The sequence below is a fragment of the Ctenopharyngodon idella genome, chromosome 24 (assembly GCF_019924925.1).
Source record: "Ctenopharyngodon idella isolate HZGC_01 chromosome 24, HZGC01, whole genome shotgun sequence".
NCBI lineage: Eukaryota > Metazoa > Chordata > Actinopteri > Cypriniformes > Xenocyprididae > Ctenopharyngodon > Ctenopharyngodon idella.
Genome location: NC_067243.1, coordinates 16,412,372 through 16,556,550, shown reverse-complemented (window position 1 = coordinate 16,556,550; position 144,179 = coordinate 16,412,372). Strand labels below are relative to the sequence as shown.

General features: G+C 37.6%; 2 protein-coding genes and 1 long non-coding RNA gene across 5 annotated transcripts; 1 reads left to right on the top strand and 2 right to left on the bottom strand.

Annotated features, from left to right (window-relative positions):
• Positions 1 to 25,059: 25,059 nt before the first annotated feature.
• Positions 25,060 to 42,828, bottom strand: kitlga (kit ligand a). The gene is made up of 10 exons (XM_051884434.1): positions 42,517 to 42,828; positions 32,656 to 32,763; positions 31,993 to 32,049; positions 31,741 to 31,896; positions 31,155 to 31,365; positions 30,534 to 30,569; positions 29,185 to 29,273; positions 28,977 to 29,089; positions 27,809 to 27,865; positions 25,060 to 27,674 (listed from the first exon to the last, which is right to left on the bottom strand). Exons 1-9 carry the CDS (start codon positions 42,529 to 42,531, stop codon positions 27,835 to 27,837), a joined length of 816 nt encoding a protein of 271 aa, XP_051740394.1. The 5' UTR covers positions 42,532 to 42,828; the 3' UTR covers positions 25,060 to 27,674; positions 27,809 to 27,834.
• A 13,009-nt stretch (positions 42,829 to 55,837) lies between these two features.
• si:dkey-106n21.1 (solute carrier family 23 member 2) lies at positions 55,838 to 92,774 on the bottom strand. Of its 3 annotated transcripts, none has more exons than XM_051884806.1 (13): positions 92,564 to 92,685; positions 88,591 to 88,627; positions 85,703 to 85,858; positions 82,022 to 82,179; positions 78,223 to 78,394; positions 75,120 to 75,301; positions 73,116 to 73,233; positions 72,068 to 72,224; positions 66,187 to 66,440; positions 62,358 to 62,522; positions 62,143 to 62,251; positions 58,787 to 58,882; positions 55,838 to 57,490 (listed from the first exon to the last, which is right to left on the bottom strand). In XM_051884806.1, exons 2-13 carry the CDS (start codon positions 88,594 to 88,596, stop codon positions 57,303 to 57,305), a joined length of 1,761 nt encoding a protein of 586 aa, XP_051740766.1. In that variant the 5' UTR covers positions 88,597 to 88,627; positions 92,564 to 92,685; the 3' UTR covers positions 55,838 to 57,302. The 3 variants fall into 3 exon arrangements, with proteins under 3 accessions (XP_051740766.1, XP_051740765.1, XP_051740764.1); XM_051884805.1 differs by lacking the exon at positions 92,564 to 92,685 and adding an exon at positions 89,373 to 89,506; XM_051884804.1 differs by lacking the exon at positions 88,591 to 88,627 and having other exon boundaries at positions 92,564 to 92,774.
• Positions 92,775 to 123,317: 30,543 nt separating this feature from the next.
• On the top strand, positions 123,318 to 133,892 carry LOC127507751 (uncharacterized). Its single transcript, XR_007928415.1, has 3 exons — positions 123,318 to 123,372; positions 123,589 to 123,628; positions 132,947 to 133,892. It is a non-coding gene; the product is annotated as an uncharacterized LOC127507751 (long non-coding RNA).
• Positions 133,893 to 144,179: the final 10,287 nt, after the last annotated feature.

Genomic DNA, 144,179 nt, shown 5'->3' with positions numbered 1-144,179 from the left:
GACACCTGATGATAACAAGCAGAATCACTGAAGGAATGAGAAACACAAGAATTAACGGAAGTTTAGATGTTGATGTTGATTTTATTGAAAATGTTTCGTCGCCATTATGGTGATCAGTGTTTAATTTAGTTGGCCAGTTTAACTCTTTTATGTCAGTTTGTGGTTTTTGTAATGTTGTTTGCTAATTTTACACATTTTAAATAGTTGACTTTTAAAGAATTAATTTGATTAATTCGAACTCAATTCTTATATGTTGAATTTGGTCAATAATATTGCGTGTAATCTGTTGCCACAATTTTATTGAGTAGATAGAGCGTATTACTTTTTACAGTGCAATTTTTTTTTTTTTTTTTTGATGTAATGATTATAATTCAAGTCATACTATTATTGTACATACAATATTTTGCTGCTGCAAATTCATTGCAAATTTGTCATTTTGAATCCAAAATACATAACTGTATATACACTACTATTTGGGATCTGTAAAAATTTTATTTAAAGAATACATTTATTCAACAAAGACGCATTAATTTGATCAAAAGTGACAGTAAAGGCATTAATAATGTTAGTATTTCAAATAAATGCTGTTCTTTTAAACTCTTTTCATCAAAGAATACTGAAAAAAATCACGGTTAAGCAACTGAACACCTCAACATTAGCTATGTTTGCATTAACCTATTTTCATGTGAATTTTGAGATATTGCATTAAAAAAAAAAACGCTGGATGGAAATGCAAACATGCATAAATTCTAAAAATGCTCATAAAAAACGTATGCTCTTAACGTATGCTCTTTAATCGATAAGAAGACATGCGCATAAACTACAATGGAAACACATTTACCAAATAAATCACTCGATGCACATTAAAAAACTCACTTGACTTTGCTTCAGTACTGAATGTGATTGGATAACTGGACTAATTTCATTGCACAGCATCTCAAAGGATGGTTTGATAATTCTGAAATGACTGAGCCAAAGTTTGTCATCAAAATGATTTGGTTTAATTCCCTTCCAAAATTGTCTCACACCAGCATCCAAATGCAAGATTACATGACTGAGTTTACTGCATTTTTTTCTGCAAGCTCTGAGGTGCAAGTCATTTATGATGTAGAAGAAAGATTTCCCAATTGCAGTAACTTCCATTCATGTTACATATACAGTGCATCCGGAAAGTATTCATAGCGCTTCACTTTTCCACATTTTATGTTACAGCCTTATTCCAAAAGGGATTCAATTCATTATTTTCCTCAAAATTCTACAAACAATACCCCATATTGACAACGTGAAAGAAGTTTGTTTGAAATCTTTGAAAAATTTACTAAAATTAAAAACGAAAAAAAAAAAAAAAAATCACATGTACATAAGTATTCACAGCCTTTGCCATGACACTCAAAATTGAGCTCATAATTGGTGCATCCTGTTTCCACTGATCATCTTTGAGATGTTTCTACAACTTGACTGGAGTCCACTTGTGGTAAATTCAGTTGATTGGACATGAATTGGAAAGGCACACACCTGTCTATATAAGGTCCCACAGTTAACAGTGCATGTCAGAGCACAAACTAAGGCATGAAGTCCAAGGAATTGTCTGTAGACCTCCGAGACAGGATTGTATCGAGGCACAGATCTGGGGAATGGTACAGAAAAATTTCTGCAGCATTGAAGGTCCCAATGAGCACAGTGGCCTCCATCATCCGTAAATGGAAGAAGTTTGGAACCACCAGGACTCTTCCTAGAGTGGGCCGCCCGGCCAAACTGAGCAATCGGGGGAGAAGGGCCTTAGTCAGGGAGGTGACCAAGAACCCGATGGTCACTCTGACAGAGCTGAAGCATTTCTCTGTGGAGAAAGGAGAACCTTCCAGAAGAACAACCATCTCTGCAGAACTCCACCAATCAAGCCTGTATGGTAGAGTGGCCAGATGGAAGCCACTCCTCAGTAAAAGGCACATGACAGCCTGCCTGGGGGACTCTCAGACCATGATAAACAAAATTCTCTGGTCTGATAAAACAAAGATTGAACTCTTTGGCCTGAATAGCAAGCGTCATGTCTGGAGGAAACCAGGCACCGCTCATGACCTGGCCAATACCATCCCTACAGTGAAGCATGGTGGTGGCAGCATCATGCTGTGGGGATGTTTTTTAGCGGCAGGAACTGGGGAGACTAGTCGGGATCGAGGGAAAGATGAATGCAGCAATGTATAGAGACATCCTTGATGAAAACCTGCTCCAGAGCGTTCTGGACCTCAGACTGGGGTTAAGGTTCATCTTCCAACAGGACAACGACCCTAAGGACACTGCCAAGATAACAAAGGAGTGGCTACGGGACAACTCTGTGAATGTCCTTGAGTGGCCCAGCCAGAGCCCAGACTTGAACCCAACTGAACATCTCTGGAGAGATCTGAAAATGGCTGTGCACAGACGCTCCCCATCCAACCTGATGGAACTTGAGAGGTCCTGCAATGAAGAATGGGAGAAACTGCCCAAAAATAGATGTCCCATGCTTGTAGCATCATACTTAAAAAGACTTGTAATTGCTGTAATTGGTGCCAAAGGTGCTTCTACAAAGTATTGAGCAAAGGCTGTGAATACTTATGTACATGTGATCTTTTTTGTTTTTTTAAACAAAATAAGATACTTCTTCAAAAACATTACAAATCGTAATTTAAAAAAATTAAAAAACGATGACGGAACATGCAGGACTTTAAAATACTTAGCGATACTGTAGATGTTAATAACGTATGATTTTGCTACGAATTGTCAACCATTCCTTTAAGACACCAAAAAACCAAGTGACAAATGAGGTGGCTTAATCTTATAGCCATTGTTTTGCTAAAGTAAGTGTCACTTGCCGAGGAGCCACGATGGCGATTTCCTGCATTTGATCTGTAAGTGGCTATTTTAAGACTTGGTGGTCACTGGTCCTCTCATATAAACAGTGATGCAGAGACCTCAGCCAGAACAATTGTGGGAATTCCCAGGGTATATCCAGACAGTCTTGGCTCATAGTGCTCTCCTGCTGGGTTTGACTTCTCAGCTGTACAACAGCTGGACATGAGCAATCGGCAACAGGAAGCCACTCGTCGGCTACTGAAACTGAGGTGCTGAAGTGTTGAAGTTGACCCTGACCTCAGATTAAGCGTTAAAGCCTTGAGTGCTCATGGTTCATCAGCTCCCACATACGAGCTTATGGAGTTACGATTAATCACAGGTCAGTACCTCTGTTTCTTTTTTCACTTGAAGATAACTCCCTGGTTTCTCTGTACTCCCAGGCTTCCAGGGAAAGATATATCAGTCTGGATCAACTAACTCAGAAAGTTCAGGCAAGTTATGAAAACTATGCTAGACTAAGCCACTCAGTTTTATCACATTTTAAGATAGGCTCATTGTGAACTAACGAAAGCAAAATCAGTTGGAGGGAAAAATTAAATGTGTAACAGATATGCCAAAACACTGACTGTTGTCAAACGGGTTTCCCTGAGCACTTCCCTTGTTTGCCATTGGTCAGTCAAACAGATAGCCCCGCCCCCACCCAAAACAAAGAGCAATGTTTTGATTACACCTATTTTACACCGCTTTTGAGGGAATCAGCAAGAAATAGTTCACTTTTAGTTTTCTGAATTTTAAGCAATAAGCATTTTAACATAGAAAAAATGTTACTTCAGTTTAAAAGATAGTCATTGAACTGTCTAACTTTTGGAACTAACAGTGTGTGCTCTGTGCTCTAATTTGCTATGCAAGCCTCTCTTTTGTTTAAGCAGAAAGTTAAAATCCCATATGACTCTTAGGGCTTAAACGATTTCACAGAGCAGTACTTGCTATATATAGCATGTTAACTGAAGTTTTTTTAAAATAAATCCCTGGAATGTCATGAGTTTTTGATGAATCTGAGATGCAAACAGGAGAGAAATGCAATGCATAATTTGAAGAATATTCTGGGTTAAGCTCTTTGGGGGGCATTTATGACATGCTGTTGATAATGACTGAAAATGAGTTGGATTTGTAACTTGAAAAAGCAAGCAAAAATGCATCTACAGTAATGCACTTACAGTTGAAGTCTATGGGGTGAGGCATTCTAGATGGGTTAAAGCATGAAGCATGTATTTTTTTATGTACATTTAAATTCTTTTGTACATAAATGTTTTTTTTTTTAAAAACTGTCTAAAGTAGAGTTATCTCCATTTAACATTACCCTGCTGGAAGTTATGTCATGTTTTTTTTTTTTTTTTTTTTTTTTTTTGGTTTCCTTGTGTATATTGTGTGTAATTTTGTACTGATAAAATATTTTAAGTAGTTAAGGCCACCTAATATAAAGTGGGACCAAATATTTTTTCCTGTCCCACTTTAATATGCAGATATAAATATACATGCAACTACCATTCAAAAATTTGGGGTTGGTAAGATTTAAAACATTTTTTTAAAAGATGTCTCTTATGCTCACCAAGTCTGCATTTATTTTTATCAAAAATGCAGTAAAAACAGGAATATTGTTCCATCCATCCAATTTCCTCCTGCTTATCCGGGACTGGGTCATGGTGGCAGCAGTCTAAGTAAGACTGTACATACGTCCTTTTCCCAGGCAACTTCCCCCAGCTCCTCCTGGGGGATCCCAAGTCATTCCCAGGCTTCCTGACCAGATGACCAAACAACCTCAATTGGATCCTTTTGACGTGGAGGAGCAGTGGCTCTACTCTGAGTGTCTCCCGGATGTCAGAGCTTCCAGGTCAGCTCAAACACCCTGCGGAGAAAACTCATTACCTGCAATTTCATTCTTTCGGTCATTTCATTCTTTCGATCATGACCATATAGGTACATATGCCGATTAGGCATAACATTATGACCACTGACAGGTGAAGTGAATAACACTGTTTATCTCTTCATCATGGCACCTGTTAGTGGGTGGGATATATTAGGCAGCAAGTGAACATTTTGTCCTCAAAGTTGATGTGTTAGAAGCAGGAAAAATGTAAGGATTTGTGTACGTTTTATAAGGGCCAAATTGTGATGGCTAGATGACTGGGTCAGAGCATCTCCGAAACTGCAGCTCTTGTGGGGTGTTCCCGGTCTGCAGTGGTCAGTATCTATCAAAAGTGGTCCAAGGATGAACAATGGTGAACCGGCGACAGGGTCATGGGCGGTCATGGGCATGTCAAGGCTCACTGATGCACGTGGGGAGCGAAGGCTGGCCCGTGTGGTCCGATCCAACAGACGAGCTACTGTAGCTCAAATTAATGCTGGTTCTGATAGAAAGGTGTCAGAATACACAGTGCATTGCAGTTTGTAGCGTATGGGGTTACATAGCCGCAGACCAGTCAGGGTGCCCATGCTGACCCCTGTCCACCGCCGAAAGTGCCAACAGTGGGTATGTGAGCATCAGAACTGGACCACGGAGCAATGGCCTGGTCTGATGAATCACATTTTCTTTTACATCACGTGGATGGCCGGGTACGTGTGCGTTGCTTACCTGGGGAACACATGGCACCAGGATGCACTATGGGAACAAGACAAGCCGGTGGAGGCAGTGTGATGCTTTGGGAAATGTTCTGCTGGGAAACCCTGGGTCCTGCCATCCATGTGGATGTTACTTTGACACGTACCACCTACCTAAGCATTGTTGCAGACCTTGTACACCCTTTCATGGAAACGGTATTCCCTGGTGGCTGTGGCCTCTTTCAGCAGAATAATGCACCCTGCCACAAAGCAGGTTTAGGAATGGTTTGAGGAGCACAACAACGAGTTTGAGGTTTTGACTTGGCCTCCAAATTCCCCAGATCTCAATCCAGTCGAGAATCTGTGGGATGTGCTGAACAAACAAGTCAGATCCATGGAGGCCCCACCTCACAACTTACAGGACTTAAAGGATCTGCTGCTAACATCTTGGTGCCAGATACCACAGCACACCTTCAGGGGTCTAGTGGAGTCCATGCCTTGATGGGTCAGGGCTGTTTTGGCAGCAAAAGGGGGACCAACACAATATTAGGAAGGTGGTCATAATGTTATGCCTCATCAGCGTAGGTCGACTGTTAAATTGAGAGCTTCGCCTCCTTGGATCACCACCTTGAAATGCTGGAGATGTTTAAGTGCCTTATGACTGTTCGGTAGGGGCTCCCTAGGCAACTTAGTCCCAGGTGAGAAGCCAGACAAAGTGTGATCCAATTCATCCCCTCTGGAAACATCATTCACAGAGAGCAGGACTCTGCCCAGAAGGATACTGGGGCCCTCTCCTGGAGCCAGGACTGGGAGAGAAGCACCTGGTGGACGGACTCTGGCTCATGGGGCCCAATCAGTATTGCCCGAAAGAACAGTGGGGCCTTCCCTTTGTGGGCTGAAAAGGGAAAGATTAGCAAACTAGTGTGGACAGGACCTTTGTTGTGGATATTGTGAAATAGTATTACAATTTAAAATAATTGTAAATACTGTGTCTGAGGCGCTGTCATAGCATAGCTGTTTGTTTGAGAATCCTGACCAGCCCGACAACAGCAGCGCTGGCTCAACCATTGGTGTGTTTGTGGCGAGGGCTATCTGATTCCCAGACCAATGGTGGTGTAGGAGTGTTTGGAAAAACTGTTTTAAAACAGTCAGTGTTTTTGCTATTATGTTTGGTGATGCTAGTGCTGCAGAAATTGCATAATTCACCTTTAAGTTTTGTGGTTATACTTTCAAACAGTGTTTATCTCAGTATTTTGACATTTGTTCTGGTGCTATGCCATTACCCATAAACTTCTGTAGCAAGTGTCTTATTGTGAACCTGTTTTTTAAACTAAGGGATGAGTCACAATGATCTTCTGTGCACTTTCTTTAAAACATATAACTATTACATTGTTTTACTTTCTACAGAAATAAATAAATAATAATAATAATTAAATAAATAAATAATAAATATATTTATTGTTTGTATATCACTACTGATTTGAAAAACACCAACAGATTATATGTCTCACATAGCAAAAGAACAAGGAGATTCCTATGACTTGCTCTTAACCAACCATGCATCTCAATCAAACCATGCAAATTGGATAGCGCATCGACTAAATGACCCCTCGCACTTTCATAGTGTGAAAGTGCACAGATGTGAGGGCCTTGTCAAACTCTGCGAAGTATTATTTCTCCATGAGGACCTGATTTACCCAAGAATCTGGGAACATTTTTCTCAAGGACAGACTGGGTTGGGGAAAAAAAGGTCATGTGGGGTAAACAAGTTTGGGGTGTGGGTGTGTCTTCAGCGAACGAGGACACACCCCATGTTCATATAGTCTTATAACTTGTGAGTTCTCTATGCACTTTGATACTTTTTAGGTTGCACTTTGTAAATGCAAGAAAATGAGCACCTTTAAATAGCCCATTCAGAAAATTCTATTGCTAATGGTAATCCACTTGGGATTGTTTTGATTTAATCATACGAGGGGCTTATGGTTCAAATATTTTGGGTGGACTTAGCTGCAGCATATCCTCCCAAACATCTGTTTTGTAACTATTTTGTTTGCATGGTTAATAAAAACTCTAAATGATCAGAATGTGTTTCGGCTTTTTAATACATTGTTAGTTTAACAATGTGTTAATACACAGAACACAATATCTGTTTCTGTGATTTATATATCAAGGCACACTTTTGGGGCTGTTTTGGAGGCTGACGTAAGAGCGTCTCGACATATCAAGCACATTATTATTATTACTGGTATTTTTACCTTGATAAACACACAATACGACCCAGGAGGTCTGTTCAGAAAGTACATAGGGTTCATTCTGATTTCATTGTAAACAGGCTACAGTATATGGGGCAAGCTGTCACACAAAACATCTGCCATTAAACAGCGTATTATGGGCTTTTCAGCAAAAATATATCAGTAAAACAATTATGAAACTGTAACAAAAATACAGAACCTCTGTTATTTTATCGTAAAATATTGCAACATTTAAAACATACAGTAGGTGATAACTTGCCCCAACCTAAATTTCTGTAACTCAAGCAGTAGAGCATGGCGCTACCAACGCCAAGATTCCCAGGGAATGCATAAACTGATAACAGTATATGCCTTGAATAAAATGTACTGTAAGTCGCTCTGGATAAAATCATCTGCCAAATGCATTATTGTGAATTTAGCTGTGATGAAGACCACATGGTCTGTCATTCATTTTTTTTGAAGCATTTATAAAGTGTGTGAGTTCTTTCTAGTTTGATTTTGCAAAATATTACTCTGGCATGTCTTTGTTTTTAGATACAACTCGCCCCGAACTGATGTTAAATGTCTGGTTAAAATCTGTCTTCATTATTTAGTTGAGTCTTGTCTGAATGTTTGCCAGTGTAGTTTTATAGTGTTTTCTTATTATCCAACAGCTATTAAACAATACGAGTTGGAATTTTACAAATATTATTCTAATTTGAAGACTCTTTTGAACTAGATATTTGAAACCGACATACAAAACCACCGATAGAGAAAACAAATGTGTAATTTGCCTTTTATATAATGTAACACAGACAATTTTCTCATGTGACGATTAGCCCCAGCCTACTCTATTCCTAAAATGGTGCTTTGAGACCGAAAATAAGACAAACTATTGCCATTTTGGGGGTAAAGGGAAGGAGTACATTTGCCAGGAAAATGCAAGCTCTATGCCTTTAAAAACTGTGCATTCCTGAAGCTTGTGAATAAGACAGGAGCAGTTTACCACAAGCTTGCTATTTCTAAAATAAGATGCAGTCAGGCGGCATCAAAGGGGTCAAGAGTGAGAAGCCATTCGGCAGCCCTTGTCTGCTTTAAGATGTTAAAAAGGTCCTGCAGACACTTGGGTGATAGGAAGTCAAAGTGACCTGCTTTACTCTCAGACGCTGAATAATCCTCAGTGAGAAGGAAGAGTAAGTGCAAGAACAAGAGGGAAGGGGTGGTAAGAGACCTGTGTGAATTTCTTACATGGAACAAAAAAATTTACGTATAAATTAATGGATGAACCATCACTTTAAGTATTTTTATGGGCAGAGACCAAGGAGAAGCACCCAAATAAACAGTTGCGAAAACAACACAAAGGTTTGTTATGGCTAATATTAAACTGCTGCTACGTACTTTCTTATAGCGGAATTTCTACTAGATAAGTCACGGTCAACGTATGTAACGTATGTACATTTGAATCCACTGATTCACTGTATGTCCAACTATTTTAACATGGTTGACAACACATATGGAGAGTAAACTAACTTTAAAAGCCATCTGGTTGTTAAGCTAACAATCTTTATAGCCTTTGTTCTAAAACTTCAACAGGGTATTTATCCAGGAATTGTAAAAAAGGAAACATTGTTCATGAGACACAAGCTGTCCCTGTAAATGCTACAATAATCTGTACAGGTTAAAAATAATAATTAACAAAAACAAAAATGATTTAGATGGCAACTTCAGAGCTTACTGTACTCCACATAAGACTGCTTCCGCTTGGTGGCTGGGCAAAAATAAATCAATTGGTTTTCCACAAATGATGAGCACTTGATATCGGCTTCATGTGATTTCATTCCACAGACAAGCAGGCACCAAAATGTCTGGAGAGAAGGCATTTATGAATGTTTTCTCGTTGACATTTCAATTTACTTAACTATTGTCTGGCGTGAGGAAGAGGTTTTGACAGTCTAGTCTTGTTATTTACTCAGTAATACTCCTAGTGTGCGGATAGTATTATTCCTGTCATGCTGAATTAATAATGACTGTTAAAACAATCACAAAATTCTAAACATGTTCGTTAAAGATCAGTAATCGGTGAGGGGTTTGCTGAAGAAGTTCAGAATAAAGTAGACTAGGGAGTGTTCTTACATGCTGTTTTTTGGTGTTATTTGTCTCAAACAATGATATAATGTATTCATCTGCTACATATTAAATGTATTACTTCTCTATTAACTATGTCAATTAGTAAAATGTCAAGTACAAAGAGTGGAATTCTAACTACATAGCTACTAACACTGACATCAGTTTTGTGCATGATTTATTGTGGTAATCATATTTACTTTGTTTCTAAACATGTTTTTTGCCAAACATACATCACACCCCTCATCTACTCCAACAAATGTTTCATTTTTAAGCCTTTTTAATACAAAACGACAAATAAAATTTGATCCAAATACATAAAATGTAATCACCGTGTGTTTGTGTCTGTGTGTTAGTCACTCTCATGATTGCACCATATGACAGGGTTTACATGCAAAAGAATATTCTGATGTTAACCAGAATATGTTTATATTTGGATTATGAAAGTGTTATATAAAGATGGATGGTACTGATTTAATCAGTGTAACTCGTTTCTTATTGGTCACGACACTCTCTGGTCTTACTTGAGAATTTTTATCTCAGGAATTCACAGCTTGAAGTTTCAATTTCATTGCAGATGTTTCACCTAAATTGGAGACATCATTTAAAAGTTTATTTCCGCAGAAGATATTAAATTTGAAACAAATTAGACAAGGCACAGGCTACAGTAAGTATAAAGCGATAAAATGTGAAAGGCAAACCTCAGACAATTCTTTTTTCTTTTTTTTTGCTGAAAAACGTTTGAGAGCAGACAAAAGTCTCAGTTTCATCTCACAGCTGTATAAGAGAAAAATTATGATTTAAATTTTTGGTTTTGGGCGCCTTATGTTTTGCTCCCCGAGATCAAGAGGATTATTCAAAATAGATATCAATATTATTAATTAAATTCAACAAATAGAATTGAGTTAGAATTAACCAGATTAATTCCTTAAATGTCAACCATTTAAAACAATTAAAATTGGAATAAAAATATCTGAATAACAGACAGACGTCAAAGATGAATTAAGAACTCTTTATTTTTTTATTGCCAAAATTGAAGACAACTGATGATAACAAGCAGAATCACTGAAGGAAAGAGAAAGACAAGAATTAACAGAGGTTTAGATGTTGATGCTGATTTTATTGAAAATGTTTGATCACCATTATGGTGATCAGTGTTTCATTTAGTTGGGCAGTTTGGTCAGTGGTTTTTGTAATGTTGTTTGCTAATTTTACACATATAAATGGTTGACTTTTAAGGAATTCATTTGATTAATTCTAACTCAATTCTTATATGTTGAATTTAATTAATATTGCGTGTAATCTGTTGCCACAATTTTAGTGAGTAGATAGAGCGTATTACTTTTTACAGTGTAAAAGGTTGAGTAATCTTTGCAATACTTCTTTTTACTCAAACAATATAATACTGAATGAAACCATGCTTTTAAAGTGTATGCTTTACTTAGAAACATCCAAGTAAATAATACAATGGATATTGTGTAAACACCATATCTACATAATAGAAGTAACGCAGCGCCTGAGCACAGAGACCTCAATACTTAGTACACAATACACAATGACGGTAACATTCGATGGATCGTTTTTGAGTGTGAATGTGTCATTTTGAGTAGAAAATGAACTCCAAATGTCACAAAATAGCAAGTTACTAAACCTAACATCAAAAGCAATGATAAAACAGTGTAAATACAGCTGGAAAACAGCAAAAAATCAACCTCATTAATTATTCAAGCCCCAGTGCATGATGGGAACACCAGTATCAGAAAAGTTTCAAGTAGTTTTACTTAATTTTATAATGTTTATATTTACGTTTTAATTTCTACATGCTTGAATTGAGTACTAAAGTAGAAATTACATGTTTTTTTCCTGTAGTACTTACTTCACCACAGAAGCATTTTTATCAGTGTAGTAATTGAATTTCAGAGGATCATTACTCAGTTTTAGTGGAGTTGTTTGCTTTTGTGAGCACTTCTGCAGCTATACAGATCCATCAGAGAGGGAGTTCAACGTCCTTGTGTGTTTGTTTTTGTTTATTTCTTCATTCTACATTAAAAGCCAAAATTCTACATCAGATCTTACTAGCGATTTACTTGAGGGCTTTCCAGTGCCGCTGCTGTAATGTGGGTAAACATTGCTTAATATCAAACAGGACATACATCTGTTATGTGGATGCATGTTAAGTTCAAGCGAGTTAAAATACTGGAGGGTGACTGGCCTTAGGCTTCAGCTCCCACATGTTGATGTGCTACATTTTAGGCATGTAAGTGCATTTCACAAGTGCTAACAATGGAAACAATGTCAATGTTCTGTCAGGTCGGATCATTAGCTTGAAGATCAAAAAGACACTCGACTCTCCATGAAGGGCTGTAAAGGTGTTATTGCTTGTTGGCAACAAAATCTTTGAAGATTGTTTGGATACCATTAAAAGAGTTTATCAGGCATGCATGCAGTGCAGATGGTGCAAAGCTGTTGCATCATTATGTTTATGACAAAGATCATTGAACCTGTCATATTTTATGGTTATATTACTGAAGTGCTGAAAGGGAATTCCATTTCACAGTTATTCTTGCACTGAAACTGACCCTATTAGACACATATATGTGTAATCAAATGCCTCGACACTACAAAGAAGTAGTAGTGCAAAACCTGTAAAGATTTTAAATGCTTCAGCAAAGGCTTAACAAGAAAATGAAGACTGCCTAGGGAATATGATACATGAGTCATGTTCGTTAAAGAGAAAGTGGCAACGATCCCATCCATGGGAGGGATTTGACAATCAGGGTTTATTTGGTATTGTGTTTCTCTAGTAATGCAAAACATTTTAAAATGCTGATAAAAAGTAAATTGTGCATTTTGTGCGGTCAATGCGATTCCCATGAAAATGCCATTTAAACTGTGACTTCTCACACATTTCTGTGTCCCCTCACACAACTTCTTGACCGAATAGTATCTTTGATAATTAAATTTCACATTTGCTTTGATTCTATTCACCTTCATGATGCTACAAATTCAAGTTTTGATGACTTTTCCCCTGTGGAATACAAAAAGGATTATCATCAAAATGTTAAAGCCTATTTTTTTCATGGTGCTAAAATGCATGACGATCACTGGCTGTCACACTAGCTATGTTTCCATCCAAAGTTGCGAATTTAACTTATGCGCAAAATTGGAAAATCGCATAAAACATTTGTGAATAAAGCACCGATTCCATCCAGTGAGTTGAACAAAATCGTCACTTCCTGATAAACCGGCGCTAAATATCACTAAGAAAAATGGAAGTTGCTGCAGTAGGAGAAGCCACTGTATATAATAATTTCGTATATAGTACGATGTTTGGTCACCGTTATGGTGATTGGTGTTTCATTTAGTTGGAAAGACATAATTATACTGAACCACTTTAACAATAGATTTTGCTCAGGCAATTCAGAACAGCCAAAACAGCATTTCAGATGCTGTGCAACAAGATCGGTTTGCTGGTTGGTCTAGTTATGCCGTCCCATCGCAAAGTCACATCTTTTTTGATGCGCATCGAGGAATTTATTCGGTAAATGTGTTTCCATCGTAGTTTATGCACATGTTTTCTTATCAGATAAAAAGTTTATGCGACTCAAATGAGCACATATGTTTTTTTACGTGCATTTTTAGAATTCATGCGCATTTTGCATTTCGCATTTTGGAAACATAACTACTGACAATTTTGTTGAATATATGTATATACATTTTTTTAATGTATATTAGTGCTGTTAATCGATTAAAAAAATTAACCGCGATTAATTGCGATTATAAACATTGGAGTTTTTTATATTTTTATATTGTAATAATTTCACAGTTACTCTCCAAATTAATGCAGAAACAACTTAAAGACAGTATATTTTAAATATTTGTTTAATGACATCTTTTTATGAATGAAGGTCAGTATCACTGATACTACAATTGTAGTATATATATATATATATATATATATATATATACATGATCTTTAAATTAAAATAATTTAAATTATCTAATAATACATAAAAATGCTTCAATTTCTTTATGATCAACTAACATCCGATATGATATCCTTATACCCTGGTATGATAATCACAGGAAACTGCAGCCTTTCTCTGTAGCTCTGACAACATGTAATGTAGCATGTAAAACAATTAAACTTGTAAAATGTACACATGCAAAAATTACACTTCAAAATTTGCATGGAGAACCATTACAGCTGCACAACTTTCCAATATAACTCAAGCAGCCAGTGTCTTGGAAGTTCTAGGAGGTATGCTTGGACATTCATGCATTTGCAGGAAAGTTGTTTTACTGGATCTGTCAGTGCTGAGAAATACTCATATAAGGAAGATAATTTAATTCACACCTGCCAATGTGTTGCATTCTGCTTATGGCAAATAGTTACAACTATCTGTCAGACATGCAGAAGATATGAAAAATATAATACTTGCAAGTGCATGCGTTAGGGTGCGGTAGAAAGCATAATGTTCAACAAACCCACTAAATGCCAATCAAAATCGCTGTGTACTACTTTGCCACTGTTTTCATTGCCAAGTAATACAGTTTCACACAAATAGGTTGCTCAGAACTGTTTTACCCTTTTTATCATAAAAGATTGGGCACGGGAATGAGTTGGTAAGTGGCTCTGTTTTTAAATTTAATTAGAAATGATTTTTCTCGGGGGTTATGTACAGTGTATCACAAATTCGTGGTGGCATTAAATGCCCTCTTTTCCAAATCCACACCCCAAAATCTTATTTAATAGAGATTTGAAGCACATGTGAACAGCTTTGTTCTCTGTTTAGGAAGCAATTTGCAGAGGTGGTTTGTTTCAAAAGAAAAAACATGTGTAATGATTTTACTTTACAACAGGAACTAGCCATTTTAGTTGTTTTTTAATTAAAAGACACCTCATTCTTCAAATATGTGGTTTGAGTGGAACTTTTGACAAAGACCTTATACCATGCGCATTTATGGTGCTCACTGAGCTAAGCTAATGACTGGACCGTTAAATTTAGGAGAGAATGTATCAGATGTTTGTTGTGAAACCAACTGCAATGGAATTCACACAAAATTTGTAGTAACATCTCCTGTGAAGGCTATAACATGTGTCTTCCCAGATAACATAACATAAGCCTTGACCTAGTTACACATTAGGTGTTTGTATACCTACTGAATTAAGATAAGGTTGATAAAGGAAGCATCTGGGTGAAATCATTACATTTTCTTATGCTTTTTTAAATCATTAATCAATGGTTGCTTCCTCATATATGAGATAAATGTTCCAGTTTTAATGCTAGTGATTCTTCATTTTGACAGTCTGTCAGGGGTTCTGTGTTTGGATAAACTTTAAGAAAGCCATGTTCACTTGGTTTTTCCATATTTAATTAAACGCTTAACCTCTATCCATATGCTTAATTTATCATCCTCTCGATGCGTCACATTGACTGTGGACGCACTCTATAGAATTGTAAGTACTGTATTTTGGCGGCCGACCAAGAGTTAATGATGGAAACGTTTAGGTGAACTTTTAACATAGTAACTATGTGCCAAAGAGGAATGAACTGGCATGAAGTATAACCCCTGAGAATTAATAGCAGTTTCAAACCCTCTAATTTATAAATCCTCATTTTTAGAGTTAAAAAAGCTCCATGTGATAAAATCCGTTTTGTGTGTAGAAAAAGTTCTCACCTACAAATCGCTTGGTATTCAACAGGTGGGTAATAAGTATGTAAATTTGTTCTTACCTTCGTTGTAAAATCAATGAATCCGGATAGTTTGTCATTCAAATTGACTAATAACCGCTAGTAATTTGCATAAAACGCGCTCAAACCATGTCCATACAAGGGCTTTCCTTCCTCTCTTTCACTCTACAGAGCATGCGCAGACTATGAGCAAGCCCTGTGTGCCTTTATCAGTTAGCACACAGCTAATGTTTATGTTTTCGAATGACAAGGACTAATTTCCCACCGTTAAAGGGTTAGTTCACCCAAAAATGAAAATTATGTAGGGGAGCGCGGGGCACAAACTAACGCGGGGTTAGTTGTAACACACATGGTTTAAATACTTCCACACACGCTAGCATGAAGAAACTTAGCATATTTACTAGTTGCCATATCCACAATATATAGAGAAAAAAATGCGCCAAAATTCAAATATCTTTAGAAGATATCACTGAACATTTATTTAACAATAGCAAAAGTAAATTTCTTACTTAAGCTTATTTTTCATCTATATATTTAGTTTTTATTTAAAATTAGACAAATCTGATAATCTCCAATCTGTTGTTTAACAGTTTGGGTAGTTCTTTAATGCTTCACTAACTATCAGAAGACACTAACCAGGTTTAAAGTCCAGTTGCGCAGATAGGGTTCGTTACACTGCGTTACAATGTGCCCCGCTATTACAAACCCGATTCCAAAAAAGTTGGGACACTGTACAAATTGTGAATAAAAAAGGAATACAATGATGTGGAAGTTTCAAATTTCAATATTTTATTCAGAATACAACATAGATGATCTATCAAATGTTTAAACTGAGAAAATGTATCATTTTAAGGGAAAAATAAGTTGATTTAAAATTTCATGGCATCAACACTTCTCAAAAAAGTTGGGACAAGGCCATGTTTACCACTGTGTGGCATCCCCTCTTCTTTTTATAACAGTCTGCAAACATCTGGGGACTGAGGAGACAAGTTGCTCAAGTTTAGGAATAGGAATGTTGTCCCATTCTTGTCTAATACAGGCTAGTTGCTCAACTGTCTTAGGTCTTCTTTGTCGCATCTTCCTCTATATGATGCGCCAAATGTTTTCTATGGGTGAAAGATCTGGACTGCAGGCTGGCCATTTCAGTACCCGGATCCTTCTTCTACGCAGCCATGATGTTGTAATTGATGCAGTATGTGGTCTGGCATTGTCATGTTGGAAAATGCAAGGTTTTCCCTGAAAGAGACGACGTCTGGATGGGAGCATATGTTGTTCTAGAACTTGGATATACCTTTCAGCATTGATGGTGCCTTTCCAGATGTGTAAGCTGCCCATGCCACATGCACTCATGCAACCCCATACCATCAGAGATGCAGGCTTCTGAACTGAGCACTGATAACAACTTGGGTTGTCCTTGTCCTCTTTAGTCCGGATGACATGGCGTCCCAGTTTTCCAAAAAGAACTTAAAATTTTGATTCGTCTGACCACAGAACAGTTTTCCACTTTGCCACAGTCCATTTTAAATGAGCCTTGGCCCAGAGAAAACGCCTGCGCTTCTGGATCATGTTTAGATATGGCTTCTTTAGAGTTTTAGCCGGCAACGGCGAATGGCACGGTGGATTGTGTTCACCGACAATGTTTTCTGGAAGTATTCCTGAGCCCATGTTGTGATTTACATTACAGTAGCATTCCTGTATGTGATGCGGTGCCGTCTAAGGGCCCGAAGATCACGGGCATTCAGTATGGTTTTCCGGCCTTGACCCTTACGCACAGAGATTGTTCCAGATTCTCTGAATCTTTGGATGATATTATGCACAGTAGATGATGATAACTTCAAACTCTTTGCAATTTTTCTCTGAGAAACTCCTTTCTGATATTGCTCCACTATTTTTTGCCGCAGCATTGGGGGAATTGGTGATCCTCTGTCCATCTTGATTTCTGAGAGACACTGCCACTCTGAGAGGCTCTTTTTATACCCAATCATGTTGCCAATTGACCTAATAAGTTGCAAATTGGTCGTCCAGCTGTTCCTTATATGTACATTTAACTTTTCCGGCCTCTTATTGCTACCTGTCCCAACTTTTTTGGAATGTGTAGCTCTCATGAAATCCAAAATGAGCCAATATTTGGCATGACATTTCAAAATGTCTCACTTTCAACATTTGATATGTTATCTATATTTTATTGTGAATAAAATATAAGTTTATGAGATTTGTAAATTATTGCATTCCTTTTTTATTCACAATTTGTACAGTGTCCCAACTTTTTTGGAATCGGGTTTGTAGAACTATAATATTCTATACAGTTACGATATAACTGGCATAATTAACTTTTATGAATTTCTGTTGATAAACTATGGAAAAAAAGGTGAATAAAGACAGAGAGGAAGAACCTGAACATCCAGAAAATATTATTTCAAGAAATGTTCAGCATTTGTACTGGCTCGTCTATTTATCTCGTGTTCTGTGAGAGCTGTGAGTGGAGGGAGAGGAGTGTTTTTGTTCAGCTCTGTGTTTTTTTGAATGTTTGAATATGTTTCTTCATGTTTTTGTGTGTATTGTTTTGACCAGTGCTGTATAGCTGTGTTTTACAGAGTGTTCATTGTCAAACTATAAAAATTATTTAAATGTGAATTTCTAAAAAAAAAAATGCTATTTTATATGAAAAAAATAATTATTGTCTTTTATTGACAAATGTTTTAGTTTGTCATGTATATTTTTTTAATTAAATCAGATAACATTTTTAGCTGTCATATGGTCATGTTACAACACGCCCCATCACGTTACAATGTGCCCCACCTATGGGGCATGTTGTCACACTTCACTTCCTTTCCTTCGGGGTAAATAAAGAAAAAAGTATACACTGTATTAATGAAACAAAGCCACATATTTGTACCAGACATGTGTGAAATTAATGTGGAACAAAAGAAATTCCCTGAACCCTAGGCAGATTTACACAAACTGAGAAAGTCAGAAAGCGTTGGGTTGTGCCCCACTCTCCCCTAATTTATTACTCACCCTTATGTCGTTCCACACCCGTAAGACCTTCGTTCATCTTCAGAAACACAAATTAAGATATTTTTGATGAAATCCGATGGCTCAGTGAGGCCTCCACTGACAGCAAGATAATTAACACTGTTCTCCAAAAAGGTACTAAAAATATATTTCATTTGGGTACAGTGGTTCAACCTTAATATTATAAAGCGACGAGAATACTTCTTGTGCGGCAAAAAACAAACAAACAAAATAACGACTTTTCAGCAATATCTAGTAATGGCCGATTTAAAAACACTGTTTCGAAGCTTTACGAATCTTTTTGTTTCGAATCAGTGGTTCGGAGCGCCAAAGTCACGTGATTTCAGTAAACAAGACTTCATTACGTCATAAGTGTTTCGCAATTTCAATAGTTCACGTGACTTTGGCAGTTTGATACGCGCTCCGAACCAATGATTTGAAACAAAAGATTTGTGAAGCTTCATGAAGCAGTGTTTTGAAAAGTTGTTGTTGAAAAGTTGTTATTTTGGTTTTTTTGGGTCACGAAAAGTATTCTCATCACTTTATAATATTAAGGTTGAATGACTGTAGTCACATGAACTGTTTTAAATATGTTTTTAGTACCTTTCTGGGCATCCGAAAGTGTTAATTATCTTGCTGTCAATAGAGGCCTCACTGAGCCATCGGATTTTATCAAAAATATCTTAATTTGTGTTCTGAAGATGAACAAAGGTCTTACGGGTTTGGAATGACATGAGGGTGAGTAATTAATGACAGAATTTTCATTTTTGCGTGAACTAACCCTTTAATACTATACAGGCTGCATTTTGTCATGCCGTTTTAATCCTTATTCATGTGTGATATTTGTGATATATTCAATTTGATATGAACAATTAGCCTATGTATTTAAAATATTAAAAAATAATCAGCCACAATTTAAAATACCATGATAAGTCTGCCAGGAAAACATGACATTAATTTGGTCCCATATGTATGAATTAGATACCTTTCATGTCATTTTTACGAAAATCTCCAGGGGAAAATGCCTTTGTACCAAGAATATGTTTTAGACGGGCAACTAAACCCTCAATGTTATCAAGTTACTCTTTTGAAATAATTCAATGGAATAGTGTGAAAAGAATCAGCATTTCAAAGAGCAGCAAACAATATGAACACCCAACAGTGCTCATTGTTGATAAAAAGAAACACCTCCTTTTACACACCCTTTTCCCTCCTGGGAATTAAAACGATGTGTGGGGTTATATAATGAATTTTGAAATTAAAAACTCTCCCTTTTAAGGAATCAAATAAACTAAAACTGCATTTTACATTAAAGTCAACACATAATAATGATCATTTATTTGAATTATGAATTACATTATATATTATTCCAGCGTAGAAGGACAGATAAAAGCTTCTGTGTGATAAATGCGTCATCCTGACCTCTCAAATCAGTTTCAACGCCGCTTTAGGTGCTCTAGTTTCACTTGAACTTGTTTTCAGGAAGCCTTTCAGGCTGCAATGGTATGACGCCAGTTGTATCAGCTGGCAAAATTACAGCCAAAACATTTAGGATTTCAATCGGCATAGCAGCCAAGAAGTGAGCAATTCAGTATGGCATGACTCATAGTTACATGGTAGCGCTGCATTTATCTTTATCGGACCATGTATTCGTCTTAGTCATATCAGCAAATCTCAGGTTACTCATTTCAGCTGAATCGGCGAGGCCTTGGTTTTAATTTGAATGTCATTGAACTGGTGTAAACCTTCCCGGTCTTTATCTAATCCTTTTGAGCCATGACACAAGCGCTCCTCTGGGAGCCAGTGAGAAACGCGGTGGCGTTCGAATGCCGGGCGTGTCCACCTGCGCCCCGTGAGGTGACGCTTCACGGGGGGGACCCCTGAGGAGAACCCGAGCCTTTCCCCTCTGACTCATTAGACCTCTCCTCTCTTCTGTCACGCCTACGCGGCAGTGTCATCTCTCCAACCGCCCCCGCTCAGCTTTGGAGCGGGACGCCTCATCCTGAGACAGACCCCCCTTTCGCTCCTTGGTTGCTTACCGAGGGGCCACGGAGATCTCCATTACAGCCTTCTGCCCAGAGACGCGGCTATTGGGAGGTGGCGGAGAAGGCCTTTCACAGGAGTATTACAGAACAACGTCGGGCTCTGATAAGCCTCCGGTTACAGCCTCCAGGGACCAGACTCGTCCGTCTCCGCTCCCCACCTGGGGGTGAGCGCTTTCTCTTGCGGCTGCAGAAAGGGCTTTGTAAAAGGGCAAAAAGCGCACAACACAACTCTATTGGTAGAGGCTTTTAGTAACCCTAAACCACATGACCTGTGACTAAGGTCCTGTGCCGATTCCCACCGCCGAGAAAAAACGCACACAATTTAAATTCATAAAGACCTTTGTCACACATTCAAAAGCCCTGTTTTGTTAATGTACGTACTGTCACAGGAGAGGCTGGCATTCAGGGGGACAGGCTTATAGTGTCATCTGCCTGGGCTCTCAACCAGCGTACCAACCCACGCTAATGTGGCGCGAGAGAGCAGAGGGGGCCGCCGAGCAGGGCAGAGGAGACCGAGCTGTAGACTGTTATGCAAAATCGCTTCCATTTTTATCTTCTTTATTATGCTTTCTGCAGTCTGGGTTCAAGATTCAAGAGATGGCAGAGTTTATTGTAGCGCGCTGAAGCGCCTGCATATTTGTGCAGCGGGAGGCCGCTGCCCACACATGCATGGGAGGGAGAGACGACTGTCCATATGGCCCATAAACAGCTCAAACTAATTAGGTAATTAAAATGCTGCAAGAGTTAAAGCACTTAAAGGGATAGTTTGCCACAAACATGAGTATTATGTAATTATTTCCTCATACTCATGTCATTCTCAACCTGTGTGTGCACTGTTTTTGTCCATACAGTGAAAGTCAAAAGGGTCCAAAAACAACATTAGTGACTTTTATGTATGGACAAAACAATATATATATATTTTTTGTCTTCCACAGAAGAAAGAAAATCATACAGGTTTGGAACGACATGAGAGCGAGGCCCCATTTACACTAGTGTGTTTTCCTTTTAAAACATATAACTTTTGCTACAGTTACGCCTGTCGTTTACACTACTCCGGAGACTTTCGAAAACGCTGTTTTAGTTTGAAAAGCCAGCGTTGCATTTCAGTGCAAACGGACCAAAACGGAGACTTTTGAAAACGATGGTGTGGCTGCCCACGTTCGCTCTACGTATCCTTGACGACCGTGTAAACAATAACATGGAGACTGAACTGCAATCTTTGCTGGATTTGTTGTCATTTTTAGCAGCCACTGTGCAGTTAAACTGCATTTTTTTAATACTGCAGCTGCTTACATACGCAAGAGCAACTGTTTACACTTGCCTACGCATACCTAGTGTGCATGAACGGTCATGTGACATGCGTTTTTGGTTGTGTAGTGTAAACGGATTTCGTTTCTTAAACGCAGTGGAAACGCCAGTTTAGACAAGGATCGTTTTCATTTTAAAATGCCGTTTAAAACAAAAATGCACTAGTGTAAATGGAGGCTGGGCTGGGTAATTGATGACAGAATTTTCATTTTTGGGTGATCTGTCACTTTAAGAACATTCATATGACAACATATCAAGTGCATTTTTTGAAAATGTTCTTAGGTGTTTTTTGTTTTTTTTTGAAAGTCAAAGGGGTCTAAAAACAACATTAGTGACTTTTAATGTATGGACAAAATAAAAAATGTTTTGTCATCTACAGAAGAAAGAAAATCATACAGGTTTGGAACGACATGAGAGTGAGGCCCCGTTTACACTAGTGAGTTTTCCTTTTAAAACGTATAACTTTTGCTACTGTTACGGCTGTCATTTACACTACTCTGGAAACAGAGACTTTTGAAAACGCTGTTTTAGTATGAAAACGTCAGGGTTGCATTTCAGTGCAAACAGACAAAAACGGAGACTTTTGAAAACGATGGCGTGGCTGCCCGCGTTCGTTCTGCATATCCTTGACGACCATGTAAACAATAATATAGAGACTGAACTGCAATCTTTCCTGGCTTTGTTGTCATTTTTAGCAGCCATTGTGCAGTTAAAGTCGTCATGAAATCAAAATTGATCCTATTTACTTTGTAAGCGCATATTACTAGTCTTGCGTTGAACAATTAATCCGTGCAAGTTTATACACAGAAAAGAATTGTTTGTCGTATTAATCTTGAATCAAAATCTGAAAAGTTACTTCCGGTCTGGAATGGCGTTCCTTCTCTGATGACGTCAGTTTGACGGCTTGGGTTGAAAACGCGTAAACCACTCCCCTCCAACCGTTAGCAAAGACTATAGAAATAACACAAGACATGTCACTCGTATTGTTTTGAATGGGAGAAAGTGTAACGCTCAATATGGCGGAATAAGTCCCGCCTTCAAAATAAGAGCCAATCGCCGACCTGTAAAGTCATCGCGTCACTGCAGCGGCCGTTAGAAGCACCGGTTTCTATAGAAACAGTCAGACGCGCGCCTCAGAAATGAGGCACAAGAGACGCGCATTTAGGTCTGCGCATGCGCATTAGCTTGATCCAGCCTAAATACTGTTTTTTTTGTCATGATTTGAGCGTTTGGGAAAAAAAATGTATGAGACAGTTGTTGTCAGATTTCATTGGTGATTTCAAATATGAAATTTAATCGAAAGCTTGGCAAACAGCTTTGGAGAATTTGATGTTTCCCCATTCAAAGAGATAGGAGCTGCATGATGCCCAGGATGCCCGAGAGGCGTTTCAAAGATGGCCGCCGAGTGAAATGACTTGTCTTAAAGGGACTTTGCCGTTAGTCTGCTATAGACCTTATGTAGCCCCGCCCCTTTTCAGCGCTGTGCTCGTTGTCTTTTGTCTTCCGGTTTGTATTTCAACAGCGATCTTACGTATTTATGAATGAACTGCTCGTTTTAAAATCTTCCCTGTCTACTTACATTTGTTAAGACATCTGCTTTAAACATTACAATGCTCACAATAACTTTCATTAACTACAACAAGTAAATTCACTTCCCCAGCTAGTTATCCTTTGACAGCGATGCCTTAGAAATATACAGAGCTACCGCAAAAACCGGAAGTTCAAAGACAATATAATAAAGATGGCGGCGCGCTTGTTTCTCTGGTGCACAAGGTCTATATGCGAGAGATGGAGAGGAGGAGCGCTAAGGTAAAACCCTGCCCTCTATTCAATATTCCGTTTCACTTGGAAATACGTCAAAACACTGGAGAAAAGTCGTTTGAAACTTCCGGTTCACGGGGACTTTAAACTCAGCATTTTTTAAAATACTGCAGCTGCCTACATACGCAAGAGGCAACTGTTTACACTTGCTCAGTATACATGAACTGTCATGTGACATGCGTTTTCGGTCTATAGTGTAGACAGAGATCATTCCTGAAATGCTTTGGAAATGCCAGTGTAGATGAGGATCATTTTCATTTTAAAATGCTGTTTTAAAAGGAAAACGCACTAGTGTAAACGGAGGCTGAGGGATTGATGACAGAATTTTCATTTTTTGGGTGATCTGTCACCTTAAGAACATTCATATAACAACATATCAAGTGCATTTTTTGAAAATGTTCTTTAGGTGTTTTTTGTGTTTACATAGTGGAGCTTGATCATACTGGAATGGTGACATGACATTTAAATAGCTCTGAAATACAAAATATTGTTGAAGTAAATGCTATTTAAAAATGTTGTAGGCAGATTTGACCTTAAGGATTTTCTTTGGAATGACTTTTGTTAAAAGCCCCACAATAATTACATTGCAATGTTTTGTTCCATTTAACAGGAAAGAGGATGGTTTCATTTTAATGAAATTTGAATCCCAAGCTGGATTACTTAGTGCATGTGACAAGGACGTTATTTCCTAGTAAACATCAACTGACACCAAAGAAGTTCACACGCTCTTATTACAGGGACAGTTAGTTCAAAAACAACATTCTGTTATTATTTCACCCTCGTGTCATTGCAAACCAACATGTTTTTCTTTCTTTTTTTCTTCGGTGAGACACATAAGAAGAATTTTTGAAGATATATATACACTACACTCTTTAAAAAATGGGAACCAAAAATGGTTCTTCTATGGCATCCCTGCGAAAATCCCCTTCTGGAACCTTTATTTTGTTAAGAGTGTAAAGAAATTGTATGATGATTTGTCATTGTGGATCAATCAAAACATCATTAAAGTGGTCAATATGAATCAAAATCTACATTTCAAGTCTTTTGAAGTCGTACAATAGTTTTGTGCGATACATTTTTCACTCATTATTCACTCAAATGATTCGTAAACCATTTCAACCCGACCACTGAGTCAGAGACTTCAATAGACTGAATCATTCAGGATTCAAGAACAAAAGATCTGACTCAAAAGAATGATTCGCTACTTCTCTGATGAACTTTCATGAACTACAATGGATGTCAAGGAAGTGATAAAAATGCTTCCTTCTGCAGAAAGAAAGTAATGTAGGTTTGGAACAGCATGAGTGTGGGAAAATGACTGAACAGGCCCTTCAGATAGATTTAAAGTACATTTTCAAAAATATAAAGCAAAATTCACGCAGACAGCACAACTGTCAATATGATGGTTTTATTAGTCGTAATGAGAAGTAAGCCCACCCAAGCCTCAGCAATGGTGGATAAATGTACTTTATTCACATTTCATACATATATTTGCATATATTCATATAAAATACAGAATACAGTAGACTGTCACCCAGACAATGACTGGGCCACAATTCCTTGTTTACTTTTGGCACCCTGACTGGCTTCCTGACTAGCTGTGTTCTGCAGTCTTACAAATATGATGCAGGATCCAATTGCGGCAGTTGGGACGTGCCAAATCTGAAAAACGGTTCCCTTGTACGTCCCTCTGATCTCAGCGTCACAAAATGGAGCAACAGTGTCTTCCGACAACAGGGCAGTGGTGGGAATTTCTATGGTTTGTGTTGCAGGGGGTCTTAAGACTTGGGGCGATGCCTTTTGCAGACTTTTTTCACAGTTTTCAAAAATTCATACAACCTGTAGGAATGTTCCTGCTTTTGAAGTTGGTGCAGCTTATCTGTCACTATTACTTATTGACTCCTTATCAGGGCACAGACAAAGACGCCAAAGAAAGCATCATCACCCTCTAGACAGACTGAGAACTTCCAGTTCAGAGTTTTCCAGAATCAATTTCAGCGTAAAAATGAATCTTGCATGTTTATCATCTGTGACCAGCACTGCCCTGAACTACACTGAGACGGTCTAAAAAGCAGTTTACAGGAAATCTGTGATGGAAAAAGTAAATACTTTCACTGACATGCCCCATCGAGAGCTTCAAAATGACTCAGATTGTCGGATTAACTGCATGAAAACCATTAGAACACTACAATGAGAGACGTTTCCATCGCTGACAATGTTAATACGAGTTTCTGTAAACATCCACCTTAACCGGGACAAGATATTATTTACCAAATGTCAACTTCACATTACATGCTGTATCTTAAAAACTAAGAAAACAAAGACTGGGCAAACAACAGGTTATTCCCCACAACACAGGATATAGATCATTACAACCAGTTGGAGAAAGCAGGGTACAAAATCAAATCTGGTCTCCTCTGAGTTTCGTCTCAAAGTCATTAGCACTTGTCTATATGAGTCGTAGCTATCATAAATCAGTATGTACAGATTAAGACGTCAGATGTCAACATGCATAAATTGATTCATACTCAGCAGGAGACCGAAGCCGGAACCGGATCGTGTTATGCTTTTCTTGGAAAGTCATCTGAAATGTCCTAGAGGATGTTTTTTTCTTTTTTTCTTTTTTTTTTTTTTTTATATATGACTAGTGCAATATCATTATTACATTATTTTTTTTCCGTAATAAATATATGGCTGGTTATCCAAAAAGAATCTTTACAGGGAGAGCCATGCTATGAAAAGGCACAAAAATATGAGTAGAAGCATACATGTATGTTTTATATTTCGGTTACTTAGTACTGTTAGCGAGATCTTCCGACAGCGTCAAAGGACCACTGAATTTCTGTATTTAAATAAATTGATTTTTGTTGTTTGTGGTGTACCGTTTTGTTTGACGCAACACTATTTCAGTTTGTTTTGACCCATGATGCATTTGAATAAAATTCCTTCTGGAATGGCAGGAAAATCTGCTTTTTATTCTAAATCAAAATCTACAGGCTATTAATCTCTCATGACCATTGACAAAAGCGGAGTCGTCTATAAAATTAGCAGCCACCAGAGGTTTTTTTTTTTATACTAAATGACTTCAAAAACACTGAAACAGACTTTATAAAAAGCTGTAAAGCAGAACTAAGTGCATTAATCGCCGGTGTACTGAAAAGACTTTAATATTCGATATATCGCATTCAATAAAAGCATCTATCAGATGAGGAGCTATAATGGTACTTACAAGGTTGCAGCTAGTATGAACGTAGCGTTTACTGTTGAAATACACAAGCGATTAAGGATTGCGAGATATGTTTTAAGGTAGAGATGATTGTGTATTCGTCATCTCGATGGATATTTGATGCCATGCAGGTGTCATGTCATATTCAGAAAATAAATAAATTAAGTCCACACCACCAGTCTATAGTGATAATAAAAACAATTCACAAAGCAGATGATACAATCTGAGAACGACTTTACTGATTCAAGCACTCAAAAAAACTGAAAAGGCGTCTATCTGGACGCCCAGACCAAAAGAAAGAGAGAGAACAAGGATGAAGAAAGTAAGAAGGAGATGGACCAGTGCAGCTGGAGGTAGTCGATTCTGCTTTAGCTCCTTTTAGATAGCCATCTGCTCTCAAGCAATAATATGGCTGCCCTCCTTCTGAACTGCGGATCCTGGGCTCGAAAAAATGCGCTTGGCTATTTGACATCTCTGGGTGAATCCAATGCCGTGTTGCTTTCGTTCTGTTTTTCATCTAATTCCTCCTGCACAGTCTCCTTGCGGTCTCCAAGAGGAGAATGAAGTGTTAAAGAGCATGAAGAGCGACTCTCAGAAGTTCTCAGAAGGAGCAACCGTATCTACCCCAATGGGTTCAGCAGTGGTTGATAAGAGAGGGCATCAGTTCTCAAAGAGCAGTTTTCAGGCCAGTATGTGTCCTTCACAGCTAGAAGTTCAGTAAGAGAATCTTTCGGAGGTGGTGCTTGTTTGTTCCTGTCCGTTGTGCCGTCTGAAGAACTGACTGAAATGCCGTTAATGAGAAACAAAATTACAGCTGCGACCTCTGTGAAATTTTATACATCAGTAACAGCTTGTGTTAAAGTAGGTTAAGTTAATACTTCATTTATTTTAAGAACTTGTAAGGTCATTATTTACCTGCGTTGGTTAAGCTGGGGCTGGAATTAAACTGCCATGATAATATTTAATCTGTTTCTGGAAAAGGAAAACAGGAAGTTGGTGTGAAACAACAGAATCAGCACACAATTGAGTACAAAACTAGATCCCAAAAATGTTTGGACACTTAAGCCACACTACTTAAAATGTATAAATGTTTATATATTTAATTATATATATTTTATTTATTTGTTTGTTTATTAAAATAAAAATAAAAATGCAAAACACAAATATGTTAAGTTTACATTTTATAAAACAATACATATGGGCTACGTTCAGACTGTCAGTCCAAATCCGATTTTTGTGTCAAATTTAGCAAGTGTAAACGGCAAAAAAAAAAAAAAAAAAAAAAATCACATGAAATGCGATTTTTACAAATTCGTTTTCGAGCTACGTTGGTTTGAAATCCTATTCAAATCACATTTCTGGAAATCTGCTTCAGTCGGACTGCTCTGATTGGATTTTGCTTCATTTATGCAGGTTTGCCAAGTTTTCACAACAAAACTAGTGTTTTTGACGGGGCTCCCCTGGTAAAATTCACATTCCAGGGGCTAAATATCACGTTATTTGGTGTCGATTCAACCCACGGACATGAAAAACAACCCGCGGCAACAAGTGTAAAAGCAGCGCAATTCCGCAGGAAAACTGCGGACTTGGCAACAATGTGACTTTCTCACGCCACGTAAAATGGAAACGTCAGACATTGTTATAGGAAACCTGCTGAAAGTCGCTGCAGAAACAAGGTTGTGTTGAGAAAATGACAATATAACGGATACACGTTTTGAGACCGGTGGAGATAACAGCACTGAATAAAGCCGCTCATTCCGGGTGTTGTGGCGAATTCCTACCCCCGCCAAATTATAACCCCCGTAGTATTGGTAGGTTTAGGATTAGGTGTGGGGAGGGGTTAGGTTTAGGGGTGGGGTTAGGACTAGGCAATCAGATAGCAACTTTAATGAGGGGGGTAATAATTTTGCAGGGAGTCGAAATTCGACACAACACCAGCCTCCTACGGTTCTGCCGCTGCCTCAGAAGACGCAGTAGTCCAGCGATCTGTACAACTGTATAACTTAAGTATCCAAATATTTTAAGGGTCAATGTAAGTGTAAAAAACAGCACAGTATGCAGATTTGACTGTTGCAAACATTACTTTTCAGATATCTCCACATCTAATGGGGGTGCACTGGCTTCCTCTCCTGAGAAAAGGGCGGGACCTTCTTCCGGACTCCGTTCAGTTTGGGGGGCGTTTCTTCTAGATTTAATCTGCATCATGAAAGGACAAAAAACAATACCAATAAGGACATAAAGTGAAAATGCTGCAATCTTGAAGGCTCAGCAGGGCACACCACCACACGTACCTTCCAGACCAACAAAAACACCACTGCGATGAACGGGATGGCGAGGAGCGACATAAGACTGCTCTCCACAACTTTCGGAAGGAACGCCTCTGCGGAGAAATAAGACTTGTTTTATTAGTTTGCAAAGATGCTCTTGTTGGACTGTGACAGATAGCAAAATAACATTTGATCCTTACAGAGACCAGTTTTCTTCAAATAAATGTTAAAGAAATAATCACCCAAAATAAAATAAAATAAAATGTGTTAAAGGTACTCTTTTTTTGTTTAAATTTAAATAATGAGCGAATACATCATCAGTCCTTCTTCCAAAGTGTGTTTTTGTCTTGCCCTAATTCACTATGGTACGCCTATTATCACTGTTTTTTATTTTAAACCGGTCGGGATTGTTTTTGTTGGAAATTGTAAAAGGTGCTCAGGCACCTTTGACGCATACTTGATGTGGGAGTGGCATAGGCTACTTGTAACAACGAGTGAGAAAGGTTGACATGGAGCACGATAAATCTCGAACCTGTGGGGAATCACCTATTTTAAAAAATGCCAAACAGAGGAGAGTCTGCTGGCAAAAAGCGAAAGAGCTGGTAATAAAACAAGAATCAACATTAGCTTGGCTTTTTTGGAGATGGTGAGAAATGATGGATTGGAATGGTTGTAAAAGCAAAGCGGAAATGGTGTTTTTATCACTCAACAGATGAGTAAGGTAATTTATTGAACAGATAAATTGCTCTCTAACAGAGTTCATTGTAAAGCATTATCTATTGTCAAGGGTCATTTAATTATGGGTGTTGTAGCGCTGTGCTGGAATTTATTTTCAAGGAAATACCCTGTCTATTAATGGGTAAAGCTACAGTAACGTCTTTAGATAGACAACTTGAGATCCTTTCCATCTAAACTGGTTATATCTCTTAACCCTAATAGTAAATGTTTTATGAGCAGTAGGATAATCTCACTCTCTTTTTTAGTTATGAGAAAGAACCATATTCTTCCGCATAGTCGTACAGAGCCGAAGCACAACCAAAACAACGTTCTTCCACAAAATGCATGCAGTTTTGTTTTTTTAACCGCTAGAGGGCCGAAAAAAATCTGTCATCATTTACTCAACTTCATGTTGTTCCTGGATTCCTCCACAAAACATAAAAATCTATGGGATTATTGGAGCTTGACGGCCTTATTCCCTATTCAGTTTTATCATTTGAAAAATAGACGTATCTTTTCTTGTGTTCCAGGGAAGACAGAAAGTCATGTAGGTTCGGAACAACATGAGGATGAGTGTTTTTTTCCCCATTTCTGGATCAACTATCCCTTGGAAGTGTACAATAGTGATGATTGAAGACATTTATGTGATATCTCACCTTTTTGGGGGTCATCAGGCAAACCGTTATGTTTCTCTAGAGAAAGCCAGAAACAGAGAAGCATTAAAAGTCTCAGATAGAAACCGTTCATTGTTAGATGCTTAAAAAGTCGGACACAATCTCCTTTTCTCTCCGCCCCATGAAAGATCTGATCTGATCTGTCCGCTTTTAGAAAGAAAGAGCTTGCGCTTGGGAAGATCTGAAGATTGCTCTGTAATCAACATGGTGACAATTGGACTTCGATTCTATTCTCCCTTTCATGCAGTTCACTAGGGAGCATCTCTTGGTTTTTGAAACTCAGCTGAGACTCTGTCATAATAGGGCTGACAAAAACATGTTGCCTCTCTTGTTTTGTCCAGCGGCTTCGTTTGAAAAAGCGTGGAACACACACACATACACCCACGCACACACAGAGCATGTGCAAAATTGCAACCAAAGCTGCCACAAGAGATATGATTTAAAAGCGGGTGTTAACATCTAAAACCTCAGTTGCAAATGGGCGGTCTTCCACAAACGACATTCTGCGGTTTCTCAATAGCTTCATTAAAAAATGACACAGACAACACTCTGCAATGTGTGGAACATGCTTTCGTATAAAGGCCTTTATGACACAAGCCTCACCATTTGTACTATGTTGCGCCGACGTTGTCGACGCCGTTGTAGTTGTCGTTACTGTTGTTTTTGTGGTTGTGGGACAAGGTGGAGGCTCACAATCATCTGCCTCTCTCGACGAATTGGCGGTGTTGAAAAAGTCCTCCACAAATTCAAAATACTTAGCTGTAAGCCACATCTCCTCTACGTAGTGACACTCGAATTCTATCATTGAATCCTCCTAAAGGCACAGAAAAAAATTCGTTGACGGAATTCAAGTCGATTTACAATGTTTTACTTTAAAAACAAAACAAAAAAAAAAACGGATAAATTTAAACGTGATATTTTTTATTTAAAGGTATTTTTGGAAAATAAATTCCTCAATAAATCAATACCAGATTTTACACTGCTTTACAAGATAAATGAAAAATTACTGTTATCAACTGATTTTTTATTTTTGTTTCACAAAAGTTGCTCATTGGTTACAATGTTTTCTTCAAAAACTATTTTTAATAGAAACTATTGTTAAAAAAAACAACTAAATAAAACATACAAGACATTTCACTGGTTTACAAGACTTCTGAATGAAATGTATCACTTGGTTAAGGTAACTTACCAAGCCATGTCCAATGTGATACCGCATCTCTTGCAGTATTTGGACAAAAGTGCCTATATTATCTTTATTGGAGGATATGTTCCCAAACTTCTGCGCCAGGCCTTTTAAGCTCACCTCCAAGTGAAATACATTTAGCTTCACCCAGCACATACCACTCTTGAAAAAAAATGAAAGACAATACGTCATTATCATCACCATGTTCGCTTTTATTGCCGTGAATGATTCAATGAACACTGAATAACAACAACTCACCACTTCTTTAGGTATATAACGTACTGTAATCTTGTAGTCTTTTGGAATATTCTGTTTCTAATGGGAGAGAAAGAAATCATAATAAGCCAGTTCTAAATGCCAAAGACCACATGGCATCATCAGTAAAGATGCAGAACTGAAAATGTACTATTAAGTAACCACAATGTAAACATGAAATTGCTGTAATTTGCTTTATAAACCTTGGCTTAGGTATAGTTTTGAAAACCACAAACATATGTTACATATTTACTTCAGAAGATTTACATTTTAATCACTGGTTAACAACCTTTCAGCAAAAGGCACGCACAGTGATTTGGCATCTTAATTCATAAATATTTTGCTAAAGGAAAGTGAATACCATTAAACAACTCACATGTTCAAACAAAGCGATAAACTCAATAATCCTTTCAGCCCAATGATTTTTAATGATACTAAAGAGGCTGTCTGTCTGCAGAAAAGCATTTGTTTCATGTATACGACTCTATTATCATACTTTGAACCATATGTCTGCGGCTTTCTTTCCAACACACATGAAATAAATTTCAGCTCTTTTCCCCTAGAGCATTGATAAATCAGCCATTGCTGTTGTCTTTCAAAAAAGAAGCTCAGAAGAAAAAAAAAAAACCCATGGCACTGGAGAGATAAGAATGTCCAAGCTCTTACCAACAAAGAAATTTTCTTGATGTCATCTGTAATGGGATTTCCTATTTCACTGGAATAGGCAGCAACTGTTATGTACAGCAATAAATGGACACAGGTGCATATCCAAATCTGAAAAACAAGAATTAAAAGATCAGTCTGAGACTAATCGATCATATCTGAAATCTTTTAATAATACAGATCTGTGTCCTAATTTATAATCTCATTGTTTAGAGGAGTGTTAGGCAAAACGGAAAATGTTTTCACTGCTATTTTAAGAATAACCGGGTCGGGTTCAATAGAATAAATGAACGTTTTTGTCTAGCAAACTCTCCTTCCCTTCCGCCGCTATAAAGCTGGTTGTACCATGGTGGCTTAGAGCTTTAAGCTTTTGCTCCACTCTTTCCAGACCTGCGATTTGAGCTTGTTGCATAACAAGAGGCAGATTTGCTCTTAACCCTGATTACAAGGGTGATCCCAGACAAACAATGCATGAGCCTTGTCGGGAGAAACGGGCCAGTAAAGGAAAGAGTTTCAGTTTTGCTCTAAGAGAGAGAGCGGAAGGGCAGACTCATCTGAGGACAGGCTGTTCAGATGCGAGATGCTCTGAGTATTTAATTGCACAATTACAAAATTGATGCTCTGCAGTTACATATTTTTGAAAATTAGGCTGGTTTTGGGATCACGTGACCTGATTGAATGCGTTTCTCAGGAGGCATTTACATTTAAAAACAGTTCAAGCTAGAACACAATGCAGGGGTCTTGTTTAAAGTGAATGAATCAAAACTGAAAACATCAAAATATCAATCAAAACTGACCATATCTTCAGTGTCTTGCCTTATTGTGAATGATTCATTCATGGAATAATTTTCTTCTGTAAAGATTTTCCTTTTCGCTGTTGGATAATGTTAACCAATTTAGCCATTGTTTTAACAAACTAACATTCTATTTAGCAGTTGTTTTAGCAAACTAACATTTTATTAGTCTTTTTTTTTCTTTTTTTTTAATAGCAAACTAGCATTCTATTTAGCCATTGTTTTAACAAACTAACATTCTATTTAGCCATTGTTTTAACTAGCATTCTATTTAGCCATTGTTTTAACAAACTAACATTCTATTTAGCCATCAGTTTAAAAAACTAGCATCCAATTTAGCCATTGTTTTAACAAACTAACATTCTATTTAACAATTATTTTAGCAAACTAACATTCTATTTGTCTTTTTTTAAGCAAACTATTCTATTTAGCTGTTGTTTTAGCAAACTAGCATTGCATTTAGCCATTGTTTTAACAAACAAACATTCTATTTGTCTTTTTTTTTAGCAAACTATTCTATTTAGCTGTTGTTTTAGCAAACTAGCATTGCATTTAGCCATTGTTTTAGCAAACTAGCATTCCATTTAGCCATTGTTTTAACAAACTAACATTCTTTTTGTCTTTTTTTTATAGCAAACTAACATTATATTGAGTAGTTGTTTTAGCAAACTAACAATCTATTTAACCATTGTTTTAACAAACTAAAATTCTATTTGTCTTTTTTTTAGCAAACTATTCTATTTAGCTGTTGTTTTAGCAAACTAGCATTGCATTTAGCCATTGTTTTAGCAAACTAGCATTCCATTTAGCCATTGTTTTAACAAACTAACATTCTTTTTGTCTTTTTTTATAGCAAACTAACATTATATTGAGTAGATGTTTTAGCAAACTAACATTATATTGAGTAGATGTTTTAGCAAACTAACAATCTATTTAGCCATTATTTTAGCAAACTAACATTCTATTTGTCTTTTTTTTTTTAGCAAACTATTCTATTTAGCTGTTGTTTTAGCAAACTAGCATTCCATTTAGGCATTGTTTTAACAAACTAACATTCTATTTCTTTTTTTTTATATAGCAAACTAGCATTATGTTGAGTAGTTGTTTTAGCAAACTAACAATCTATTTAGCCATCATTTTAGCAAACTAACATTCTATGTCTTTTTTTTTTTTAGCAAACTATTCTATTTAGCTGTTGTTTTAGCAAACTAGCATTGTATTTAGCCATTGTTTTAGCAAACTAGCATTCCATTTAGCCATTGTTTTAACAAACTAACATTCTATTTGTCTTTTTTTTAGCAACCTATTCTATTTAGCTGTTGTTTTAGCAAACTAGCATTGCATTTAGCCACTGTTTTAGCAAACTAGCATTCCATTTAGCCATTGTTTTAACAAACTAACATTCTTTTTGTCTTTTTTTTTTATAGCAAACTAACATTATATTGAGTAGTTGTTTTAGCAAACTAACAATCTATTTAGCCATTATTTTAGCAAACTAACATTCCATTTGTCTTTTTTTTTAGCAAACTATTCTATTTAGCTGTTGTTTTAGCAAACTAGCATTCCATTTAGGCATTGTTTTAACAAACTAACATTCTATTTCTTTTTTTTTTATATAGCAAACTAGCATTATGTTGAGTAGTTGTTTTAGCAAACTAACAATCTATTTAGCCATCATTTTAGCAAACTAGCAGTGTATTTAGCCATGGTTTTAGCAAACTAACATTCCATTGTCTTTTTTTTTTTTTTTTTAACAAACTAGCATTCTATTTAGCTGTTGTTTTACATAGGGGTATGTGATGTACACTTTTCATTATTCAAAATAAAATAAAATAAAATAAAATAAAATCCACCTCTACATTTTTTCCTCATTGGATATCCTGATTCACTCGGAAATGTGACATAGCATCTTAAAAATGCAAACACCGTGGCAGGACGTTCAAGACAACAGTGAGACATAACTCAAAACAAAGACCAAAAACATTTAGTCTAAATATGAATGGATGGAGAAGTGGTGTTTTAAATGTGATTTTATAGAGTTTGAATTCAAAGAAACTGAATTTACAGACTGTATAAAAACAGCATGCAAATTAAAGCACAACCACTAAACAAAAATTTAAATGTAAGAAAATTTTGTTAAACTAGTCTTCCTCTCTAACACTAGATAACAAATCTAAACAATCAGGACCCATCTCAAATCTCATGCTACCAGCTTTTCTTTTTTTTTTTTTTTACTTGAAAACCATGTTTGGAAGGTCTCAGCTATTGACGTGAAAAGTAAAGAGGTCATACCTACAGCCATAAGGAAGAACCTTGTTTCATCACCAGTTACATCATGGCATAAATTATTTTTATTGAGTCAAAGTTACATTAAACTGACATACATTCATACCGTTAGAAAGGTTATAGGCTTTTTAAGCAAATCTACAAGTTTATAAGATGAAAATGATGCAATAATCATGACTTTCTAATCAAAGACAAAAATGTATCTCCTTTCCAACCAGCTCTTTTAAAATGTTCTTCCTGGTTAAATGTTTATTTGCATCGAACCATAAATAAAACTGGCCATATGTAAATGCTTAGGTCTTGCTTTGAATTAATGGACTGCAATATGTAATTCAAAGTAAACAAAGCTAGTTCACATGACAGCATCTGGAATTTAGTATGCACTCGAACAAGCAGTTTATCTGTGGCAAGTCTTTCAGACAGCATCATCATAAACTGTAAAGAGCTCATGCATGTTGTGAACCAGATGAGGATTTGCTTTGGTGACTGAAGCTGCACATGGAAGCCCAGATGCTTTATTGGTTGTATTATCCATTATATGACTTCCTCCAAGACTTTAAAGTGCCTTCATAGCCAAGAACTATGATTTCAGCAAGTACTTTGGACACAACAACAAATGCTTGCCTGTCTCCCATTTAAATATGAACCATTTAAACTCACTTGTGCTCAAATTCATTGCTGACTGACATAAATCAATATAGTTTAAGTAACCGCTGACAGGATCAAGTGAACAACATGTTGCTCCCAAACTATTGGCATAAGCAGCCTATGTAGGCAGCATTTAAGGCATCATAGTGTGTGAAAGTAAAGGTATTTCCAAAATGATGTCTCCTACAATACCTTTCTTAATGGTGAAGGCAATCCCAGAATGCACTGCTAGGAGCTCAGTTAAAAAAATGAAACCAAAATAAACATTTTTCACTCACAATCTTAAAACATATTTATTAAAAATAGTGTATATGTGTATATTGAAAGATATTATTGTATCCAAAATAGGGTTATTCTGCCCTATAAGTAGCTTAGAGCTGTTTCTGCCTAAGAAAAAACGAAATAAAACGTAATTATTTCTCACAATGTGACTCTATACTGTATATCACAGATGCAACTTTGTTTCTCACAATTGTGACTTTATATCTCGCAGTGTGACTTTGGATTGTTACTCTATTTATCGCAAAACTTTTCCCTTCATAATTACTTTATATCCACCAACGTGACAGTAATTGCGACTTTTTATCTCAGAATTCTGACTTTTTTTTTTCTCACAATTGTGAGTTATAAAGTCAGATATAAACTCGCAATCGTGAGAAAAAAGTCAGAATTCTGAGATATAAACTCGCAATTGCATGATATAAAGTCACAATTTGACTTTTTTCCTCGCAATTCTGACTTTTTTCCTCACAATTGTGAGATATAAAGTCAGAATTCTGAGATATAAACTCGCAATTGCGTGATATAGTCACAATTCTGACTTTTTCTCGCAATTCTGACTTTTTTCTCACAATTGCGAGTTGTAAAGTCAGAATTCTGAGATATAAACTCGCATTTGCGTGATATAAAGTCACAATTCTGACTTTTTTTCTTGCAATTGTGAGTTTATATCTCAAAATTGTGACTTTATTTTACGCAATTGAGTTTATATCTCAGAATTGTGACTTTATAACTCGCAATTGTGAGAAAAAAATTCAGAATTGTGAGATAAACTCGCAATTTGCTTAAAATAAAGTCACAATTCTGCAGTCGCAGTTTTTAAACTTTTTTCTTCATAATTGCAACATTATACAACATAACTTTATATCTCACAATTGAAATTGTTTTTCGTAATTTTAAAGTTACAATTGCAAGTTGTAAAGTCACATTGTGAAATTTAAGTCACATCTTATATCTGACTCTATATATCGCAATTGCTAATTTTTTCCTCATAGTCGTGACTTCATATCCTGCAACGTGGCTTTATATCTCACAAGTGCAACTTTGTTATAAACTCTTCTAAATTTTGTCAAAAAAAAAAAGGCTTTTCATAGGACATAGTACAGACCACCGAATTATAAACACAAAGAAATCTTGAAATCGTTAGCTTGCTACAACACGTCAAATGAAAGAGGTCACTTTCAATTAGCTGGACAAAGGAGATGTAAAGCAGAACAATATCTCATTATGGCTGACCATGAGCTGTCCTAAACACCGGCAGAGAGAAAAAAAGAGAGCGACAATTCAACCCTTCCTTTTGAACATAATGTTAACAGTAACTCTGTCAGCTAAAGAATAAGATAATTACCAGAGTCATGCTGACCAGACACTTTGATCGCAAGGGTTTATTAACTTTGCAAGCTCCCCAGACGTACAAGCTCATTCTGAACAATGTACCAATTCACTACATAATCTTATTAGTGAGAACAGAGCCCAGTGTAACACATGGTGCTAAAAAATTGTCTACTCACCATCTATCTACCTTCTTTTCATCTTTTCACAGTCATTACTTGGATATCTCTCGGTGTACATCAGTCTAACACTTCAAATACAGGCAGAATCCCGATGACTGATATTAGCTAGCCGCATATTAGCTTTTAGACACAAATGCTAACACTTCATGCTACAAGAAAAAAGCTAAAAGATTCTGAACATGTGAGATGAACAATACAGTCTTAGTTTTGATATAAAAAGTGACCAGATGTGAGTCCGGAAGACAGCTTTGTGAAGCCATGTGATGTACTTACGCAGGCCGGAATAGCAAGAGGACAAACATCAGCGGCCGGAAAACTAGCATAATCGTTTCAGCCTCTGTTGAATAGTCAGCGGCCAGTATCCACTCAAAAACTACTCAAATCAAATTTGCTTCAGCAAATTGCACTCAGTCTGCCCGTGTCCATTCAGGTGCACTTTACAAACCTCTGGCTAACCGAATAAACACTAGCTAAAGATGCTATCACATGTCCCAAAGAATATATGTGCTTTCTCATGTTGCCAGGACAGAAGAATGTCAAATTCTTCCTCACCACCCATGACTTTACACTTCTGTGCTTTGTAATGATTATTTATTCAATGGAGTTAGTCAGTAAAGTCATTGGATGCTGCTAAACATCATAAACCACAGGAAACAATAGGAAAAGATGTAGCGGATTTATACCAGCTGGGGCAACATCAATTATACTGCAGTGTCCCCTGATGAGTGTTTAAATGGAGGGGAACGGGCCACAGGAGTCCAATGAAATGTAATCTGGCTATTTGATAGCTAATTTAGAGGGACTCTATGACTGGGTGGGAGCAAAAATAACAATAGTCTGGGCAATAGCCTGTCCTGGAGGGAGGCCTTGTTCGGGAACTAACCAAGAAAAGTAGTAATGCTAATGGAACCCACCCAAAGCTTTGAGGAGAACACTGAAAAAATCAGTTCTGAGAGAAAAATAAAAAAATGCAACGATATTATCGCGAAATGACTCATTTCCCTTCGCCAATTGAGCCAGGCATTGAAAAGCTACTTGGGGTAAACCAATTTCTGCTGTAAAACAACAGACAAATGGAACAAATAATACAGAAATAATAACAAAACTCTAATGAGGATCATATTAAATGTTAGGAGTTTCATTTTATTGACATATTCAGTTTACAAAGTGCGCCAATGAAAGCAAGAGATTTATTTGCCGGTCCAGCGATTTCATTTCTATCATTGGGTTCAATTCACTTTAGAGAGTCCATTATACAATTAAGCTCTTTCCAAACACGGATGAAGTTTCACCCTTTATTGTAAATGGGCATCCGCTATTGAAAACCTTTTTATTTGGAATAGGCTTAGCCAGTGTCAAAGCTAGGTAAGTATAAGGACTAAAAGGATATGGAAACAAAGTAAATGGGTGAACAGGCTTAATAGAATAGCTGCAATGATGTTGGCGATAATGCGATAACGTTAAATTATGGTTCAACCCACAACACAAATAATTTCTTGTACTTTATCTTCAGAAAGGCTTGCTAGACTTATTTCAAACCACATATTTATGTATTAACTTATTAATGTACCAATGTTTTTGTTTAAATACTGACTCAGCTCATTGTGCGGTTGGGTTAGTGGGTAACTGTTTAGTGTACTTCTGCTTCTTAATTTACACGATGTAAAAATCTTCCCCTTCTTTAATAGCACAGGTTAAATCATCTGATTTAACAAAATCAGATTTACAGACAAAACAACACACTATCACTCATCTACAGCCCAAACAGGAAAGAAAAAAATACTTAATTGCATCACAAAAACATTTCAGTTGTTAACACCATACACTCCAGAACTGCCCATCAATAAGAACACTTTACTAGTTCATATTTGTGTCTCTTTAATATATTTTCTTATTAGAACACATTCAACATCCCATGTTAACTAAATAACTTAAATATTAACATTCGGTTGTTACCTAGCTAAGACTTTTACACAGTAACGGGACCTTCCAGGGATTTGCAAATTAAACGTGATTTTGAAATGACTAAATTAAAAAAATTACTTATGACTTACACACAAGCACATGCCACAGCTTAAAAATCTCATAGTTCATGCTTTGTCTTGAAATATTTGTTATCACTAAAACCAGTTTTAAAGATTATAAATGGGATTACTGTTGTATACAACATAAGTTACGCCAGCAATACTGTAGCTCATTTCATTTGCAACGACTTCACAGCTGAGGTGCTCATATACAATGTGTAATTTCAGAGGTTAAACACGCAAATCGCATTTGTACATTTAATAAAGCGCATTCACAAGAATGTCAGCTGTACAGCTGCACGTTTCACAATTTTTCTACAAAGGAGTCTTCCAGGAAGAAGCACTGGTGTATTATGCGCTTCATGTGGACATGTGTGAAGAACATACCAGACAGAAATCTGGTATCAGTTACTCAAAGAGGAAATTCAATTATGCAAAATTAAAATTTTTCAGCAACTTCAAGATTGCTAGTTTTCGATGCGTAGCGTACTTCCTCATAGTCACATTACAAACTGTCACTTACTTTTTGCCTTGGCATGCGATCGAAGGTGTTTGCTTTCATGAGAGATGTTTCACATAATTGTGCATCAGTTTTGGCAAAGGGTTCAATGTACGTCACGGGTGGCGGAAAGTAAACGAGTTCAATGATTATTCCACATGCTTGGTTTTTCAACTGCAGCCATAGAATACTGTACATTGAAATTGAGCTGTAAACTCAACATTTTCCTCATACATTAAATTCCCTCTAATAGAAGAATTCTGTAACAAAATGAAACGACTCAGTCTTGATGAGAAAACTTGGTCACGTGTGAGGCAGAGCTTCCCTGTGCTTGTTTGCAAATGATTAACTTTATTTCGTGTAAGATTACAAGTGATAATGGCTACAGGAAAGCAATGATATTCAGATACAGTGGCATATTCTTAAAAATAATTTCTAAAAGGTGGTTTTCGCAGCGATGCCAAAGAAGAACCATTTTTTAGAACATTTTTATAATCTAAACCTTTTTCCACTATAAAGAACATGAATGTTAAAGGTTCTTCAATAAATAAAGAGCCTGTGTGCAGGAGAAAACCGCTGAAGTTACAACAATATGTCTATGGCACTCGAAAACAAGTGTTTTATTTATGTGGTAGTCTAGCGGTCAGTGTGAATGCTCCATTTTGAGGTGTCATGCACCACATGCCAATTTATCATCCTAAAACTGTCTTACTACCAGCAAGAGGTAATGCAAATTCAAAGCAGGGTACAGAAGGTGCAAGGTGAATGACTTCTGTCTACTCTTCATAAATCACTACAGACTAAGTCTTCTTGAAGTGAGAGTAGAAAAATCCTTACAACATGGCAAATGTTTTTCAGGTGAATGTCCATAATTTAGATCTAAAAGACGAGCGAAAAGCCTCACATAGTTCACTTAAAGGAAGGAGAGGAAGCGTTATTGATGCTGGTTGATAGATAAATGATGCATTTCGAGTAAATATCCCCCACAGTCAATGAAAACCATTTCCACTGGCTTATTTCCCGATGTACAACATGTCCAAGATAGCGAGTAATGTATCAGGAAATTCTAGTTTTCACAAAATATGTGCATGTACCACCTGCGCTGCGTATACGTTCAAAGGTCGTGTCGTTTTATCGTAGTTATTTTAATCTCATCTCCGTTTTCGAGGACTTCATATACAGTATATCGATCATGACTCATGTATTAATTGTCATATTCTTCACATATATCATCAAGAGGACACCAAAGATTGTCGAGAACATAATATATTTTGTATTTGGACGTCGATAAAAAGCGGTTTTGTTTGTTTTCAGGGCGAACGTTTGAGCTGCTCGAATCATGTCCGTCTCGCAACAGTTTATCCCACTAACATTTAATTCCTGCCTTAAATGTTTCAAAAAAGTTGCAGTGATAATTTATGAACCATTTCTAGTTCAAACTCCGACAATTCATATTAAGTGGATGGAAACAAAAAATGTTGTTACAATGACACCCCCCTCTACAAAATCAAGCGTGTTAACGTCAAGCGTCAAGTTAATTTTAAATAAACCATTATAGCTCCTTCCACACCCCCACCTACTAATTAAGTGCGGAAAATTGCGCGCGTTCGTGCGCATTTAGCGTCTTAAGAAAGTCTGACATGAAGACTATTGCTTTAATATGTTGTAATATAAAACATACTGTTGTGTTCATTTACATTGCCTCCAGTTATCGTCTGCAGACAGCGGGGCTTTGCAAGCGCAACGTAGCGAAAAACAAATGCAAATCACATGTGATTCACGCTAAATTACTCGCGTTAAAGCAAAAGCCGTTCACTTACGTTTGACTTCTTCATATGGAACGAGAGGAGTAACTCCAATGTCAGCGAAACCCTATTTTATCTTACTTCGGCGGGCAGGGAAAGGGTTCTCTTCATCCCAAAGGTACATATCCAAAATCATCATAAAGTAGAATCCAAGTCGGGAGGGAAAGAAAGTCACCTAAATCTGCGTAATGATGGTAAGTATCCAGGTAGACGCTTCATACCGCACGATGGAGAACGGAAGGCTGCGGAAAGAATCAAGAGTTTTTTCCCAAGAGCAAAGCCTTTTTATCGTGTGACTTCAGCGCACTCCCGCCCACCCCAGTTTCTCTCGGTCGTCTACTTGCTCTGGGTCTCACTCAATCGATTTCACAATCACCATCCAAATGAGATTTATTTTAATGGATATGTTTTCCTGCTAATTTTCGCAGGATGGAGTCGCATGTTTATGGCTCGTCGTGACTGCAAATAGTTTGTAGTATATTTTGTAGTGCAATTTTCTGGAGCTGGAGTGTTTTCGCCCTGAGGCGTAATAGATGCTTTTGGTAGCTATTTTTCTGGAAAACCTTCCATAACGGGCGTGTGTTTACGGCATCTTATTATTCCTGTACTAACGATATATTAAAACGTCTTAACCTAGACGACGAAGAGCAAAACAAACCTTCGGTTTGGCTAAATTGGATTTTGTTATTATGGAAACTGTAGGAAATGCAGCGCAGCTGGCCATTCAAAGTTTTGCCAACGGAAAATTTAGTGTAAACTAGCAGCGAAAAGATTTTATTAGTTTCATACTGGCATACTTAACATTTAATCAAATATGTAAATCTCATTTGCTCAAATGACACGTGTTTCACTTTTCTGTGTTACATATGGTCGACTGTGACAGACTTGTGGTAACACTGAGGTAAACAGTGACATCTACAGCAGTAGTACAGTATTCTGGCTAAAACTATCTAACAGAGTGTTAAAACTGTTTTAAATTAACTTTACCTTTAGGCAAGGAGAAATTAGATGGAGGTGAAACTATTAGGATAGGACATTGCATAAAATATGAACTAAAAAGAAAAGGAAATTTACTAATGCATAGCCCCATTCCAAAGTCTTATTTTGAATATTGTAACAGGAAAGCTACAATATTCAGAATATTTGATTGTAATGAAACAAAATGCAGTGTTATTTGTAATATTTCCTGTAATAAGAAGCAAAGCTTACTATCACTATTAGTTGCGCAATTAAAACTTTACTACACTGCTACCATTGTGGAATACATATATATGTATATGTGTGTGTGAGTGTGTGTGTGAGAGAGAGAGAGAGAGAGACCCTGGTCCACAAAACCAGTCATAAGGGGGTCAATGTTTTTGTTAATGTTGAAATTTACATCATCTGAGAGCTGAATAAATAAGCTTTCCATTGATGTATGGTTTGTTAGGATAGGACAATATTTGGCTGAGATACAACTATTTGAAAATCTGGAATCTGAGGGTGCAAAAAAATAAATCTAAATATTGAGAAAATCGCCTTTTAAGTCCTTAACAAGGCATATTACTTCAAAAAAATGATTTTTTGATATATTTACGGTAGGAAATTTACAAAATATCTTAATGGAACATGATCTTTAAATAATCTCTAAATATTATTTTAGCATAGAAAAGTTAATTAAGAAAATCAATTTATGTAAAAGCTAATAAAATATAGATCCCATAAAACACTTTCAGTCTACATAAGAATAGTATTCAATCATTTTTTCGAGCACATTTTATGAGGACATGTACTGAAAATCACTTTGTTTACAGAAATCTCCATTTCCGTTTTCATTCCTGTGGGACATTCTTTAAAGCTTGTCTGATGAACCAAGAGGGATGGAGCTTTGAAAATGGGCCAATTATGTTTTGTTTATTACTTAAAAATAAATTGGTCAGTTTACCCTAGATGGATCAACTTACCCCTTGACAAGGGGCAAGTTGGGCCACTGGACATATATGGCCCTGTGTTAAAGATGCCATATAAATACTCATTTTAGAAAAAAAGAAAAGTTGTTTCAGTTGCGCAAAACAAAACTGGCACATCTTACCCCACTCTCCTCTACTGAAAGGAAACATTTCTCTGCAAAACTATTTCTTACAGAACAGTGTTCAGTGTCGACCTTTGACCAAACCCTTGCACTCTTTCTCCTATGAGAGCGTTGTTTTATGGGTATGTCCGCTCTATGAACTAATGCACTGTCTTACCTCTCTGATAATGATTTCATCTATTATTACAGCTTTTTCCTCTTTCGCCCGCTCTCACCAGGCTGTCACAAGTTTCACTTCACCTCCCCTCGTGCGCACTTGCATCTGTGCGTGTAGGAGGGATAACTTAATCATCTTTTATTTTCTGTTGCCTGTTTTTCTTGATATTGATGTGTAACTTAAGATCAGACAGAGGGTTAATTTTTCACTCCATGACAGACACTAATTTAATCAAGCCGCTGAAATCTTGCAATTTCACTTCCCTCAACACTCAAAATGCATCACTTCATCATTTGTCCCTCTAGAGCTTGCGCATTACCAAGAAAACACAGGGGCTTTCAGACTCTTCAGAGACTTCTTTTAGCCCTCCAGGCCTATGATGACTGTCTATCCAAAAATTTTATGTTTCCTATCAGCCCTTGCTCAGCCCCTAGAACACGTGTAGGGAAGTTTCAGTGATTAACAGGACATGTTTGTTGTGTATAGAGAATTGAGAATTGTGTATGGAGAATTGTATATATATAATATATATAACATTATATTATAACAATAATAGATCAATGTTGAAAACAGTTGTGTAAAGTTTTTTTTTCAGGATTCTTTGATGAAAAGAACAGCATTTATTTGAAATAGAATCTCTTGTAACATTATAAATGCCTTTACTGTCACTTTTGATCAATTTAATGCATCCTTGCTGAATAAAAGTATTCATTTCTTTGAATTCTTAAAAAAAAAATAAATAAATAAATAAATCTTACTGACCCCAAACTATTGAACGGTAGTGTATGATGTTATATCATCGCCCCCCAAGTGGTGAACCATTGAAATTTCACAACGTTTCGTTCGAAACATTTACGACGTAACAAAGCCTCGTTTACTGAAATCATGTGACTTTGGCAGTTTGATACACGCTCCGAACCACTGATTTGAAAAGATTTGTAAAGCTTCAAAGCTTCATGAAGCAGTGTTTTGAAATCTTAATTTGAGTTCTTACAGATGTGGAACAACATGAGGGTGAGTAATTAATTGCAGAATTTTCATTTTTAGGTGATCTAACCCTTTATAAAAGCTTTCTATTTCAAATAAATGCTGTTCTTTTGAACTTTCTATTCATCGAAGAATCCTGAAAAAATTGTACACAACTGTTTTCAACATTGATAATAATCAGAAATGTTTCTTGAGCAGCAAATCAGCATATTAGAATGATTTCTGAAGGATCATGTGAAACTGAAGACTGGAGTAATGATGCTGAAAATACAGCTTTGATCACAGAAATAAATACATTTTAAAATATATTCAAATAGAAAAACGTTATTTTAAATTGTAATAATATTTCACAATATTACTGTTTTTTTTTGTTTGTTTGTTTTTTTTTTTTTGTATTTTTAATCAAATAAATGCAGCCTTGGTGAGCATAAGAGACTTCTTTTAAAAACAGTAAAAATATTTCAAATAATATTTAAAAGATAAATAGCAAATAAATATATAAAACACATAGTATTTTAAAGATATGTATATATATTTTCACATTATATATATATATATATATATATATATATATATATACATATGGTATAGTAGATAAATATACTGTATTTAATAATTATAAGGTAAATAGTAAATAAATATATTAATAAATATATAGTATTTTGAAGATATGTTTCACAAATATTTAACCAAGTATTTTTGGTGATAAATGCTGCCACTATTTTATGAGACCAAAGCCTCTCTTAAGCTACTGCATGTTCTCAGTAATACATCAGAATTTACTGCTATAAGCAATACCACATGTTGGGAGGGCTGGAGCAGGGTGTTCCCAAAGAGGAGGAGAGTGCAGAAAGACAAGAGCTGGTATGCACAGCATTGCTAGTCGAACATCCGAACCTGACAGATACAAAACACAAGTGTAATTTGAAGAAGGTCTAATCTGCCTCCCGTCAATATGAGAGACGTTTCATGAAATGTTCTTTACTGGAGCCCACCCAAATAAATATCCATCTCTAATTGTCTGCTCCCAGGGCATTTGCGACGTCAATTGGTGCACTGTTTCAGCTTAAAATATTGGGTCAGGAACACAAATTCTTAGATATGAGGCATAAAAACCCCATCAGAACAACATTTCTCATTCATGTCAAGAAAAATCCCAACAACAGGCAACATTGTCACCTCCTAGAAATATTTCCCCTCGTCTTTCCTTGAAAAAGAGGTCACACTGAGTGAGAAAACCAGCCACTTTTGAAATCAACAAAGCAAAGAATATGTTTTTTATATGTTTTTCTTGGTTCAGTCTGGCGTGCTGCCTTACCTTAATTTGTCAAACTGTTTATTTTGTTGTTCTCATTTTAAAACACATTGGACAGCGGCGAGGCTGATAAGCCTTGCTTCACATGATCCAAAAAAAGCGATCATAAGTGCTGAACTTGATTTGTGTGAAGACCTCCCCATCCAGATAATGTGTGGCACCAGCATAAACCACTGATCATAAACTACTTTAATGGCTCTGTCCCAAGAGGAAAAGGCATATAGCTGGCAGATAGCACATTTGGGGTGGTGTAGACACAAGCAAGTAGAAACGGTTGCTGGCAATACATGAAACATGCTAGTACGATTATTATACTGCATATTGTTACAAGCTTGGAAATAGTGTTTAGTTTTTTACCTACAGGCTTTTTGTGGCTTTTGCCAAAAAAAAAAAAAAAATTGTGTGCACTTACAATACAGTATAAAGGACATGCACTGTTAAAGGGTTAGTTTACCCAAAAATGAAAATTCTGTCATTAATTACTCACCCTCATGCCGTTTTACACCCGTAAGACCTTTGTTGATCTTCGGAACACAAATTAAGATATTTTTGTTTAAATCCGATGGCTCCGTGAGGCCTGCATAGCCAGCAATGACATTTCCTCTCTCAAGATCCATTTTAAATCAGTTCATGTGAGTACAGCGGTTCAATATTAATATTATAAAGCTTCATGAAGCAGTGTTTTGAAATCGGCCATCACTAAATAATTCATTATTTTGTTTTTTTTGGCGCACCAAAAATATTCTCGTCGCTTTATAATATTAATATTGAACCGCTGTACTCACATGAACTGATTTAAATATGTTTTTAGTACATTAATGGATCTTGAGAGAGGAAGTGTCATTGCTGGCTATGCAGGCCTCACGGAGCCATCGGATTTAAACAAAAATATCTTAATTTGTGTTCCGAAGATTAACGAATGTCTTACGGGTCTGGAACGGCATGAGCGTGAGTAATAAATGACAGAATTTTCATTTTTGGGTGAACTAACCCTTTAAGAAAGCATCATTAGTGACAAACATCTATAACACTTACGGCAATGAAAGTTTGAACAGCTCCAATTGATAATTAATTGACAGTTTTCGTCTTACAAATTGTCTTACAACAAGCTGCTAATTATTTTCATGTTGACAGCTGATGAATTACAAAATAATAAAAACACATTGTACATTTATTTATTTATTATTTAAATTAATATATAAAAACTAAAAAAAAAAATACTAAAAACTAAAATCAATTTTAAAATCGAGTGAATTTAGGCATCAAAACAATTTACAGTATTAAAAATGTATAGCCTATTCATTTTGAGATTTACCAGATTTACAGTGTTATTAAAGTCAACATGAAATCAAAATGGCTGATTCTTGTTTTGTTTTGTTTTTTTTATGGAAAATTGCAGTATTTATTATAAATTAATTATCTGTCTTTCTATATAGATATAGAAAGACGGTTCACTCCTATTAGTTATGAATGGGAAAAACTGCAACGCACAAAATGGCGGAATACTTCCCGCCTTCTAAGTAAAAGAGCCAATCACTGATTGATAAAATCATTGTATCACTGCAGCTGTCGTTAGAAGCTCCGGTTCCCATAGAAACCTGAGACTCGCGCTTAGGACTGCACATGCGCATTGGCTCATCTAGCCTGAAAAATAAGCATTTGAGCATAAGAAACAACATTTATGGGACAGTTCATGTCAGATTTTGTTGCTGATTTGAAATATGTTATTTAATTGTGAGTTCGCCAAGCGATTTTTGAGATTTCAGGATTCCCCCATTCAAATAGATAGGACTTGGTCTTGGATGCCTAAAATAATGCCCGGAGGCATTGCAAATATGGCTGCCGAGTGAACAGACTTTCCTTGAAAGGAACTTTGACTTTAATCAAAATAACGTCCCCTCCCTCTTGCAGCAACATCTCTTTTCTTCTCTGATGACGTGTTTACTGGCGTGAGGGCGGGACAACCTGTCACTCACATGAGATCGACCAATAGCAAACCACAACCATCCAATCAGTTCCCCATGGACAAAATTAAATCCTGCCCAACATTTTCTCTTGTTCAAGAAGCCGTTTCAATCAGATATATGTCACAATAGGGAAGAAAAGACTATCCCGGAACACACCAAGCTGACGGTTGGCCGTCGGGCAGTTTTTATTCGTCGGCCAACTAAGTTTTCTCAGTGTGTTCCGCGCCGTTGGCTGAAGTTGGTCCTCGTCGGCTTTTTTTCGGCCGATTCGACATGTTGAATCGGCATCGTCGGTCAGTCAGGCCATCTGATCATTCTAAATGGCTGTTCAACTACTGCCACCTGCTGGTACGGAAAGGCATTTCTTCTTACGCAGGCGCAGAATGGACGTGCTACTTGGCCGTTGGGTGTCGAGCGTCGGTTTGGTTTGTCAGGGCAACTTTGGACCCAGACGCTGTCGATGTGAGCCAACCCTGCAGTCTGCTTTCGTCGCCATTAGTTCGTTGGCGTCGACTTGGTGTGTTTCGGGCTCATCAAAACTTCCTGCCAACTTTAAATTATTGGTATTTTTTTAAAGATTAACTATAAGACAGCGTAAGATGACTGCAAAGATTAATGTAAAAATAGCCATCAGAATTCACACTAAAAATCATTTAGCAACCATACAGCCATGCCCTAGAAACCACTCAAGACACCTTAGTGTGCTTTGCACGACAGGCACCGCTCTCACTTTCTTCAGAGAATGTAAAAATCTAGATTTAACTTAAATCATGCAACTCTAGAGTTACAGTCATGTATAAACATTACATCTCATAAAAATGAGTGATTTATTTTCCATTTTAATTATGCTAGACTACCCTGCCAGAACCCAAAGCCACAACTTGAAAGATTAACTTATCAAAATGACAATTGAGAGACTCAGAACACACACGCCTTTCTCTCACCAAATAAAGCTGTCAGATGTCTATGGCCTCATAGCTATAGTTCTACAGGTGTGTATCGTGGACAATAAAACATAAGATTCAGACAGCTCAAGAATTAAAGGGATAGTTCACCTAAAATGAAATGTCAATATATTTTGAAGAATGTTGGTAACCAGACAGTTGACGGTAGCCATTGACTTCCATAGTATTTTTTTCCTACTATGGAAGTCAATAGCTACCATCAACTGTTTGCTTACCAACATTCTTCAAAATATCTTCTTTTGTGTTCAACAGAAAAAAGAAACTCATACAGGTTTGGAACAACTTGAGAGCAAGTAAATGATGACACAATTTTCATTTTTGTGCGAATGATCCCTTTAAAACCCTGGTAAGGCAAAAATATTTGAAATATTTCCATGTATCAGCAGGAACTTTCTTACATAGCCCTTGTTGTGAATCACTGTACTAGGTGTTAACATCTTGCAGTGCTACTGGAGTGGGGCAGCTGTGGTATTCCACCCTAATTGGATCGCTTTACTGACTGAATGAGTGCCAAATGCACTGCCCCATTTCAGGACGCAAGTACCAGCTGGTGGCCGTTTGGTCTGTTGGTGATAATTCAATATGATGTACCTTTGGCTAAAGCTGGATCAAGGGACTTATTGGAACAGGTACAGAGCAACAGTCACAACTGTAGCTCAGTGTTATCTGCTTGGGGACTGGGGCGATAGCTTCAAAAACCATCTCCACATATGAACCCTTATAAAGAACAAAGGCACATATGCCAAACAACTTGGTACAAGACGACATCACACCCATTAACATAACAGAAGTGGTTTGAATAGGTGTTTCTCAAGTCTGGCACGATACATTATTGGCAACACAATTGGCTGAGTGTGCGGCTCAAAGAGGAAATTAGTGAACAAAGTTCACTTTATTTTACAGTGCCATAGTTACACGTTACTACATGTACTCACTATAGTATTAACAGTAAATTATGCATAATTACAAGTAACTAACCCTAAACCAAACCCCATCCCTAACTAACTCTATAGTAAGTACATGTAGTTAATTAATAGTACTCTGTACTTATTTGGAGTAATTACAATGTAACTACGGCACTGTAAAATAAAGTGTAACCAAGTGTTCTTTTGAGTGGAATCTTTTTTATATATATAGTTTACAATGATTGAGTGATTAGTTTAACTTCCTGATCAGTGCGAATTCATGCGAATTTGACTCCGTTTCTCACGTAAAGCAATCGTTCTGCTTCAGAAGACTTGGAATATAATGCAGGAGTCATATAGAGCACTTTTATGGTGTTTTTGTGTCTTTTCTGAAGCTTAATAGCTCTAGTCCCCATTTGTTGTAACAGCATGGAAAAGAGCAGCCAGTACATTCTTCACAATTTTTCCTTCCATTTTCTATAGAAAAAAGGGTTTTGGAATGACTTGAGGGTAAGTAAATTCATTTTTGGGGGAATTATTCCTGAATAAGTCCTTTGCTCCAGTGAAGAAAAGAAAGGGTGTCAACAGCACCTCTTGGCAGGTGGGGACAGACTTTCACTAATACACAATGTTCAAGGCCTACCAGGCGATTTGTTGCTTAGTCAGCCTATACATCTGTTAATGTAATCCAATCCTAGCAATCCAACTCAGATTAGGAGGCTGAGTTGTAATGCTGTTAGATTTATGCCAGTACTTCTGAGAGTCAAATTACCTTACTGGCTTCACTGTAAGTGTGAACACAACAGTTGTAACCTAATAGTTGTACTGTAGTGAAACTGCTTCCCACACCAAGCCTTGATGCATTACAACTAGGGCCATCATTTGAATAAAACATTTTATCGAATGAATATGAAATATGCAGATTAATGACTCAAATTGATCAACATTTCTAACATGAGCGAAGCAAGTTAAAGGGTAGTTCACCCAAAAATTACTCACCCTCATTGTCGTTCCACACCCGTAAGACCTTTGTTCATCTTCAGAACATAAATTAAGATATTTTTGATGAAATTCGATGGCTCAGTGACTTTCAGATTAACACTTTCAGATGCCCAGAAAGCTACTAAAGACATATTTAAAACAGTTCATGTGACTACAGTGGTTCAACCTTAATGTTATGAAGCGACGAGAATACTTTTTGTACGCCAAAAAGAACAAAATAACGTTATTCAACAATATCTAGTGATGGGCGATTTCAAAACACTGCTTCATGAAGTTTCACAAATCTTTTGTTTCGAATCAGTGGTTTGGAGCGCGTATCAAACTGCCAAAGTCACGCCCCCTATTGGTGAACCATTGAAATTTTGAAACACTTATAATGTAACGAAGCCTTGTTTACTGAAATCACGTGACTTTGGCAGTTTGATACGTGCTCCAAACCACTGATTCGAAACTAAAGATGTGTCTTTAGTAGCTTTCTGGGGATTGAAAGTGTTAATTATCTTGCTGGCAACGGAGGCCTCACTGAGCCATCGGATTTTACCAAAAATATCTTAGTTTGTGTTCCAAAGATGAACGAAGGTCTTACAGGTGTGGAACGACATGAGGGTGAGTAATTAATGACAGAATTTTCATTTTTGGGTGAACTAACTCTAAGTTGAAAGTAGCTAAACTTTGAAAAATGGATGGATGGACGGACGGACATCTCGATATCTCGATGGATGGACATCTCACTGAAACATCATTCATGACAGGGTTCGTTGTCTACAAATTAGGGCAGGATTCATTAATAGAAAGCATTCCATTGCTAACATAATATTTTCATTCGAGCATTCTCTCTGCATCTATTCCAAGAAGGCCCATATCTTGATCAAGTCCACAATTGACTAATGCCAATGACGTCCTCAGTTGGTCCAACTGATATCAGCTGAGAAGCCACATGAGTGAGATGAAAGAGCAGAAACCAGATGTTTAGATCTGCATTTTGTCGCCTCCAGACAAAAATGCATACATAAACCTTTGTCTGGAGGCGATTCATCAGAACTTCACTGGAGTATGTGTTGACGTGCGTGAAATGGGAAGTTGAATGACACGCTATACTTAACTATTAGACTGTCGAATTTGCATTCATGCACACACACGTTGATTAGTTACTGGCTCCACATGTGATCTGCCTTGCACGTATTTCCAGAAGAGGTTTCTTGATAGTGAATTTTGGTGAAAGTTACTTCCTCATGTCATAATGGCAATAAAACGAAAAAGTTATTCAGTAAAAACCCATCAAAAGTGCCGCACAACACTGAACTCGTTCCATGGAATTTTACAGATGCAAATAAGATGTTTGTGATTGATTGAGGGTGACTCTGAAAATTGGTTGCTTGTGCTTTACTTGTTTAGTCAAGCGTGGCCTCGGACAGCACTGCAGTTATCACAGGGATTCCCATAAGCATTTAAAACAAATGTTGTTGCATGAATTCCTCTGAAAGGGAATGAGAACTGGCAGTGCAGTAATTTCATTTGGCACGACTGAAATGTCATGGCGATCTCTGTCCTTCTGTTTACTGATACTTTGACGCAACAGTCCTGCGTCAAAGAAAAAAGAAGGCTCTTAGGTAAGTGAGCTAAATATTGTGGTGCCGAGGAGTCCAGATTCACTAGTGACCAGTGTCTAAACTCTTTTCAGTTATCTAACGCTTTAAGGTCACAGTTTATTTTGAACGTTTTTCCATGACTTTTCTCCATGCTTAGTGTCTAAAAGGAATAGTTCACCCAATAATTTTAAATTCTGTCATTATTTACTCACTCTCATATCATTACAAATCTGTGACTTTTAGTAGAGCACAAAAGATGAACAATATCTGACCTCAGTCACTTTCAATGTATAAAGAAAAAACAAACAAAAAACCAGACAGTTCTTAAAAGAAGTAATGAAAAGTAATACAGGTTTTGAACATGAGTAAATAATGACAAAAATTACCCATGTTGTAATATTTTTTTTTTTTTATAATTGTACTTTATAAGGCCATTTTATAAATACATTAATAAATACATTTTATAAAATTACATTTAAACAAATAATGAATAGGAATAGGAATACAGGTCAATAAGATATTTATTTGGTAACACATGTAAACATGAACTGCATCGTCCATTTCAAGGAAGATGAACACAAATTGATGTATTCATTCAGAGACCTTATTGTTCTTTGATCTGAATATTCAATTGTTGCTTTTGTCTATTTTTGGCACACAGTCATTTACATGCATAAGTGTGCAAAACAGTACTGAATATAGCAGCACATTTGCATTTGAGGACATCATCATAGTCCTCTATTTACTAAGGGGTTTTAAAGAACAATATTTTATAATTTTTTTGTAGAGGTAGCATAAAAGGATCTTGCTGAAATTATATTGTCACATGATATTCAGACATGTGAAAATACATTACCACATGAATATACACACTATATTGCCAAAGGTTTTGGACGTCTACCTTTACGTGCACATTAACTTTAATGACATCCCATTCTTAATCCGTAAGGTTTAATATGGAGTTGGCCCACCTTTTGCAGCTATTACAGCTTTAACTCTTCTGGGAAGGCTTTACACAAGGTTTAGGAGTGTGTTTATGGGAATTTTTGACCATTCTTCTAGAAGCGCATTTGTGAGGTCAGGCAGTGATGTTGGCGAGAAGGCCTGGCTCTCAGTCTCCGCTCTAATTCATCCCAAAGATGTTCTATCGGGTTGAGGTCAGGCTAGTCAAGTTCCTCCACACCAAACTCGCTCATCCATGTCTTTATGGACCTTGCTTTGTGCACTGGTGCGCACTGGTCATGTTGGAACAGGAAGGGGCCATCCCCAAACTGTTCCCACAAAGTTGGGAGCATGAAATTGTCCAAAATGTCTTGGTATGTTGAAGCATTAAGAGTTCCTTTCACTGGAACTAAGGGGCCAAGCCCAACCCCTGAAAAACAACCCCACACCATAATCCCCCCTCCACCAAACTTTACACTTGGCACAATGCAGTCGGGCAAGTACTGTTCTCCTGGCAACCGCCAAACCCAGACTCATCCATCGGATTGCCAGACAGAGAAGCGTGATTCGTCACTCCAGAGAACACATCTCCACTGCTCTAGAGTCCAGTGGTGGCGTGCTTTACACCACTGCATCCGACGCTTTGCATTGCACTTGGTGATGTAAGGTTTGGTTGCAGCTGCTCGGCCATGGAAACCCATTCCATGAAGCTCTCTACACACTGTTCTTGAGCTAATCTGAAGGCCACATGAAGTTTGGAGGTCTGTAGCTATTGTCCTTGACTCTGCGCACTGTGTGCCTCAGCATGCGCTGACCCCGCTCTGTGATTTTACGTGGCCTACCACTTCATGGCTGAGTTGCTGTTGTTCCCAATTGCTTCCACTTTGTTATGATACCACTAACAGTTGACCGTGGAATATTTAGTAGTGAGGAAATCTCACGAATGGACCTATCACAGTACCATGCTTGAATTCACTGAGCTCCTGAGAGCGACCCATTCTTTCACAAATGTTTGTAGAAGCAGTCTGCATGCCTAGGTGCTTGATTTTATAGACCTGTGGCCATGGAAGTGATTGAAACACCTGAATTCAATGATTTGGAGGGGTGTCCCAATACTTTTGGTAATATAGTGTCTCTATATATATATATATTATATATATATATATATATATTTATATAGGATACAACAATGTCCTCAAAATCACAAGTTTAATATAAAATAAATTTAAAAATATATCAGGATCAAAAAAATAATCAGGATCAAAAATCTAAATTCCTACTAAATATTGAAAATGTGTTCAAAGCGCATTGTGGATTTCAAATGCTGAATGAGCAGTTCTCTTAGAACTGACGTCATTTTTACTGTAGATGTACATTTCTGTATTCAGTTTCTGGAATTCAATTAATGTCACAAAGAAACAAGAATGGCGCAAAACGGAAGGAAGGAATATTTTTTATATTGTGTTATGTAAGTGATTTTTGCCAACAAAGCTGGTGGTATGCGATGACAAATAGGTTGAAAAAAATGACAAATAGTTTGAAAAACTATGGCAATGGTACCTGTGAGCTCCAGGGTACAGCAAATCCGCCACGGCCCTGAGGTGACATGTTATTTTATCTGCTACAAAAAAAGGAGTGCAACTAAATTCCACTGACGCACATGGGTTTTATTTGATTTATTATGAGTATTATGGACTTTTTGAAACCTGAATCTTAGGGTGGGATTTCGCCACTCTTTGTACGTCACTGAAAAGTGATGTACAGACATGCTCACAAGCACAAGAACTCAAAACTGAAGGGTTTTCAATAAAAATAAATGTGTTACTTATTTGAAAAAGTAACTTCTATATCATGATTTAAATTTACAATGTGAATTTACCAATATACATATATATCGTTGCTGTCGGGCAGAAACCATTTTAATTTTTTTCTCATAAATCATTACTATTGGTCACTCTTTACGTCTGACTGTTGGTTTTACAAATATTTAATTAATGAAAAGTATTAAAAAAGAGCTTGTGACTAAACGTTGTAACATCCTCAAACTGTCGATACAACCTCATAACTGTGTTCGTTAAAGGGTTAGTTCACCCAAAAATGAAATTTCTGTCATTAATTACTCACCCTCATGTCGTTCCAAACCCGTAAGACCTTCTTTCATCTTTGGAAGATATTTTTGATGAAATCCAAGAAGTATCTGAACCACACATAGGCAGCAATTTCATTGTACCTTTCAAGGTCCAGTAAAGACATCGTTAAAATAGTTCATGTGACTGCGGTGGTTCAACCTTAATTTTATGAAGTGCTGGCTCATTATTTTTGTCATCTAATTTTATGTCACCTTACTTGAGCATTCCAATATGCAAATATTTATTACATCATGAGCCGCTTGGAATGAAAAAAATTATCAGCGTGATTGATCTTCAAAATGGTAAGGAAGCGCTGCTTTGTTTACGGTTTGTTTATCCGCAGACCTAGTTCCAGTATCCCTTTTTGAATGACGAAAACAGTCTATTGATATCTGCAGATATATAGACAGTTATTATTATGTCTGACCATATATAAAGCCACAATATTAACTTTGACAACATTGTCTAGGTTTTTTCCATTTCCTGAAAAGTTGCGGTTTTGGACATATGAGGTTTCCACCCGACATCGACGATATATTATAAAGAAGATTGGTTGGAGCTTTTGAGGAACTTTCATGTACTTTAAAAATCCAAAAAGAGCTGAAAATGTAACTGGTTGCATGATTCCCATTGAAAACTGGAGCAATTCTGTGATTAGGGCTGACTCCTGTTCTAATGAGCTTAAAACGGTGGAGCCGGGCCTGAACATTGCTCACCTCTTGCCTGGAATGTGCCATTTAAAAACCAAGCCTCACCACAGGAAGCTATAGCACTACAGATGTGTTCCCAGTTCCTGTGACTCAAGTGACGGGAGAAACGGGAGGTAGTGGAGCAATTTGAACCTCTGAATAAAGTTTGTGCAGAAAGGCAGATTGTAACAGGAATGATCGGTGATGTGTATGTGAGATCCTTCATGAACAGCCTTTCTCCAGCTCTTTAATCCTCTTTCTTCTTCTGTTCCTAAGAAGAAAAAAAAAAACATGATTTTTATTAATTATACTAACAATACTTTGAGACAACTAGAAGAAAAACCAGATATTTAAGTCTTTTCATAATGCAAAGAAATTCATTCATTTAAATACATTGTAATATGCCAATTAGATCTGCACTCTTAAAAAGTGGTTCCATGAAGAGCCTTTAAAGGCCTGTTCACACCAAGGATCATAACTATAAAGTTAACGATAAAGATACAGTTTTAAAAATCATTCTAATGTAAAACAATAGCAAAGTCCACACCACAACTATAACAATGTCACAGAGGAACGATATCGTTGGAATCACTTTCAGAATGATAAGAATCCATCCTGCCTTAAGCATTTAAAGTGCGCACTTATAATAAAAAGAGGTGAGGACACTAATATAGTTATCGTTCTTGGCGTGAACGGGCCTTAAAGGGTTAGTTCACCCAAAAATAAAAATTATGTAATTTATTACTCACCCTCGATTTCAAAACACTGCTTCGAAGCTTTACGCATCTTTTGTTTTGAATCAGTTGTCACGCCAAAGTCACGTGATTTCAGCAGTTTGGCAGTTTGATACGAACAAAAGATTTGTAAAGCTTCGAAGCAGTGTTTTGAAATTGGCCATCACTAGATATTGTTGAAAAGTTATTTTGTTTTTTTTGGTGCACAAAAAGTATTTTTTAATATTAAGGTAGAACCACTGTAGTCACATGAACCGTTTTAAATACGTTTTGAGTACCTTTATGGATCTTGAGAGGTTCGGTGACATTTCTGGCAATGGAGGCCTCACTGAGCCATCGGATTTCATCAAAAATATCTTCATTTGTGTTCTGAAGATGAATGAAAATCTTACGGGTGTGGAACGACATGAGGGTGAGTAATAAATGACAATTTTCATTTTTGGGTGAACTAACCCTTTAACATCCATCAAATCTTTTTATTGCACAAAAGGTTCTTTATAGTGGAAAAAGACTGTAGATTACTAAAATGTTTTTTACACTAAAAAAAAAAAAAAAAAAATGGCTCTGAAAGGTTCTCTGAGGAAGCAAAAATAGTTCTTCTATGACATGATGGCAAAAATTCCCTTTTGGAACTTTTATTTTTAAGAGTATTCATTAGCATTTCCTGTAATGCTTACAGATGTCATTTTTATTGAATAACGACTTTCATATGGCTTCCGAAGAGTTAAAACGAGGCTGTACAAAGGGGTAACAGGCCCACTAGCTAGACCTTTTGACCACAGCGCGCCCCTGCAGATTAACATGCCCAACAGTCATGCTTTTTTACGGCTTACCTGGAATTGTGTTGTCCAAAACAAACCCAAAGAATCCACCAATGAACATGTGGGTGGTGAAGAGAATCATAATGAGCTGATCCAACTCTTTTATGCCTGTTGACAGAACCAAACCATTCAGGTCACAAAAGCCATGGCGGACAGTGACAGATGTCCAACGCATGTATATACGCAAGTTAACGGATGGGTGTAAAAATTCTTGGTATAAGATATCTTATTATGATGTCTTAATAGGGTGGATGTTCTAGGACTAATTAATGTCCATCTGACAAGACCAACACAGCAAGCGTTGGTCAGGAGTTCAATATGTCAGCTTAGATCACTAATTCCTGAAAGCCTGTCAATAAACTGCTTAAAAGAGCCCCTGATAAAGCACTGTTGGACTTTTGTTGATGAACCCCCCCTCATTTTAAGCAGTGTTAACCGAACACTCAGGACGAAGATTAGGACAAAGTTCATCGAAAGGGTGCACAGGCCCGGATGTAGAACCATTGGTTTTTACATGAAAAGGAGAGGAGATTACAGCAGAGTCAAACGGAGACTTGTAAAGAGGATTGGCAGATAAGTCGCTCTAACCTCAGGAGTCCAGACAATGCTCCTCACCACTGCGGATAAGCTTGGGATGTGCCACTTGCACCGGGTGACCTCCCACATAGCTGTAGTTATGACTCTCAAATGAGATCCTGAAGAACTACTGTTTCTTGTCCTGTTCAGTTGCTGAAGCAACATTTGCACAGTAATGGAGTTCAGACTGGAATTATTCTGTAGTTAGATCAGGTTAACATCACATGCAGACTCTTGTCTGCAGTCCAACTTTCATTTCTTTTGATCTGTCTGGCCACACTACAGGGTATCCATGTGGTTGAGGATTAGACTACCAGCAGTCTTTCTAAAACAGAGCAGTCGGATATCATCAGGACAGATGCTGAATACCCACAAATTGCACAATTGCACATATTCTTAACTCTTAACTAACATAACTAATGCTGTTACTGACTAAAAACCGCACACACACACACACATATATATATACATACAAACAAACATGCACACACCCACCCACACCGATCAGGCATAACATTATGACCACTGACAGGTGAAGTGAATAACACTGATTATCTCTTCATCATGGCACCTGTTAGTGGGTGGGATATATTAGGCAGCAAGTGAACATTTTGTCCTCAAAGTTGATGTGTTAGAAGCAGGAAAAATGGGCAAGTGTAAGGATTTGAGCGAGTTTGACAAGGGCCAAATTGTGATGGCTAGACAACTGGGTCAGAGCATCTCCAGAACTGCAGCTCTTGTGGGGTGTTCCCGGTCTGTAGTGGTCAGTATCTATCAAAAGCAGTCGAAGGAAGGAACAGTGGTGAACCGGGCGACAGGGTCATGGGCGGCCAAGGCTCAATGATGCACGAGCTACTGTAGCTCAAATTGCTCAAGACGTTAATACTGGTTCTGATAGAAAGGTGTCAGAATACGCAGTGCATCACAGTTTGTAGCATATGGGGCTGCATAGCCGGAGACCAGTCAGGGTGCCCATGCTGACCCCTGTCCACCGCCGAAAGCGCCAACAGTGGACACGTGAGCATCATAACTAGACCACGGAGCAATGGAAGAAGGTGTCCTGGTCTGATGAATCACGTTTTCTTTTACATCATGTGGATGGCTGGGTGCGTGTGTGTCGCTTATCTGGGGAACACATGGCACCAGGATGCACTATGGGAAGAAGGCAAGCTGGCGGAGGCAGTGTGATGCTTTGGGCATCTTTTGTTCTGCTGGGAAACCTTGGGTCCTGCCATCCATGTGGATGTTACTTTGACACGTACTTAAGCATTGCTGCAGACCATGTACACCCTTTCATGGAAACGGTATTCCCTGGTGGCTGTGGCCTCTTTCAGCAGGATAATGTGCCCTGCCACAAAGCAAAAATGGTTCAGGAATGGTTTGAGGAGCACAACAATGAGTTTGAAGTGTTGACTTGACCTCCAAATTCCCCAGATCTCAATCCAATCGAGCATCTGTGGGATGTGCTGAACAAACAAGTCCGATCCATGGAGGCCCCACAGGACTTACAGGGATTAAAGTATCTGCTGCTAACATCTTGGTGCCAGATACCACAGCACACCTTCAGGGGTCTAGTGGAGTCCATGCCTCGACGGGTCAGGGCTGTTTTGGCAGCAAAAGGGGGACCAACACAATATTAGGAAGGTAGTCATAATGTTATGCCTGATCGGTGTGTGTATATATATATATATATATATATATATATTTTTCATTTTTAATGTCATGCCAAGTTCTGTGGCTATATTCATGGTGAGAGCCAGTTTTATTCAAAAATAAATCTAAAGATGTTTAAGATTTTTTTCTAAAAACCTTAACACTAAATTTGGATTTTGGATTGTACTTTGGTACAAAGTGGATACTGAAATTGTTAAAATGTGACGATACCAGTCTCGCTTATTTAGATACCTGCTGATAAGCAGCTGCATTCAGACGGACCCGTGCATATTCATGTTTGCATTCTGAAGAGAGTGCAAAACATAATGTTTACAACTTTTGTATTTGCAGCATTGAGCATTGTAGACAATCACAGAAAACTCTGTTGAGCACATGAATGAAATGGCCAATCAGTTGGTTTCATTTAATCAGAATCCCCTTCGCTCAAAACGTCAGAGTTTTCTTTCAGGGTGAGCTCACTGAAGAATCCTTTCATTATAACCAACAAATTGTAGACACAATGTAAAAAAGACATTCATTGTGCTTTTGAATATAATGGGAGTTTTGGAAAGAGTGCAGAACCGAAACTGAAGTTATTGACAGCTTCAGTGATTAAAAGGAGCGCACTTTGCGCGCTTTCTGTATAAGCTATATCCCATTCGCTGAAGTTGCTGCCAGCACATTATGCAGTGTATAGTGTCACGAGTTACAACTCGAGAGTGAATCTGCTAAATTATCGTTCCGTTAAGTCACCCGGAAATTGAAATGATTGACAGTGATAAGAAAAAAAAGTAATGTGTTTTTGTTCTTCATTTTATTACTGACTTTTCACTTTTTAAAGGAGTATTTGCTTAATTGAAAAATATTTGAAGGCTACATTCTAATGTTTCAATAATGCCAATGCCAATAAATAAAATTAGTAATAAAAGTTGTGAATCGTAGTGAAAATAAAGCATTCTTGAATTTTTGGTGTGGTGAGGGGCCCAAACCTTTGGATCTGTGACCGGGGAACATTTGGTGCTACGCCCTTGGGTAGAAGTATTACAGTCTAGTAAAATATGTTTGCTGATGAGTTAAAAATGCGGCATACGGTAAGCGATGCTGATGTTATTTTCTATATGTTTTAATGTTATATTCACCTGTATTGATCATGCCTGGGTTTGAATGAAACCATGTTGGGAGCACAAGACCACTGAAGGTCGAGAAGCCAAGAATCAGGAGATTTCTGGAGGAGTTCAAGTCCACATACTGCAAGACAAAATAATGAAATACAAATGAAACAGACGAAGTCGCCCTGATATGCAATTTCATAACAATGACATGGAAATGTATGACAAAACTCTATCAGGTATACCTGCAGACTGGAAATACCCACTGCTGCTACCATCCCAAACATGATGAGGAACATTCCACCAATGACCGGGTCTGGAATAGTTATAAAGACTGCGCTAAATTTACCAAAGAGTCCCAAGATGATCATGAGAAGCCCAGCGGTCTGAAGTACCAATCTGCTGCCAACCTGGCACACAATGTAGGGATCAGCCAATAAAAGATAAATCATCCAAGATACTGTCATGAAACCCAAACCAAAAAACGTTTGTGAACTTGCAGGGAATGCAATAATTGTCATTCCCATGAAATGGAGATATGTTAAGAAAAATGACCTGATAATGTTTAAAACACACAACTTGGCATGTTTAACATTTTTAAAAATAAGACTTTTTTATACAGCATTGCCCTGAAAAGCTGCATAGCAGATGTTTAAGCATTCCTCAAAAAATTTCATTAATGTCATGTCATGTGTTGCCTGCTCGAGCATCAGTGACGGCTTGCAGCTGTTGGTGATAGATGGGGATAAGTCCCTCAATTGTCCTGAGAGGGGAAGGGCACAAATGTGCCAAGGATGCTCAAAAACCAAAATAGTTTATAGGACCTGAAAAAACGGAACTGGCGCCGTGTCGGTTAAGCTTTTTGAACTGCGAGAGTTTTACACTTTCTTCGTAAGTTGAATACGGAGAGCGGTCTGGCGGAAGCTAGATATTTTACTTCATAAATATGGATATTTTTTTACACAAACGCATTGCTTCGCTTCAGAAGGACTTTATTAACCCCCCGGAGCCGTGTGGAATATGTTTATGACGGATGGATGTGGATGGAGGCACTTTCTTCAGATCATACTCGTTGATCCCGCTCACAGCCATTATAAAGCTTGGATGCGTCAGGATATTTATTAATATTTCTCTGATTGTGTTCATCAGAAAGAAGAAAGTCATATACACCTAGGATGGCTTGAGGGTGAGTAAAGCTTGGGCTAAATTTCATTTTAAAGTGAACTACTCTTTTAACGTTTTAATGTTTGTACGTGTTTATTAAGCTATTTAAGTGTAAAAACATGCAGCATGGTCTCATACAGTATTTCTGGTGATATTATTAAGAACATCATACATTTGGTAATATTAATTTTAAGAACATATCAAACTTCATCTGCAATTCATGGTTATTTTTGAGGTAGGCCTATATAAAGCTTTATGTTTTTGCATGTCATTCTCACATTTTTATTCTCAAATATAGTATTATAATATAGTAATAATATAAATAATAATATAGTATTACTAATAATATAGTATTCATTAATTTGATAATAATGCTTGTGGGAAACATGCTATACAGCGTACTATAGTAAATTTCAACTGTGTAATTGTTTTATATCATAGTAAAATGTATATTATAAAACGGATAGTTCCGGCCTTTGATTCTGGTTGGTTGAGCCGCGATCGAAGCCGTTGTGAAATTCCCGAAAACATACAGCTGACCGCTGTATCGCTGAAGTTTACAGTGAATTTATAACAGCTAAGGGGCGTTGTTAGCCTAACAACACTCCTTAGCTGTTTTAAATTCACTGTAAACCACAGCTTCACGGAGCTTATTGCTTTATCATCACATAGCTCTATATATAAAGTTGTATATACTGTATAAGTTTACAGCATACATATAGTATACTCACGTATATAGCAAATCTCAACTGTGATTGTTTATATTGTCGCAAAATTTAAACAATGTGATCGGACAGCTCTATATATAACTTTGGATATAAATGTATATCCAACTTTGTCCGCATGCGTACAGTATACTCATGTAAAGTGATATTTACTATATAGCAAATCTCAACTGCATGGTTGTTTATATCATATCAAAATGCAAACTACATTATCGCACAGCTCTCTCTATAAAGCTTGATATTTAAAAAATCCAAATTTATTTGCATACAGGTGCTGGTCATATAATTAGAATATCATCAAAAAGTTGATTTATTTCACTAATTCCATTCAAAAAGTGAAACTTGTATATTATATTCATTCATTACACACAGACTGATATATTTCAAATGTTTATTTCTTTTAATTTTGATGATTATAACTGACAACTAAGGAAAATCCCAAATTCAGTATCTCAGAAAATTAGAATATTGTGAAAAGGTTCAATATTGAAGACACCTGGTGCCACACTCTAATCAGCTAATTAACTCAAAACACCTGCAAAGGCCTTTAAATGGTCTCTCAGTCTAGTTCTGTAGGCTACACAATCATGGGGAAGACTGCTGACTTGACAGTTGTCCAAAAGACGACCATTGACACCTTGCACAAGGAGGGCAAGACACAAAAGGTCTGCAAAAGAGGCTGGCTGTTCACAGAGCTCTGTGTCCAAGCACATTAATAGAGAGGCGAAGGGAAGGAAAAGATGTGGTAGAAAAAAGTGTACAAGCAATAGGGATAACCGCACCCTGGAGAGGATTGTGAAACAAAACCCATTCAAAAATGTGGGGGAGATTCACAAAGAGTGGACTGCAGCTGGAGTCAGTGCTTCAAGAACCACTACGCACAGACGTATGCAAGACATGGGTTTCAGCTGTCGCATTCCTTGTGTCAAGCCACTCTTGAACAACAGACAGCGTCAGAAGCATCTTGCCTGGGCTAAAGACAAAAAGGACTGGACTGCTGCTGAGTGGTCCAAAGTTATGTTGTCTGATAAAAGTAAATTTTGCATTTCCTTTGGAAATCAGGGTCCCAGAGTCTGGAGGAAGAGAGGAGAGGCACACAATCTACGTTGCTTGAGGTCCAGTGTAAAGTTTCCACAGTCAGTGATGGTTTGGGGTGCCATGTCATCTGCTGGTGTTGGTCCACTGTGTTTTCTGAGGTCCAAGGTCAATGCAGCCATATACCAGGAAGTTTTAGAGCACTTCATGCTTCCTGCTGCTGACCAACTTTATGGAGATGCAGATTTCATTTTCCAACAGGATTTGGCACCTGCACACAGTGCCAAAGCTACCAGTACCTGGTTTAAGGACCATGGTATCCTTGTTCTTAATTGGCCAGCAAACTCGCCTGACCTTAACCCCATAGAAAATCTATGGGGTATTGTGAAGAGGAAGATGCGATATGCCAGACCCAACAATGCAATACAATGCAAGAGCTGAAGGCCACTATCAGAGCAACCTGGGCTCTTATAACACCTGAGCAGTGCCACAGACTGATCGACTCCATGCCACGCCGCATTGCTGCAGTAATTCAGGCAAAAGGAGCCCCAACTAAGTATTGAGTGCTGTACATGCATACAATTTGGGATTTTCCTTAGTTGTCAGTTAAAATCATCAAAATTAAAAGAAATAAACATTTGAAATATATCAGTCTGTGTGTAATGAATGAATATAATATACAAGTTTCACTTTTTGAATGGAATTAGTGAAATAAATCAACTTTTTGATGATATTCTAATTATATGACCAGCACCTGTACATACAGTAAACTCACATAAAAGTGATATATAGTATGTAGAAAATCTGCTTATATTGTCACAAAATGTTTATTATATTTTCACCCAGCACTAATCTGTTAAATTTGTACATAAAGCATGAAGATATTAAGATCTTATAAACATTAACATGATTTTCTGTATAGCTGTTTTGAGATAATGTGTATTGTGAAAAGCGCTATATAAAATAAAACTGACTTGACACTACTACTACTAATATGTGACTTCAGGAAACCTAGTCAATGTTTTAGCAATATAATGAATAACTTGCCTTGTTAATGTATAACAGAATTGAATTTGAACATGGTGGCAACAACAGTAAAGATAGCTATAGTTATTATTATTACTGTTGTCAATAAACAGACAAATCCTACCCTTGTAATTCCCAGAGCGGCGATATTCTGACTGTAGGAGGTGGTTCCATTACCGCTACCCCACAGGGCAGCCAAGATGCAGCCCACGCCTTCAACCGCAATGCCACGGTTAATAGCATGCGTGGGCGGTGGAGGCGCACCAGAGAGACGAGCGCACGCATAATAGTCTCCAATGGACTCCATTGTTGAGGCCAGGACTCCAGCCATCATGCCCAGTACAGATGACACACTCACAGTGGGTAAACCCCACTGTCCTGAAAAAGAGTTAGGTAATGAGGAAATGCTTGTTTGCGGCAGTAAGAAGTACCTTAGTATACTTTATCACACAAATAAACATATGTTGAGGAGGTTTTGCATACATATAGTATGGATAGAAGCATAAAAAGTTTATGAGGTTACTAGAAAAACCACATTTCTTATTGTTTAAAGTGGATTATTTTTTAATACACTTAACCTTAACAAACCTTTGGGTTGTTGTTTTTTCATTTTGTCGATTGACACAAGGAAGCAAGTTTGAATGGGTTGTTATGGTGCCTTGAAGGTATGTTTACTTTGACCCCCATTCAAATTTGTATCAGATTTTCAGCCAAATAAAATACTTAAAATACCAGATTTTAATCAGATTTACTGAGTAATACGTAAGCACAGGTTTCTCAAGGTTGTAAATGACACTCACCGGCCACTTAATTAGGTACACCTGTTCAACTGCTCATTAACGCAAATATCTAATCAGCCAATCACATGGAAGCAACTCAATGCATTTAGACATGGGCTGCGTCCGAAAACTGGAAAATGCTGCCTTCGGAGGACACATTTCAAGGTAGGAAGGCATCAAGGCACGTCCGAATTCAAAGTTAGCTTCACTTCCTGCTTCCTGAGATACCTTCATCTGATTGATTTTTGAAGGCAAATAGATGTATCCTTCGCTGCCTTTGATATCCCAAAATCCTGTGCTTTACATTCTGTGACAGTTGAGCTAGAAAAATAAAAATGGCATCCGAAAGTTGCGTTTGCTGGTCAGTTTGTGTAAATGTACATTTTTGACCACCATTTTCCACTTTTGATGTCATTTCTAGTGAGAAATTACTACTGTAGTAATTAAATATTTGTTTAGTTCTCAACAAAGCTCGCGCTGTTTTGAGGTAGATCATTAAACTGTTACGCTGCCTCAGAAGTCTGTCCAAAATCAGTTTCGTGAGGTGCCTTCATGCACAAACACTGCCTTACAAGTCATTGCCTGATAGGGCAGCGATAGGTTTTCAGATGCAGCAAACATCAAGACGATCTGCTGAAGATCAAACTGAGCCTCAGAATGGGGAAGAAAGGTGATTTGAACATGGCATGGTTGTTGGTGACAGACAGCCTGGTCTGAGTATTTCAGAAACTGCTGATCTACTGGGATTTTCATGCACAACCATCTCTAGGGTTTAAGAAAAAGAGAAAATATCCAGTGAGCGGCAGTTCTGGGGCTGAAAATGCCTTGTTGATGCCAGAGGTCAGAGGAGAATGGCCAGACTGGTCTGAGCTGATAGAAAGGCAACAGTAACTCAAATATCCACTCGTTACAACCAAAGTCTGCAGAAGAGCATATCTGAATCCACAACATGTCAAACCTTGAAGCAGATGGGCTACAGCAGCAGAAGACCACACCGGGTGCCACTCCTGTCAGCTAAGAACAGGAAACTGAGGCTACAATTCACACGGGCTCACCAAAATTGGACAACAGAAGATTGGAAAAACGTTGTCTGGTCTGATGAGTCTCGATTTCTGCTGCGACATTCAGATGGTAGGGTCAGAATTTGGCGTAAAAACACTTCGAATTTGGCAAACTTTGGGCCCCACAGTACCAACTGAGCATCGTTTAAATGCCACAGCCTACTTGAATATTGTTGTTGATCATGTCCATCTTCTGATGGCTACTTCCAACAGGATAACGCACCACGTCACAAAGCTCAAATCATCTCAAACTGTTTTCTTGAACATGACAACAAGTTCACTAAACTCAAATGGCCTCCAAAGTCACCAGATCTCAATCAAGATTTGCATCATGGATGTGCAGCCGACAAATCAGCAGCAACTGCCTGATGCGGTCATGTCAATATGGACCAAAATCTCTAAGGAATGTTTCCAGCACCTTGTTGAATCTATGCCATGAAGAATTAAGGCAGCTCTGAAGGTAAAAAGGGGGTCCAACCCGGTACTAACAAGGTGTACCTAATAAAGTGGCCAATATACACACATATACATATTTGAATGATTTCTTAAGGATCATGTGACACTGAAGACTGAAGTAATGGATGTTGAAAATTCAGCTATGAAATCACAGGAGTAAATTAAATTTTTAAATATGTTAAAATATAAAACAGTTCTTTTAAAATTGTCATGTTTCTGTTTTTTTACTGTATTTTTGATCAAATAAATGTAGCTTTGATGAGCATCAGACTTCAAAACATACTGACCTCAAACTTTTTAATGGTAGTGTATATTATTTTAGTAAGTAGATGTTTGAGAGAGCATATAGTAGAAAATACAGACAGTAACATGAGGCCCATGTTCCTTTATTCTTGTACATCAGCCTGGAGCACAAATGTCTCAAGGGATTTAAGTGGGTCAAGCGAAATGACTGATTGTCTTCACTAACATTCAGACACTGATGCAGTCAAACCTGTATTAGCTATTTGAAGTTTAAAATACCACATTCCCGAACATGGAAGCCCCTGGGCGATACAACTAAGGCTTTATCTAAAGACGTCAAATGGGATGTAGTGAAAAGTAAAGCTGGAAACCTTAAAGCTGTTTTAAATACAAAATACTTGCTAGCCGATTCACAGCAGAGGACCAACTGGTGTTGAATGCATTTCTTAATACAACAGAACGACTGAAAAGACCTGAGTGGGCAGCACGCTGAAACAGGGACGAGGGCTCAAAAGCCCGACTGCTGCATGTGTCTTAGACATTAATACACCACACCTTTATGAGTGAGAATTGACCCTAGCAAAGCAAACTATAGTTCCTGGTGACTGACAGTTCCTAAATCTTCTTCAGGATGAATTAGAGAAGCCCCATTCATGTCACTTTAGCACCAATGCCCTCAGAGAATATGTCTCTCTCATCTATGGATTCTGAAAGAAACACTATCATTCAAGATAGCTCATTCTTCTTTAAACAGACATGTCTTTTAAAAACAGCTGGCAAACAGCACTTGGGAACCAGCTTTGACAGTACTGTTGAAATAGCCAACGCCAATGTTCATTGACTATGAAAATCAACATTCATATATTATTCATAGCTGTCAAATGGTTAACAAAATGTTCTGTTTTTTTATGAGTTCCAAGGAAACCATGAATTTGCATTAAACCATTAATTGGCTTTTTGCTATCATGAAATGGTATTTTAATTCATGATAAGATTAATTTGATTATTTCTTCTGAAATGTTTACATTTAAGCAAGAGATAACAGATGTGGGTGTTTTCCAACTATAGGCATTTTTGGTCCTGTGAACTTTTAGGAAATAAATCCTACTTTTCCTGAAATGTAATTTCCACCACATCCCAAAATATGTTTTTGTCTGACAGCATTCTGTGATGTAAATGACATTCTAAACATTTTTGGAAAATTGCTTTTGTAAAATTACTTTCATTTTTATATATTTATATTTGTGTTTGGCATGGTAATGGGTATGACAATGTTGTATGTTTGGTCTTGGCGGAATAGATCTGCTACGCTGCTGCTGCTGTAGGTTATTACTGCTGCTGCAGCAGAGCAAGTACGGGACTTGCTACTGCCAATTCATACACGACACGCTGATGTGAGCAAGTAAGAGATGCTGCTGCTGTACAATTTAGTGTACATGAACTACCCGTAGCAGATCTATACAGGTGGAGCTGGGGAAGGTGGAGGGTTTCTGAAGCGTGCTGCACTGCTAAGGCAATGCTAGGCTTAGATGCTAAGTATTTTGAAGGTTGAGCACGCAAGTTAATTGGCTACTGATACAGCAGGAATCAATTTAGCTGTGCCCTATAGGTAACAATGTGATTACGAGCAGGTTGAGTTAAAGGACCAATTAGCCTGCGCCATCTAGAGTTTCATGACAGAACTTTGTATTTACTGTGATTATTTCACTGATTACATTATCAAAGTATTCAAAATGTGATTTATAAATATTGTATATATATATATATATATATATATATAATGTGTATGTGTGTACACATATGTATATATATCTATAATGTGACAATATAATAAATATAGTGTGAAATAAAGTGTGAAATTCTGGGTCTGAAAACAAAGGTAAAACAATAAAATCCTTACATAAAAAGTAGAAAATTATGACAAAATAGTAAGATTTTAAAAGTTTACATATCTTACCCCTTTTTCCTTATTAAAAAAAGATCATAATCATTTTGATTGTAGATGTTTTAATCTATTACTTTTATTTGTTTTGTTGGTCCAGCAAAGCAAAATCACCCTGGTTGGACTTTCTAATACAGGAGGAGCTCAGTGAATTCAAGCGTGGTACCGTGATAGGTTGCCACCTGTGCAATAAGTCCATTCGTGAAATTTCCTCACTACTAAATATTCCACGGTCAACTGTTAGTGGTATTATAAAGTGGAAGCAACTGGGAACAACAGCAACTCAGCCACGAAGTGGTAGGCCACGTAAAATCACAAAGTGGGATTGGCGCATGCTGAGGCGCACAGTGCACAGAATTCGCCAACTTTCTGCAGAGTCAATAGCTACAGACCTCCAAACTTCGTGTGACCTTCAGATTAGCTCAAGAACAGTGCATAGAGAGCTTCATGGAATGGGTTTCCATGGCCGAGCAGCTGCATCCAAGCCTTACATCACCAAATGCAAAGCGTCGGATGCAGTGGTGTAAAGCACGCCGCCACTGGACTCTAGAGCAGTGGAGACGTGTTCTCTGGAGTGATGAATCACGCTTCTCTGTCTGGCAATCCGATGGACAAGTCTAGGTTTGGCGGTTGCCTGGAGAATGGTACTTGCCCGACTGCATTGTGCCAAGTGTAAAGTTTGGTGGAGGGGGGATTATAGTGTGGGGTTGTTTTTCAGGGGTTGGGCTTGGCCCCTTAGTTCCAGTGAAAGGAACTCTTAATGCTTCAGCATACCAAGACATTTTGGACAATTTCATGCTCCCAACTTTGTGGGAACAGTTTGGGGATGGCCCCTTCCTGTTCCAACATGACTGTGCACCAGTGCACAAAGCAAGGTCCATAAAGACATGGATGAGCGAGTTTGGTGTGAAGGAAATTGACTGGCCTGCACAGAGTCCTGACCTCAACCCCATAAAACATCTTTGGGATGAATTAGAGCGGAGACTGCGAGCCAGACCTTATCGTCAACATCACTGCCTGACCTCACAAATGCGCTTCTAGAAGAATGGTCAAAAATTCCCATAAACACACTCTTAAACCTTGTGGAAAGCCTTCCCAGAAGAGTTGAAGCTGTTATAGCTGCAAAAGGTGGGCCAATTCCATATTAAACCCTATGGATTAGAAATGGGATGTCATTATAGTTCATGTGCACGTAAAGGCAGGCATCCCAAAACTTCTGGCAATATAGTGTGTATATACACACATACATATATATATATATACACATACATATATATTGTCCCCTTGGAATTATTAAGTTCTATCTGACATTTTTCTAAAATTGAGTTATTCACATATTCTTATTCTGTGACAACTTATTTACATTATGTGATGTTTTTGGTAATGTTGAGTACATTTAGGGACTTTTTATTTAGAAAACAAAAAAGTTATATCTACAAAGTCCAATGGAATGCAAAAACTGCAAGGTTGCGAAAAAAAGCACATGTTAATTGTAACATCTATTGCTGGTAGATGGCGGCTCACCTGGATAAGGCACATAAAACCATGCAGCACTTTTTACTGCATTGAGATTGATATCAGTTCTTGCCATGTATCCGTACTCATTCGGGGATGAGGGCAGGGCATTGAAATACGTCAGCAGGAAGCACACCAGCCAGGCTCCACACATCCCAAATAAAGCCTGTACATTAAATACAACATACATAAACATATGGCTTTCTACGTTTCCTTGCCATGTACTTCACAATGTACACCTTCTTCTTTTTGAACCTATAAAGGCTGGATTTATTAGCTCGCTCACATGTCAAGTTAGCAATGCTTGGAATTTTTTTTGTTATCTGTAGCATGTAAAATCTGACAAGGGAAGCATTAGCCCAGGGGTATTTCAACAGTAAAGCTTGAAACTATTATTTTCATTCTCTCAACTCTTCCAACAACTCTTCTGACATGATCTTCACTGACTGGGTTGTATTTTACACATAGTTACTTCAGAACCCCTATTTGACAGAATATACGTTATATCTTATCTGTTTATCAGCGCTGACTAGTTTACTGACTAGAGTGGAAATCTGTTGCTGAATTGCAAATGTTCAGCATCATACAGTTACTGTTTCATATGTTTATTTCTATTTATTACTTAAAATACACCTGACCATTATATGAGATAATTATATAACATATACAAAGTTTAAAACCACACTGAAATTTACACTGGGATATTTTTATTCCATTTAAACGTGGAAATAAAGTTTTTAGAACATTTTAAAAAAAATTCATAAAAGTTTATGCACTATTTCTAGGGCTATTTAACTGAAGGACTCAAAAACATGGTTCACCAGGCACAAACTCGTGGAGCGATTGCGGTCACTGAGGCAAAATGAGGACATACCCAATATTAAGAAATTCAATTTTTCACTCAAATTGTTATGCTATTATAGCATTTGTAATGATAAATCAAACAGCAATGCTGAAGCATTTTCTCTATGGGCCTCAGACTTTAAGATCCCATGGTAGATATACCTACGTAATTATATTATACAAACAGAATTCTAATTTTATAAAATACACTCACTGAAAAGAGTTTGAAGAGAGGGTACTGGAAGACTTTCCACTTCTTGTCCTTATAAGCAATGAGAGGAAGGTTAACTTTGCTCAAATACTGGGAGAAGAGAAGGATCAGGCAAACAGTTCTGTAGAAAGATGACAAGATATCATCATTGGAAATATAGTAGCTCATATGCACAGATTTATAAAATTACAAATATTAAACCTCTAACTTTTTTACATAAAATAACATCTTATAAAAATCATAATTCTAAAATGAAATTAATTAAATGAAATGAGTTTGTTTCACTCATCAGACTTAACATAAGGAGACATAAGTTAGTGTTTAATGTTGTGTTTTTGAGATTTACAGACGGTTTTGTTACGTATATTAGTTTTGTAGGGTTACCATTGTGGTGAAGAGTAGAGCCTGTGGTTAGGTTGAGGATGAGCTGCAAAACTTTCAAGACCACATATACTATTATGTTGTATGATTACATGTAAGTATACACCGATCAGGCATAACATTATGACCACTGACAGGTGAAGTGAATAACACTGATTATCTCTTCATCACGGCACCTGTTAGTTGGTGGGATATATTAGGCAGCAAGTGAACATTTTGTCCTCAAAGTTGATGTGTATATAGACAAATCTCTTACATGGGACACGCATGTTCATTGGTTCTGTGAACGACTTTCACAAAGATTATATTTCTTACGTAGATTGTGGTTTTATGGTGTTGATAGAAAAATGATGTTGCTTTTTTTTTAATCAATCTGTATTAGAAAGTGTCATTAGGTATGGTTTGTGGTACGGAAACCTCATTGAAAATCTAAAACAAACATACAAGGTATTGTACGAACTTGACAGGACAAAAAGACTATCCCAGCATTCAGTCTCTTTTTGAACAATGTACATTGAAAGAGGCCAAAAGGATTTTAAGTGATCCGTCCCATGTATTATACTCCAGCTATGAACTGTTACCCTCTGGGAGAATGTACAGGATTCCACGCTGCAAACTGAACTGATTCAAAAATTTGTTTGTGTCGGTATCTAATAGGTTGCTGAATCTGGAGCAGTGACACTTCTTTTGTACTAGTGTATTGGATGTGTATGTCTATTGTATTTTTAATATTTTTAGGTGTACCAGGTGATGTTGGAATGTTTTGAGTCTACTCCAAATTTCCCTACCAGGGACAATAAAGTATATTTCATTCATTTCATTTCATAAGCAGGAAAAATGCACTTTCAAAGTATCTGCGACGTGTAAACCCTGATTGGACTGCTTTAGACATAATCTTATCTTCAAGAGAAGTTTTTAACCAAACCATAATTTTAATGTGCATATGATTTGAATTTTTTACTCTACTTCAATCGATTCATTTCAACAACAAAGATTTCCATACTGTGTACGCTGTAGGTGAGGTTTAAGATTAAGTCTAGTGAGGATCAGATTAAGAACTGGACGAGAATTAAGAGGATTTTTTTTTTTTTTTTTAAAGTAGCTGACAACAACAAACTTCAAATAAAAGCATATCAGCAAAAACACAAAAAAACAAGTAAATTTTTTCTTTCATGTTCAAACAAAACAAAAAAAAGCAACCTTTTGTCTGTTGTACACTAATTAATGCTGCTGAATCTTATTTACAGGGCTTAAGATGAGACGTTTACTATGTGTCCTAATGAGTCACACACACATATGTGCCTTAAACCTTTGTTTACTCTGAGGCACCTGGACAGGGAAGGTCTGAGGCAGGACCGATGGCAGGACTAATGTATTCTCTTAGGCATGCTTGAGGATGAGTAATGAACAGCATTATTCATCAAAGGATCTGAGCGATGTTTTAGCATTTTAAAGAAAACACTGAAGAGGGTTGATCTCTACAGATAAACACTGAACCCTGAGGGTGTTGTGTTTTTAAAAGGGCCTTGCATTGTGAGAGCCACACAGAAGCCCTACACAATCAGAAATACAGATTACTGTACTGACTCAGCTCTCAAAGTTACCCATAATTCCGCAGTAACTCACAGAGCAGCAATTCCCCAGTGAGCTCCTGACTTCTGCCCGGCCTGGATGAAGAGGGACAGTCCGATGAGGTTGATGGTGGGAGCAATGGCCAGCGGCCCGATGAACCTCAGCACTAGCCCCACGAGACCCGACAGCCCCAGGACAAGCTGAAGCATTGAGGCCACTAGAATGGCACCCTGGATCTACGAATTGAGAAGAAATGGTCAGAAAGTTCTGAGAAAATAAATTAAAATTTTAAATATTTATTTATGAAACAAGGTAAAAAACGTGTTTTTTTTTTTTTTTTTTGAGGGGGGGGGGGGGGGGATCTATGCAGGCTGACTGTATTGAACTCTGCGTTCATGGTTTTTGTTAATCATTAATAATAATACTTTGTTTTTATTTATGATTTGACACCATATCAGCAGCAATCCATGGCAAAATCAGCAGTATTTCAATTTTAAAAACAATTATGATTACAGTATAATTTCAATACATTGTTTACAATAATTTAACCATTTCTTATTAAAAATGACCAGTATACAAAAATATACATATATAATAACAATAGTAATAATAACAATTATAAAGAATCTTTCAATTTAATGTATGGTTAAAAAAAAAAAATTCTACAATTATTCCAAGAGAAACCTTTTTAAAAATGTCCATTAATATACACTACATTGCCAGAAGTTTTGGGACGCCTGCCTTTACGTGCACATGAACTTTAATGACATCCCATTCTTAATCCGTAGGGTTTAATATGGAGTTGGCCCACCCTTTGCAGCTATAACAGCTTCAACTCTTCTGGGAAGGCTTTCCACAAGGTTTAGGAGTGTGTTTATGGGAATTTTTGACCATTCTTCTAGAAGCGCATTTGTGAGGTCAGGCACTGATGTTGGACAAAAAGGCCTGGTTCTCAGTCTCTGCTCTAATTCATCCCAAAGGTGTTTTATGGGGTTGAGGTCAGGACTCTGTGCGGGCCAGTCAAGTTCCTCCACACCAAACTCGCTCATCAATGTCTTTATGGACCTTGCTTTGTGCACTGGTGCGCAGTCATGTTGGAACAGGAAGGGGCTATCCCCAAAATGTTCCCACAAAGTTGGGAGCATGAAATTGTCCAAAATGTCTTGGTATGCTGAAGCATTAAGAGTTCCTTTCACTGGAACTAAAGGGCTAAGCCCAACCCCTGAAAAACAACCCCACACCATAATCCCCCCTCCACTAAACTTTACACTTGGCACAATGCAGTCAGGCAAGTACCGTTCTCCTGGCAACCGCCAAACCCAGACTTGTCCATCGGATTGCCAGACAGAGAAGCGTGATTCGTCACTCCAGAGAACACAACTCAGGTGGCGGCGTGCTTTACACCACTGCATCCAACGCTTTGCATTGCACTTGGTGATGTAAGGTTTGGTTGCAGCTGCTCGGCCATTAAAACCCATTCCATGAAGCTCTCTACACACTGTTCTTGAGCTAATCTGAAGGTCACATGAAGTTTGGAGTTCTGTAGCTATTGACTCTGCAGAAAGTTGGCGAATTCTGCGCACTGTGCGCCTCAGCATGCGCTGACCCCGCTCTGTGATTTTACGTGGCCTACCACTTCGTGGCTGAGTTGCTGTTGTTCCCAACTGCTTCCACTTTATGATACCACTAACAGTTGACTGTGGAATATTTAGTAGTGAGGAAATCTCACGAATGGACTTATTGCACAGGTGGCAACCTATCACGGTACCACGCTTGAATTCACTGAGCTCCTGAGAGCGACCCATTCTTTCACAAATGTTTGCAGAAGCAGTCTGCATGCCTAGGTGCTTGATTTTATACACCTGTGGCCATGGAAGTGATTGAAACACCTGAATTCAATGATTTGGAGGGGTGTCCCAATACTTTTGGCAATATAGTGTATTTTCTGAATAAAAACGTTGTCTAATATCATTTAAAAATGAACATTCTATTAAAATATGTTCTTACATAAAATCACAAACTGGTTTCTCTTCCCCTTTCAATAAATAGTGACCAATTCGACATCTCATGTATACGACCTGGTCATATCTATTTTCAAAATAATTATAATTAACTTCTTGATTTAGTATTGGGTTCACCTCATATAGTTTGCTATATATGAATTCATTCAATTCGCCATATATTGTAAATGTAAAGATTTGAATTACCCAATAAAATTGAATTTTATATAAACTTTATGTTGTATGAACTTTGAACTTTGTCATATAAACTTTTAATATGAACTTTACAGTAAATACAGAACAAAAGCCTCCTGATTACAGAGAACATCAATATAATTGAGCAATTATTAACCTTAAAGATTAACCTTAAAGCTTAAATTCCCTTGATATTTGGTAATATTTGGTTAAATATTATAGTCTTTCCTTTTGTAACCTCCTTAAAACAGGAAACGGCTCTTCACACCTGAGATTTTACAAGGTAAAATTATTACAGTAATAAAAAAATTCTACTCTCACAGTCAACACTTATTATTTTAAATAAGCAGACAATAGTTCACCATGATCTCATTATTATTCATAGTTACAGGTATTAGAGCATTCTTACATTTTTATACATTACTGATACTTACAATTTTAATGTACTGACAGCTTCTAAATCAAATCTTTTTACATATGAAAAACTTTAGCAGACGTAAATATTTATCAATCCTTTTTATGAATTTTATTGTATTTATGATAAATTAAAACAATCGTTCAATGACATTACAATTAGTGCATTCACAATGGTTTTACTCTACTGCATACACAAATCAACAATGTTTCTCTTATATTTCATTCTTGTGGAGCTTTTGCCATTTAAAAGTTCAATGAGAGTATCACTATGAGGATTGAACTTGCTCACAAAGCTTCCAACGATTTCAGTTTGGACGAGGTTTCGAGATCTCCAAAACTTGTATGTGTGCACTTACCATATGCATATGAATGAGATCACCCTGTATAATTTGAGCATAAAGTGGATAATTATCGTCCATCAGTCATTATTCCTTGCGCTAGTGACTCACATTTCCTTTTGACACATGAATCACAGCCAAGAACAGTCGCACTTGTTTCAAATTATGCAATTATGTTCAGTTTTTAAATTATATTTCCTACAGTACCTCACGGATGCGGGCCTTCCACACCTCGTCGCCATCCACGAGGAGGGCAGCAGAATCCGTGGTGTTCGGTTGAGCGTTGGCACTCATGTCTGGGCATCTCCACTTGGGAAGGGCGAGGATCGCCAAGGTCGGAGTGATGAAGGTGAACGTCCCCCCTTGGAGGATTGGCAACCTGAGAAGTCATAAAGAATGTTTATTTTGCTCCGAGCCTATTTTATATATTATGTCAGTTAAATCATAAAAACATTGGCAGGGGACATACTGTACATAACATTGTAATAGTCCTTCCACTGAAGTATGGAGTACATAAAAATCATTAAATGCATATGTCCTGGCTGAAAAGACGAGAGCCAGACTGATTTTAAGATTCATTATTTACTCATTCTCACTTCTTTCTTCTGTGAAACATCGCTAAAGAAGTTTTTTTTGTGCATACAATGAAAGTCATTGTTCAATGTTGAAGATTTTCATTGTATGGACAGAACCAGTTCAAAAATGTCTTCTTTTATGTTGTGTACTAATATGGCTCTATACTCTTAAAGGGTTAGTTCACCCAAAAATAAAATTTATGTCATAATTACTCACCCTCATGTCGTTCCAAACCTGTAAGACCTTCGTTCATCTTTAGAACACAAATTAAGATATTTTTGATAAAATCTGACAGCTTTCTGTCCTTCCATAGACTGCCTTTGCAACTGAAACTGACACTTCAAAAAGTTCATAAAGAGATCGTAAAACTAATCCAAATTGAGAGGTTTAGACCAAATTTTCTGAAGAGACACAAACGCTTTATATGATGAACAGACTGAATTGAGGCTTTTATTCACATACTGTATAAACATTCATCAACTCACACATCAGTTATGATAAATGGAAGCTCAAGCATGTTCGCTTGACGTGTTTAAGAAACTAATGAGGTTTGTTCTTGCATTTCAAGAAGTTTTTGTTAAGCTTCTGTTCATGATCAATGTTTATATGTGAGTAAAAACCTAAATTAAATCTGTTCATCATAAAAAGTGATTGAGTCTCTGGAAAATTTGGACTAAACCATTCAATTCGGAGATCTCTTTATGAACTTTTTAAAGCATCAAAGTTTCAGTTGCAAAGGCAGTCTATGGAGGGACAGAAAGCTCTCAGATTTAATCAAAAATTGAGAGTTTGTGTTCTGTGAGATTTGTGTTCTGAAGATGAACAAAAGTCTTACGGGTTTGGGTGAGTAATTAATGACAGAATTTTCATTTTGGGTGAACTAACCCTTTAACTCTATCCGCCCCATTGACAATTTTCCGGCAATCCATGTTTTCATTGTTATGCATTAGGGTGACAGAATATCACCCTAATGAATATCCAGAATATCCAGATTAAAACACAGGTGAAGAAGAAGCAGAAACAATGTTATGTATTGCAAACAAATATAATTGTAAACAAATTAGATGTTGCTTTAGCAATGGTATAATGACCATATATCATTCAGTCTCTGTCTCTTTATTAGAATATAACCAGAAAACACAGGAAATTTGTATGCAATATTAAAAACCAGAAAAAGAAGAAGAAAAAAAAACAGAAAAAAAGGCTTCTATAGGCTAAAGTGGGTGTTTAGTTACATCTCACACTTGAACAATAGCAGGAACCTGGCTCTCTTATACCTAAATGGAACAGAAAAAGACAGGAAGGTCAAGAAAACTTTCAAAATCTGATGAGAAGTTTCTCAGATTTTCTTTGAGAAATTGGAAGAAGTCCAGGAGGTCACACTAAATACTGATTTTTGCTTAAAGAAGCCATTTTGTTCTGATTTTCTTTTTTACATTTTGTGTAAATATTTCCTGTATTTTCTGTTTGTATCGTAATAAAGACCAAAAAATAAATATGGATGGTCATTAAAACTTTGCTAAAACAACAAAGACTTTGGCACAGTACTGTTTTGTTGATAAATTGTTTTTGTTTTGTTTTTTGTAAAAAAAAATAAATAAAAAAAAAATAAAAAAAAGCTAAAATGATTTTTTTTTTTTTTAAAAAACAGAAGCTCTATTCTTTCTTCTGATATATTATGTTCAGATATTCATACAACAAAATATTCTTGGGGCCATGAAAGTTTTGCGAAAATGATCAAAAATGCTGGCGCTGGCTGGCAACTTTAAAAAGCGGGCATTTAAATAAATGTACCAAAAGGGGGTTAGAAGAAGCATTTTGGTTCCCCAAGGAACCTTTCAGTAAACACTTCTTTAAAGAACCATTATTTTCTTAGTATGAGGAAAGATTTTAATAAACTAGAACCCGAATCCCGGAAAAGTTGGGACGTTTTTTAAATTTGAATAAAATGAAAACTAAAAGACTTTCAAATCACATGAGCCAATATTTTATTTACAATAGAACATAGATAACATAACAAATGTTTAAAATGAGAAATTTTACAATTTTATCCACTAAATGAGCTCATTTCAAATTTGATGCCTGCTACAGGTCTCAAAATAGTTGGCACGGGGGCAACAAATGGCTGAAAAAGCAAGAAATTTTGAAAAGATTTAGCTGGGAGAACATCTAGCAACAAATTAAGTTAATTGATATCAGGTCTGTAACATGATTAGCTATAAAAAGGGATGTCTTAGAGAGGCAAAGTCTCTCAGAAAGAAAAAGATGGGCAGAGCTGTGAAAGAGTGTGTAAAAAGATTGTGGAATACTTCAAAAACAATGTTCCTCAACGTCAAATTGCAAAGGCTTTGGAAATCTCATCATCTACAGTGCATAACATCATCAAAAGATTCAGAGAAACTGGAGAAATCTCTGTGCATAAGGGACAAGGCCGAAGACCTTTATTGGATGCCCGTGGTCTTCGGGCCCTCAAACGACACTGCATCACTCATCGGCATGATTGTGTCAATGACATTACTAAATGGGCCCAGGAATACTTCCAGAAACCACTGTCGGTAAACACAATCTGCCGTGCCATCTGCAGATGCCAACTAAAGCTCTATCATGCAAAAAGGAAGCCATATGTGAACATGGTCCAGAAGCGCCGTCGTTTCCTGTGGGCCAAGGCTCATTTAAAATGGACTGTTTCAAAGTGGAAAAGTGTTCTATGGTCAGACGAGTCCAAATTTGACATTCTTGTTGGAAATCACGGACGCCGTGTCCTCCGGGATAAAGAAGAGGGAGACCTTCCAGCGTGTTATAAGCGTTCAGTTCAAAAGCCAGCATCTCTGATGGTATAAGTGCATGCGGTATGGGCAGCTTGCATGTTTTGGAAGGCACTATGAATGCTGAAAAGTATATAAAGGTTTTAGAGCAACATTAAATGAAAAATATGTCAAAGACGACCACAATCTCTTTAGCAGCTGGAAACCTATATCAGGCAAGAATGGTACCAAATTCCAACACCAAAACTCCAGAAACTCATAACCTTGATGCCCAGATGTCTTCAAACTGTTTTGACAAGAAGAGTAGATGCTACACCATGGTAAACATGCCCCCGTCCCAACTATTTTGAGACTTGTAGCAGGCATAAAATTTGAATTTTGAGCTCATTTTTTGCATAAAATTGTAAAATTTCTCAGTTTAAACATTTGTCATGTTATCCATGTTCTATTGTGAATAAAATATTGGCTCATGTGATTTGAAAGTCATTTAGTTTTCATTTTATTCAAATTTAAAAAAACTCTGGTTGTAAATAACCTTTTTTCACTATAAAGAACATTTCTGTGCAATGCAAAGTTTCCATGGATGTGAAAGGTTCTGGAATTTCTAAGAGCATAGGCATTTTTTCCTGGCAGTGTACATAACTTCAGAGGAACATTAACAGTACCTGGTCCCAAAGGTGGTCTGTAGCAAAGTGCACAGGCCTGAGACGAAGAAGATGGTGGAGATGAGCTGACTTTTGGCAACGTTGTTCTCTTTGATGCACAATGGCTCGGCAAGGATGAGAGGAATTGCCAGGATGCCACCGAACGCCAGTATGTAATGCTGTGTGATACAAGAAACAGGAATGAAGAGATACCACGGATGACACCGGGCTTAGGTTCATCGCAAACAACTCGTTATACGGGGCGAGACACGAGGGAAGACAGATGATCACAAAAAATGTAGCAAATCTTAAATCCGGCCTGACTGAACCAGGGAGATGTGTGAGAAATGGAAGACAGATGTTGGCCTATCTGTTGTGAATTGATAGCACCTCTTTACTCTCACCACTAAGCTTCATAAATTTGTCGGGTTCACAAAAAATAAAACTTGGCTGAATGCTCAGCAGCTTTGACAGGAGATTACGGCGTGGATACAGAGATTTTACACAGCTGGAGGATAAATGGATATAAATTTCTAAATTCAGTTTTGCTGCTTTATGTTGTCCACACTTAAATTCCTGTTGTTTTATTGTTTTTCAACTGTTTTAGTTTATGCCTTCACAGCAGCCTTCCCCCAGAAGTCCAGTAGTCTGGCTAAAAGAGTTTTGAATTGAACTTAAAATTTCATGACGCTAGAGGGATGTGTATTAGCATAAAAACACCAGTGCTGAAAGCAGAAACGAATCGGGGGCTCTAAGGGAGTCTGCGCTGACATAAAATACCAGGTCTCTCCCTGCCTTTTCCTCCCCTCCATGACACCGGAGAGATGAAAGCAAGCATATTGGAGGAGTGAGACTTCTTCTTTGTACTCCTCTTTGCGCTCAGCACATCATCTTACCTCACATGTCGATGTGAGTCCCTTGTGTACCTTCCTGCCCTTTCTCTCCCCCCACCCAGTTGACTTTGATCTCTATGTGTCATCAGGATGAGTATGTGGAACACTTTGGCTCATGTTCCCCTCACCTTAAACATCAGATGCATATAATAAGGAATAACAAGGTCTAGAGTGGCAGCCAAACCTTAAGGCACACAGGCAGATGATGATTTGCAGCGTCAAAGCAACCAGAAGTCATTCGTTTTTAACGAGAATTGGTGGTTCGGAGTGAAAGAAACCGTCCTTAGACACAAACAACGATTACTATAACCACAGAGATCCGTATGAGGGTGAAGGTTCCCCTCGCAGATTTCGCTTGTTTTCAAGTTGGTCGCATAAACCAACAAAAGCTCCTTGGTTTTAATATAACTTCTGTGTGAGCCACACTATTGACAATAGATAATGGTGGAGACCATGCCAATTATAACAATAACAGCAAAGAGGAAAGATAACATTGAAATCACTTTCAGACCCCTTTTTTTTAAGTTAATGAACTATAAAGCTGCAGTGCACGCTTAGAAAAAAATGACATTGTCGTCCATTAGTGCGAACAAACACTAATGTAATTAGCATTATAACTATCGTTATAGTTTTTGTTCTTGGCATGAATGGACCTTAAAGCGATAGTTCACACAAAAATCTAAATTCTGTCATCATTTACTCATCTCATGTCATTTCAAACCTGTATGACTTTCTTCTGCAGAACAAAAAAGAAGATATTTTGAAGAATGTTGGTAAGCAAACAGTTTGACAGCTGGTAAATCATGACAATTTTCATGAACTATCCCTTTAAGCAATGTTTGCAAAATGCAAATGGTAACTAAAATACACCCAGAAGAATCATAGTAAAATCAAATCAAATTAATCGTATTGAGAGCTTGTCAACTGCAAAACTGGATGAAATGAAATATGTATCGATCCCCAGCCCTATAGGAAAAGCTACTAGAAAGCAACATTATAGCAAATCGTTTGTCAGAGTCAACAAGACTTTACAACAAGACGATGTGCGATGCAACAAAACTAAAACCAATTGAGAATTTGAACACTCCTATTTTAAGTACAGCAAACTAGCTAGGTGACTATTGTGTAGACTGGTGCTGCGTCCCAATTTGCATACTATCTATCCTAAACAGTACTCAAAATTAAAATTAGTGTGTCCCAAATCATAGAAAGTTGAAATGAGTATTCCAAAAACACCCGGATGGTCTACTATTTCCGGTTAAAATATTAACTCTAACGGCTAATATTGGCTACAACCCATTGCATGTTAAAAGAGGATTCGATTAAAAACACAAATAAAAAGTGTTAAAAAAAACAATCAAAAAAAACATGGAGAATGTGTGCGACTGATGGCTAAAGGGTTAGTTCACACAAAAATGAAATTTCTGTCATCAATTACTCACCCTCACGTCGTTCCAAACCTGTAAGACCTTCATTCATCTTCGGAACACAAATTAAGATATTTTTTGATGAAATCTGAGAGAGTTTTTTTTTTTATATATATCTCCCATAGAAAGCAATGAAATTACCACATTCGAGGTCCAGAAAAGTAGTAAAGACATCGTTAAAATAGTCAACGTGACTACAGTGGATCAACCTTAATGTTATGAAGTGATGAGAATACTTTTTGTGCGCAAAAACAAAACAAAAATAACGACTTTATTCAACAATCTCTTCCATATCAGTCTCCTACACAGTTGACGTTTGTGTTCAACGTCAGAACACCGAACACCGTATTGGTCGACGCTGTTCACGAGAGCAGCACGATGCATACGTGTGATGCTGATGCAGGAGTCGGCGTTTGGACATAAATATGTAACACATAAACACGGACGTATTTTTTTTATGTTTTTGCACTTCATAACATTAAGGTTGAACCACTGTAGTCACGTTGACTATTTTAACAATGCCTTTAATACTTTTCTGGACCTTGAATGTGGTAATTACGTTGCTTTCTACGGGAGATAAAAAACCTCTTGGATTTCATCAAAAAAATATCTTAATTTGCGTTCCGAAGATGAACAAAGGTCTTAGAGGTGTGGAACGGCATGAGGGTGAGTAATTAATGACAAAAAAAAAATCATTTTTGGGTAAACTAACCCTTTAAGTAGAGAGGTTTAGATGCACATAACTAAGCGACAAAGCAGCAGACGCTATTATGATGAAGTAGTATGTCTCAAAGCTTGCCTACTATTCTGCTACACACTCAAAAGTATGTACTTTTTCTTCAGAAAATCAGTTAATACTTTTAGGGCATAGTATAAGTAGGCGAATTGGGATGCAGCATGGGTGTTTGTATTTACTTTTACATTGAAATTATGTCAAAAGAGCAACAGAAATAAAAAACAAACACCTGAGGTCAAGGGGCTAATGAAATTAGGCTCAGTTTGTTTAAACAAATATACAAGTGATTAGCACAATAGTGCCTGTGAACACCTAAAAAAGGCTGGATCCGAATAAAATAAGCGGATCTGTGAGGTGTCAGATGTGACCAAGTGTCAGTGCAGCATTCCTGGGTATTAAAGAGTAAAACCTTATCTTTAGTCACTTTGATTATGCCCTTCAAGGCAACTCTCCCATCCAGATGATTGCACAACTTTTTCTTGGCATAGAATGAAAGGTAATTAAAGGTCCACTGTGTCAAAAGTTCAAATCAGGAGAGACCTGTCCGCTTAGGAGATGTGTGCAGTAAGATTCTTCACGTGTGGCGGGGGTTAAGCCGCCTTTCTCGAAATAAGACTAACTAAAGATTTGTTGGATGTTGTCTCACCTGGAAACCCAGAAGAATGCAGAGGTACCAGGGTGGGCGATCATTGATGGAGTAGATAAGGTTGCCCTCAGGCCTCGGGTCCAGGCCCTCTTCCAGACTGTCGGCACGGGGTTCAGTGATGACGATCTTCTCAGGGTCATTGCTGCCATCTGAAATCTAAGGTTGAGGTTAATTGAGAGAGCAAAGGACAGTGACCACTTAATCCTTCCGAGAAACAAGATATGGAGATGTCAATGTCCGAGAAAAGCTCCGTTTGTGAACCTAGGAAGCTGCTTTGTTCTATAAATAGGAAGCAGTATCTTAACAGTTATGGAACCACATAAGTGACCATTTTTGCCAAACTATTTGGCAGCATTTCAATACAGATGATGGAAACATCTAAATTAACTGGTTTTATTCAACTCAAAATTATAATTTAATCTGGCTAATTCAAACTAAATGCAGGGCTGCCAACTTTTGAATTCAGCTTGGAGTGAGAAGCATGCGATTCGATTTCAATCTCAATTCAATATTGATTCATTTGGATATTCACATGGATATAGCCAAGTACATGTTAATTTTTTCTCAAGAGAAAAATGGGCTGGCAGTCATATTGCGCCATCAGCTCATTTCATGAGTTTCTAGGCCGCCACAGAGGACATAAGGCATAGGTACTACCTTAATCCAGAATGGCAGCACAACTGAAAGGTTTGTTTGAGTTGCGCCCTCTACTGTACAGGTGTAAATTTGCATTTCCTTCAGCCTGAGGCTTATTCATATCACTTTTGGTGTGAAAGGGCCTTAATATTTGCCATTGTTATCAAAAATATTTGTTGTTATCAAAAAAACAAACAAACAAGCAAGCCCAGCCAAAGTGAGAAAAAGTAATGCAAAAGTAATGTAATGGATTACTTTTTCATAAAAAGTAACAGTTATGCAATTAGTTACTTTTTTTAGGGAGTAATGCAATATTGTAAAGCATTACTTTTAAAGTAACTTTCTCCAACACTCACAGTGACGCACAAAATAGGTTATAGTATACATAAACTGGAAAATTGTAACGCATGAAAACGCAAAAAATTCCTGTGCGCACACAATAGTTTTTCATGCGCTTTCGAAAATCTGAATATATTTATATTTGGGCAATGGTCACTTTTGGTGCCCCGTACTATGACGCATAAATCAACTTTCATAAATTTTGGATAAAACTGTCCATTTTTATTTTTGTATTTAATTTATTCTAATAATAAAATTAAATTCCTAAAATATTTTCAGTAGTGAAATATTTTTATAATTAATTTCTCTCGCTCCGCCCAGCATAATTTAAATTAATGTTCCATTTGATGTTTCAACATGCAACCAATACCAACACAACATTTTTAACATTTTATTACAATACTGTTTATTAAAATTAAGTCACAATGAAGTCTAATTAAATGTAACACTTTTTACACTGGTTTAAATAACTACAGGAATACAGAAACAATCATATTTCATGCATATTTTATCTGTTACTTCTAACTGTTGCAACATGAATGCTGCAGGCAAAGTTAATTTAAGAGCGCACTTCATTTCAAGATTACTGCAATTCAGACATGACAAAGTTGTTTGCTCTATAATTAGTCTGACCAGTTCCACCAGTTTTTCTCATTCAGGCTGATTTGCTAAGTGATTGGTCAACATTATCCTGCTAACATTGTAATCAGCCAATGACAGTGACGAGGAGGCACTGCCTTCTCTCATGTAACTTTTTTTTTTGCAATTACCCCCTCAACGGAGGCAAACTCTAAACATCCCTCTAAAACTTTATCCACTAGTGTTATTTCAGAAAATATTTTTTATTTTTAACTTATGTCATGCTCCCCCAGGTGAAAAAAAAACTACATTTCTATAATGTACTTAAAGTGCTCTATTTTCATGCACTATTTTTGTACTTCATATACTAAAAATTATTCTTTAGTACTTCTTAAGAACATCTAAGTGTACTCAACTGTACTATTTTAAGACACCATGAAATATGAACTAAAATGTGCTTTTAATATACTATCTCTGTATTTAAAAAATGTATTTAGATACTACTTATAGTACATTTGAACCCATAGTGCACTACAAGTGGTAACTAAATATATTTTTTAAATACAGACATAGTATATTAAAAGCACATTTTAGTTCATATTTCATGGTGTCTCAAAATAGCACAGTTGAGTACACTTCTTAAGATTATCTTAAGAAGTACTAAAGAAGCATTTTTAGTATATTAAGTACAAAATTAGTGCGCGAAAATAGAGCACTTTAAGTACATTATTGAAATGTTTTTTTTTTTTCACCTGGGCCTCTTTTGAGGTGGCTCTGTCTTTTTCGCCTCCTAGAAGAAAACACCACTGGTTCATTTTAAAGGCACACACCACACCAGACATTAATGTATTCCTGTCTTATAATCCATGTTATCTTCATGACTCTCTTTCCAAATACTTATTTTTTGCATGACTTTTTTGCAGTGTCCCAATCACCCCTTTTCCTTGCGCTTCATGCTCATTGAGAAGTTAATTCAGATGAGCATGCATGCAGCCAATAATGGGCCCTTTAAACAGTGTTTTGTCTATGGTTGCAGTTAAGAAAAACCAGGCCAGAGCACCTCACGGGGGATATACGATACAACAAACAAGTGAATTCATTTAACGCGTTTCGGTCCAGCGCATATGCATGTATGAATGATTTTAAGGAGATTGCTCTTTTCTTTTTATAAGCTACATGTCCTCAGGTCAAGTTCAATACATAACGTTTCTTTAAAATGAGGGAATAATGATTCATTCGTGCGTGAACGAAAAAGTCATTATGAGGATGTGAGATTGATGAGGTCTTAAAGGGATAGTTCACCAAAAGTGAAACTTCTGTCATCATTTACTCACCCTCATGTCATTCCAAACCTGTCAGACTTTCTTTCTTCTGTGGAACACAAAAGAACAATTTTGGCAGAATGACAGTGTCAGTCACCATTCCCTGTTACTGAATGAGAAAGAAGTTGCAACAACAGTAAATGGTGACAGATGATGTCTAAATAAAAATCTTTTTGTGTTTTTCACGGAAGACATATGGATTTGAAACAACAAATGATGACAGATTAATTTTTCAGCTTTGAGAGAACTGACAGACAGACAGACAGACAGACAGACAGACAGATAGATAGATAGATAGATAGATAGATAGATAGATAGATAGATAGATAGATAGATTAACAGACAGACAAATAGACAAATAGAGACAGATAGATGTTCTGACAGATATACACAGACACTGTAGCTAGCAAGTTAGGTAGCCAGTCAAACAGTTTAACAAATAAACACTAGTTAGCTAGCTAGGTAGACAGACAAAATGTCTGATCAATTAATAAAAATAAACAAGCTAGCTACCAGCCACTCAGACACAGACAGTTTTTATTATATTTTTTAAACTAAATAATGTCAAACGCATGTCAGAAAAATCTTACAGGATGTATCAACATGTAATTTTGGCAAACCTCCCATTTACTTTGACGACAGTTCTTGGGAAGCATCTCTAATAAGGAAATGTATAAATATGCGGAACTTTTTATTATTAGTTTAGTTCTTTGAATGTGAAGATAAACTGGGATTTGTGACTTCATGGTTTACGAATTTTCGACTATACTCAATTCCAACTGTTGGATACATACCACTTCCCTTTTGGTTGAGGTCCAGGGGATGAATTTGGCATTAATGCTACTCAATTTGTCAAATGAATTAGCTTACACAACCGCCTCAGGCACTCGACCCACGAGGCTTTTCTGAATGGTATGGTGCCACCTTCTGGTTCATATCGACACTGTGATTGTTTAAGGCACTTATAAAACCCGCCAGTCTGCTTTCTCAAGAAGATTATCATTTTTGTGTATTGTATGTGTGGCATTTAAATCCACTCAGCTCTTGTTCCGTAAGTTACTCAAACGCAACCATGCTTCTGTTTCAAGCTGTGATGTTATTTGTACCAGTCACATTTAACACATCAAATTCGCCACTAAGGATATGAATACATATTTATTAATGTTGTTAAAGTAAACAAATTTTATCTGGGGTTTATCTAACAGCTGGACAAATATAGCTTATGCAGTTCACTCTTCTCTACCGCCTCGTAGTGGTAGTTGATGGGTATTTCATTCACGTTATTAGGCCTCGGGAGTAGCTGACTGGTTGTTCCACCTGGGTAAACTTTGCTTGGAATAAAATCACTGGCTTAGCCTGGACAAATTGTAAGTAATATTTTTTTATTAAATATAATACTAATTGAAGTCACAGCATTCACAGTGCCTCACAATCAGGCTGTGTTATTCCCCTTTCCCCCCCACTAATGCTTCGTTTAGGTTTGTAGACATGATTGTTCATGCAAATGTTTAATCAAGGATATAGTTACTCATGACATGAAATTCCACATGTTAGTGACTGATCCTTCATAAAACCTAGTATATTTGCAAAATATTAAAAGCTGGTTGAGGGAGGATGGTTGGTTGTTGTTGGACTATGGTAGCTATTTTTGCACTTAAGGAAGTAAACAGAGAAAAGGATGAAGTGAGAAAGTAGTGTGTGTTTATCTAAAACAACAAGATGGTGTCCCACTGTTTCCCCCGAAGCCATTTGACCTTCATAAATCTGTTTTTAGTCTGTAATTAAATTACTCTGGTTTTTATCAGCCTTTTTCTCCACAACATATGAAACAAAATGACAAGAGCTAAACCTATTCATATGTAATGCTGTCTTTCATGGATGAGGCCCCCAAAATAGTATTACAGAAAATTATTAACACACGGGTCATTTTTTTTGTCCAAAGGCCTTAATAATAATAAAAAACAAAGATATGACACAAAAGTATGTAAGGTAGTACAACTAGATCTCTTTTATTGAATCAAAAAGATTTGAATTATATTTTGCTACATATAAAGATATTTTAAAGATTTTGAAGTGTCAAAAGTCATTCGGTTTAACCGTCCAAAGGCCAATACAGCCATTTCATTTGTGATTAAAATATCTTAAAATGTAATAAATGTACATATTTTTCATTCTGGTATGTTTTTATAATATCATATATCAACATAGTGCAAAATGGTATTAAAATTATGTGTTGAAGTCGTTGCTTTGTTATGAGAAAGAAGGTCCAGAAAAATGAATTTCATTGATGTCATTCGGAGTAACCAAAATAAAGGGACCATTTTGGATCAAGTCATGCGGTCAATATCATGTGACAGGATGTGACATCATTCAGGCGCCTGCAAAGGACCACATGGTCGTGAAGCAAAGTAACTACCCAGGTGAAAAAAAGTACACTTCTATAATGTACTTAAAGTGCTCTGATGTATTTAGATACAACTTGTAGTACACTATGGGTTCAAATGTACTTTAAGTGGTAACTAAATACATTTTTTAAATACAGAAATAATATATTAAAAGCACATTTTAGTTCATATTTCATGGTGTCTCAAAATAGCACAGTTGAGTACACTTAGATGTTTTTAAGATTATCTTAAGAAGTACTAAAAAACAATTTTTAGTATATTAAGTACAAAATTAGTGTGCGAAAATAGAGCACTTTAAGTACATTATAGAAGTATACTTTTTTTCACCTGGGTAACTCTCTCTTAACTGTTTTCACTTGCTCATATGCACATCCCGAAACATCAGGTCATTCAATACAACCGCTATAAAACATGGAAAATGTTGTAATATTTCAAAAACTTGTACTAAATATAAAATGTTCGATTGTCCTTTTGCTAGCTAGCTAGAAATCAGCCTGTTAGCATTGTTTGAAAATATCGTCATTCGGTATAACCAAAAGTGTCATTCGGTAAAACCAACATTTTGGTTAAACCAAATGACTTTTTGTTGACAAATTTTGTTCATCTTGTAAAAAATGATAAAAGCAGCATTCATTGATTATAAAAACCACATAGTCACATTGTTGTCAAAATTAATTATATCTCCATTATGTTTTTTTTTTGTTTTTTGTTTTTTTACATTTTTGAAAACCATATTCGTCAATGACCCATATATTTCTGTAATGAATGAATAAATAAACTTAATAATCGGGGATAATGAATAATAATCAAAGAAAGAATAAATAAATAAATTATATATGTTTAAATATAAATGTGTCATATCTTATTATAAGGATGTTTAGAAAAAAATCCTGATTATGAAAATGATTTTTCTAGTGTGTTCATTAATTGTACTTGCAAATATTTCTCTTGCATCATACTGGAATCTGACTTTATTCTTTAAAATTGAACTTCATTTCATATGGCATTTTTCTGATTTTGTGGTTATGTATGTTTGAAAACTGGCACCGTAAAAGCAAATTAATAATACATAATGTGGTGGCAACAAGAATTTCACTAAACCATCAGCTAAATATTACCTCAACAAGCCCAGCATTCATATGGGGCCTCTTAAGACCACAAATGATGTCTTATTTACTTCTCAGATTACTCATGTTAGTGCTGCATAATTCCATAATAACAAGATGGTTATGATGATTTGAAAATGATCCTTAGAAGTTTGGAATCCAGTTTGGAGACAGTTACATTCAGTCATGTAACATTTTGACCTATTAAAAAAATTAAAATCACCAATATATTAACCTCTGTTAACACATAATCCACCACACGGCTCCAGAAAACAATGTACACTAGTATTGTTTCATATTCATATAACTTGTAATCACTTTCTAGTAACTAAAACTGACAAAACAAGCCCCAAGAAATGCCAGGTCTTTTCATAAAATCACATGTGATGAAGAGAAACAAGCAGCAATTGATAAGACTGTTTTTGTTTTCCTCAGGATCGAGCTGTTTTTATTTAGAGCATTTTTGGCACTTACTTCAAAAGTTGAATCTGTGGCGCCCAGGTTTCTTAACACAATGTCAAGCTTTTGGTCCTTTTGAGTGAGATGCATAGCTGACCTGTAGATGTAGGAGTTAGGTAGCGGCCACACTTCTGATAAGTTCAGAGCGAGAGACACTGGCCTTTGCAGTCAGCTGGTCAGGCTGGTCGTCAAGGAAACCAGAGCTGTGTGTTACATGCGCCTTGGACTCTGCATTTATGCAACCGGCAGCTTGACTGAGGGTTTTGGAGTCATGTGCTGCTTCGGCCACTGATAGGGCCGCAAGACCACACGAGTGCTCCCAGTGTTTGTGTTGATTTCAGGCATATCAAACCAACCCTGACTGAGCATGAGGAGCACTAGGGGGTGTTTTGCGGTGAGTGGAACAGGAGACATGCTGACTAGATCAGTGAAAATCTAAATCTGTGCTTCAGTCTGGGAAAGACACAATGAATTAACCCATTATAATTATGTCAGTTAATGAATTAAGTCTGTTATGTAGTAAAATAGAACACAGGATGAATTAAAGTTAATCAAAAGACCGTAAAATTATATTTAATATTTATTTGATATAATGTTTGACCATATGAGGTAAAGAAACGTACAGTTAACCAATTAACATGTTTTTACTAAAGCATTCTCATTCTCTGAAGCAACTCTTCTCCATCAAAATTATTTTAAATAATATTAATAATAATAAAATATGCTTTATTGAAAAATTGACTCTTCGCCAGGAATTTGATTGACAGGCGATCTAACCAATCATAACGCAGCATCCGCCATTTTGTCCGACAAAGCAGTCAGGGGAGTTAGCAGATTAACGTCGGTGGACTTGAACTTGAAAAACGGTGTGTACTGACGTCTTTCCGCGATTGAAACAGCATTCCTTATGATGTTCATTCATGTTTATTTGATGCTATAAATGAACTAGTAGGAAGAGCTAATCGGTTCACGAGCCGCTTGAACTGAGGCGCTGCAGCGATCTGTCACGACACATTAAAGAGCCACAAAACGGTATTTATTGTTTAAATTTCTTTAAAATTTGAAACTTTGTTTCATATCAAAAGTAACCTGCTCTGTCTTGTCTGTCGACGCGTTGTCAGTGTCCTCTTTGCTCCGCGATGTATTTTTCACTGCGTGAGAACATGATGCGTGGTGTGAAATCGGCATGGCTTGTCGGACGTAGCCACAGTAACTAAAGGGGGCGGGTCTTTGCGAACGGTCAATTGCAGCTCCTTAAGGTTATCAGGGTTCTCTTTTTTATTCCCATAAAACATAGCCTAATTCTTTCAGCATCATTATAGTACATTGACAGTAAAAATATAGTAAAAAGTGAGAATTCTCAAAAAATCAATTACCAATATAATATAATATCAATGTGTTATTTGACCATATATGGTAAGGAAACTTACAGTTAATCAATTAACAGGTTTTTACTGAGGCATTTTAAAAATCTTTTCCTATCAAGTTATTATTATTTTTATTATTTAGACCAGCATATCTAGTCAATCCCATTTTGGTGTACAGGTGTAGCCATCTTGCTTTTTAAAAGCACAAAATGTACATTTTCACCACTAAAGGTTGCTTATTCAAAACAAAGGCATAGCTTGATGACACCTTGATTTCACGGAATCATGGGAGGTGTTGTCTTCACGTCTGCAGCCGGTGGAAAAGAATCGGGATGGGACTTGGGCAGAAATCATGTGGATTAGATTATTAACATTACTACAGTATGAAGCAGGAGCGACTGCTAATTAGAGACGAGCACGACACATGTCTCGAGAGCAGCCAAACTTTTATTATGGCGCAGTCGCCGCTTCCGCTTCTTCCGGTCAAGCATATGTGGAATAAAGCAGCGCTGTTTTATCATATTAGATACATTTGTGTGTTGAAAGTTGTTATAGTGCTACTCTGCGTTCGCTCGGCAGCTGCTATGAGACACTTGTTGCACACTGCAGTAAGCTAGATCGATATTAAGTCATGGTAAAACATGGTATTCGCGGTAAATCAAGAAAATGAGATTTAAACAATAAGACATACTGTGTTGAGCTATATAACATGATTAGTTTTCTGTCGATGAATGTATCCAAACAGTTGCTCACTTAATATATTAAAGCGTCTTTGGTGTTTCCATGGTTTCTACAAAATAAAACCGGAAATCGAGGGTAACGCGGATGTCATTGTTAGGCAACGCACGGACACGGTCCGTGTCCTGGTTAAAATTGCTTATTTCTCTGCATTTAAACATTCTTGGAAACATTTGGGATAATGTAAGTACACAAATCAACAAAATATATCCAAAAAACTTACATATTGTGCCTTTAACTAACTTAACTAGCTAAACTTCCTGGGTTAACCAACATCACCAGAAATACAATGCTAGTTGAGCAGTCTCATCAAGATTTGCTTGTGAGGAACATGACAGTCCTGACTAGCACCAAACCAGCATGGTAATTGATGGCAGTTTTGTGGAATCATCATTACATGAACTGCCTTTTTGACGATGTCAGCTCTGACCCTATTTGTTTTAAATGCCTTTTCACTGTTACAGTTATAATTGATTAGTAGTGTGTCAAAGCAGCTCTCTTTAGGCGGTCTTGTCATTATGGCTTTGCATTTTTCTGTTGGATTGACATGTGAAAGGGTCAATTGATCTCTGTGACCTCTTTTCTTTTTCTTTTTTTAGTAGACATCATTCTGCCTCCCTCACCAGACAGCCATCAGCCAAATAAAATACTGCCAATCAATAGATTATATTATTATATTTATAAGAGCCCTTATAAACTCACTAAACAAAATGGCTGACAGTCATCTCATCACAATCTGGGTGAAAGGTGACACTAGCTCCACAGAATGATGCTGAGATGTGACTTGCGTAACTTTTCACATGGAATTTTACTGTTTGTGTCTTTTGCTTTTTCAAACATGGTCACCAACCGCCTATGCCGAACAGCTGGACAAATGTTTAAATATACAGAACTTTTTTTTTTAAGGTCTTGTATTCCAAAGTTCTTAAAAGTTGTGACTCAAACCTATGTTAATTATTGCAAACACTTCCTTTTTCCAGAGCTCCCCCCTGTAATGATTGCAATATATAATTGAGAATTCTCAATAAATTAATTACTGAAATGAATTATAATATAACCAGTCTTCAGTGTCACATGATCCTTCAGAAATCATTCTAATATGCTGATTTGCTGCTGATGAAACATTTCTTATTTTAACATTTCTTTCTTATTTCTGAAGTATAAAAAAATTGTCCACTATAACCTTGTGTTGTGTAGTATAGTGATATGGTCTCGTGAGGGAATCGTTTGAGCAAAACAGAGTGGGTTTACGGAACAATGAGTAGACCACATTCATAAGTCCAGACCCTGAAAGAGGGAGTTAAATCAATTTAGACTCTGACGTTGCAGAAACACAGCCTGCCACACAAACATGAAAGGTTCAGATCTTTGTCATTTAAGCATGTCGTCTGTAATCATGTCTTATGGATGCTCTTCTGTTCATACTCAGAAAATGTGAATTAGATGTAGATTAACTCACATGAACCTCACATGGTTTGACTGACTGACTAGATATTTCAATATAGAATATAATGTGACATAGGATATATCCATTGCACAAAAGGTTCTTTATTGTGGGAAAAATGTTTTAAGAAATAATAATAAAAAAAAAAATGGTTCTTTTAAGAACTGTTCACTGAAAGGATCTTTGGGGAACCAAAATGATCACTGTGAAAACCCCCATTTTTAAAGAGTGTAACTGGAATTTTTTTTGGATATTTTGCTGATATATAATTCTGTATAACTGGGGTATTTTAGGAAAAATAATACTCTATAACTGGGATATTTTGGCATTATATATTACTAAATAACTAATATTTTGGGATACATAATACTCCATAACTGGCATATTTTATGGGATATTTTGGCATTATACTGTATATTACTAAATAACTGATATTTTGGGATACATAATAGTCCATAACTGGCGTATTTTATGGGATATTTTGGCAATATATATATATATAATACTAAATATCTAGGATATTTTGGGATACATAATACTCAATAACTGGGATATTTTTGAGATAGTTTTGGCGATATATAATACTGTATAACTGGGCTATTTTGGGATACAATTACTATATAACTGGGATATATTTAGGATATTTTGACGATATATTATATAATACTGTATAACAGATATTCTAGGATACATAATATTGTACAACTGGGATATTCTGGGATACATAATACTCTATAACTGGGACATTTTTGGGATACATAATACACTATAATTGGGATATTTTGGGGATATATAACACTAAAACTGGGATATTTTTGGGATATATAAATATGGATGGGATATTTTAGGGATACATAACTGGGATATTTTTGGAGATATTTTCAAGATACGTAATACTCAATAACTGGGATATTTTTGAGATAGTTTTGGCGATATATAATACTTTATAACTGAGATTTTTGGGATATTTTGGCAATATATATAATACTGCATAACTGGGTTATTTTGGGATACAAATACTCTATAACTGGGATATAATTAGGATATTTTGACGATATATATAATACTATATAACTGAGATATTCTAGGATACATAATACTGTATAATTGGGATATTCTGGGTCAAGGCCGTAACCACGTCTTGAACATTGGGGGGGACCTTTTTTTTTTTTTTTTTTTTTATAAATAAAGCATAAAAAAAAAAAAAAACAGTGAACGAAACTGCTGCTAATACAATGCTATATCAGATATGTACAATAACAATTGTAGCAAAAAAAAATTAACATTACGATGTCCAGAAATCAATTTCAATAGTATATTGAGAACTCATTTTTAATGTGATAGTTTCACAATACGATTTATTTTTAGTTCTGAGATTCTTCAGTTTAGTGAATAAATATATTGATCCTCAATAAATATTTAGATTCCTTAATGGTCTAGTGGTAGAATTTTTGTTAACAGTATCAAAGGTTGCATGTTCTAACCCGCCCTCGCATAGTTTTTTTTTTTTCCTCATTAAAATCAAAGATGTCCATCAATGGTTGTATATCAAGAGCAGGGACACGTTTGTGTGCATTTGTTTTGTGATTTTACCGGAAAAATAGAACCTCCGCAACGGCGTTAAGCGATCAATTGACGCGCATGTCTGTGTTGTGAAGACTGTGTGCACGAACAAAGAGAGAACGTAAACCCCGCCTACTTTTTAATTTGATTGGCCATCTCAATCATTTTGACATTGACGAGCGTTCTTAGACCGCTAAGGCAGACCAGACTAAAAATGTAACTTTTAAAACTTTTTGTCATCCTAACAACATGCAGAGTGCTGTAATGAAGTGCAGCAGAGCAGTGCAAGAATTTCAAATATTCGGGGGGACGATTTGGCCATTTCTAATTATTGGGGGGACTTGTCCCCCTCAATGTCTATGGTGGTTACGGCCCTGTTCTGGGTTACATAATACTCTATAACGGATATTTTTGGGATACATAATACACTATAATTGGGATATTTGGGGGATACATAATACAGTATAACTTGGATATTTTGGGGATATATAACAGCTGGGATATAGGGTTGTTTTTCAGGGGTTGGGCTTGGCCCCTTAGTTCCAGTGAAAGGAACTCTAAATGGGATGTCATTAAAGTTCATGTGCACGTAAAGGCAGGCGTCCCAAAACTTTTGGCAATATAGTGTATTTTCAGGATACATAGTACTCTATAACTGAGATATTTTCATGATATATGGTACTTTATAACTAGGATATTTTGGGGATATATAATACTCTATTACTGGTATGTTTTAAAGTTCATATGACAAACACAAACTTAAAACATAAGGAATGATGTTGTAAATTTGATCAGTTCACAGAAGAAATTCCTCATGGAAACTCTGGAGATCAGTGTGATTTAAGAAGAAAATTAACATATCAAATAATAACAAACATATTCCTCCTGTTTCATTGCATTCCATTTCCCCTTAAACCAATGGGATTTCAGCTGAAATGAAATACTGTTTTGTTTTCTCATAGAACTGGCCAGGAATGATCAGAGTTTCCATATGGACAAGCTGATGTTATTTAGAGGCCCCCAAGCAAAAGGGGGTCTTGGGGGCCCTCTATGAAATCCGTGACCTCGAGTAAAAGGGAAACAAGAAAATACTAGTACTACTAATGCTAAAACAAACATGCTCAAATAATACGCAGTTGATTTATGTCTTGTTTGCGGTGGAGTTATTTGCATGTGGTGACATAGATATGCAGACCACAGTATCCTAAACTTTGTGTCCTAAGTATGAGTTATGACAGTTCCAATGAACATCAATTTTGAGCATTTATTGCATGCTTATATTGCTACAGGTCAGGTTTTACATGATTACAATGCTACTAGGGTAACATAGTGGTTATATTCAGAATGAATCCAGCAATGCCATACAGAATAATACAGTATAATACTTTATGAATATCTGGGCAGCTATTTAGCTTTGGGCATGATTTAGAGAAAAACATAGACTCATGTATGGTGTTTTTTATAATGCCCTTCACCCCTCACATTTCCCTTTGAAAATAAAATAACTTTAGTGCACCCATACATTTTTTACATGTATTTGTTTAGTAGATGCCTTTTTCCAAAGTGACTAAAAAATTATAAACACATTAATCCAATAAAGATTTGACACACAAATTTCTTAAAATGAGCTACATTATCAAAACTTTGCAGAAAAACCTGTTATACACAATCTACTGCATGCCTTTTGTCATCTGATTGCCAGTTTAAAGCTGCAGTCCATAACTCAAATCAATTTTTGAGCAAATACATAACCAGCCAGTGTTCAAAACTATCCCCTTACCTTAGCCCGATTCACAACGGTAAGCTTGTAATAATGTTTTCTAATTCGAGTGGTACTTGTAGGTTTCATTACGTCACGCCTGTTTAAAAGTGGCAGACATGTTACTTACTTGTTCAGATGACATTTTCCGGTGAAAATTCTTATTTTGGTCATACTTCCAAGACTACAATCTGTGATTCCCGAAGTACAGTATCCACCGGTGTGGTGACTGACAGCAAACATTAGATTCATCCACGCTGAGGAGCCGTGCCGATGCACAACCCACGTAAAGATGATAATTCCGCAAATAACTGCAATTGCAGGTTTCAAACAGAGATGGCGACAAAGAGGCAAAACTTACCGACTGCAGCTTTAGGCACTTTTTTTATCAAAAAAAAGGCTTCTAAAATGTCCACCTTCAGGTTGTTGTTCAAGTGTCTTTTTGCTGAAATCTTTAATAATTTGTATAAAGTAAACATTGTTAGTAATATTTCAAGATGAACGCTTACTGGACTGAATCAACTTAGGTTTACTTGATTATCCATACATAATAAAATCATTTTAAAGTATCATTGTGAGTATCAAATATGATACATCAGACTTTTTAGGAACATTTATTTGTACATTTCTCAGTCATTGTATTACATTGCATTATATGTTTTGCCCACACAGTAAAAACTAAAGAGCTTTGATCTGAAGATTTTAGAGATTTGAAGGTGGCATTAAATAAAACTAATCTTAATAAAACATTATTGAGAGATATAGAGTGACAACTGATATTTTTGTATAAGTAGACTGTTATAGGCTACTGTTATAAAGTTTTGAAGTTTAAAGTTTCATATAAAGTTACTTTTTTGTAATATAAATATCAGCAACTACTTACATATTTTTGCTCAGTTTCTCAGAATAAAATTAAGGTGTTTTTTTTCCCTCCTGAGTGATAAAGTGATACTGTTTTGTAGGAGCAATTTTACCCCTCAAATCCCCACATTTGAAGTCACAAATGTGTAACTTAATTCCTAAATTAAAGCATTTGGTCATGTAAAATTACATTAACATTTATGGGAAACCTGGATTTAGATTATTTAATTATTTAAATACATTTTAAAGAATAATTAAGATGAAAGAAATCAAAAAGTTTGCTATATAGCCCTTTTAAAGAAACATTTCACTTTCACTCAAAAAACCGAAAATGCCATTTCTAATCACCTGTAATTCTTTAACATCCCTCCCTCTTCTTCCTCTTCCATTGTTGTATAACTGATTTCAATGTCCTCCAAATGTTAATTGCCCTTTTTTAATCATATACTGCAGTCTGTCCAGCAGATGGCAGCATGCATCATCTTATGCACCACAGCAAACTCCTGACATCATCAACCTTGTGACAGAAATATCCATGGTAACCCATGAATGAATTCACACAGCTTACTGTAATGAATAAAATGAACCCAAAGAAAAGATAGCGCTCCTATCACATAAACATAAGGATTTGCAACCTGGTGAATATTTAACATCATGTATAGGGCTCAAGATTTGGCTAGTTCATGGTCCAGTTAGCCTCTGCTGGAAAATGCTGTAACTACACCATTCTGTCTTTCTCCAGGTCACCACAATGGCCTCTGAATGAACACAACATCTGTTCTTAATCTCTAGTACAGTTACATGTCCAACAGGAAGGGACTGATAACATATCTGTTCAAGCGAATTAGGCCAATTAGCTTCCTGTGAACACAGAATGGACAGTCAATAGTGACACGGAAGGGTCACTAGCCACTGGCTTTTAATGACATGCTGAGAGGAAGCAGGATTAGCGAGGGATGATGTCATCCCTGCCACCAGCAACTGTGCCCTGAATGACATTTCTATTACTCTGTGTTGGCTTATAAAGAAACTCGTTGCCATTTTAATGTCAAAGAGACACAGTGAAAGAATGTTCGTGGGTGACAAAAAAACGAGGGGATATAGTGTACCGATCTCCTTTCCTCTGGTTTATTTGCTTGTTATGAATCATACAGTGGATGGCTGAATTTATATTGCTTCATGCAGCAAGAATGCACGATTTGTTCAAGTCTCAGTACGACTTCTCGAAGATACAATAGATTCCAATACATCTGTGTTACATTACATCCATGTTAGATCATTTTATGTCTCGCCATTTGTGGAAATGTGCGTACTTGGTGATGTGGGAATATATGCCACTTTGACCTGCGACCAAAATTGACTATTTTCTCATCCCAGCATGAATGAAAGCTTGGTTCTGAATGTTGTTTTTATGGATGGGCTTCTGAGTGAATGGTTTCAGCTGTTTCTGTACAGCTAGAGTTTTTAACCAAGGGTTTAGAGAATATATTATCATTAAAATATTACACAATATTGAGAGCAAGATTGCTGTTGTTGCGATATCATATCATTCAGCCATAGCTACACTGTAAAAAGTAATACGCTCTATCTACTCAATAAAATTGTGGCAACAGATTACATGCAATATTATTAATCAAATTCAACATATAAGAATTGAGTTAATCAAATTAATTCCTTTAAGTGAACCATTTAAAATGTGTAAAATTAGCAAACAACGTTACAAAAACCACAAATTGAGATAAAAAGCGAAGAGTCAAACTGGCCAACTAAATGAAACACTGATCACCATAATGGTGATGAAACATTTTCAATAAAATCAACATCAACATCTAAACCTCCGTTAGTTCTTGTGTTTCTCGTTCCTTCAGTGATTCTGCTTGTTATAATCAGGTGTCTTTAATGTTGGCAATAAAAATAAAGAGTTCTTAACTCATCTTTGATGCCTGTCTGTTATTCAGATATTTTTGTTTAAATTTTACTTAAATTTTACTTGTTTTAAATGATTGACATTTAAGGAATTAATTTGATTAATTCTAACTCAATTCTATTTGTTGAATTTAATTAATAATATTGCTTGTAATCTGTTGCCAAAATTTTATGGAACAATGTATGACACAGTATTGCCAGTTCAGGCCTGTTCACACCAAGGACGTAAATACAATAACGATAAAACTTAAAAAATCTTTCTAGCTCTATAAGAATAGTGAAGCCAATACCAAATCTATAACCATAACATCACAGAGAAACAATATAGTTGGAATCACTTTCAGAACATTTTTGTGCAGCTAATGAACATTAAAATCATTAGCAGCCAATCAGAATGCTTAAACATTTAAAGTAGCAGATGACAGAACTGCAGCACAGGATTATAATAAACAGAATATGTGCATCCGTAATCACATACTCTCTTGAGGTACTTATTTTGAATTAGGGCTGCACGCTTAATCAAAATTAAACCAATTTGGCTCAGTGCACAAAGGCTGCAACTTATTTAATGCGCAGCTTGTCAGTGAAGCACGGCTCTGTGATCAGTAGTGAATGCTGCTCCTTCTGAAAGCACTGCAAGTTTGAGTTGCTTATAACGTGCATTTGAAAAAGCAACATGCATCAAACATCTTTCCAAACATGAGAAGCATTTAAGAACCTCTTTCCAACAAAAGACATTTAATAACATGTTTTTACTCCAAACTCACTTCATAATGTCAGTCGAGTGTTTGAAATAACATCCTTCTGTGAGATGATGTGGCTTCTTACACAGAATAAGGCACACAACATATTATTTCATAGTATTCTATACAGTGATAAAGGCTATGTCGATTAGCATTGTATTATAAATATACTTTATTATCATGAAAATACCCGAGAAGGCTTGAAGAACTCAGATAAACCATATACTGTCTAGTCATGTCATGTGACCTACTTTACTGCCATTCACAAATCCTCTCCTGTGGCCTCATGGGATACTCTTTTATGAGTACTGTGAATTTAGACATTTGTCACATTTTGTTTTTCCACCTACTAGCCTTTATAGTAAGGATGTATGCAATTTCGGATGCAGCCAACCTTATCGGCTGTTGGTGTGGAGACTAATATAGTTATCGTTCTTGATGTGAACTGCCCTTAATATTAATGATAACAAAAAAGATAAAGTTTTAAAAATATCGCTGAACAATTTTTTACTGCTGTTGAAAACATTAATAGCCAATCATCATCCACTCGACTTTTAAAGCTTTGAGCATTTAAAGCAGCAGGCGACATGCAGCTGCGCTTATAATAAAAAGAACATTATCATCTGTTAGTGTGGATGCTAATATAAATATCGTTGCAAGTATCATTCTTTGTGTGAATGGCCCTTTACGGCCTATTTTTGCTCCATTAATGGAATTACCAATCAACGCCATTGCGCGTCTCAGAACAACACAGTAGTGGTGTTTTGTTCCTGAATGAATCAGTATTTTTTAAACAAATCAGTTGAGTGATTGATTCAGTGACTCACTCATAAAGACAGTTCAATGAACGAATCAGTTTTGGACTCATCAGTTCAATGAATAACTAAATGAATCATTCATAAAGACAGTTTGCTTGTTTCGTTCCTAAATCAGCTTGTTTGAATGAATCATTGGCTGAATGACTCGCTCATAAAAGACACTTTTTGCCGCTTTCTGGCATAATAATGTAAATTTGCAAAATCTCCACCACTAATGCATTGCACAGAGATCAGCCAATCAAATTTGAGAATCATTGTGTAATATTATGTAAAATGGTCATTATGATGGTCTACTTTCTATAAACAGTATTGATGTCTGATTCAGTCAGGATTTGAACTCAAAAATTCTCTCAAATTTATCTTCTCTGTCATTTATGTTGTATCCATTCATTTTCTTTTGCTTGTCTGCCTGCCTTCATTATTCACAAGCTTTCATTAATCCCTCGTTCCTTTGATTCGTCTGCCACACTCAATGCTAATATCTGTTGAATCCATTAGGTATTATTTTTAGCTCTGCTTTACAAAGGAAGAAAATGTGGTCTAAATCTAGATGCATTCTCTTTACACAGACTCTCTCTTTTCCATTGACTCTCTCTCTACTAAACTGGGTTGCGTAAAATTCACAATTTAAGAATTAGCTTCCTTTTAGAGATGAGTTGGAAATTGAATTTGCACATCACACAGGAATTAAAGGGATAGTTCACCCAAAAATTTAAATTCTGTCATTAATTACTCACCCTCATGTTGTTCCAAACCCGTAAGACTTTCGTTCATCTTCATAACACAAATGAAGATCTTTTTGATGAAATCCTAGAGCTTTCTGTCCCTCCATAGACACCTACGCAACTGACACTTTGACGCTTCAAAAACTTCATTAAGAGATCATAAAACTAATCCATTTGATTTAGTCCAAGTTTCCAATTGCTTTATATGATGAACATATTTCATTTAGGCTTTTATTCGCATATAAACATTGTTTAGCGAACATAAACAGAAGCTCAGCCAAACCTGCTTGACACGCGAGAACAAACCTCTTGCGAAAGCTCAAACGTGCTGCGTAACACACGAGACTGAACCTCAGTGGTTCAAACTTAATTTGTTACATCATATATAATGTATAGATTTTAATTTATAGACTTTATAGATTCAGTTCTGCATCCTGTTTTCTGCCTTGACTTGTGAATGGCACACAAACCTTTCCATTCACAATGCGACTCTCTCACATGCATGCTGCGGTATATATGAACCTCCCCTTCCCCCCTCCGGCTGACTTTTTTCCTGAATGGATGCTGTAGCTCAGGGACCGTCAGCCTCCACGCTGCGGCTGTGGCTCAGCTCTCCGATGGAGGGGAGGGAGGGATGCTGTAGGTATTAGTGGCTTCTGTCGCCATTACATGTGCAAGCTTGAAACATCCAGCCTCCCATTCGATGTAGAGGAAGGGGGGCGGTGTGTGTGTAAGGGAACTCTGTCATTCACACTCACCCTGCCTGAGGATTACAGCCCATAATCTGCACGGCAACAGCCCCGCGCTCTCTCTCTCTCTCTCACTGAGATGATGGAAGGAAAGAAGGAGGGGGGAAGAGAAGAGATAGAAAGAAGAGATGAGATTAAGAATGGCTGCTGATTCATTCATAATTTCCTCTCTATTCACATTCCCGGCCTGCACTGGTTGGGCGTTGGGGGGGGACAGCAAAAACTGAGCATCACTAAAATGAAGGAGGGCGAGTGAGGACGAGCACAGCTTCATCCATCCACACCCCCATCTTCATCAGCAGTGAGGAAGAGGAGGGAGATAATGACGTCATTGCAAAGGCACCGCAGTACAAAGTTGCAATGAAATACAATCGTGCACTTGTTCAGCCAAAGATCCCACGAATTGACGCTGGTGTGCAAAAATGGATTTGAAGCACAATTCAGAGTCTGAAGTTGTGGGTTTAAATTGGCTGAAAATGTTTCAAACCATTCGTAGGATAGATTATGGAAAGTATTTCCATACGCAAGCTTTTTTTATTAGGACCAGTCGTTTCGGGAAAAGGGGGGCAGAGCACATGCCAGTGCAGTGGCTCGGGCTTGACGTAAGCACAATGATGTCATCGATTCAGGAGCACAGGACTAGGTGCAGTTCTCTGTAGTTGTTCTGGAACAAATTTTGGAACAAGTGTACAAACTCCAAGAAACAAAATATTGCATGATTTTGTGTGGCATTGCATTAAAAATCTATTTATGTTGTCCCATTGAGGTAACGACAATTGCAAAAACTCTTAGATGAGCCATAGATGCGTCCATCACTTAGAGGAAGGTTCAATTAAGATGAGTATAGCATTAATAATGTCATAAAGTTAGTGGGTCAAGGTTTGACCCGTTTGGTAAATGCCATAACTATACCATATCACAAAGTCTTTCTCCACTGACAGATATTTAAAAGTAACTGTTGTAGATATTTTACCAATGCCTAATTCTTTTTGGATCGAGAGCTTTTGAAAGTGTGAAATGTTTTTTTTTTTTTTTTTAATTATTAAATTATTATTATTTAAATTATTAATTAAAATACTCTACCATTCAAAAGTTTGGGGTAGAGGTGTAACAGTACACAAAAATGGCGATTCGGTATGTACCTCGGTATTGAAGTCACGGTTCAGTATGGGCTCGGTACAGCAGGAGGGAGAAAACTAAACATAAAACTAAACTTTTTTTTTAAATTAAACAGTGGTTTACTGAACAAATTGTGTCTCTCTCTTCAAATAAATTAGGATAAAAAAATCAGTCTCTGCTAATGCTGTGAACTAGGCTACAGGGAGTGCTTTCTTGCACATTACTATACTATATTAAAGGTTATAATTAACAGCAGAGCCCAAATTATAAAATTATTTGCTATTTATTTTTAGATATAATAATCAACACATAAAAATTGTATTCAAATATGTAAATTGCATAAGGCAGTTTTTGCATTAACTTCTAAATCTGTTTCTACTCCAGTTCGATGTTAAAATATATTCATTTACACAGTGGCCGTCATAACTTGTTTTCATGACAGATTTAAACATACATTAAACATATATACATTAAATAATCAAGGCAAGAGTTAATTTCTCTAGCGAACTAACAAGCTTTCTGCGTTTCTCAGAAGCAGAAGTCGTCATAGTTGGGTAAAATTGAGAGAATACATTAAATATATTTTTTGTGTTTCCATTTTCTCAAATAGCAAAAGAAAAACTCCACATTAGTGTTTTCACAACTTTCAAAAGAGGGAAAAAATAGAGAGCGATTGATGACGGCAGTCAGAAGAGAGAAAGATGTCAATTTTACCGTCACTCCCATAGCCGCTGTATTAGAAACAGCTTCACAGCTGCGTTAACTACCAAACCAAATTTGATGCAAAGGTAATATAATACTAAGTATAGTGTTATAAATGTACCTACGTTTTAAAAAAAATGAAAATATAAAAAACTTTGCAGGATTTACGATATTGATGACCGTTAAAACGTGTCATCACAGTCTGTGATTTCTGAGGTAAATGCTAGGCTACGTGACATTTTGTTTACAAGCTAATTTCTTTCCGTGGTTAAAACAGTGGTTGAGCGATTACACGAGATACGTTTCAGTAAGTTGTACCGTATCTTTCAACATACCTTCAGATGTGATCATTTATGTTTATTCTGTAACTAGTATTAAAGAGGAAGAGATGATCGCGTTCACTCGCGCTCCGCGTTGCCGCTTTAACTGTCACATCAAAGAGCAACAAAACGGCATTTATTGTTTGAATTTCGTGCTAAAATGGACAGAATTTGAGGGATGCGACTTTGTTTATTATCGAAAGTAACAAAACACAAAGCTTATTGCAATTATTGGTGGTTAATGATGGTTAAAAGTGCTTAATGGGCTACAACTCTGCATTCGTCGGTATGTATACCAAACCGAAAGACGCGTTTTGAACATTTTTGGTATGAATACGTGTACCGTTACACCCCTAGTTTGGGGTCAGTAAAATTTGTTAATGTTCTTGAAAGAAGAATGTCATCACCAAGGCTGCATTTATTTGATCATAAGATACAGTGAAAACAGTAATATTGTGAAATATTATTTCAATTGAAAATATCTGTTTTCTATTTTAATGTATTTTAAATGTAAATTATTCCTGTGAGGGCTTCGACCTTCAGTGTTGTATGATCCTTCAGAAACTGTGATGTTTCACCATTTTCTTGGCCTGTATGCTTCATTATGATCAGAATCATCAATGGTGCATGAGAACAGATAAACCTCTTCCCACTCTTGCTGAACGGGCATTTGACTGGTCTATCCTCCACTGACCCAGAATAGCATCCCTTTGAAAATGAGGTCAGCACCCCCTCCGTCTCATAAAAATAAAAAAATAATAACGGAAGAAGATTTTGAACGGGGGAGTGTGAAGAGAGAGAGACAAAATGAATCATGCCAGGATGACTAATGCCTTGCATAACTGCCTGAGAATCCCTCCTAGTGTTTATCAATGGGCGGTGGGCTGGCTGGATTTCATAACCCTCCCACATTCCCTTCAAAAAGATCAAAACCTGTGAATATTCACAGCGCCAATCATCACAAGCCGCCATAGGTAAACCGCACCGCACCGTCAAAAGCAAACAGATTTTGTTTATAAAAGAGAAACGCTGGTTGTATTATTGTCGTCTATTGACATAATAACCAGAGGGAACTTAATCTCTGACCTCCATTTGTCCTCTCAAAAGAGTATGCTTATTATTATTAATGAGCTCTTTTGTTCGCTTGGAAATGGGAATGACATGGCCTGGCTTGGAAGGGATTCCTCAAGGATGTCATGTCTGACACAATCCCTCTATTTTGTCCTACTTTGTTTGAGATGGAGAATCCAGCGCTCTTCCGCTTTGACGTCATCAGCCATATCTGGCCTGTATTATGTTCACTCTCTCTCTTCAGGTTCCCCCTCGAGAGTTTGTTATTCCACTGAACCAAAATAAATTGCCTATGAAACCGGATGAATCAGTCAACCCCCTCTTCCCTCCTCTCTATTCCCATTCCATCCTTTTTCACTCAGTATTACGTATTTGAAGGGAGTCTCGATGCGTCTTTCATATCTCTTCTCCTTTCTTCTTTTTTTTCAAAGTGGGGCATTTCTTCCAGCACCCACTCTGTTTGCTCTTTTTAGCATCTTGCTGCTTTCCGGTTGTCACGCCTTATTTTGAGTCATGAGTCGTGTTGTTAGCGAAGTTAGCAGGAGTTTGAGGATGATGTGCTGACAGCAGAGGTGTTGAATCATCTGGAATCATCTTGGGGAGGCTGGTTGGACAGAGACTGAATTTTAAGAATAAAGTGGCCATAAAAGTGGCATATAAAAACACCAGGAAGCTTTTTAGTTCATTTGCATTATTTAAATATACAGAAAGTGATTACTAGATCAAACAAAACTGGACTGAAATAGCTGTGTCCCATTAGCCAGATCCCAATTCAGAGGCTGCATCCTTCGATGGCCGCATTTGAAGTCCGATTGTGTCACAGCGGCACAACAAAGGCTTTTCCTATTCGAAGGCTCCTTCAAATGCGGCCTCGAAATGCGTCCTTTGTTTCCCAGTCAATGAAGGATACAACAGATGGATCCTTCGCGGCCTAGCCTACCCCAGAATTTATTGTTCAAATGTTGACTTACTAAGATGCGATTTTTATATAGTTTATACTCTTTATTATATACATAAATGGACTAATGTCTAAATGTCTAATATGTCTAAAACATATTTAGACAAGTTGTGAGCCCTGATTTGTTTTCAAACAGTTAAATATATCTTTCAAAAAAGTCTAGGACAAACGTTACTGCTGCTTGCCAACAGCAGCTTTCACAGTCGTTTGGCGATAAGAAATCCTCCGTAGGCTAGACCGTTCCATTTAACAATGCTCAGTTCGACCTTCGCAGACTTAGAAGGCATGGCCTTTGAAGTCTGCTTCCTTCGAAGGATGCAGCCTCTGAATTGGGACACATCTTATGTGGTATCCTCATGTAGAATCCTCTCCACCTCCCTTAGTACTTGTTAGCGCTATGCTAAGCTAATATGCTAAGCTATTCACATACTAACCAAAGGTTAACTGAAAATATTTATATTTCAGTTTTTTTTTTAAAGTGCCATGCAAGATACTATCTCCCCTTCTTGATGGCAGATCAAAGATAGGGTGTTATTGTGATATCTCGTTCTAATTAATAGAAAGTGCTTTTCTTAACCAGTTAGCGTTATACTGAGCAAAATGAAAACAAAGAAAAGAAAGGTTTAATTTGATACTTGTAACTTCTATTACTTTTACCCTTTTTTTATCTTTTCTTTGTTGTTTCATCTCAACAAAATAATAAATCTCTCCACTCCTCAGTGTTTACAACAATCCCGAGGTCCAGTCTACTGAATAAGGAATACTGGACAGGTGTGGGAACAGATGGGCTGAGGGAGAACCAAGGTGTTTGCGGAGCCAGCAGGTCAATAGTGGGTTGAAGGAATGCGTTTGATGCACGTTTCGTTGGAGAGGTGTAATATTTCCCTCACAAATCCAAAACAAAAACCAGAAGTTGCACTGACGCCACACACTTCATTTTATCTCTATCCATCAGTTCCAGAAATGAAAAGAGGGTCATCTGGTCAGATAAAGTTCAGGAATGTTCTTGATTCTGTGATGATGATGGTTGGCATAGTTTCTGTTTCTCTAGCAGAAGTCACACATGAAAGTGAAGTTGTAGGCGGGCATGAGGTGGCTGAGGCCTTAAAATCCTCCAGGCCAGCCAGTGACAGGAACACTGAGCCCAGACTAAGAATAAAACCTCACACGCTCTTCTTAATCTCACATGTTTCAGAATGTGGGAATGTGTGTTATCTGAAAGTGTTAGGAACACACAGTAACACAAAATTTACACCCAAGTTTCTTGTGTGAGAGGCTGATGCAAAAGACTGCTGTGATCTCCTATACCACTCAGAACACCCCAGCAACTACATAGCAATGTTGTTGTCTAATCTATCTAGTTCAAATCTAGACAACTTACATTTAACAGGGTTCAGCATTTTTGCCTGTTTTATTTAATTGTAGCAAAAAATGGTAAATTACCATAGTCAGACTCTGGTTACTGTAGTAAAGGCATGGTTAATTTTCAATAGCATTTAATCCAAATTTCCTGTTAGTAAACTAGCTAGTGAAATATGTAATTTCTGTGCCACTAGTGACACCAAATGAAACTACAAAAATAATTGTTTTTAAACAGTTTTAAAAAACCACTTCTCTCGGCTGCCATTGGTCAAACAACCAGATAAACCCGCTCCAGGCCCATGCCATTGGTTGAGCCAATGTTGTTGTCTGACAAATAGATTACTGTTGTAGGTTCTTCTAATGGTGCAGAAATTACACACTTCACTTTTAAGTGGCCATTTACACAACACTGTTTTCATGCATTTTGGCCGTTCATTTACACCACAACAGCGTTTTGGGGGACTGAAAATGGAATGTTTTCATGGATCCGTGTGAACGGATCGTTTTGAAAACGTTGTCTATTTGCGAAAAACACAAAGGAAAAACTTTTCTGTTTTTAGTACGTCATTGTGTAAACATACCCTAAAACTGTTTTTCTCCTGAACCACCTTGCTTGGTTAGTCTGAGTAGAAAGAGCTGGCGTGGAAGCATGTAATGACATGATGTTTTAAAATGCAAAAATGATTTACATTATTAATGTGCATTTGATAAGTGGTGCGAGCTTAGTGTGCATTATCCAGTATGATGTCATGACACGTGTAGTGAAGATCTCATGAGGTGGCTCATAAAATCTTTCGATATGAAATCATCTTATCAAAAATGAAGCAGTTGAGGGGAACATTGGCGGAACGGATTCAAATGCAGCTCCCTTGCCTATGATGTCAGAATTTTCAAAGGATTTAGAGAGAGAGATCGAATGAACGTAGGTCATAACCTGAAGTATTCATTAGAATATTACAATTTTAATGTGCAATGTGGCTACAACTATATTTTATTCATTCTTAGTGTATTGTGATGTTTACTCATTCTTAACGCAATGCTGATGTAAACGCAAATGAGGTAGTCAAGTATATTTAGCCGTTTTGTTCATGCTTTGGCTGAATGACTAAGTCTCTTGTATTCGCTAGCTTATCTTCTTCCTGCTGCCTCAGTATCCGGGAGAAGCCTGTTTAATTAAATGATGATGTGTCCATGCTAACTCCAGTTTAAGTCACAATGCATTTAATGATTTAGGAAGGAGGTTTTCTGTTTGGTTTTAGCCCAGTGGTTCCAGCGGCCGAGCAGGTTACACAAGAACGTATTGATCGGATCTCTGTCCGGGTTCACACAAGTGCTGAATTTTTACCTGACATGCACATAACACATATACACAACACATTTTAATATTTGTATATTTATAAAGTAAGGGAAACTCTAGACTGTTGGAACAACATGGTTGTGGATGAGCTCATGCAAGTTACGTGTAAAATTTTATATATAAAACAGTTAGTTCCTGTCCTTGATTCTGATATCTGTCAATAGCTGTGTTTTATTCACGATAAAACACGGCTATGACCGCTTCACCCAACGGTTCTGTGTATCACTACACAACACCCACTCTTAGCAATGTAAACTGTATGTTCTCAATTGATATAGTTCATTGAAGCTTACTATATTATGTAGAGAGTTGTGAGAAAAAGATCGAGTGAGCGAGTTTATTACGTGCATTCAGATTTAGCATTTTCCTTCAGGTCAGTCCTATGTTCATAATAAAAAATCTGTTTAAATGTCCGATGTATTATCTTGTCCTTTTAACAATTAAGGGGTTTTCCCGTGACTGACAGCGCTAGTCAAAGCATTTTGTCAGTTCCATTTTCAAAACAATTCAGTCTTTTTGATATAAAAGTCTTGCCACTGACTGACACACTCATAAAGACAGTCTTTGCCGCCATCTAATGGTGTGAAAATGTAACTTCTGTTGCTGTTCATGGTCAGGGACAATTTTTTCCGGCAGAAGGAAGGCTTTTAGTTTACTTTATGAAAGTTACATTGATACATATTTCTGGCTAATATTTGTATTGTGTGGTAACCGTTTTATAAAAGCAATAAGGTACTCAAGGCTAGTGCTGTATAGTGAATAAGTCACGGCTGTGACTTATTCACGATACAGCACAGCCTTTTGTAACATTGTACAGCACAGCCTTCACTTTACAGCCTTTTGTACAGCACAGCCTTGAGTAACATTGTGAAATATACAGTCACTGTGAGATAAAGAGTTGCAATAATGAAAAATACACTGGCAGTTGAGGTATATAAAGTCACAATGTGAGTCAAAAGTCTTGATAATAAGAAGCAAAAGTTGTATTACACGAAAAAATTGTGTGATATGAAGTGGCAATTGTGAGATATAAAGTCAAATGGTGAGATATGCATCGTAATTATGAGGAAAAAGTTGTGAATGCGAGATACAAAGTCGTGGTTTAGGAATATAAAGTCACAATGAGAGATATAAAATTCACGTGCTATAGGAAATTTGGTAATTCCCACTTCTGAAATCGTGATTATGAGCTTATCGCATTCAAATTTCGACATGTTAGGGCGTTCATGTGCAATTTTTTACCTAGGAAACTCATATTTACGATAATTCTGAGAGCACGCGGAGGCAGCATTAGTCGCAATTATGAGAAACAGCTGCAATTTTGTAAAATAATGTCACAAATGTAAGATAAAATCACAGTTAAGAATTATATAGTCATTTTGTGGTATATACAGTAGCAATTGACCCTTTACATTGATTGACAGGCGATCTAACCCATCATAACGCCGAATCCGCCATTTTGTCCGACAAAGCAGTCAGGGGAGTTAGCAGATTAATGACTTGAACTTGAAAAATGGTGTGTACTGACGTCTTTCCGCGATTGAAACAACATTCCTTATGTTGTTCATTCATGTTTATTTGATGCTATAAATGAACTAGTAGGAAGAGCTAATCGGTTCACGAGCCGCTTGAACTGAGGCGCTGCAGCGATCTGTCACGACACATTAAAGAGCCACAAAACGGAATTTGTTTAAATTTCTTTAAAAATTACAAAATTTGAAATTTGAGACTTTGTTTCATATCAAAAGTAACCTGCTCTGTCTTGTCTGTCGACGCGTTGTCAGTGTCCTCTTTGCTCCGCGATGTATTTTTCACTGCGTGAGAACATGACGTAGCAAGAGTAACTAAAGGGGGCGGGTCTTTGCAAACCGTCAGTTATTATGAGAAGTAAAGTTACAATTACGAGAGAAAAACTGTAATTTTAAGAAATAATTTTACTATTGTGAGATATACAGCTGTAATTGTGAGAAATAATATATATTGTGAGATATAAAGTTGCAGTTACCTTTTTATATACTTTTTGTTTGTTTTTTTACTCTGGTTCGGACAGGGACTTTCTGCTTTCTGCAGGGAATTCTGCTTGGGCAATCTGTGATCATTCACAATCCAAGATCTGAGTTTTTCTGATACTATAAGGAAGAATTCAACTACTTGTTTTGTGTTGTACAGGATCAAACTTGAGGCTTCTGCACGCACCTCTCTAGCGATCACTGCTACAAACACGGAGCTCATCTGCAAGTCTTACCATGGCATATCTCATCTCAGAAGTGCGACATGAGACTGACACGTCACCTCCTGCCCGCTCAGGTGCACCCAATGCTGTTTCACGCCCCATTGCATACTAAAGACAAACAACCATGGATCCTTGAGTCAGTGAAGACACAAAACACGTCAGCTTCCCCAAATACAGTCACAACCACGGTACTCTTATTAAAGATTCAAGTGTTTTCACTGTGTACTAGCCCAAACCTTCAAAAGGAGTAAATAATGGATGTCACTCAATGCATGCGCTCCTAGAGAAACTCTTCGCATGTGTGCAGAAGTCACATTGATTCTTCTCGCTTTGTTGTTGTTTTTCTATCACACACTACTTAATCAGAGAGTGTGAGGAACATCTTTCCAAATCTCTAATTGTAGCAAATATGCCACTTTTTTTAAATGAAACATCAAATCCAGTGACTTTTGTGTGAGGGAACAGGATGTTCTGCTCTACGGTGACAAATGTTCTATTTCTGCACACAAGATGAACCATTAAACTCTGGTGACCTTCTCTGGTGACCTTTTAGAAGTAAACTTCACTTTTTTGCCAATATGGCTATAGAAGCTGGTGGGTAATGGGAAACCACTGCTGGATCAGAGCTGAGGGTGATTTAGCATGAAAGGGTGTAAACATCTCTCAGTGGAGCAGTGACTGGCAGTAGCCACATGGTGTCATAAGTTTTGTTATGGTGTTATCTGAGCATGAGTTCCTAACAGTTAAACTCCAGCCCCCCCTTTGTCACCAACAGCCGCAGACCACATCCTGAACTCTGGTTTAGCGCTCTTCCTACTGAAATGACTGCTATTCCACTGTAGACACTCATATACAAAGTGCTGTGACCTTTGCTATCAAAATCGAGTTAGAGGACTGTACAATTGCTTTACACACCAAAAATAACACATTAACCAAGTCAGTTTTACAAAGAATATTAAGGGTCATATTTAAATCAAAAGAAATTTGAGCACATTTCTCCTTAAATTATTATTACTGTAACCCATATGCAGTATATGCACTTACAGTAATAATTTAAGGGGAAAGGTGCTCAAATGATCACAAACAAATGTAACAGCAACAAAACAGCAAAATAAAATAAACACACACATATATATATATACATACATGTGCTTACTAACTCAAATGTATCATTAAAAAGTTATATATATATTTATATCGGAGTGTCTATTTACACTAAGTGCAAATAGTGTCCCTTGTTGGCAAACGCTATATACACAAGCTCCGCCCACCAATGTCTGGTTGGGTTTAAAAAAAAAACAGAATTCAACGTCTTCAGTGGCGCAGCAGCAGCGAGTAAGGCTCGCAGACCTGGCTTTCAACGCGATCGTCGCGGGTTCGAATCTGCCTTTCGCTAGGCTCGCATTTATTTTCAATAAAAATTAAAAAATGTTGTTTAATAATGTTAAAAGTGTTTATTGGGTAGGGTTAGAGGAATGTGTAGGAAGGGTTTTTATTTGGGCTGCACAATTTATCACATGATATGAAAAATAACATTGAACTTAAACGCGATTCTTAGTGCGATTATATAATTGCAAAGGCTGCGATTATTTTATTTTTTTATGCGCAGCTTGTCAATGAAGTATGACTCCAAATACTAATCCATCTGAAAGCACTGCGAGTTTGATTCGCTTATAATGTACATTTGAAAAAGCAACACGCGTCAAACATCTTTCCAGACATGAGAAGCATTAACATCTTGTCCAACAAAAGACAACATTTAATAACGTTTTTACTCCAAACTCACTTCTTAACGACAGTTGAGCGTCCTTCTTTGAGATGATGTGGCTTCTTACACAGAATAAGGCAGTCCTGTGTTTATTAGTCATGTTTAATCAATCAAAGCGTTTCAATCTTCTGTTTATTCAGCCACAGCCATATGATGTGTTATCTCCTTCTGCGGCAGGGTTTCTGCGCAAGAGCGCCCTCTGGCTTTCAGATGGAGAAGCATTTACTACTGATCACAGAGCCGTACAGCTCTGACAAGCTGTGCATTAAATAATCGCAACCTTTTCCAAATCGCGTGCGGTTTAATCGCGATAAATCGTGCAGTCCTAGTTTTTATTCTCCCAATAAGGCAGCATCCATTTAATAATTTTAATAAATACAATCATTTACACTCTGAAATTATTGCATCCTGTTAATGTACAAAAATACTGAGGTGCAAATAGTATCTGTCCATATAAAGCATAGATAGCATCTAATTACTATTTACACTTATTGCAAAGAACTGATACTTTTACATGGTGTAAACAGAATCTATTGCTATTTTCACCTAGTGTAAATAGCATATCATTAAGAAAATGCTGCTATTGTCACTTGGAGTAAATAGAATATATTGCTATTTTCACTTAGTGTAAATAGCATCTATCGCTATTTGCACTTAGTGTAAATAGCATCTATTGCTAAGAAAATATGCTATTTTCACTCGGTGTAAATAGCATGTAATTGCTATTTACGCTGTGTAAATAGCATCTATCGCTATTTACACTTAGTGTAAATAGAATTTATTGCTATTTGCACTGTGTAAATAGCATCTATTGCTAAGAAAATATGCTATTTTCACTTAGTGCAAATAGCCGCTGCATATGTGTTTGTGTGTGTGTAATATTATTTTTTGTACTTGTTATTGCTTATAATTTTTTGTTTTATATGATCTTATATATATGTATATATAATTTTAGTTTTTGGACTAATAAAATTTGTGCCATTTTTATTACCATTTTAACACATTTTTCATTTCAAATACATTTATATGTGTCTACAAAACCAATTTCAACCATTTTGAGCATAAGACTTGAGATAAAAATGGTTTTTTTTTAATAATACAAATGTAATATTTATTAAAAGTTGTTATAATTATTATTGTGATTAATGTTTATGTACATGTTTATTTGTTACTGCGTATAATTTTTTATTTTCTGAAGTTTTATATATATTTTTAATAGATTATTGTTTATATATGAATTAAAAAAATCTAAATAAACGTACCATTTGGGCAGTGAGGGATCTGTGACCCGTTTTATCTTGTACAGGGGGCAGGATGGATGATTTGACATCCTTTGTTCAACACTGAAAGGAAAAGACCTGAACAGTTTACTGAGCACGGCATGACTGTTTTAAACTCATCAATATTTAAGCAGGTCAGCATTCTGCTTCTCTCTCTCTCTCTCTCTCTCTCTCTCTCTCATGCTTGAGTGAAGGTAATTCTTGCGTAATTTGACTTTAATGCATTCTTAGCTCAGCAACAGGAAGATAGATCAGCAAAAGCGAGAAAGAAATATTCACTTCAACTACTGTATCACTGACTATGTGATAAAAACATTCAGTTTTGTCATCAATTAGACTGGCACTGTCTGAAAGAATGTGCTACTGTCACTTCCTGTTTGGAGCTTGTGTGGTCGTCAAGTGCAAACCTCTTTACCTCCTAACCAGATCAAAAGGTTCAAAGCGACCCGTGTGCCCTGCATCAGTTCCTTATCAGGTGCGACGCTTCCCCCTCCTCAGGAGCAACCTTTTGAACTGCCTCTTCAAAACGCCTGTCTTCATGAGTCTCAGTCATGAAGGCGCAAACAGAACAGAGTGGAATTTTTATAACAGGATATAATTATGCTGAAGGAGAAGTGTGTGTTTATCCGTGTTTATGGGTGGAACCAAAGGTTTGACCCTTAACTGAAGGGTCAAATGACACCCTGACAGAAAGATTAGGTGTGCCATTTGTTTTGTTATTTAGAGGGAAATTGCCTCAGTCGGCACTGTTGAATTCATTCATTCTCTCAGTTCTGACTCTCTTCATTTGTAACTTGTTGACAAATGACTTAATGTGTAAGATGTTCACAGTAATTCATTAATAATGTCTAAACCAATGAATCACCTCTCACAAAAGATCACTTCACTGTTAAGCATTGAGGGAACACAATGAAACCTAAATAGAGGTCATACAAGACCAAACCCTCTGAGGCAGTAAAACCCAGTCTGCGGTTGTAAAGTAGGTTCTTCCCTCGCTGTGAAAGCTAATGAATAGCGGCATTTATCGGGTGGTCATGTGGACCTCGACACAAAATGGTAGCAGTTATATCTGGCTTCCTCTTTATATCTCATGATACCATTTGTACAGAGGATGAGGAAGCAGAGAGAAGTGTGAGAGAGAAACATTCTTTAGGATGTTTTATTTTTAGTTCATGTCAAACTGTTTATGCTCTCAGTTTGTAGCCTGAAACGAAAGAATGAAACTCTCACAAGGACGAATGAGGAGATGTTGAAAAATGCAGCAGTGCTATGACTATATGGTTTTGTGTTCTAAAGCAGGCCTTGATACACAAAAAACTGATGGATAGAAATATTTTTTACATTGGTTTTACACATTAGGAGCGATGTGACCAGAAATTGATCCATCCACAATAAATGCAAAACTGCTCCGCAGTTTGTGTCATTTGGTTCTGTTAATGGTTCTCCCGTTCCTCCGTTGGTGCGGATGGAACATCGTGCTAAAATAACCTAACTCTAGAGTTTCGTGCAACAACGCTACTGAGTCTAAAGGGCGAAAGAGGCAGTGCGATTACTGTAGACTGATTCTCAAAGGAATGACTCTTATCTGGTTCAAAAACATGCAGTGCAACCGGTGTAATCCACCTTAGAACGAATGACGTTGGTTCTTTTAGTGAATCAAAAACAAATAGAGCAACCAGTGTAGTCAGCTGACTCCCGAACGAATGACTCTTATGAGTCGGTTCTTTTAGTGAATCAAAAACGTAAAGCAAAACCGATGTAATCGGTTGACTTCTGATCGAATGACTCTTATGAGTCAGTTCTTTTTAGCGAATCAAAGATATATAGCAAAACCGATGTAGTCGGTTCACTCTCGAACAAATTACTCTTATGAGCCAGTAATTTTAGTGAATCAAAAATATATAGCAAAACCGATGTAGTCGGTTGACTCCTAAACAAATGACTCTTATGAGTCAGTTCTTTTAGTGAATCAAAAATATATAGCAAAACCGATGTAGTCTGTTGACTCCTGATTGAATGACTCTTATGAGTCAGTTCTTTTTAGTGAATCAAAAATATATAGCAAAACCGATGTAGTCAGTTGACTCCTGATCGAATGACTCTTATGAGCCAGTACTTTTTAGTGAATCAAAACCGATGTAGTCTGTTGACTCCCAAACGAATGACTCTTATGAGTCGTTTCTTTTAGTGAAGCAAAAACATATAGCGAAACCGATGTAGTCGGTTGAATGACTCCTATGAGCCAGTTCATTTTAGCGAATCAAAAACATATAGCTAAACCAATGTAGTCGGTTGACTTCCGAATAAATGACTCTTATGAGTCGGTTCTTTTAGTGAATCAAAAACATAGAGCAAAACCGACGTAGTCGATTGACTTCAGATCAAATGACTCTGATGAGCCAGTTCTCTTTAGCGAATCAAAGATATATAGCAAAACCGATGTAGTCGGTTGACTCTCGAATAAATGACTCTTATGAGTCAGTTCTTTTAGGGAAGCAAAAACAAATACAGCAACCAAGTGTAGTCAGTTGACTCCTGATCAAATTACACTTACGAGCCCGTTCTTTTTAGTGAATAAAAAACATATAGCAAAAGCTGATGTAGTCGGTTGACTCCTGAACGAATGATTCTTATGAGCCAGTACTTTTTAGTGAACCAAAGGCATAGCGAAACCGGTATAGTCCACCTCCCGAATGAATGACTCTGGGCTGCTTCTTTTTAGTGAATGAAAAATACAGCGCAGAGACTTAAAACAGGCTGTCTGGCTGTTCATATCACAGTGAGTGTTTTGTCAGTATTGTATGAATATTACTGAATTAAATATTTTAGCACACTTTTTGTTTGTTTAGTAGGCCTATTGATGTTGAAGCCAATTATTAGATTGCATTGAACTTAAAAATATTAAATGCCTGTAATAAATTCAGTTTTAAATGTATTTATTTTTTAAATTATTGCAATTCTTATTGCAATTATTTTATTAAAAAACACAATGCATATTGATGTAGAAAATCCAGATGCAGTAATTATTTTTAAACAGATTTACTGGTTTAATTGTATAAGATGATGTTGAATATGTGGAATCCACAGCATTACACTTATTTAACCACAGCAAGTCAAGTCAAGGTTTTCCCATAACACACTGCAGGGTTATTTCAGCATGAAGGAATCCGGCTCATCCCTTTAACTTCACATTGATCAAACCTGAAAAGACTTTTGTCATGTGACCAAACAGTCATTGTTCTGCACCAGGTGTACGGCCTCCTGAGTGCTCAACAAGAGCAAGGTCGCCTGGTTCACGTCCGGCAGAGCAGAAAAAGACGTGACAGCACCTGTTTGTGAAGGTGTGTCATCGCTTCTCTGGAAACATGATTGTTGTGATTGTGGGTTTAGAACCAACACACACAAGACTAAACCTGCCACCACTCCCTGTTAAACACATACCTTATTCAAACATATGTAATCATTTGATGTTTTCTTTAATTTGTTCATGAGTGGACGGATATAAGTGATCAACTTCTTCTCCATTTACAGTTCATGACTTCATCTTAATATTTAGGCCAACAAAAATGAGTCATAATCATTTCCTAATACAAAAACCAGCGTTGTAACTCATTGATCTAATCTAATTCAAGCAGATCTGGCTTTTAACAACTCCATGCTCCATCTCAAATGCACTCTGGTGTTAATGTGGTAACTGGATCACTGTTTTCTTTGTTAATGGGGGGTAAGGGCTGTGTGTCCAGGTTATGCAACCGATGACTGGTTTTCTGTCATCAATCACTCTACAGAAGTCTGCCTGGACTGCCTGTGACCTCCACCAAAACATTTGAGACTTTTGTTAGGGCACAATTGATATTCTTGGGAGCTACTGTTTTCATTTTGGTCAAGTGTGACGTTGATCGGAAGTTCATTTTGTGTTTTTTATTAGGCCCAGAAAACAAAAGCTGGCTAGGTATCAGGCACACGGAAAAGGCATTTTAAAGTTTAACTTCCAGTAACATGTTCAAACTAGTAAACAGTTTTAGGCATGTTAACTTAGCTAGCTAAACTAAACTGAAAGCTATCCTTAGAGAAAGGACATAGTACTGGACAAGCTACATGGCAAAAGTAGCATGCTATGTTTAAGCTATGCAATTTTTGTAAAATAAATTTGAAATGTTAAAAAATATTCTGCTGTACTACCATGGTACATTTCCAAAAACCTTGCTAATATGCTGCCCAGGGTTGCCAGGTCTGCACAACAAAACCCGGCCAATTGCTAATCAAAACTAGCCAAATCACGGTACCAACCAGCCACCGGTAAAAATCTCATTACAGGGGGTAAAAAACGCGTTCCGGGGGAAGAGGAAGGGGTGGTAACAGTGTAAAAGTAGCCCAATTCTGCAGAAAAACTGCGGACTTAACAACACTGAGGCTGCCACGCTTTTAATTCTAAGTATTTTAACTGTTTTTATGGACTGAAAAAAAGAACACGGTCTGAATGACACCGACTAAACTATTTTGCTAACCCATTTTACTCGTTCAAAAGAGTGATTCATTCATGAATCAGACATTGGTAAATCTGATTCTAAACAGCAGATGAAAAATATGCACAACTTTGCTGAAATATTGTGTGTGTGTGTGTGTATATATATGTGTATATATATATATACAAACCCGATTCCAAAAAAGTTGGGACACTGTACAAATTGTGAATAAAAAAGGAATGCAATAATTTACAAATCTCATAAACTTATATTTATTTACATGTGTATAGAAATCAAATTGAATTGAATTGTGAAAATTGTGTCAATACCCAGCCCTAATATATATATATATATATATATATATATATATATATATATATATATATATACCAAAAAATGTATATATGTATATATAACTCCTTCAGCTTCTGGTCACCTGATCAATAGCTTAAAATGAAAACTGTAGCTAAAGACAGAAACCAAGGCAACCGCACTTCTTTCAATCATACACTCTTTCTAATTATTGTTCCTGTTTAGCGGGTCTGTTATTGTCACCAGACTGGAAATTGTTGGCTAACAGTTGTTTATTACATAGGAAACCCATCCCACTCTCCTCATCTCCGGCGAAAACATTCTTGTGTGTCCATTAACTGGCATAAAGACTGTAGTGGCATTTATGTGAAGGTCTTTGTAGAGGCTCCTGTGGTTTTGCCTTGCAACAGCTTCACCCAGCCCTCCTCTACTTCATTAAACAGCCAAACCGCTCCGTCCAAGAGGGCCTATACCAGACTAATGCGTCCCCCTCTGTCCTTCCTTCCTGCCTTAGCTGATTAGCGCTGGACATTCACTTTTATTGACCTCACAGCTAGTAGGCCATACAACAGCACCTCTCCTTCTCATTAGCGCCCACGTAATATAAACATTTTCCTCAAGGTCGGACTAAATAAGCCCCACAATGCACAAACATACACGCCAGTCAACTTTTAGTTGCCTGTTCTCGTAGTTTTATGATAACCGGAGGAGGTGGTGTGGCAGTTTCCTGTCTGGAGTGTCGTAAAAAGCCTCGTTTTGCTTCGTATTTGTTCTGTCTCCAGACGAAAGGTCATGAGGGCTCATACAGGCCCCAATAAATGTAGGTGAACGCCTGTTAATCTGTTAATGTGGCAGCAGTACCGGAATTTGGCTTCAGTTATTTAGTGGAGAATTGAGCACTTTTTCACTTTGTGCTGATGGGAACTTTAACTTTATATAAAACTTCTGCTAAGTGTGTGTGGAGCAATTGCGAGACAGCTGGATTTTCTCTTTTAAAGTTGGGAGCTCGTGACTGTGGTCTCACACAACATGGAACTGGCACACAGATGCTGTGGTGACAGCTACAGTGTTGTTGCCACCCTCTCAACACCCCCAGCCCACAGTCTTTCCACTTCCTGTACCACCTTTCAGCACTCGACTGTGCACATAACATTGCGAGAAGTGTCTCTGTTCAAAGTCTTTGGTAATGTAGAAAATATTTTACTAAATATGATTGGTTTTGTGGATTTTGAGGATGTATGAGGTCAATTTGACAACCAGAAATTGTCTAAATATTAACCAAACAGTTGATGGACCTCCATTGACTTCCATAGTATGGGAAAAAAATAATAATTTAAAAGTCAATGGGGCCCATCAACTGGTTACCCGTATTCTTCAAAATGTCTTCTTTTGTGTTCAGCAGAAGAAAGGAATTCATACAGGTTTGGAATAATGTGAGGGTGAGTAAACGATAGCACAATTTTTATTTTTGGGTGAACTATCACTTTAAGTTTTCAGATACTTTCCTGGTCACTGTATGTTCAAACAGGAAGTTTGTGAAAGGATTAGCACTGAGGCATTGACACATATCTGATGTTACATATCTGACACATATCTGATGCTCTTTCAAGAACAACACTTTACAAAATGTTCCAGTCAAATGGACCAGGTGACACCAGGGTTGTCAGCACCGCTCTGAGGGTAGATGAAGGTGTGTGTGTGTGTGTGTGTGTGTGTGTGTGTGTGTGTTCATATCTGTCCTCTGTTACACTTCTCTCCCTCATGCCCCCTTCATGAACCCCTGATAGGAGTGCGATATGGTGAGCAGCTGGCATACCTTTCAGCAACACTTTTACAATGTGTCTGCCTCTCCATTCCACCCACCCCTTGCACAGAGCAATAAACACAAAAACATGTACAAACGCAGACTTAGACTGCACTAAAGGTGTTTAAATACATTGAAAAGATGATTCAATTATTTTGTGACATTTTGAAAGATGCTCATGTGGGCTTTTTTTAACTAAAATGTTCATTTTTACAGCAGGTTTAGTTATATTATTTGGAAATTTTATTTTATTTTAAAAAATAAACCAACGCTATCTCATGACCAATTTGTACGTATTTTACGTGGTGGCTAATGCGCGCGAATTCGTACGACCTCACTCGTACGAATTCATAAACCCCAGTGATGGGTAGGTTTAGGGGCAGGGTTACGAATTCATACGAATTTGGCAACTCATAAAATACATACGAATTAGAAAAAAAAACGTACGAAATTGTACAAGTGAGGTCATACGAATTAGCCACCTTGTAAAATACGTAAAAATTGCCGTGAGATCGGTTGAAATAAACGTAGGTCATTTTCATGGCATCTTAAGACTTTTGAATATATAGTGATATTATTTTGGAATTTTAAATTTTTATTTATTTGCAGTGCTGGGTAGATTACTTACAAATTGTAATCCGTGACTGATTCTAAATTACATGACAAAAATTGTAATTAGTAACGTAATCCATTACACATTTAAAGGTGCAATATGTAAGAATTTTGCAGTAGAATATCCAAAAACCACTAGGCCAGTGTTATATATTTTGTTCACTTGAGTACTTACAATATCCCAAATGTTTGCAACTATTTGTAAATCGTGAGAAAATTGCAATTTTAACCAAGACTCCGGGACGTGTGAGGAGTCGCCTGTCAATTGCGTCATACCCGCGTTACCCTCGGTTTCCGGTTTTATTTTGTAGAAACCATGAAAACACCAAAGATGCTTTAATATTTATATGTTTTAATAGGCAAGGGAACAACTGTTTTGATATATTTATAGACAGAAAACTAATTATTGTTATATAGCTCAACACATTTAGTCTTACTGTTTAAATCTAATTTTCTTGATTTTTTTTTTTTTTTTTTTTTTGCGAGTACCGTGCTTTACCATGCCTCAGAGAAAAACACTATTTTGTGAAGTAGCTAATATAGCATAATCAAATGCAGCTTTAATTTTAGTAACAGTAATACAGCATTTTCTCCATCATACAATACGTTTTAAAATTAATTGCATGCCATTTATCAACACAAGCCATCCAGCATTTATTATTATGATATTCTAAAATTGATCTGTCTTACTGCAGTGTGCAACAAGTGTCTCACAGCAGCCACAGAGCGAACACACAGAGTAACGTTATAACATTTTCAACACACTCAAATGTATCTAATAGGTTAAACAGAGCTGTGTTACCTCATACCATAGATACTCATGACCGGAAAAGCAGAAGCGGCGCCGGCGACTGTGGCATAATAAAAGTTCGGCTGCTCGTGAGGCATGTGTTGCGCAATCGCTCCAGTGGCCTCGTTCAGCTCCCACAACACTCAGTCCTGCTCTGCTTCATACTACTAACGTTAATAATCGCATCCATGAACATGATTTCTTCCCGAGTCCTATTCCAATTCTTTTCCACCGGCCGTTGAGGTGAAGACCACATGTCCCAAGATTCCGCACTCAAACTTGGCATCATCAAGCTACGCCTTTGTTTTGAATAGGCTTCTAGCCAACTTTAGCGGACAGAAAATATTACATATTGCACCTTTAAGGTAATGTAATCTGACTACTTCTTGATTACTTTTAGATTACTTTTGACCAAACTCAATAGGATAATCTTGTACCATATTGATATAAAAATACAAAGATATAAAATATATTGATATAAAAATATATATTCCATTCTTTATCAACAACATGAAGTGCATTAAATGTTACATTAAGTCAGGGTTTCACACATTGGGGTTCGTGAAGGAACTGCAGGGGTTCATGAGTTTAATGAAAAGCTATTATGTAATTAAATTAACATTAAAATAAATCATTTTAAAATAAAAACAATCAAAATAAAACACTTACTAAAAAAAAAGATTTTATTTGTTTACCTGCATGTCATGTGACCATTAACCGACATCAGAGAACTGTATTTAACAACTTATGAAGTAAAATATCTAGCTACGGACAGTCCGCCTTCCGTATTCAAATTATGAAAAAAACGGAACTGGCATCATGTCAGTTAAGCTTTTTCTGTAAGTTGAATAGGGAAGGTGTAGGACATAGCGTAAGTTTTTTGAACTGTAGGAGTTTTACACTTTCTTCATAAGTTGAATACAGAAGGCGGTCTGGTGGAAGCTAGATAATTTACTTCATAACTTGTTAAATATGGATTTTTTTTTTTTTTTTTTTTAACACAAATGCATCGCTTCGCTACAGAAGGCCTTTATTAGATAAATTAAATAAATTAATTCAGGTAAGGAATAAGACGAGCATTGCTTAAGATCACGATTATTCAGTCAAGTCTTTTTTGCACAAAGGATCATTGGAACATTTGTCAAAGATGTAAATGACTCGAAGTTTAAGCATGGATTCTTTTTCCACGGTCACGGTCTCATCACATCTGTAATGCTGGATGTTCTGCTAGAACGGTTCGCCCTTATCTCTTTGAATCTCTCTTTCGGATTTTTTTAACTTGAAACTCAAAGGTGACCTTTTGACCCGGCTGTCAACCTCGCTGCCCTCCAAACCTTTCCACTGCTTCTTTGAAAGGGACTTGACAAGAACAACAACTGTGCTCATCACTTAGGAATTCCCAACCCTTGACCTTCCTGCATTCATCACAATAGTCAGAGGCGAGTGTCAAGAGTCACACTTTCAAGTCTTGCGTGGCTTTCAGAATGCGTGATTGCGTGTTTAAACGCTTATGGATATTCAAGTTCTCAGACTAACGTCCACTTGCAAACGTGACACACTCGGTACATTCGGGAACACTGTCCTGATTCAATGTCTTCGGTCTTTGTTCCGTGTCGCTCTTTCTCTTTTTCATCACTCTCTCCCATCCGCATTATAAGAGACCCCTGAGAGGAGCAAAGGGGGAGAGAAAGAAAGAGAGCAGAGGACTGGAACAAGGGAAATGGATAGAGGGGGGTTATTGTGGAAAAGGGGATTACTGCTCGGCATTGTCCTGCCTTAATCCCACCATTTTACTATCATTTAACACCTTTCAATGGCGGCCCCCACTTCCCATCCTCCTCCGCACACACAATCTGCTCTCAACCTCCTTCCTCAGACAGCGTGAAATCTGTTATTCAGCCTGAGTTGAGCAGGTGGGGGGGCAGGGTGTTGGGTGGGGTGTCAAGTATGGTGGTTTTGGGGGGCGTCCGGCCGTTTTCTGACCCCAACTTCATCTATTCTCCACAGCTTGACTCAGGGGCCCCATAACCCCCTTTGTTGAGATTGATGGCCTGCTGTTGTAAGAGAAACCAACACACTGCTCAAACAAGCATACATGGACATTACAGGCCGACTTGTGACGCCATTCATGGATGTTTCCCAAATGACAGCCTTTCTTGAGAGTAAATGTATTTTAATGCAAAGTTTCCATTGTGTAAATGACAATATATACTATAATTCAACACTTAATTTTCTGAAAGTAATCAAAATTCCCACTAGAGTGTCATTTCCACCATGTATTGTGTTTAATAGCATAGTGACGTGGAAATGACAGTTGTGGAAATGACATTTTCAACATTTTTGGTAAGAAATGGCTAATTTGTCTTGCTAAGGCTAATTTCATAGCTCTTTTTTTTTTTAATAATTGGCAAAAAAAAAAAATTCACATTACTTTGCGTTTACTTCACAAAACTTTGAAGATAAATTGTTTAGCGTTGTGGAAATGACATCACAGCTGTGAGACAGTGTCTGCGTCTGAAATCGCATATTCTCTTGAGTAGGTACTTATGTGGAATTAGTAATTTCTTCATGACTGCTAAAAGGTATGTTCTATATAGTATGAATGTGTGTAGTATGAATGAAATTCGGATGTACTACATTCGCCATGTTGTCATAATCACGTGACCTACTAGCATCAGTTGTGTCACTTCATTGCCATTCACAAATACTCTCCAGTGGCCTCATGGGATATTAAAGTGTCCATCTTATGCACACTTCAGAATCTCGCCTGATGTAGTATGTCATTCAGATACTGAATTCGGACATACTACTTTAGTCACATACTGTTTTTTGCCTACTATATAGTAGTAAAGTAAATGATTTCGAACGCAGCCAGTGTTTATGCATTTTAATAGTTTAAGATTGAAAGTCTATTGATCTGGGTGGGTAAATGAATAATATCTGTACCTAAAAGACATTTGAAAAGTATAAAAAAATAAATGAAAAACACATGATAAAAAAAGTTTCCAAGTCAGTGTTGATTTGATTTTCATATAACAAAAAGGAAAAAAAGTATTGTATTTTTAGTTTTAATAACAGTGGTCTTGGGTTTTCTATCCACAGCACAAAGGGGAAAGAAGTAGAAACCAAGAGGGGTGAATACACCAGGTTACCCTGAAGCTGGTGCTACCTCTTAAAAAGAATTCATTTTCCCTCATCCATCCATCTATCCATCCTTCCTTCCTCTACACGCTGCCCTCCTTCTGAGTAAAAGTGCAGCTGTCATTTGTAGTCCTCAGTTTTTCCGCCCCCTACAAGTGCTCTGAGGGCCATGGGATGGGGGTGGGCAAGAGTTGGACGTTGTTTTAAAGAGGGAGGGGATGTGGGGGAAACTGAACAGGTGCTGCCCCCCCATCTCATCCTGCGTCCCTGAGGAGAGGAAGTCAGGGCTCTGTTAAAGGGATTAGAGGATTGGATCAAACATAAGAGCGTCCGTTCTCTCTCTGTGAGGCAAAACCATGAATTGGTTAACACTTGTGCTGCATCAGAAATCGCATACTATATAGTAGGTACTACATTTGGCGACTGTTTAAAAAGTATGTTCTATATAGTATGAATGTGTGTAGTATGAATGAAATCCGGATGCGCTACACCTACCATGTTGTCATTATCATGTGACCTACGGCGTCAATGGCATTGCTTCACTTCCATTCACAAACCCTCTCTCGTGAACTCATGGGATAGTAAAGTGTCCATTGATTGCACACTTCAGAATCTCGCCGGAAGTAGTAGGTCATCCGGGTACTTTTCGGCAATACTGTTTCATGAACACTGTAAATTCCTTCGTAATACTCAGCTTATACTGTTTTTCGCCTACTATATAGTATGGAAGTAAGCATATGTAACAGACGTAGGCCAGTAAGAGCTCACTCCCCTGAACTCAAGAGGTGCTCTAGCGATTGACGCAAGAGACTGCTGTCTTTAGCCTCCTTGTTAGAGGACCTGACTCCCATGCCAGCGGACCTGGGTTCGAGTCCCGCTTAGAGCGGGCGGTTCGAACAGGAGGGGGTACAACAACGCTTCATGCCTAACAATGCTCCTTAGCTGTTACAAATTCACTGTAAACCACAGCTTCTTGGGGCTTATTGCTTTATTTTTGACAGGCACTTTTTATCTAAAGCAACTTGCATTCAAGGAAATTGTACATGGGATCCAAACCCATGACCTTGCCGCTAGTTCTATATGAGCTACATGAATGATTAATGGTCTGGCTAATGCTTTTTAGAGTATAATCAAATCACTCTAAAAGATTTAAAGTCAGTTTCATTCAATCACTTTGTTTGGATTCATGTGAATAAAATCAATTACAAACACAGATTCACTGATTGCAAGGAAGTTCCTTGCAAAATAGTTAATTATTAAATAAATAAAATCTTACTGAACCCAAACTTTTGAACAATAGTGTAGTTAGCCTATATATTTAAGAACATAGCTTCAATATAGTTAGCTACTTTTTGTTAGTTGCGTAAAGTTGCGAAATACTTTTCCAAAAACCTAGCTTGATTCGAACTACTTTAAATTAGGATTAGCTTAGTTTTCCAAGTCACAGTTTCAAAGCAACATACTGTTTATGAGAACTTAATGTAACTATCATGTTTGTTTTTGAATAACATGCCTAAAAGTGTTGTTGGCATATTCACAATTCAATTTACTGCCCTTTTGAAACGTTCAGACGACTACCGAAAGGTGAGCAATGAGACAAACCCATCAGAGTATTATGATGGCAATGCTCTAACGACAGCAAACCTGAGAGGAAAACAATGGCAGAGGACGTTAGGCTCGCCTTTGCCCCAAGTGAATTTCGGACAGGTTGAATGAGAGGTCAGAGCAATTTAACACCACTTCGCTCAAAGGGGAAGGTCATGCTTGGGCAGGTGGTGGTCAGTTTAGCCAAAGAGCGTCTGCATTCTGTGTCTGGGTGTTTGTGCAAGACAGGAAGCAGAACTGTTACGCTAGTAAATACCAGCACACAGGCATCTGACTCAATGGGAAGCTGGAGAGTCAGAGATATGGGCTGGGGGAGCTTTAGTTGAAACATAAATAGGCCTATGACTGCTAGCCTCAGTGTTTTGGCATGTGTAGGGGAGGACGTTTGTGCAGTGTTGGGTTTCACAATTGTTGGTGTCTTGAAAAGAGAAAAAAAGCAGTGGTTGTTCTCAGCGTTAGCTAGCTTCCTGTTGCGGCCCCGTGTCTCTACGTGTGTTTGTTTGAGTTTGTTTACGAGGATGTTTCTATGACACTAGGATGTGAGTGAGTCATTTAAGGCCAGTGTGAAGTTTCATTCTTAGTTTCAGTGTGTGTGTGTGTTGCAAAACTAGTTTGTTTGGCACCATTAAATGATTTGTCATGCTTGAATTTATGTCTGTCGTAACTTCACCTCCGATTGCATGTTTTTATGCCTGTGAGGATATCATTTTTAAATATGGTTTTGCACATGAGGTCCAATAAGGAGTCGTACTGTAGATAAAGCATTGTTGAAGTGCCTTAAATTATACAGAAGTGTATCCGTTTTGGTGTTTGTTGAGTCTCCATTAAATGTAGAAAGGACTGGGCTAAAAGGAACATATTGATTGTAATGTGTTTCCTGTTCTTAGCTTTCACTCTGGTGTCAGTCTTCAGAGAGAACACAGTGTTCTGACAGACTGTGTGTATATATACAACAGGCAGACAAGAACACACACACATGTCTGAGCTGAGACTAAATGTCATCACATAATCAACAGAGAAATATACTGCTGATATACTATACTATACTATATATATGTATATATATACAGTTGCAAGAAAAAGTTTGTGAACCCCTTGCAGAATCTGTGAAAATGTGAAAATTTTTAACAAAATAAGAGAGATCATACAAAATGCATGTTATTTTTTATTAAGTACTGTCCTGAGTAAGATATTTTACATAAAAGATGTTTACATATAATCCATAAGACAAAAAAATAGCTGAATTTATTAAAATAACCCCATTCAAAAGTTTGTGAACCATTGATTCTTAATACTGTGTGTGGTTACCTGGATGATCTACGACTGTTTTTTTGTTTTGTGATGGTTGTTCATGAGTCTCTTGTTTGTTCTGAGCAGTTAAACTGAGCTCTGTTCTTCAGAAAAATCCTCCAGGTCCTGCAAATTCTTCAGTTTTCAAGGATTTTTTGCATATTTGAACCCTTTACAGCAGTGACTGAATGATTTTAAGATCCGTCTTTTCACACTGAGGACAACTGAGGGACTCAAACTCAACTAATAAAAAAGGTTCAAACATTCACTGATGCTTCAGAAGGAAGCACGATGCATTAAGAGTCGGGGGGTGAAAACTTTTGAACAGGATGAAGATGTCCGAATGTTTTTTTTATTTTGTTTAAATATCAATTTTTTTTCATTTCGGAAGCAACAGAAGATACCTACATGTTTCCCAGAAGACAAATTAAGTACAATATTCCTTGATCTTCAAATTCAAAAAGTTTTCACCCCCCTGCTCTTAATGCATTGTGTTTCCTTCTGAAGCATCAGTCAATGTTTGAACCTTTTTTATTAGTTGTGTTTGAGTCCCTCAGTTGTCCTCAGTGTGAAAAGATGGATCTCAAAATCATTCACATATATGTATATGTGTATATATATATATATATATATATATATATATATATATATATATATATAATACAATTAAGAAAATGAGTCCTGTTTTTAGGAAAAACAATATTTGTCCTTAATACATTAATATTAATATATTTAATATATTATTTTTAATATTACATTTTATATCAATTATATAACAAAGTTTAATATACTTATTTTTAATATATTTTGAAATGTATGATATGTTATTTCTATTATCTAATTTCATATTTTAAAAGAATATAAATATGGAATCAGAAATTAAATATTTAACAAAAAGATTAAGTGTATCTTTCATTTGATATTTTATCAGTTTTAAAATAAATAATAATAAACGTCATTCAAAATATTAAATTGAAATAAAAAAAAAGAAAGTGTTAATGTTCTGGTGACTTTATGAACATTAAATAATACGATATTATGTTTCTCGGATTACAGTAATACGTTTTTTTTATGCATTATGGTAATGAGAATTTGAGGTGAAAAATGTGCTTTATTGCCACAAATATAGTGCAATAAAAATTCAATAGGCCTTTTTAAATGCAAAATATAATTTCCTATTTCTTTTGATTTTAGTGTGAAATAAGGCCCAGGTTTCATTCAGGTATGTGTGTAGTGAGATGTAGTGATAATAAACATCTGGATTGTACCTTTGTCTGTTTAATAACACATTTGTAAAGACCATAAACCCTGCCTCTTCACTCCCAAACGTAGTCCTTTCTGGAAATGACATGGTCTGCTCTGCCTATCTGGCAGTCCTCATTCAAACAGAGACCGATCCATTCAGAAGCCCAGAGTGCACTGCACACTCATTCATGCTCATCACAAGCCCTGCCTTCGCTCTCTCTCATTCACTCGCTCACTTTCTTTATTTATTTATCTCCCGGGTTTGCTTAGCAACCGCGCCGCAAAGTGAAGCACTGCAGCGGTGAGTCAACCTGCTGTCGTACTGACTAGAGATGGAAGGACAGATGATATAAGCTAGAGATGGTGTCAGACTGAAGTGATGTGGATTTAGTCTAAACAAGGTGAGAAATTGGACACATTCAGGCATTGAAATGATTGTGTACTGATAAAGGTCACAGAGGTCAGATGCACAGCTTGAGTTCCCTATTGGATTGGTGTAATTTTTGGACATAATTATCCTTGATAATTACTCATTTGCAGGCACCTCAAATGCTATGGCCATTTATGATATTGAAATGTTTTGCAGGTTCACACTCCCCCACTTCTTCTTCTTTTTCTTCTTTACAGTTCTCTCCCTCACTCCACTGTTCTTGTTTCTGAACCATGAGACATATTAATCATTTCCTGGAGTGCAGCCACTCACAAGGCAGGTCTGAGCTCCTGTGATCTGAGTGAGTCTTAACTCACTTCCTGTGTCTGGCTGGAGTTGTGTGCTGAGTGGGCGAGCTGAAATGACTAGAGCCGTGTCACAGCACTGGAAAAAGAATAAGAAAGACAAAGACGCAGCGAGAATATAAATCTGCATCACAATCTGTAGATGTGTATTCAATATTTGCACCTGGTTTTGATTTTATGAGGGCATATTTGTTATCTAACCATACTACACACATTTTGTCATCTATTTTTTGTCAAATACTTCAACTGAATTAACAGAAATAAAATTATAGCTGTTACTTTAAAAAAAAATAATATAGTAATTATTAAAATGATTATAAATATGTTTATAGTTTTGTTTTTAATTTTTTACTTTTTATAGCTTGAAAAATGTTAGAATTTAGTTTTATAATATATGGAGTGCAACAGAAGTTGTTTTAGCAAAACATACTTTAAAAGCCCTATATATTTAATGTTGTAACATATAAAGGTTATATATATATATATATATATATTATATATATATATATATATATATATATATATATATATATACATACAGTATGATAAAATAGTACTGTAATACTATAAAATACATTAAACATGAAATGCATAAGGTATTAATACTGTCGTATAAAAGACCTAATACATATATTTATTATATATCATATTTAGTGCAATTTTGGAACTGAACCCTGGTTCATTTCTGATCCTGAGGCCTGTTCCATAAAACAAGTTTACCAAATAAGCCAGACTTTTTTTCAGTTATTCTGACTTATTGTCGGTTGATTTGGTTCCATAAAGCAAATTTAGCATAGTTCAAGCTCAGTCACTCTGGCAACTTACGCTGGGAAACTAACCTGAGGCCTGTTCCATAAAACAAGTTTACCAAATAAGCCAGGCTTTTTTTTCAGTTAGTCTGACTCATTTTTAGTTGATTTGGTTCCATAAAGCAAATTTAGCATAGCTCAAGCTCAGTCATTTTGGCAACTTATGCTGGGAAACTAACCTGAGGCCTGTTCCATAAAACAAGTTTACCAAATAAGCCAGGCTTTTTTTTTTCAGTTAGTCTGACTCATTTTTAGTTGATTTGGTTCCATAAAGCAAATTTAGCATAGCTCAAGCTCAGTCATTTTGGCAACTTATGCTGGGAAACTAACCTGAGGCCTGTTCCATAAAACAAGTTTACCAAATAAGCCAGACTTTTTTTCAGTTATTCTGACTTATTGTCAGTTGATGTGGTTCCATATGGCAAATTTAACATAAGCCACGTTTTCACCTCAGGAACTTTCCCCTGAAACTAGGGACTTTGGGGTGGTACTTGGTGTGTTTCGACCGCAGGGACCGGGTCTAAATGAAGTTCCGGGTAAAATTTTCCCCCTCAGAAAGTCCCTGCTCGCTAGGAAGTACTTTTTCAAAGTGCAGGAACTTTCGGGGGTGGGACTTGGGCGCTGAACGTGATTGGTTGAGTTCACGCAGCATTTTGATTGGTTGACTCCACGCAGCTTTTTATTTCAGCCACCATTTTTAAAAGTCTGTTGCGGTGCGTGCAGTAAGAGTTGTTTGCTATTTGAATCAACAATGGAGACCTTTAGGGCTGCTTATAAACAGAGTGCACATCAAATGATCTTCACTCATTGAACCTGGGTCAAATTAGTGGGATTGCATGAACTTAAATTGTCCTTTATGGAACCTCTTTAGCCCTGACTGAATTGTTCAAGTCAGGTTTTTAGACTGTAATCCCCAGTTATCTTTATGGAACAGGCCTCTAGTGTCTGTACCACAATGGTGACTAATATTTGGGTCTAACCTGGTTTACTGGAGGTAGTGTGGGTTGTTGAGGCAAAGTTTTTACTTTTTCTCTTCCTTTTTGTCTCTGTCGCTCTCTCCCCCTCACGCATGTTATTTTTAAAAGCGCTTTTAAATGATAATGACTATTTTTACTCCTTTTCCATCAAGCTGCGTGGGCTCACACAGAGACAGCGGCGGATGATTCATATCGGTTGGAGTGCTCCTTTTGTGAACTGCTGCCGCCACATCTCTGCTGTAACACGGCCTTCATAGAAATAAAGCCACGAAGGGCCTTGAAATGGATGGAAACAACACAAACCAGGAGCTGTAAGCTCTGGGCTGACATTCACAGAGCGAATCTATTCATAGCCAATAGAGAAATTCAAGGTTTAAATGTCTTTATTTCATTTGCGCCTGTTGTTGTGATGTGCAGCATGTAAGATGCCATTAGCGTTTTTCGCTAATACATCTGTTGCTCATGCTTAAACTTCAGTTTGTCCTATTGTTTATGTTTATAAGTGATTAGACTCACAGTTTCAACTGGTGGAAGATAAGGCAAAGGAAAAAATCCAGAACATTTCTGTTGTCATGAGAAATGGAGCCCCCCCCAGGATTTGGATCTCCTTTAGGACCTAGGCGGTAATGCCTGATCAAAAGTTGTTATCGTGATGTCTTGACTAATTATAACCCATTAAAAGTCTGTTGAACCAATGGGATCACTCGGGGTCCTAAAGGAGACCCGCTCAATTTCTCACCTCTCTGTAACTTGCACAAAGCCTTTTAGTCTGTATCTGTTATCTTTGAGACTAAACATTAGCACAAGCCGAAACATTAATAAGTTTTATCAAATACACACATTTAAAATTTTCTCTTTCTCTTCTTGAAAAACAAACTAAAAACATTGATGACTCTACATAGATTTTACCCAATCAGATGCTTTCTAGAATGAGATTGTCCCGCCCCCCTAATACCACCTACTTCTGACTAACAATAACAGTTAAACAATCTGTATTGTATAAAGCGCTATATAAATAAAGGTGACTTGACTTGACTTAGCAAATCATGTTCCTTGGTGTGACGTAAAATTAAAAGATAATGGCTAAAATGGATGCTTGTCCTTCAATATGAGCTGCCACAATTTCCTGTTTTAGTGTTAAACATGAACAACAGGAGACTTCGTGTTATTAATTCAAATGTGCTGAACACCTGATAGCCAATAACACAGACACACACTTTTGGTTCTGGTGGATTAGAGAATATGGAAGCAAAGTCCGTCATGCTCTAAATCAACAGCACATCTCATTTCTGCAAGCAGGAACGGAAGGAATCTCATGGAGTTTTTTGTCATGGAGAGACAAGCGTGGGCTGCAATGAAGCACTGAGCGACAGAGCTCTTGTTTTCCACTGCTAAAGTCCAGAAGCCAGTGAAAAACAAAAGCTTTAATTCCAAACAAAGCACTTCTGTGTGTCCATTCTTGGAAGACATTCCAATACAACATTCCAGAGCTTGTGTAGGTGGAAATCTCGACCGCTGGGTCTGAGGATAATTAAGTTTGTAATTTTTAATGAAATGTCCCACCTACGCACACTGCAACGTCCTGAAACCTCTTTGTCAGGCTAACTCTCTCTACATTTATACATACCTGTATATAAATGATATGTAAGCATTTGACTCCATATGCTGTGAAAAAAGAAACTCTTCTAGATTCCCAACCCATGTACAGTATGCATGGCTCTTCATCAGTTTCTGATGAAAAATATCAAAATTACTAAGCGGTTCTGGCTTCTTCGGAAGCCTCTTCTTTGTATTCAAAGTGAGTGTGAGATGGAGAGCAGGAGGTAAAGAGATCACTTTGCCAGGGGTGAGTTCTCTCCCCACGTTGGCGGAAGTTCTCACTCTCCATGTGGGTGGTTTGGAGAAGAGCCCGTAGCAGTTAAGTGTGATAACAGCGTATCCACTGTGCCCACTATGGTGTTTACTCACAGCACTCAAACTCTGTTTTGCCCTGTGTATAACCTCCAGGATGTTTAGTCTTGATAAGCTGTTTGTTATGGAAGAACAGAAAGATGAGATAATAGATATACTACCATATTTCTTTTAAGTCAGTACACCACCTCCATGTTGACAGAAAAAGGACATATGTGTCAGCTTTTAATTGGTATGCGAGTCCATAGCCTGATTTACACCGTTACTCAACCATTTCAGTTGTATCAGGTTCTTGAGATGCTTTTTTTTTTGGACAAAATATGTTCTGAAGAAGATTCTGAAGAACTGATTCTGGAAGAACTTGAAAATAAAAAGGTTTTCTAAAGGCAAAACCATTGCGTCTTGGTCACTGAAAAAGCTTAGTGCTGTCAAATCTATTAATCACGATTAATTGTGATTAATCGATTAACCGCGATGAAACTAAAAATGCTCTTGATGGGTTTTACAGACCAGCATCACTAAAAGCTTAGTGCTGTCAAATCAATTAATCGTGATTAATCGTGATTAATCGATTAATCGCAATGAAACTAAAAATGCTCTTGATGGGTTTTACAGACCAGCATTTTGGATTCTGAAGAACTGATTCTGGAAGAACTTGAAAATAAAAGGTTTTCCAAAGGCAAAACCATTGCATCTTGATCACTAAAAGCTTAGTGCTGTCAAATTGATTAATCACGATTAATTGTGGTTAATTGATTAATCGCAATAAAACTAAAAATGCTCTTGATGGGTTTTACAGACCAGCATTTTAGATTCAGAAGAACTGATTCTGGAAGAACTTGAAAATAAAAGGTTCTCCAGTGGCATCAGGCTGTAAAAAATATTTTGGATAGAAATGTAAAATTGTAAAGAAAATCATGCACTAATGAACCCATCAAAGAAGGTGGATCAAACCGTCTGTTTTGGCCCAAATGACTTGCTGGTTATCCACCTGCCCGTTAAAAGTGACTGACAACAGGCGAGGTCATCTAGCCAGGGGTGGCCTGTACTCCTGCAACTCGCATAACAGCACAAATGGAAGAGTGCAGCTGGTGAGAAGAGAGGTGGCGGGTGGATGTTGCCTGACGGGACTATGGGGCGGGTGGGGTTTGTGAGGAGGGTGGTGTTGGGGTCGCTGGAACTTGAGCACCGGAAATTGCTGGGCATGTTGGCAGATCCTTCACAGTGCAGTTTGTAACAAGAGGACGACAGGGACTGAAACCCTTCACACAGGATTAGCACACTGGCCAAGTATAGTCACAGTCTGTTGGGTTTATTTTCACTGCTTAAAAGACTTACAGAACTGTAACAGTAATACTGGGACAATGGACACATGTTGCCTTAAAACCATTGTGTCTTAGTCACTAAAACTTATAACATTTAATTGAATAATATTAACGTATTATTTGTAACAATTACATTTTATGTAATATAATATATATATATATATATATATATATATATATTATTAGTGCTGTCAAATCAATTAATCGCGATTAATTGCATCTAACATAAAAGTTTGTAAAGTTTGTGTTCATAAACCGGTGTAATACCCATGTCATTATACAAATTTGTGTCTTGAAAAACTTGAAAATAAAAGGTTTTCCAAAGGCAAAACCATTGCGTCTTGGTCACTACGTGCTGTCAAATCGATTAATCGCGAATAATTGCGATTAATCGCGATTAAACTAAAAAAATGTTTTTGTCACGAATATGGCTCCTTCGGCCCCTCCTCCGGACCACCGGAGGGAGCCATCACCGGAATACTGATCAGTTCTCATTCGGACTACGTTTCCCATGGGCCCTCACTCCTGGGACTGATTGCACACACACCTGCACCGCATCACACTCACACTATATAAGACACACTCACACACACACACATCGCGAAGTCTTGATTTGCCGAGGTGATCATTTCTGAGCGTTTTTCTGTGGACTGTTTATCTGTTACCGATTGGACTGTTTATTCCCTGCGACCCTTTGCTGCCTACCCTGATCTTTGCCTGTTTCCTGGACTGTGATTGTTTGCTGCCTGCCCTGATCCTTGCCTGTACCCTGACTCTGTTTGTCTGCCGCCTGCCCCGACCATTGCCTGTTACTGTTTATGCCTCTGCCTTTGCCCTGTCTACTCTGTAAGTACTTTTAATAAACTAGCTGCAAATGGATCCACATTCTGTCGACCCATCATTACAGAAGACTTCGCCAATCAGCGATCCAGCAGCCCTCATGCAGATTTCGTCAGAACTAACTGCCCAGGCCAACCAGCTAGCGGTGCATCAACATCAGCTTAACCGCTTAACTTCTCTTACCGAAGAGCTGGTGAAGACGCTCCAAGGCCTCCGATTTAGCCCTGCTGAAATCGCCACACCGCCGCCCGTTGTTCCCGCCAATCCAGGCTTCGCGGCCTCCCCTGCGGTCAACCCTCGCCTAGCGCTCCCAGAAAAGTTCGACGGCAGTCCCGCCAGATGTAAGGGGTTCCTTCTCCAATGCTCCCTGTTCATCAACCAACAACCGTCTCTGTATCCCACCGAATCCAGTCGGATATCGTTTGTGTGTTCCCTGCTCACTGGCAAAGCACTGGATTGGGCCACCGCGGTGTGGAGAGATGACAGTCCTGCGTTCCCCACCTTCCAGGACTTCTTGCGAAGCTTTAAAGAGGTCTTCGAACATCCCGAAGGAGGCAAGAGCATCGGCGATCAGCTATTGTCTCTCAGCCAAGGTAAACAAACAGCAGCTGAGTACGCGCTCAACTTTCGCACTCTCGCCGCTCAGACGAACTGGGTTGAGGACACATTAAAACTGCTTTTCCGAAGGGGTCTATCACTGGAATTACAAGCCGAACTTGCGTGCCGGGATGAGGGAAGCTCGCTCAACGCTTTCATCGAACTGGCCATTCACATTGACAATCTGCTGCGCACCCGACGACCCGTTCGGCTATCCGCCTCAGCCGGACCCGCTTTGGAACCCATGCAACTCGGCTACACTCCGCTACTTCCCGAAGAGAGAGAAAGGAGACGACAACTACATCTGTGTCTCTACTGCGGCCAGGCCGGCCATATCAAGATTAACTGCCCCGTACGACCTCAGTCTTCCAATCCCAAAGCGGTGAGTTCTGCACCACACTCCAACTGCTTTAAAATTCCCATTCAGATTACCGTAAATGGCCAACGTCTATCCACTCACGCCTTGCTGGATTCTGGAGCCGCCGGGAACTTCATGTCTGATGCTTTCATCAAAAGTCATAACATCTCACTAACAGACTGTAATTCCCTGTTGACAGTGGAGGCGCTAGATGGGAAGCCCATCGGCGGAGGCAAAGTGATCCATATCACAGACGAACTCGCTTTACAAGTAGGGGCCCTTCACCATGAGCTCATTCGCTTCTACGTTATCCACTCACCCAACAACCCCGTGATCCTTGGTCTGCCGTGGCTCAGAACCCATAACCCACACATTTCCTGGAAGGAGGGCCAGATTGTACAATGGGACGCCAACTGCCATGCAAACTGCTTGAAACAAATCACTCCCCTGCCAGTTCAAGCCGCTGCACTCCACGATTCTGACACCGAGAAATTAAACATACCCGAAGAATACTCCGATCTGGCTGTGGCCTTCAGTAAGAACAAGTCCACCGAACTTCCTCCTCATCGCTCCGGGGACTGTGCCATCGACCTGTTGCCTGGAACCACACCTCCCAAGGGCAGGATCTTTCCCCTGTCACAACCCGAGTCAGCAGCCATGAAAGCCTACATCGAGGAGGAACTAGCCAAAGGATTTATCCGCCCGTCCACATCACCGGCAGCCTCAGGATTCTTCTTCGTCAAGAAAAAGGACGGCGGATTAAGACCTTGTATCGACTACCGTGGACTCAATGACATCACCATCAAGTTCCGGTACCCCTTACCTCTAGTTCCTCCAGCCCTCGAACAACTCAGGCAGGCCACATACTTTACCAAGTTGGACCTTCGCTGTGCGTACAACCTGATTCGCATCCGAGAAGGGGACGAATGGAAGACAGCTTTTTCCACCACCACTGGTCACTACGAGACCCTCGTCATGCCGTTCGGGCTAGCCAACAGTCCCTCTGTCTTCCAGTCCTTTATTAACGACGTCTTCCGTGACATGCTTAATCGCTGGGTCATAGTCTACATAGATGACATCCTCATCTACTCCAACTCTCTCAAAGAACATGTTCAGCACGTACGGGCGGTACTCCAAAGACTGATACAACACAAACTTTATGCAAAAGCAGAGAAATGCGAATTTCACCAAACCTCCACAACCTTTCTGGGTTACATTATCAGCCGTGAGGGCGTGGCCATGGATGACAGTAAGGTGAGGGCGGTACAGGACTGGCCACAACCTCGCACACTGAAGGAGTTACAACGGTTCCTGGGGTTTGCCAACTTCTACAGGCGATTCATACGGAACTTCAGCGGTGTTGCAGCCCCGTTAACGTCCATGACCAAGCGGCAGTCCTCACGTCTCATCTGGTCCTCTGAGGCAATACAGGCTTTCCAAGAGCTAAAGGAGCGTTTCACGTCAGCACCCATTCTCCGTCACCCAGACCCTGAACTTCCCTTCATTGTAGAAGTGGACGCCTCCAGCACGGGCATAGGGGCCGTCCTTTCTCAGCGCCAAGGTAACCCAGAGAAGATGTACCCGTGTGCTTTCTATTCCCGGAAAATGTCGGCGGCTGAACGTAATTACGATGTGGGCAATCGGGAATTACTGGCTATGAAGGCAGCACTGGAGGAGTGGCGTCACTGGCTGGAGGGAGCAAAACATCCGTTCACCATTCTCACAGACCATAAAAACCTGGAATACCTGCGTTCCGCCAAGCGTCTAAATCCACGGCAAGCTAGGTGGGCCTTGTTCTTCACGCGCTTCCAGTTCTCTGTAACTTATAGACCAGGCTCTAAGAACACCAAGGCAGACGCGCTGTCACGGCAGCATGAGGAGGTGGAACGGACAGAAATCGCAGAGAACATAATCCCTGACACCTTACTGCTGGCTCCAGTTCAATGGGACATTATCACAGAGATCACACATGCCAACGAACAGACCACTCCTCCTCCAACATGCCCGCCGGACCGCACCTACGTCCCAGCACAGCTTCGGGACAGACTACTTCATCACGTGCACGACTTTCCAAGCTCTGGTCATCCGGGTGTCACAGCCACTCTCCATCTGCTACAAAATCAGTTCTGGTGGGACTCCATGTTATCCGACACTACCCGCTTCATCACTAACTGTACACCCTGTCAAACCACCAAGGCTTCACACCAAGCGCCAGCTGGACTGTTACAACCATTACCCATTCCTCAACGTCCCTGGTCTCACATAGCCATTGATTTTGTCACGGATCTCCCAGAATCCCAGGGCCACACCACCATACTCACAGTCATCGACCGTTTCTCAAAAGCATGCAGACTCATACCACTGGCCAAGCTACCCACAGCATTCGAAACAGCTGAGCTTCTATGCAATTATGTGTTCCGTTTCTATGGACTACCTGAGGACATTGTATCAGACAGGGGCCCACAGTTTACATCTCGAGTCTGGTCATCCTTCTTCAAGAGTCTCAATATCAACGTCAGCCTCACTTCAGGGTACCATCCAGAATCCAATGGCCAAACAGAGCGCATGAACCAAGAATTAACACGATTCTTACGCACCTACTGCCAGCGCAACCAGACCGACTGGAGCCGTTATCTGCTCTGGGCGGAGTACGCCCAAAACTCCCTACAGAAACCTGCCACTGGTGTCACGCCCTTTCAGTGCATCTTGGGCTTCCAACCTCCATTATTTCCTTGGTCTGGTGAACCATCCAATCTACCGTCTGTTACTGAATGGATGCAAAGAAGCGAAGAAACCTGGGACCAAGCTCACCATCACCTACAACGCGCCGTAAGAAGGCAGGAGATGCAGGCCAATCGTCACCGATGTCCCAATCCCCAGTACGCCGTGGGACAATGGGTTTGGCTGTCCACCAGAGACCTCCGGCTAAGACTTCCATGCAGGAAACTCAGCCCCAGGTTTGTAGGGCCCTTTCAAATTATCAAACAAATCACCCCAGTATCATTTCGTTTAGACTTGCCTGCTAATTACCGTGTCTCTCCCACTTTTCATGTTTCGCTGCTGAAACCCTCCGGGGGTCCGAGAGGGGAGCCAGAGGGAGCCGAGGTCCGCTCCCCCCCACCCTTGATGATTGAAGGCGAGGAAGCCTATCAAGTACGAGAGCTGCTCGACTCCAGGCGCCGGGGTAGGAGACTACAATACTTAGCCGACTGGGAGGGGTACGGCCCGGAGGAGCGATCCTGGGTCAATGCGGATGATATCCTGGACCCCTCACTCACAGAGGAATTTCATCGGACGCACCCGGAGAGACCGGCCCCTCGACCACGTGGTAGACCCCGGCGTCCGCTTCCTCGCGTCTGGAGCCGCTCACAGGGGGGGGGCTCTGTCACGAATATGGCTCCTTCGGCCCCTCCTCCGGACCACCGGAGGGAGCCATCACCGGAATACTGATCAGTTCTCATTCGGACTACGTTTCCCATGGGCCCTCACTCCTGGGACTGATTGCACACACACCTGCACCGCATCACACTCACACTATATAAGACACACTCACACACACACACATCGCGAAGTCTTGATTTGCCGAGGTGATCATTTCTGAGCGTTTTTCTGTGGACTGTTTATCTGTTACCGATTGGACTGTTTATTCCCTGCGACCCTTTGCTGCCTACCCTGATCTTTGCCTGTTTCCTGGACTGTGATTGTTTGCTGCCTGCCCTGATCCTTGCCTGTACCCTGACTCTGTTTGTCTGCCGCCTGCCCCGACCATTGCCTGTTACTGTTTATGCCTCTGCCTTTGCCTTGTCTACTCTGTAAGTACTTTTAATAAACTAGCTGCAAATGGATCCACATTCTGTCGACCCATCATTACAGTTTTTCTTGATGGGTTTTACAGACCAGCATTTTAGATTCTGAAGAACTGATTCTGGAAGAACTTGAAAATAAAAGGTT

Excerpts from the sequence above, each read along its gene's own strand:
- kitlga (XM_051884434.1), bottom strand. Across the intron at positions 30,570-31,154 it reads GGCGCAACATAGTACAAATG|AGAAACATAACGGTTTGCCT; the intron begins GTGAGGCTTGTG and ends GGCTTTCTCTAG. Across the intron at positions 29,090-29,184 it reads TGTTTTTGTTGGTCTGGAAG|ATTAAATCTAGAAGAAACGC; the intron begins GTACGTGTGGTG and ends TTCATGATGCAG.
- si:dkey-106n21.1 (XM_051884804.1), bottom strand. The coding sequence starts at position 92,638 with ATGCATCTCACTCAAAAGGACCAAAAGCTTGACATTGTGTTAAGAAAC. Across the intron at positions 62,252-62,357 it reads TGGGTATTTCCAGTCTGCAG|TATGTGGACTTGAACTCCTC; the intron begins GTATACCTGATA and ends TTTGTCTTGCAG. Across the intron at positions 58,883-62,142 it reads CCCAGGCATGATCAATACAG|GCATAAAAGAGTTGGATCAG; the intron begins GTGAATATAACA and ends TTCTGTCAACAG.